Raw genomic sequence first — 136,836 nt, 5'->3', positions numbered from 1 at the left:
TGTTGATGAGGTAAAACATTCAATATCTTTGTGCTGTATTCATTTCAGTATATGTCAAAAAGGATTAGCAAATTGTCCCAATCTGTTTAATCATGTTTTACATGGCATCCCAGATTTTAGGACTCAGGGTTGTTGTCTCCAAAACCAAATTAACTCCGGTGATGTCATTTGAGTAATTCTCATCGCCTCCTCCAGAGGCGCAGAAACTTCCTGATTAGTTAAGTGATCCTGACGTGTAATCACTGGAGCGCCCCTTCAGGGAGCCATAAGAAATCGAATAGCTGAAAGTTAATATTATGCGGACAGACAGGGCTTCATTAGCTGTGAATGTAGTCGATTAGTTTTGCTGTTCGTATAATATGAGTGTAGTGTTCGGCAGCCAGCTCCCCCCTCTGACTGTAGGACCTGAGAAGTCTTCTCAATAGTCATCGAGTGGGAAAAAATACCTTCGCCTGCAGAGTAAAAAATGTCTCTTCACTGTGGATGTTGGAAAACGATTTGATGACTCTGACGGAGCAAAATGTTTTGCTTGTCTTAACATGTTTAACTCTGCTGTTACCAGGTGGGAAACTCAGATCTTAGTGCCTCGATCGGAGGTCTTTTCTTTTCCTCTCTATTATTTCTCACAAAGTTCTCCAGCGCCGGTTCATTCAGTGGTTAAAGAACTGGAGAGGGCACTTGTCGAGGCGTCAGAGCTTTGAGGGGGGAAACAGAGGGGACAGGTCAACCTCTAATCTCACTATAAACAGAGGGCACTGCCACCACACACTGACCCCCACTCCCCCTCTGTTCACCTCATCTAACCCTTGTTGTAACCCCCACCCTGTGGCAGCTCGAGCTCGATGGCCACTTGAAGAATCAAACCAGGGCCAGAGCACATTCCTGTGCAGTTAGTAATGAGAGGATCGCATGAGAGAAGATTAGGAGATCAGAGAATTGATTGAGAGAGATACAAGTTGTATATATAGTGTGCAGAGCAGTTAACTCAGGCGGGGTATTGACACCTTTTAAGACAGGAGTGCACCTTTGTCCTTGGGGGGCTAAAACTGAAACAAAAGCAGTGTTGTATTGTTAAAGGAGACCGATTATGCTTTTATGTTTTTTTTAATATAGGTTCTTGTGACTGTAAAAGATCTTGAAAGTTAAAAAGTCAACCCCAACAGAAGCTCCTCACTCCCACAGAAAACACAGCACCTGAAACGCCTCGTTGGTCGTCCTGCCGTTAATTCGGTGACATCACACTACATAATTTAATTTATGCCTAGCAGCTAGTTTGGCAGGTAGGAAATGGTTTCACACAGCTGCTCTGTTGTTGATAGTGATGCTGGGTCAGGCATGTGTGAGCTGACCAATCTTCAATAAATAAAGACACCTGATAAAGTACTCAAAACTGCCCTGTATTTGTGTTTGAATTGTTATACCCCTCAACACCACCAGGAGGAGGTCACTGCTTACGTCTGCCAAGTGGTTTTTCCCTTTACAGTTTGAAACATTGATGTCTTTTGGGAAGTGCAGAACACACAAATAACTGAATTACTGTAACTACAAACGTTTCAACACTGTGGTAATGGAAACTACAACAGAAAAAAAACAGACACCACATTAGAGCGACCAGGGAAACAGAAGCATGTACAGTGTTAGTTCATTTTCTAATAAAATGAAGCTGTGGTTCGAAAAATCTATTTTTCTGTCAGCAACCTCCCCTCCTCCTCTGTTTTTCTGCCTTCTTCACTGTTGCTAGTGTTTTTGCAGTGGTGGAGGAAGTATTCAGATCCTTTACTTTAGTAAAAGTATTAACAACACACTGTAAAAAATACTCTGTTACAAGTAAAAGTCCTGCATTTAAAATGTTTCTTCAGTGAAAGTATGTAAGTATATTCAGAACAATGTACTTAAAGTACTGAAAGTACTTAATACAGGAAAATGTCCCCTCTGACTGTTAAACTATAATATATCACATCATTAGATTGTTATTACTCGTGCATTTATGCAAAAGCACGATTTAAATGTTGTAGTTGGTTTTGATGGAGCTCATTTTAGACTATTTTGTACAGAACTGCATCTGATGACAATTTTGATTGTATGGAGCCTTAAACGATAGCATCCAAAGTATTCAGCTGGCTTTAAAGTTGCAAATAACTACTTTTCTTCTAAGTAATTGTTGGTATGTTTAAGAGAAAATGTTGTCTGTTAGCCCTCAAGTCATTTCAGAATCAGAGACCTTGTTGTCGCTCTTCACCAATCGTGTTGTTTGTTCAAATTCCAAGTAAAAACCTGTATTAGTTGATAGTTCAGCTTTGTTTTGAGGCATTTCTGCAGGAAGAATGTAATATTGCGACAATGAGATAATTAATTTTAAGAAAAATTCAAGTAAAAGAGCAGAACAATATATATGACAAAGTCATGTCTAAATGTCATGTCAAGGCCTAGTGTTGAGGAAAGACGCCCAATTAAACCCTTTGAAAGACCTTGGGACAATTTCCAGCCGTGTTTGTGGCAACAAAAACAGATATTTTTGACAAGTCTAGGCGATTTCCAGCTGTGTGTGTGATGACCAAAAACAGGTATTTTAAGCTGAAACATTATCTCTTCCTAACCCTAACCAAGTGTTTTTTGTGCCTAAACCTAACCAGAGCATAAGTGTCGTCACAAGATGAAATTTAAAATTGAACCTAAAGAAACATGAAGTTGCAACATAAAGAAATTTAAAGTTTCAACATATCAGTGGTTTTGAAGAAACATACATTGCTCACATCTACTAGATTTGAATCTTGCTGGATGTGCTTGTTATTTTCAACTTTAGGTGATGGTTATAAATCAGTTAAAATGCAGGTTTAAGATCTTATACGAGTGTTTTATGTGGCGTCAGAAGTTAAGTTATATTACCTATTTTCATGAAGTGTTTTCACACATTTCTCGTCTGTCATGTGAAATGGATGGTGGTCACTAAGGGGTCTTGTTTTGCTTACCAATGGATCCTCACCACGGGGAAGAAGTTAACTCATCTAAAATATGACACAAATCACCCAAAATACTGGAGAAAATCCCTCCCCGCTCAGAGAATTCAAACCAACTGTGTGTGTGTTTGTGCTTTATCCTCCATTTTTTTTAATATCACATGTAGACGGAGCGGATAGCAGAGAAACCTTTATAGACGGTGACCCAGGAGACCGAATGAGTCCGTCAAACAGGCTGAGACACGGCTCCGAGAGGAAGGAAGAGTCCATTTGACACAGATAACCTGAACCACCTGCTCTGAGGGTCTGTACTACTGTACCAGCCTGGAAAGTCATTCAAAAACAGTGTGTGTAAATGTAAAAGAGTCCAGATTACAGTCCGCTCCCTGCAGGAATGAGTTGTGGTTTCTGCCCGCTGCCAAATAAATGTCACGGCAACGTTCGTCCTGCAGCAGAAAGCTGAATGTCGTCCAGCAAAATAGGAACGCAGACATCCCAGCATGCAACAGGACAACACAGAGCAACAAAGGGATAACTGGAACTTTACTTGGAGGCTGAGACTGGGGGGGGGGGGAGCATACGTTTCAACAGCACAATGCCTGCCGTCATCCAACAAACATGAGCCGTCCCTATTGTGTCAGGAGCCCCTGTTGTCCACTATGTAAACATCCGCCCTGTACCCCATCATGACTATATTCAGACCCAGAGCAGGAAGTGATTTCATACCCAACATCCGCCTCAGTCTTCCTCTCGCAGGTGGTGAACGTTCCTGGCAGCTGACCCTCCCAAACCAAGAGAGGGGGGTGAGGGAGAGCAGGCACGGTCCAGCACATGGAGGGGGTTAGGCTGGACTTTGGACTTTGATGGTATGGCCAGAATAAATTGGTACCACAGTTAAATGTTCCTCACAGATCTATGCTCCAGATTAGGGATTAACTGATTTGGCCTGGCCGATTAGTCTGCACACAATTTAAAAAGCATCTCAGCCGGCACTCAAGTGAGATCGATAAATCATAAAACTGATCTGAATCTTCAAAGTAACAAGTAACTAAAGTAATGAAATAAATGTAGTGGAGTAAATAGTACAACATTTGCCTCCAGAATGTAGGTGCAGGTCTCGAGGAGTACTTCTGCATATGTGGAAAAAGTAGCATTAAGTTTTTTGTGGCTCCAGAGGAAGCTGCATGTAATCTGATAAACTGCCTCCAGTGATGTCACTGCATTGTGGGTAATGTAGGCACCATTTTTTTAAAATGCAGTCCACTCTTGCACTCCTACCATACTGCTAGACTCATTATGGACAGTTTAAAAACAAATGATCCAAATCAAACTTTTTTTTATCCACCAATGTTTCTTCATTTTTAAAACCTACACTACCCACAATGCAACTTCGCCATTGAATGACATCACTGGAGGCATTTTATCAGAATACATGCAGCTTCCTCTGGAGCCACAACAGGCTTTATACTACTTTTTCCATATATGCAGTAGTACTCCCCAAGACCTGTAAAAGATACTCAAATATGTAAAATTGTTGGAGTTACCCTTTAAGTGCAGTACTTAAATGTATTTAGTTACATTCCATCACTCTTCACTGTTATTTCTTTCATTATCACTTCTATCTCACATTGATTTTTATCATTCCTGATTCGCATGATTGCAGACTGTGTGTGTGCGTGTGTGTATGTGTGTGTGTGTGTGTGTGTGTGTGTGTGTGTGTGTGTGTGTGTGTGTGTGTATGTGTGTGAACAGACCTGGAGTGTTGCACAGTTGTCTATGTGGCTGAGTGTGTTTTAATACAGTCTGATAAAAGTTTTTTGGCTTTGGCCCAGCTTGAACCTTATAGCTCCCTCATCAGGTTTTACGACTGTCAGCCAAGCATGTGGGTCCTTTTCCTCGGCTTTATTAGCTCCCTGCAGGTTCTTTGGCTCGGCTTCATAACTTGTTCTGTTGTAATCAGTGGAGCTGAATGTGTCTGCCAACAGGACAGGTCCACAGTCGACGTTATGTTTGGGTTAATACTCGAAATTTGACAGTGAAGCAAAGAGATGTTTACATTTGTTTTGAGATCCAAATTCCAAATATTAGCAATGTGAGCACCAAAATTCAAACAGTTTTCTTAAATCTGCTGTCGTGTCATAATTTTAATACATACAACTTCCTTAAGCACAATTTTGAGGTGCTTGTACTTGAGTATTTTCTTTTTCTGCTGTTTTACACCTCCACTCCACTACATTTTGGAGGCAAATATTATTGTGTATTACAAGTTACTTTGCAAATTGCATACTGCATCAGCACTTATTTGTTTTTTTTGTTTGTTTTTTTTAATTCATGGGCAATCAGGTAAAAATACATTAATTCCAGGAAGAAAGAAATGCTGATAACGGGTCGACCCATAGTATACAATGTATATATATGTTAATATATATAATTTACTTTTACATGTACTTTTTAAACTTTGACTCATGTACAGATGGGTGACTGTCACTTTCACCAGAGTAATATCTTTAATCTTACTCAAGTTTGACTTAACCTTTTAAAACACTCCTTGAGGGACACTAAAGCATTCAACAGGTTTAATGGATTTATAGTCTAATATAGTTTATATAATAATACAAGACTAAAAAAAAATCAACACCCACTTCTCTAAGTGTAACACTTTGGGGAAATGAATCACTCTTCCATTTCCAAGTTGAGAGGCCACGCTCCAAAACAAGCCTTAAAAAGGTCTGAGCTAATCAATCCAGTACGCTTACTAAAGCGCCGAAGCTGAACACTGGTATTATTTATTATTTTTAAAGCAAATTTGACTTAAAATCCGTGAGCTGTAACCACAATGAAAAAAAACCTACGAGGAAAGGCATTATGAGCACATAAAACATGATTAATAGCTACTTTTATCGCTGCACGGCAAGGAAATATAATAGAGATTACAAATGTGTTTCTTTGATTTCTTTGAGTGACTCTGGCCTGTGAGGATCCAGGAGGTCACATGACCAAAACCAAACAGACTGCTGAGTGTTTCAAGGTGACAGCTGAGACAAAAGAGTCTGTTTTTCACGGGTGGAAAACAGTGAAAGGACAGGAACAGCCAATCACACCTGTGCTGACCTTCAAGGTAACTGGCCCTTTCAGTCTTGTTTGCTCGGGTGTGTGTGCGCGAGTGGGTTAAAAGCTAAATAAACACACACTGAATTAGGGTCTCAGATTCCTCAAACAGGTGTCTTGAGGGCAAGTTGAGTCCAGGGCTGACTCTTCTGTTAATAAGCAGCCACAAAATAAAAACAGAAATACAATCTAATCAAACCAGGTGATCAGAATGTGACTTTACTGTTGTGAGTCACTACTTTGAATGTGATCAATGCTGAGCTAAATCTGAGCTGGATCAGAAAGCAGAGGTGAACTATCTATCTACCATCTGTGAACCCCTGCTGTGAGAGGAGCTTGGGAACAACCTGCCACGGACAGAAACGTGACGGATGAAATGAGGAAACCCAAAATAAATGAAAGGAGGAAGCAACAGCGGGTGGGGGGCTGAGAAACAAACAAACACAGGGCTTGTTTTACACCCACCTGCTCCACTGGCTGTCACTTATCAGCTACTGACAGAACAGACCAGAGTCTTGACAACTGGCAAGTGGACGAATTAACTATTGATTTCAACCCAGTCGTCAGGCTAAGTGTTGGGAGTGTGGGGTTCTGCAAACCGCAGATACGTTGAAACTTTACTTTTCTTTAGCCGCATTTTTGGTTTTATGTTGTGAAAATGCAGTGCTTGTGGTCTGGTTAAGTTTGGGCACAAAGACACTTGGTTATGGTTAGGAAAATATCATGTTTTGGCTTGAAACACCTGGTTTTCAACACAGACGAGGCTGTAAAATGTTCTAATGTCAAATATTTGGTTTTGTTGCGTCAAACACTGCTAAAGAAAAGTATTTTCGATTTCGTTGCCACAATCATGGCTGGAAAAGTCCCGATGTTATGTTAAAAACACACCGACACTTGTCTGGTCTCTGGTCTTGTTAGGTAGAGCAGACAGGCAGGGTGGCAGAGCAGCGGCAGCCGGCCTGTACGCTCTACCTAATGAGCCCAGAGATCTGGAAGATGAGTGATCCCAACAAGAGCAGCAGAAGACCGGAGGAGAGGCTGAGGAGGTTTGTGTTTCATCCATTAAGTAGCTTAGAAGGAACTGAAGGAAAAAAGTATTACATAACATTATAACACAAAACATATTGGGAGGCAACGAAAAAATGATTGCAAGGTAGTGGAAAAGCATGGCGAGGTAACATAAAAGCATTGCAAGGAAGCACAAAAGTATTGCAAGGGAACACAAAACATGTTGCGAGGGAACACAGAAGTATTGCAAGGTAGTGCAAAAGTATTGCGAGGAAGCACAAATGTATTGCGAGGGAACAGAAGTATTGCAAGATAGTGCAAAAGTATTGTAAGTGAACACAAAAGTATTGCAAAGTAGCACAAAACGTATTGTGAGGGAACATTGCAAGGGAACGCAAAAGTAGTCCTAAAGAAATTTGCACCATTACCCATGGCTCAATTTATAAAAAACTATTTTGGGGTTGCCAGGTTGTGAAAAAAAACACTTTTGACTACTGTGTCCTTTTCCAGAAGGATTTCTTGTGTCTTAAAAATATTGCAAGGAAGCACAAAAGTATTGCAAGGGAACACAAAACATATGAGGGAACTCAAAAGTATTGCGAAGAAACACAAAAGTATTGCAAGGGAACACCATTATCCATGGCTCAATTTATAAAAATACTTTTCGGGTTGCCAGGCTGTGATAAAAACACTTGTTTTTATGCTGCCTGCTCAGGTGTCTCAAACAGACAAGTACACACACACACACACACACACACACACACACACACTGCATCACTAAAAGCTGTGACACAGAAGGATTCGATAGATGGTACCAAAGGCTCAGCTGTGAGATAAGAGTTAATTGCTTAAAGTTTCCTGACGAAGATGGAGAGCCAGAGGTCGCTAAAGTCATCTGCAACCTTTATACCTCAGGAATCCTTTTCATTTACTCTCCCTCCTTTGCTCTTTGACCCCCTCTTCACACACATACAAACACACACACACACAAATAGAGATAGTAAACGCTGTCACAGAGCGAGGGAGTCACAGTCACAGAGTGCTGATTGAACTGTGAAAGTGACTCAGTGCAGACAGCCGATGGCCCGAGACGCTGATAAGAGCTGTGAGTGAGGCTGGTGATCAATGGTCAGACACCATCTGAACAAGTGTGTGTCTGGATGTTTGTGCTGCTGTTTGAACTCACCAGCCCTCCTCGCTGCTTTGATTAACTGCCACCCACCATGTCCACATGAATAAAAACAAAATCAACAATTCTCTACATAATATCAAAACTTTAAGTGTGCTTGAAATACTTACATGTCTTAGTTTTCTTCCTCTCTTCTTAACTGTGAGTTAAGTTTCTTGTTCCAAGTGAAGCTCAATATTTTCTTGGCAAGTCTTTAATTTACAGGCTGTTAATTAAGCAGTAATATGGAAATAATAGTTACTGAGTATTTCACATTTGTATCTCGGCATCGTCACAGTGCAATAAGAGATGCAAATGCAATAAGGTTTCACAATAAACAACATAAGACAGAAATGTAGTTAGTTACAAAGTTTGGTTTCTCGAATATCTCCTGAGTAAACCCTCTTCCCGAACAAATCACTAAAGGATCTCTGACAGTGCTATCAGTCCTGTTCAGTTCGTCCTCTAAGAGTGAACCCTCTTCCCCAACAAATCAATAGATGATCTTTGAAAAGGAAATAGAAAATAAATTACTTCCAGTACATGTTGATTGTTTATGTTTGTCATGAACCTGTATTATACGACAAAGGACACAAAATTATAAAGACAATATGTCAAAGGTGACTTTGGCTGAGTGACCTCGATTGCTCCCTGCACAGACAGACTGCTGTAAATGGAGGATTTACCGACGGGGAACTGAAGCTGTTATCTCCATCTGAGCTGTCTTCAAATCCACCAGGCTACTTTAGTCAAAACCCTCATTTTACGTTGTGAGCTGCTGGTCTACCGCTGCCTTGTTTGTTTGTTTGTAACTTTTGTTTTTTAACCTATTAATATGTCACGTCCCCAGTGTGTGAAAGGCCTCACAGGCAATCACTTGAAAAAATGAAAAGCGGCAGAAACACTTTTTTTTTTTTTTGTCGACAGCTGAACAGCAGCTCTGTGACGGCGACATCCACAATCATGTTAGGCCCTCTTTGTACCCGGTAGCCTCCGATGGCGCCTTTTCATGTGAGAGCCGCTTCATTTTTCAACCTGATAAATCCCTGAGCACAGACTGACAGGCTCTCTGGGAAGACGGATGGGCCTGCAGAGACTTGTTAAAAGCGGGGAACCTCACCGCGCTCCTTTGGCCGGGAGCAGGAGGGGGAGTCGCTCTGGAGGTCATCGTCCCACACATTAGCGGCATTTAAATCTTACCACCAGTCACAGAGCGCAACATTGCATCCACACAGTTTCTGAGAGGGAAACCTGAACTCATATTAACGTGCGTGCTCGTGTGCATACATGATTGAACCGATGGGGGATTTCCCTGTATGGGATGTCAGCACTTCATTACGTTTTTCACTGAGGGGTTAGGCTGCTTGGGAGATGTGTTTTTCAGTGTATACATTACATGCTGGGAAATGGCGCAGATGGTGCCAATGACAGAGACCCAAGAGGATGATTAAGAGGCGGAGAGACAGAAACAAGAATATCTGCATCCGTCGAGCACGAAAACCCCGTCATCGGGCTTGTTTTTGTCCTTGAATGCAACCCAATCCAGACCCAGTGCGGTCAAGGAAGAACTGGATTTGTTTTCATTGAGTTATTTTCAAAAATAAACTGGCGGCAGGGTTGACCAGCACGTCCACGTACCCCCTGCTGTGATTTGTAGACAGAATGTCGCACATATCGTCTCGCTTTTCGGTGTGCAAGCGTCTCCCCCTGCAGAAATCACAACAGAAGGTATCTATTTAACACGTTTTCACAGCTACACATCACCAGGCAACGTTACAGCCCAAACAGACCACCCTGCTCGTCTACATCACACATTTCTAATTCCATCGCTGCGGCTGCTGCTGCTGCACAGCGAGAGTTTCGTATGGCTTTTGTCCCCTTCTCAGTCCGCCCTTCCCGCCTGTTCATCTCCTCATCTATCAGCCCGCGCTGTGACTCATATATTGTTGTAGCGTTAACGCAGGGAAGCACCCGTCGACCGGAAGATCTGCTTCTGGAGATTGAGCCAGTAACTAAACGACGCTTCCTGTCTCCCACCCCTCATTCCCCCTTCTAATGTTGCCTACAGAACCATTATATCGACATTAAAGCCTCGTTGCTAAAACCTCGCTAAATGATTTCCATCCATTAAGACCGCAGATTAGAGACGTATGCTTATATAACCAGCGTTGGAAAACAATCATGTCAACCAACTGCACCTGTACAGTTAGTGGAGTGGAAGAAATGCTGATATTTTCCGCTTTGGGAGCAGCCAAGGTAGACGTATGTTGCTAAAAAAAAGTCATTTGCATGGTGAACATTTGTCACATTCAAATGGATCGTGACAAAATAAACAGTCGAGGGGAAAGTACAGACTTTATGAACAGCAAACCCGACCCAGGACACCCTCCTTCAGACATTTTGCTCTCTGCCCTCGCCCACCACTGAACTGTCCCTGCAGCAGAATGCCATACGAATCGGAGGTCGCGGGGTCACAGCAGGTTTGCATTGAATCAAGCGCAAAACACACCCCGACACGTTACAGATGTATCCTCCACTTCTCACCACCGATACATCTACATTTACGCCAAGGGATCGAGGAGAAATTCAAGTTTAGGGGGCGGATAATCACAACCAGGCCGGTTTAGGTTGAAAGAATGAGAGGGAGAACGACTGGAAGACGTTGCTCGCTTGATGTTAAATGGCAGGGGGTTAACCGAGCTGATGTCGGAGCGGCAGATCTGCTTAGGGTGGGGCCGCGAAGTGAGCGAGTCTGCAGGATTGAGATAAATTCAGAGGGGAGTCGATAGGAAGTCCTCTCACATCACTTCCTCTCTTTGTTTTAGCCGCTATTTTCAAGGCTCGGAATGTAGTTCCTGTCGAGAGGTGAAGGAATTCAAAACAAGTTCATTAACCCCTGCGTAGGGCAGCGCCGAGGTGGGAAATGACACTGGGTGTGGGTGTGTTGTCGTGTTTGTGAATGAATGAACTGTGGAGATTAGGGCGCATGTGTTTTCACCATCTCTCTGTAGCATTTTAGATACATTTTCTATAATCAGATTGAATTGGCTTCCTTAACAAACGTGTGTGTTGTGTGTCTCGTGTCCCGGCGTCTGTGGGAGAATGAGAAAACTCGAGCACCACACCCTCCTCACATCCTGTGGCAGGCCTGTCCTTGTGTGTCTCAGGCCGGGGTCCAGAAACATACCAAAGCCCTGCAGTCCCAGCGCACTCACATAAACACTGACCCTTAAAAGGAAGTCTGTGTATATGTGTATTTGCTTGTGTACTTGCAGCGTGGCGTGCAATAACCTACTTCATATGTAACATGTACAAATTGTGCATTTGTCATCTTTGTTCCCGTTAAAGTAAACCTCATGTGTCCCAACATGTAGGTTTCAAACACCTGGCGCTCCCATTGTGTTGCATCGGTGTAGACAGGATGTCAGTCATACCGTGCTCACCAACCGTCTGTCTACAGGCTTTTATTAGTAAGTGGGTATATCTCTCCGGGGACATCTCAGCGATGCCCAGTTCTCTGCTCGCAGACATCCGGAAATCCACCACTTTTCTCCAGCAAAGACTGCAGTCCCACTAATGACTCTCTAGGAAACTACAGTCAGCAGCAGAGGGATTTGAAGTGGAACGCAGAAAACTTTTTCCAAATCCAGTCTGACGACCACTCAGAAATGTCTACACGAATTCCCAATCTTCTGCCCCCGAGTAATACGAAGTGATGTGTGCTGACAAAACTTCACCACAGGTTGTGTTAGTCTGTGAGTTTTGAGGAATTCAGTAAAAGAGTGTTTTTTCCTTGTCCTTGAGTGTTGCATTTTAACAATTTCTATCAACCCTGAAGGTGTAAAACTGCATCATTTGCTACCTTATCGCATATACACTCATTTTTAAACCCACCGTTTGGGAACCACTGATGTAAATTTACACCACTTCACGTAGATTAATCATTAAAAAAGGAAAAGGATAGGACATTTAAACAAAATAAAACTCAGCAAAACAGTCTCGGTTTGTCTTTACATAATCACCTCTTGGTTTTGGTCGAAGTAAATCCTCAATCCACTGAGCGAGATGTGAAAATAATTCAGCTCTTCACAGCGTTTTCACCTGCTGCTGAGGTCCATCTCTCTCTCTGTCATCATACTCCTGGTCAGAGCCGCTGTAAATCACCTCCATACTGTATTCCCTGATGTCAAATTGGCATCCATAGGTCTCAGAAGTCCCCCTCGCCCTTCGTAACTCCCCCCCCATGATCCGAGGTCCGGGTCCAGGTTAACTCTAGGTCCACTCGCTCCACCGCTAAATCAGCCGCGAGCTAATTAGTTAACGGTAGCTAGCTACAGTCAAGGATAGCTACAGTCAAGGATAGCTCGCAAAGAGCAGCAGTTGTCGTATACTCTGGTGATATGCTGCCCCCCATGTTTGTGGAGCTACCCTTGACTTCTGACCGTTTTCTACAAACTATACCTTTAATAAGAAGAACAATAAACAGGGCATGGGGACGTAAAGTTAGCACAGCAACAAACGTCTTTTCATTCGTCTGCCACATGTCTCAAACGCCGACAACTCCTGCCTGACGACGCTTCTGCAGGGACACATTACTTTTTGAACTCCCATGTGAGGACTTTTAAATCCCAGAGCCTCTGCAAGAAACCAATAATCAAATGTGTTAAAGTATGTAACTATTCCTTTATGAGACAGAATGAGTAAAGAATAAACACATTCATGCTTTTAGTCTGTCAGATGCATTAAAAGGTCTGTGCTTAAATCTTTTTTACGACCGAGGCAAATCAACATCCAGCCTCACAATTGTTTTGCTGATGGCTTGTTTATCCTGCATGCAAAAGCTCAGTTTTATCACCCTCCCTCGCCTCCATTTACGTCTTAATGCCGTGCCGTTCGGACTCCTCCTGCGTGCTCGTCTCCTCAGTGCCATCAGTGCTGCTGATCCGCAGACGGTTCTGTCGACGGGACAATGCCAGTTGCACTTTGTGGGCACATTAGGGCCTCGCTGCTAATGTCTTTGACATAGTTATGAGAGTGCCTTGCCTCATAAAGCGTGTGTGCAGCAGCGTGCAGTAGCTGCAAACCCCATCAGAGAGAGAGGCCCATTTGTCAGCCTTGTTTATGAAAGCATTTTGCTGCTGAGCACGCCGGGCTCATTGCAGGTCGAGAGGTCATGATTTTGTGTTTTCATGCTCTTTCATTAGATTGACTGACAGATGCAAGAAACACATTGGTATATTTCTTTGAGTGTTTCCAGTCTGTGGAGATACTCTATCTGATGCCCCTTGTGTTACCCCCTCAGCTCTACAGAAATGCTGAACACACTGTCAGTTTTGATTTGCCCTGATTTGCTCTCCATAGCTACAGTGAATAATCACATTTATACTAAATGGACGTCAAGGACAGTGAAGCTTTGGATCTCGTGTAGAACCGGAGACAGACAGGAGATCAAATAGCTGTAATGTTGAGACTGCTGCACAAGGTTCCCGGGGTTCAGCTGTGGTTTGACATAAATCTCCTCCAGAGTCTCTGTCTGATATACCATAACTGCCTTCTCAGCCATCTGTGCTTAGTTAGCGAGCTAGATACCTTTTTAATGAACCCATCATTAAGACTTTAGGAGAAAGTAACAGCATTGGGTTGGTATTCCCTCTCTGTGGTCAACTGATGGCTCCCCGAAATACAACAATCCAAACAGTACTGTACTTCATTATGGAGACTGCGCTCTCCACACAGCGCCAAGGGGAAAAGAAAAAAAATCAATTCACCACATCAGTAAGAATCACGTTATAACCTGACAGACAGAGCACAAGAGCTGGATACTCATAAAGCTCTCATCAGCACAAGGAGTCATGCTGCTCCTCTGACAGCAGTTCACCATTGACTTTCACTCCTCCTGCATGTTCCATTAAATGTCTTTATTTTCTACGACAACGTCTGAGAGGAAGCTGAAAAGGATCTGCTGCCTGCCGTAAGGAAAGTGTTGAAGCTTGTGAACGTGTGTGCTTAGGACTTTTCCTTTAATAGCGCTAAAGGAAAAGTCAGGCGGTCACCAAGGTCAGTAGGAACTCATCCTCTGTGGAACATGAATGTCGGTACATTCAGTAGATGTTGAGATATGTCAGTTGTCAGTGTCACCCCTACAGCTATGCTGCTAATGTGGCTAAAAGTCCAGTTTTGGAAATATGATTTGCTGTTTTTGTTTCAGCTGGAGGAAAGTATTTGAAGACATGATCTTTGGGTGAACAATGAATTGATAACTAATAAAACAACTGACAGAATAATTGTAAATATAACTTCTATTGCAAGTTAGTGAGAGGTTGAGTCTTGACTTCTTGGGAGGAAGCTGCTGATGTGTTGGGTGGTCTTGGTCTTAATGGACCGGCTCTCTCTCCCAGAGGACGGCTCTCAACAGATGGCCGCCCGGCTGAACAGAAACCTTCCTGCTCTCTGCTCCACCCCGATGTCACTCGGGCCCTTTTGATGTAGTATCCCTCTTCTCAGCAGCGTGGACAACATGGTAGTGGCTGTCATCAGAGCTGCACCAGTCTGGGGTGCATCAACAATCCATAAAATTGACTGAAGAATTGCTGATGTGGAGCCTTTTTAGTTAAAGCCGATATCCAATAGCAAAGCCCTTGCAGGACAGACGGGTTTACGGGTCAGTTTTGAAGCAAGGGGTCAAGGCCGAGGGGATGAATCAGTGGTTAAAAGGGTCATGTGGAGATCTAAAATAGGAACAGAAAACAGGATTGGAGGGTGGCTGTGAGAACGAAGACAATCAGAATGGTGTAATACGCCCCAAAATATAATTATTTATTGAGTTTCAAGAAATCGGCAGTTGAAAATGAATTTCTACCTTATTAAATAGTAAATGTTCGACAGTTAGAGGAACATTACCACGACATGCTGCACTTTTCTAACCTGCAACGCCGCACATTTAAAATTTGCTTAAAGAAACCACCAAGAAGCTGCAGCACGTTCTGTCTTGAGGGATGGCAATGTAGTCATCAAGTATTTAATAGACTGCTGTGACATTTAGTGACGTTCATGGTACCAAGAGGATGAACTCCTTTGACCCTGGTGATCCCAACTTTTCATCTCGCAACATCATCACAAAGTTCAACGTACTGTTGACCAAATACCTGCAAAGCTAACAATAGTCCCACCAGCCTCAGTTCTACTTTATGTTTAGGGATAACACACTAAACTAAGTGTGTCATATCAGCTAAACATTAGCATTTTTAGTGCCGACGTACAGTAATAAAATACAGCTTCACAGAGCTGCTAGCATGGCTGTAGACTCTGAGCCTTGTTAGCTCTACAGCCTCTCCTGCACTACAGCGTTTCATAATTTGTAAATGTGACACCACAGGATAGTTTTACGGAAGACCTCGGGACAACTTCCAGTCGTGTTTTTGGCAACAAAAATCTGATATCTTTGATAGGAAGTCAGGACATCTCCAGCCAAGTTTGTGACACTCGAAGCAGGTGTTTTACGTCCAAAAATATGAACTTTTCGAAACCTTACCCATGTGGTTTTTGTGGCAGAACCAAACCAGACCATACTTGTAGGGAAGGCGATTCTGGAGAAAGACAGCTGATTGTTGAGTCTCATTCCCAGGTCATCAAATACTGCTGCTTTGGGTTAAAATTTCAGGCCTTCCCTGGCGATTCGATTGAGCTGCAATATCTCAACATACATTTAATGGATTGACATGACATTTCTTGCCATTCGTGTTCCCCAGATGATGAATCTTAATGAGTTTGGTGATCCCCTGACACTTCACCTGGTGAAGTTTACTCTTATCTATTCAAATATCTCCACTTCTGCAGCAGGACATGGATGGGGGATAAAGTGGCCTCAACATTCATGGTCCCAAGATGATGCATCCTGATGACTTTGGCGATCCAGTAGCATTTCCTCTTGAATGAGCGGCAGGTTGAACACTTTTAAAATCCTGAGCTATCAACTTCATCCACCGCAGACCTTTCATAACAATAATGCAGCATGTGATTACACGTTCGCAAAGTTTTCATTTATAAAATAAACATTTGTTTCGCGTCTCTCTAACTATTCTTGAAATGAAAAACATTCTCGTGCCAGTATCGCTTCCCTGTTCAGTCTATTTCTGCAAGTCGTATAATTATCCACAGAGGAGCTTGAAGGATACCCCTCATGTAAGTAACACACTAAACAGTGGGAACGCCAAACGCCGCTGCTGACAAGCCATCATAAAAGTTGGCAACGCTGTGACGAATTCTGTAACCAAGAAATATCAACAACCCTCTGCGATACCTCAGAGTCTGGGCGATGCAGATCATTAAATCAATCTGGAACAAGCTGCTGGAGAGAATTTCTTAGGATTACAGTGGCAGCGTGGTGAGTGTCCACATTTGACACACTTGCAGCCTCAAGGAGCAGATCTTGGGGAGGGACCGCAGTCGACACGGCCACTGTTCCAAACATTAGCCTCAGAGCGAGAGAATTTGATTACTATGGTAAATAAGCCAATCAGACTCACATGTGTTTCTGAGACGCAGAGTTTGGTGGAATGTGTATAAACTCCCTAATCTCTCCACGCTGCTGATGTCAGGACTGACAAGGGGGCAGCAGGACGGAAACACTACATGACCACAGCTTGTACTTGCCACAGTCACAAAGAGCTCGACAGCATCAGTTTTGAATTATGCATTTTGAAACTACCTCCTGGCTGTTGAAGCGGAGCACAGGAAGTGCCAGGACCACCAGCAACAAAAAGTCTCTGGATGAGTGCACGCCTCTGCTTTGTCTAATTTCTGAGGGCGACAGGGGAGTGATGGTGCTGGTGGCAGGCCTTGGACATCAGGATGTCCTGTTTGGCCGCTCAGCATGGAAATCCTGCAGAGCAGAGACGCATGCTACACCTCTGGTTCCCAGGTCACTTGTGAATCAGCAGAGTTGATCAAATCTGACACAACTGGCATTTCAGCATTTGTTAAGACTAACAAATAACAGATCGACTTCACACGAACGCCGAAAAAAAGAAGGAAATGTAGGAAGTGTTGCCGTCGAACCCGCACAAACACCATCGCACAACATTAAGTCTGACCTGACTTCTCTCGGCAGTGATGCACGTTATAACCACATTAAAGTATCAAATCTCTAAAAGCTGCACTTTCTGCAGAACATTGTTCATTCTGCTCACTTACAGTCGTCCATTAGTGCTGGTGACTAAACGTTGACTCTGAAACACTGGCACACAACTCGGATTCGAAACTTGGAAGAGGGAGAAAGAAGAAAGTCTTCTCAAGTTGAATTGAAAACTTCAACTGTCATCGTTTCTGTGGAAGAAAAAGATCAACTGTAATGACACCAGAGCTATTTGGCATATCTTTGCATTTTAAGATATTTGTGGAGTTGACTCAAGACGTCCTGAAAACTTTAATGAAATATGTTTTTCCCTCTTTTTCATGATGTTCACATTGCCATGGCCTGTTTGAGCTGCACGTCCTTTAACAAAACACTCAACATTAATCATCATGCTGTTGAGTTTGTATTCCACTTGGAGTACCTTCCACTAGTTAGCCTAGCTTGCTAATGTTAGCACTGCTCGCTGTGTTGATTTTAGTTTACGTTGTTTTATCACATTGACATCTGGACACAGTGTTGGAGGCAGGAACATAAATCATGTCTTAGTTTAGACCTCAATCTCAAAATATATGCACAGTATAGCTGTAGCCGCAGTTTATACACCGCGATGTTGTTGCAAATTGACATTTTACTCTCGTTATCTCCGTTTCCTCTGTATAAAATGTAAATGTGACACTTAGTGCATGCAAGTCCATCCTAATAGAGGGATAGAGGGAGGGGAATGCAGATACTTCCTCTCACTCGGGGCACGAGTGTTCACAGGCCTTCACAGTCGCCACATCTCAACCCAGATTTCGGACCGTCGTGTTCGACAGCGCTCTCCAGCTTCATCAAACCAAACCAAAACCGAAGGAGAGAATATCGTTTCGAATAACGGTGTTCATCTACCGATTGGAGACGGCTGGCTCCTGCTGGTGGCCCGACACCGTTATGAAGACATTTAATGTTGCTCTCTGTGACATACTGATGCAGACACTCACACATGCATGTACACATTTCTGGACCTTTCCCCGTCCTTCATTATTTCTGCAGTTATTATTCCTCGTCTTAAAGTGTAACTGCAATAATTGTAAAGGTTTGGACTCGTCTTCAGATGCATGCCTCACTGCGCACCCAATTACACAGAACAACTTGAAATCTGTGTTAAAATGTGCTCACAATTTGCACTTTCAGAGTTGTTTGTTGGGCACAGCTGCCCTCTTGTTCATGCCCCCTCCAGGGTCACCGCTACTGCCCTTTAGCAAAATCTGTCAGGCCCTCTTTGACGCAGATCCGTTTCCTGCCAAAGTGAGATTTTTATTGTTCCACCAGAGCAGGCTCCAGAATCTCGCTCCCCCAGCCTTTTCCTGTTTCCTCTCAAAGAGGAAGTGCTGCTTTGCTTCAGTTTTTTCCTTTTTTCCTCCCTCCTCCCCTCTCCGCATCTTCTCTGGGACAAATCTGGAACACCGACTGCAAAACTTTGCTTGTGTCGGCCAAGTCTTGATTTCAAAGAATGAAAAGAGTTCCTTAAAAAGAGATACCCTCCCTCCTCGGCCTCCTTTACACAAGCTCACACACAAACACGGCAGCACATCCACACTGATTTTGCATCCTATATTCTAATGTGCCCCCTCTGAGCGATCAGCCTTGATGGTGTGTGTTGGTGTGTGGTCACCTGCGACCCCGAAGTGAAGCTTTCCCATGGTGCCTCAGCACGTAGCCTCTTTGTTATCGCAGAGAAAATAGTTCTTTGTATGCAGGGAGTGTCAGATCATACATTCGGTCAGTGTAGGCCCTTAAATGAACAGTGACAGAACAGCAAACACTAAACACTCCTCAGCAGACAGAGATTATGGTTATATATAAAGACTTTCTCACATTTAACTGTGTGTATGCGGTCTGGTTCTGCACGTACTTAGAATGACAAATGAGTCCTGGTTGTCAGTCGAGCTCGGCTTCAAGGCAGAGGAGGAGCAGCTTGTCTCAAATACATCATGTCAGCTGCAACTACCGAAAGCTTTTGAGGCCCACATCAGAGACCCCATTAGAACAAACCCCAGAACCCTCTCAAGACTGGGAAACGTGATAAATCAGGTCCCATAAGAGGGTTTTTTTTTTTCGGATCATACACGCCGACTGTTAAGAGACTAAAAGTTTGGTTCTTTGAGCGCTGCGTCACTGAAAATGTTGAAATTCTGCAAAGTCTTCATGGTGCCAAGGAATTTAGGAATGAGTGTAAAATTTGAGGTTGAAAGTTAATTTGAGAATTTGGAAACAATTGTTGAAAACAGCAGTTGAGAAAACAATCTCGCCACATGCTTCATTTAGCAGCTGCTCCGTTGTTTGGACGCTGCAGAACAATACTGAATGGACCTCCTCGGAGGATTGTTTTCACAAAATGAGCATCGACACAAACAGAATTTTTAAGCTTCGATGTGGCTTTTTTTTTTCCATAATCACCAAACTGTCTCAAATCAAAGCAACCAGGGACGCAAATGATTAATGATTAATCGATAAATTGTCTATAAGCAGGATCAGATTTAAGGAACACATCACACGAGGCAGACTGTTCGCATAGTTTGATATTTATCTACTAACCGCTACGCCGATGGAAAGTCAGGTGAAATCCCATCGTCCACCAAACATTTCTGGAGCGTCGCAGCAAAACAGCGTTGCAGCATTCTCCTAAACAACTGAAGTAGATGGGACTTATATATAAATAAATATAAATTGGCGCCATACAGCTCGTCCGGTGTAATCCATGTCTCCAGAAGCCCAGAAGATCCAAACTGATTTGGAAAGATGTTATTTTTACACTTTTTTTAAAGCTGAAACCTTCACTGTAGCTGCTGAGCTAAAACTTCATTTATCTGAAAGTTACATATGAAGTTACAGCTAGGAGAGCGTTAGCTTAGCCTTGCATAAGACTGGAAACAAGGGAAGACAGCTAGCTTGGTTGTTTGAAAGTCACACACCCTGTCTTCACCTGACTTTCCATCGGCATGTGGGTGAGTAGATACTGAGTGAATTTTAATTTTTGTGGTGAACTTTTCCTTTAAATAAATAGCAGTTAAAGTGACGACGAGGAACTCTCAGTTTCTGTTCTAGCTGCTGCTGTTGTAAAGATCTTGTATATATATGTGGTATATGTGATATATGTGATCGGACCCGAGCACAGGCATTAATAATAACTATATAAAAACAGCAGTCTTTTCGCTGATGGTCCTGTTTGCCGTTACAGGTCATTTATAATCCTCAGAGGAAGCACGAGACTGTACGGTATGAGATATCTTTCCACCATTCCTCTGAGCTGCAGGAGGAGAGGAGACTTCTTTCTTATCGTGCAACAGTTTGGCCTTAACAAGCTGCAATTTGACAGATTTTTATCTCAAAACACGAGGCCAGCTGAAGTATTTGAAATACCAATGTGCAAGCTAGGTGTAAATCTTCAGTAATTATTAAAAAAAACACCCTCTCAGTGTTGATGATTCCTGAATTTTCCTCTGGACTGCAAAGGCAGCAGAAGGCCATGAGGTGAGCGGTCTGCAGGCATCTCTCTCGGCCCCCCCAACCCCCCTTTCAAGATGTCTGCTGCACAATGGGGGACAGAAAAATGCCTCAAAATCAGATTCGTGAAGCGGTTTGAGCAGGATGGAGAGTGTTTGTGCAGGAGAGGGGTTTTATCAGCGGCAAACACTCACAGGAAGTCCGGTTTGGGATTGTCCGTCCAATTCCTGCGTTCCACAGGAAGCTCTGCATAAAAAGCAACTGAAAAACGCCCGAAGACATTTCATTTGTCGCCGGCCGACTCACAGGGAGCACCTCGACTCACAGCACCGGGGCCTTTGAATTTTTTGATTTGAACGCAGCAGCAGCAGCAGCAGCAGCACGCTTTAAAAGAAAGTGGCACCATGGAAGAGTCCTCTAATGCACCACCAGACCGGCGGCTCGTGCTCATGGCCGCCGCTCAGCCTGCGCGCGCACATGCACCTGATGACCTCATACTGCGAGGGTAAGTTTATTACAACTTTATTTTTTTAAATTTTTTTAAAGGCTCATGAAATGTGTTGTTTTTTTGTTGTTTTTTTCATTTTCGAGGTCAGAATCAAACTTTATTTGATGTATTGTACCTGCACAAATGCAGACAGGTAACAAAGCTAACAAGCTGAACACGTTTAAGCAAATGTTAACTAATGTATGCTAGAGCTGAACAATAGTATAGCTACAGGCCAGATGTTGTTACATGTGGTGCAAACAACACTGGAGGCCTAATAAATACTGTAAGGCACTCCTATTCAGATCAAATCAGTTTTATTTATGTAGCCCAAAATCACAATCACATTGCCTCAGTGGGCTTTACAATCTGTAAAAAAAACTTTTTAACAGGTGAGAAAAAGGACAGCCAGGACAGCTTGGGTTCAAACTTTTTAATGAAATCAAAAGTATTTTTAATGAATGTCCTCATTAACCTCCAAAGGGCCGCAAATAGGTTGTTAAAGGGCCGCGTTCGGCTCGGGGGCCGTCAGTTGAACGGGTCTGCAGTGAGATGATACAGAGTTGGTTTTATCTGCAAACATGTCTGAAAATAAAAGGATCATGTTTGGGCCCATTAGTGATTTTCATACCTCTAAGACTTGTTAATTTCACAGCTACAATGGCACTGAGTAGAGCGCATACCTCCGCCAACACATAGATACCAGCCACCTAAATATGCCTGATTCTTGTCATCAGGATCCACGCATCGTTTCCAGAGGAATTAAAGAAAATGTTGAAAAACGCTATGTTTCTCGCAATGTTTAAGACAGTGAGAAAAAGCTCCTGGATCCGCTCCAAAAGTTAGCGGGCTCCATTCTGGGCCGGTACCCATCCTCCATGCAAGTTTAGTGGGAATCTGTTAAGTAGTTTTCGTGTAATCCTGCTGACAAACCAACAATCAAACAAACAAACGGTTAGATGATTACGTCTTAGTAGAAATGCACTCCATGCACAGAGGCTGCCGTGTAAAGCCATGAAAAAAGCCCCCAAAAAGAAAAAATGTCAATGCATTAACTCAATATTATTATTATGTCAGGCTGGAGGAATATGTGTTAATTCTCTGAGGAAAGGAATGAAAGTGGCACATTAGTGTTTGCAGACTTTATTTTAAAAAAGCAGAATTAAAGCTTTTAATTGCTATAAATTGTAATTACAGTCTGACAGACATTTGTTTCTTTTGCACAAACAGGAAGGTTGTAAGTTTTTCTTCATTTGTACATTTGATTTAGGACCTACTAAGACTAGAAGACCCGACATTAATCAACATTGTGTTTTCCTTTTAACTCTAAATAGCTGCGGTTTCCACATTATATAACATTTTTTAATAAATGGTTTCAGTCGCAGTTAATCATTCACAGTTTATGCAAAAAAATGTGATTCAACTGTCCTCTAAATAAAGAGGAAGTCTTCCAGAGTCGCTGTCTTTTTTACAACAAATGTCTCGTCTGTGTTTCAATCCTTCTACCGAGGAACAAAGAGGGAATTTCTACTAAAAATAAAAACAGTAAATTTGGATTTTATTGTGAGATTTTGTGCCCGGCCGCTTACACTGGAAGCATGTCAGGACTAGAACTGCAGCGATGACGGTTGACGATTATCATTTAAAAACATTTGTTTATCTACGCTCTTGAATTCTGCGATAATAGTGTTAAAACACGTAAATATTTCAAGTTTATATCGAGTTTCACACCTTTAAAAGTAAAATAAAGCGTTTGTCCAACCGTAACCTTCTGTCTTCACTCCGTTAAGGGTCAAACAATAATTTTCTTAGGACTAGACATTGAAGTTACATCTGCTTCTTCACGGAGATGAGTCATTTTTTTCAAGACAGGCTTCAAAAAACTGAAGCTACCCTTTAATCCCACCGGCTGCAGGGTCCCTGTGCCCGTCAGTCAGCTTCTTAAGCCTTCAGGAGGTTATGAATGAAAAAAAAAAAAGAAAAAGAAATTAAGTGTGACGTCACACACGCGGTAACCCAGCGCAAGGCAGTGTTGAGTTGCGGGACACCCAGCTGGAGGAGCGGGGAGGAGGTCCCTACCATCACCCCCCATGCTCTCTCTCCCTGACAGTCTTGAGGAGAAACCTGACTGCTGGCTGGGAGTTTTATCACTTGGACTTTGAACGCACCACAATCGGAATATAACGGGACTAAAGTTTTGTTTTCCAGCCTCGAGCGTCTCTCTGCTTCCTGCCAGTGTGTGCGTGACTGTGCGTGTGTGCGTGTGTGTCTGTGTGTGTGTGTGTGTGTGTTTTGGGGGAGCTGGTTGTTCACTGCACGGTTTGTGGTTATTTTTCTTATCCATGCATGCGCCCTCCTTCATGTTGGCTCTTTTTACTTCTTTATTATCTTCATCCGTTTTCATGCGTGAGCGCGTGACTGCGTGCGTGTGCGTGCGTGAGTGTTACAGAGATGGTGCTCTGGCTGAGGGTGATGTTGCTCTCCAGTCCAGTCCAGCACAGTGCTGTGAAATAGCGCCCTCTCATGGCGAGTGTGAGAAACGTGACTCCTAATGTGTCAGTAGGTCAGAACACGTGCAGTGATGGATTGTAACTAAGTACTTTTACTCTACTTAAGTACAATTTTAAGGCATCGAGTATATCTGTTTTCTGTTACTTTGTACGTCCACTCCATTACATTTGACTTTTTACTCCACTACAGTTACTTGATAACTTTAGTTACTCGTTACTTACCTTCGCATTTTTAAATTAAGTCTTTTATCAGCAGTCAGATTTTTAAAAAATGCTCAATATACATTTAAATACATGTATAATATACATTTACTTGTGCTTTTGATACTTAAGTACATTTACTGCCAGACACTTTAGATACTTTTACTCGAGTACTATTCGTATGGGTGACGCATGATATCTTTACTCTCACTCAAGTACTTTCAGGTACTTTTCGCAACACTGCAAACGTGCTTTGAGCCACGCGATGTATGAATTATATTTTATTTATTTATGATTATTTTATATTTTAAGTGCTGCTTTTTGAGTTTACTGTAGAGCTGCGATGGTTAAATTAACCGCCAGCTACTTCAATATTCTTTCCAAAAAGTTAAAATTATCTGATTCTTGCTTCGTAAATGTGAATATTTCTGGCATCTTTGCTCCTCTGTGAGAGCAAACTGAATATTTTTTGGGGTTGAGGGCAAAACGAGACATTTGATGACATTTGATGATCAACAGTGGAAATAATTTATTGCGATATTACTCAGATATATTGGTTGTCGTGTAGGTCGTCTGATATGGAGGACCAAAACTACCAAAAAAGATAAATAAATAAGAAAATGGCTCAATAAAAAAATGTATATATCGTTGACAAACTTGAAAATCAATGAGGGAATTAATTCATTTACAAAATGTGACATAAATTGACATTTCTGCTTTAACTGGCCCGATTGACAGCCCCCTCATTTGCATAAGAAGAATTGGCGAGTTAGTTACGTCACATTTTATGAATAAATTATTGCTTACATTAATTTTTCTATTTCACTTTTGGCACATTTAATGACATATTCATGTATTTTTCGAGCCATTTATTTAGTTTTGATTTTGGCAGTGTCAGTCCTCCATAGTTTAACACATGCGGATGTCATAACTTTTGGAGATTATAATGCAGAAAGAAGATGCCTGGGATCATTTCTTTTAATTATCTCCCAGTAAAGTTTACAGTTTCAGTGCACTGGTGTCATTTTAGACAAATACGTCTATTGTTAAACAAATCTTGTGTTTAATAACCACAATCGAGGATCATTGCAAAGAAATATGCCGATATTTTCCCTAAAAATCTTTATAGGCTTTATTCCTAATATTTTATGGGGAATGCAAGTCTTTCTTCAATAATTAAACTATCCACCACTTCATTTTTTATTACTTATTTTTTATTATCCCTTGTGTTGATAATTTACTTCATGCGTCCCAAAGGACGACTTTTTAATATTTTAATAAACTTTCATACCAACATAATAAAAAGCTATTAATCAGGCGTTTTTGTGGGGGACACTGCTTCACCACACCCAACTAATATAAACTTCTTGGACATGCTGCTTCACCCTGCAGCACCTTCCTCAATGCCAATGTAATGATGCTGGGTCGTGCTCTACACACACACACACACTGTGTTTAAAGTGGCCCCCTGCTGTGCTGCGAGTCATAGTGATTTGTGAATGAACACACAGGCTACAGATGTGCGTGTCCTGTCTCCGGGCGTCGAGCCAGCAGGGGATCAGAGAGACATGCGAGCTGTCAGCCGAGGATAACCGAAGGCTCTCCTGCAGGCTGCAGCAGTCCCTTAACCTGCGATCGCACCCGGCTTGCTTTAACACCCTTGTTAAGAGGTTTCACCAAAGGGTTCAGTATCTGGTCTGCAGGTCCAAGCTGACTGTCATGCACTCTGGAGACGGATGGCTCAGTCCTTTTTATAATCCTGTGCAGTATGTAATAATCCAACATGGTGTGAGGGGATAAGTGAACAGTGCTGTGAAGGGACATTCTTTGTCTTTTTGCCCCGTTCTTTGTCTTGCAAGTCTCAGAGTCCGTTGCAGGTGGAGGTTAGAGACAGTTCAACGTAATGCACGGATGCCTACAGATGTGGCCGGTTGTGTGCTCGCGTGTTGCTCGGTTAGGTCAGAAGTTCGGCTTCACGGTTGTGCCAGTAGCCGGGCTGAAAGGATTGTTTAGACAAGTAGAAATCTGCCGATCAACAAGTTTCTGCTTCTCTCAAAAAGGCTTTTCTGTGTCATTTCACATGGACAGTCGAGTGTCTACACTTGAGATTCCCACGCGAACTAACCCTTGAGTTAAAAGCACAAACAAAAGATCGATGGAGAATCTTTAGAGGACGTTATGTGCCTAGAAATGCAACATCTGGACCCTTTACTGCACTCTGACCTCTGACCTCTTCCTCTGTCTGACCTGGGAAAGGAAAAATTGATAGTTTAGAAACAAACAAATGTCTCCCAGAACTATCATAAAAATCATTTGTTGGCAGACATTTTAATTAAAGTCACTGTAATGCAACAACAGTGCTGAATCTCTGCTTTAATCTCACATGTCCTCTCTGTTGCAGGTAGCTGGAGTCGCCCTCCTGCAGGAGAACGAACACTCTCAGCGTGAGGAGGACTTTGGCTCGGATCCACGACCCCCTCGCGCCCCTTCCTCCTCCCCTCCCTTCGTCCTCCTCCTCTCCTCTTCCCTCCGACTGGCACAGTGTGTGAGAGCCCGAGCGAGGGGAACGTGGGAAAGAGGAAGACGATGTACCAAACGCTGCTTCTCTCCTCCTCCCTCTTCATCCTTCACGTGATGGGCAGTCCGCAGTTCGTCGCTCACCACGGGTAACGGCTCACTCGATGCTCTTTCCTGTGTTTGTTATGGTCTGTCATCTGCTCATCTGACACATCTCCTCCCCGGCCGTCATTCAGACCTGTTTGTTTTCGCGACCTCCTTCGACATTCTCGCCCACTCTCGGATGTGTACAAATTGGGGGAATGACACTTAAACATTTGCAGCGTGCACTCTCTCAGGAACCGGAGCGCTCCCCTTCAGTCCTGAGAGTCTGCAGCCTCACCTTGTCACTTTCAGTTGGTTTCGCACAAAGACAAAAATAAACCGAAAGGCAAACGAAGAGGTCAAGTGGAGCCGAAGAGGTCAAAGATCGGCTCTTAACTCTGACACATTCGGGAGTGATTACACGGGTCGGTCAGTAGCAATTAGGCCGCACGCCAACTTTTTTGGTGACAAACAGAAACCATGAGGCTTTTAATCTGGAGTTGTTCAAGCTTTCTTAACGAGACTGGAGCCACTTAAGACCTATAAATATCTCTTATAAGCACTAAAAACTTCTCAGCTAAAATTAGCACAGCTTCCGGTGCTCTTTGAAGCCCAAAGTCTGTATTTCAGGTCACTTTTTAAAGGATAAGTTCACACGAGGGGTTGAAGTTTTGTGGTCTGCCGAAACATTTCTGAAGCTTCGCAACAAAACAGAAGTAGACGGGCACTTTGTTTTAAACCAGTAAAAAAGAAAAGGTTGGTGCTGAGATCCCAAAATAGATTTTAAAAGACAATATTCACACCCTCAATGCTCGGTTGAGCTCGTGCACGCAGGGTGGGTGACTTTCCATCGGCATGTTAATCACTGTAATTTAGAGGTGCTGGAACCCGTTTGTTGTCTTAAGCTAGGCTAAGCTAACTGTCTCCTAGCTGTTATACAACTTTCAGATACGAGTGTATTATCTTTCAACAACCAAGCTAGCTGACTCCCCATTTCCAGTCTTAAGCTAGGCTAAGCTAACTATCTCCTAGCTATAATTTAATAGTGTTTTTCATTTATAAGCATATTGTCACTCAACAACCAAGCTAGCTGTCTCACACTGTTTCCAGTTTTAAGCTAAGCTAAGCTAATTATCTCCTGGTTTTAACTTCATATTTAACTTTCAGATAAAAGCGTGCTAATGATTTTAGCTACAGTTACAGGAAAGATTTTGCTTAAAAAAGGTCGTAAATAACATCTTTTCAAATCACTTTGGGATCTCTGGGCTTCTGGAGACTTGGATTACAAAGGACGAGCTGTATTGAGCCATTTTATACTTTTTTTGGTTGTTTTTGTAGTCTTTATCTACTTTAGTTTTTAGGAGAACGCTGCAAGAAATGTTTCGTGGACTACGCAACTTTCCATCCGCATGAGGTTGAATAGATAATGAGTTAATTTTTTTTAATTTTTGGGTGAACTTGTCCTTTAACGTCCAATCACATGTCTCCCTTTTCTCAGGAGGAGGGTGTGCGGCCGAGACCACCGTCACAACGTTGTCACGGCAACAGAGTCGTACGTCCAGCCGGTGCACAAGCCCTACATCACCCTGTGTCACGGACATCGCCTCTGCAGCACATACAAGTGAGTCACAACAACGCACTCCTCAGTGAACAACAGTGACGCCAGCTGACCTGTACAGTCCGGCTCTAAAACCAGGGCTCGGGTCAGTGCGGTGTCAACAAGTGTTTATTTCATAAAGGGGTAAACAATGCTCGACATGTTTAGGAAGGGAAATGGTCAGACGTGCAGTTGTAAATAGATAAAATAGACATTCACTCCCCCTGCATGCGCACACGTACACAAAAATACATGTTTTACACAGAACTGGGTCATGGTGGCACATATTTGGGTGGAATCTAAATATCGAGCACTTTGTGTAACTACGGGAAATGAACTGCCTGCCCGCAGAGACCGCGGTCATGTTTATTTTGGACTGCGTCTCCCTCCATACTTACACACTCTCCATCTCTCTCCAGCTCTGATGCTTTCGGGTCGTCCCCCCCCCCCCCTTACATTCCCTCCATTTTAATCTTTTGTTTTAACTCTTCCCTCGCTGCCAAAATTCAGTTTCACTTTGGGATTTTTGTTGCTCGTTTTGTGGCCAGACCTCAGACAACAACAGGCCTCTAATCCCATCCTGATTTTGATTGAATTACTTGTCACTTTTACTTTGTTTTTCAAGCCTTTGCTTCAGTTTTATCACCTTGTATCTCTCTATGCACAAACCAAACATACCAGAGTCTCAGCCGGCTCCAGCCTGGATCTTTGCATCTCTTATCCTGCCCTCGCTCCCTCCCTCCATCCCTATCTCATCTCTGACACACTCTTGGACGTCAGTGGTCTGTGGTTTTAGACATTTGACCACATTCCCATCCTCTCATCAGCGTTTTCTCTCTCTGACAGAACATGGAAAAGGCCGGATGGGCTCAACCACACACGAGATGGTGATGACAGCATTATGAATAATCAGGAAAAGCAGACTGTAACTGTGTGTGTCTGTGTTTTGTCTCCACAGGACTGTGTACTCGGTGGCGTACCGGCAGGTGAGCAGGGCGGCACCTCCCTCGCATTTCTACCCAGAGTGCTGCCCCGGCTGGCAGAGGTTTCACTCTCACAACTGCAACCAAGGTAACCTGCAGGGACGTGCGACGGCCTTATGTGTTGATCTGTTACCTGTATTACCTCCATTTGTAATGTGGGAAGTGGAAAAGGAATACTTTAATAATTAATTAATTCTCTTGCAGAGAGTAAAATGAGCAAATCGACACCACCATAGCAAGGAGATTGTTAGCTTAGCTTAGCATAAAGACTGGAAGTAGGGCCAAATTCTGGCTAAAGGTTCAAAAAAGGGCTTTAAAAAAGAAAAGCAAAATGCATGTTGTTTTATGGCTGGTTTTGTGCTAATTTAAATTTAGAGGTGCTGATTGGTCGTATTTATTTAACTGTAGACAATGAAGCTCACTCCCCATTTCCACCCTTCATGCTAGGCTAAGCTAACTGGTTTAAAGTGGGCTATAGCCTACGAGTTGGACTATTTCTTGGCCGGGTAACAGTGACTTCTTGGAAAATCAACAGCCCAGCACACAGCCACCCATACAACTACTTTAAAACTTTGTTTTTTTGGTCAGACATATCTTTCTTCATTCTTTTTTCATATTTTTTTACCTTTGGGCAGAACTAAGCTAGCCGTTTCCCTCTGCTTCCAGTCTTTATGCTAAGCTAAGCTCATGAGAGTGGTATCAATGGTCTTTATCTAACTCTCCTCAAGAAAAGCAATAATTGGATTTTCCCCCAAATGCTAAGTATTTCCTTTAAATGTTCCTTGCAGCCGTGTGTGGACAGCCCTGTGTGAACGGAGGTACCTGCTTAAGACCCAACCAGTGTGCATGTCAGCTTGGCTGGACGGGGCCCCGATGCCAAACAGGTGAGCCACACAAACACACACATCTACCTGCACACCCTCACAAGTCTCTGCGAGCACGTGAAACCAACTGCTTTGTCCTTTCTCGTCCGTCAGATGTGGACGAGTGCAGCGAGCGGCGGCCGTGCAGCCAGGAGTGTGTGAACACAGCTGGCAGCTATCGATGCACTTGTAGAGACGGCTTCAGGCTCACCGGAGATGGCCATTCCTGTCAAAGCCTCCCTCCTCCTCCTCTTCCTCCTCCTCCACCTCCTGCCACTCCTCCCTCTCCCACCCAGGCAACAGTGGGTGGTCACACGGATGCGGGTAAATGAGCAGCGTAGGAGCGTGTGTGTGCTTTCACATGGTGTAACTTTGTGTCTTGCAGCAGCAAAGTGTCTGGAGAGCAGAAGAAAGAAAGAACATAACCAGCTTCGCGGTCCATTATTACTTTTGGTACGCGCTATGCCACTCTCAACTCGTACCGTGAGTAATAATGCACTGCGACTGGTGCCGACTCCAGACAGATGTCTTGTGGTCCGGGCCTCATGCGGTGAGACTGGGACCACTTGGTCCTTGATAATGACTCGGGTTTAGTCCTGTGAGTATGGCAAAACATCTGAATCCAATAGAGCTCCCATGCTAATACAGACATATTTTTATCCCCGCACACTCCATTAGTCCCCTTAAAAAATGTTGCAATGTTGTCTCTCGCCATGAAAAAAGTCCACTTTCGTATGTGTGTGCTTCCTGTATCTTAGCAACAAAACAATACCCCCCCCTCAATGTCTACAAACTCAGTAGTTGACCTCAGTTCAGTCCTTTTCTCTGTCAGCGTTATTGCTTTTTGGGGAATTAATGCAACGTGAAACCTTGAAGAAGACCTCCCTTTTCCTGATTTCTCCCAAATCTTTCCCACTTTTGGGGGATTTTTTTTTTTTGTGAGTCACCAAACTGTAAATCTGAAGGGGGATACAGTCTCACGTCTGGCCGCCTCCAAGATGAAATATCTCCATGGAAATGTTAGATTGCCAAACATTTCTCAGGGCTCCGCTCCAAACTCGCTCCTATTTATCAGCGTTTTCTGTCGGGAAGCGAGACCCGAATTCACGTCTAAATTGAGACGCTCACCCCCGTGACTCCGCGTGAGGCTCCTGCAAGTGTTGCACAGTCAGCAGAAAGACGGAAAAACACATGAAGAGAAAGGGAGGATGAGTAGCCAAAGTATGACGGATCTTTTCTGCGCGGTGAAAGCGACACGGGGGTTTATTTTGAGGAGCGTCCTCAGTTTCACCGAGATGCAAAAAAATGCAAGGCCAGCAGAGACGTTTTGCTTGAACTTGCATTCCTTTATCTGTGCACATGTTGATGGAGATCACAAATATAAACACCGCTCAAAAAGAGTAGACCCCCGCTCGGGCTCTGCCAAGCTGATCTTGGAGGAGTGTTGGACTGCATTTCTGGATCTCCATCTCACTCCTTTTTTTTTTTTTTCCCCCTCCACGTCTTGGCCAACGCTTGTGTTCTCATTCCAGCTCCATCAACCCTGTCTGCTGGGGGTCATAGCCAGTCCCTCCCCCTCCTCCTCCTCCTCCTCCTCACCCTCTTTCTCAACTCATTCTTGTCTCGGTAATGGACCACATCTGGGAGAGATTGAGCCGCTTTAGGTCTGTCTGCTAAAGCGAGCAGCGAGAAAGCAGGGGGTCCCCAATTTTTGCATCCCGGCCTTCTCCGGGGACATTCCCGTCTGGTGGAGCCGGGTGGACACGATTGCATTTTCACAGGAGGGCTGAAGAGCGCTCGGCTATTTCTGGTGACCTCTCTTTCAGCCGTCCGTTCCCATATCCACGATTCCCCCCTGTGCCCTAAATTCCCCGCTCCTCATTCCCCGTTGGTAGATTTTAGAGAGGCTGCTGCGGCCATGAATCATTGGAGGCCGCTCGGAGGAATCTTCCGAGATATAAACTTTGGATCTGAGAGCGAGGATTAAGCTTCGTTCCCGCCTTTGATCTGCGCCCTAACCCCCTCTCTCCCTGCCCCTCCTCACTCGAGGTTTCCACAAATCCAATCGCCGTCCTCTGATGTGTATTTCTGTGTTTGTCTGGTTCCCGCAGGTGGAAGGCTCGGCCTGGCGGAGAACGTGACGGAGGAGGTGCAGAGCCTGAGGAACAGGGTTGAGCTCCTGGAAAAGGTACACACATGTTCAAATAAAAGCCCCCCCCCGACCCCGATACCTCCCAGCCCTGCTCACCAGGAGCACCGCTGGTCCTCGTACTGTGGTATGAAATAAAATCCGAGTTGCTTTTTTAATCGCCAAAGATTCTTTGAAATGCCAGACCCTCAAGATGGGTTTTATTAGACGTGAACCTGTGTTTATTAAAGCGAGCAGAAAGGGTAAATGTAGATTAGCTGCTGCAGTATAGTTCGGCTGCATTGATTTTTGTTTACGAGGTGAGTAATAGTCCCAATTTCTCCTCATTTCCCGCCCTCTCCTCCGCCTCCCCCTGTGCAGAAGTTGCAGTTGGCGTTGGCCCCCTTCAACAGCTTCTTCCCGCTGTCGCTGGACGAGGGTTTGTCCGAGAAAACCACCTTGCTGTCCCACTCCTTCCAGCAACTGGACCGCATCGACTCCCTCAGCGAGCAGATCGGCTTCCTGGAGGAGCGACTCGGCACATGTGAGTGACCACAGGGCTGACCCTTGATTGTTCGGAGCCGAAAACAAAATCCCATTTTTAGTCGAGCACCACTGGAACTTTGTGTCCCAGGACGCAAAGGCAGGAACATTTTTTTTAGACTTCTCCAAAAAGATCAGCGTTAAAGCCCAAATGTAACAAGTGTCCATAATGTAATAGAATAAAATGTATTAATAAAAAAATCCAATCACATAATAAAATCTTCTGTCTGTAACATAATACACGTTTTGGCTCTGACATATGAAGTTCAATAAAAACAATAAAGTGAAATGAAACCTGAAGACATTCATGATGACGGCCATGCTAGCAGCTCTGTGAGGCTGTACCTGACCCCGGTGTTGCTTTGAGGACTTGTTAGCATGCTGATGTTAGCATTTAGCTCAAAACAACACTGGGGTTCGGTAGCCGAGCTGCTAAAATAGCTATAGTCTTAGTTGTGTCATGTAATCAAACATGTTTCCATTAGGTTAGCAATTTAAGAGCAAATTGGAGTTGTAAAGTTGCCTCCCATGATGTCACTCAGTGGCTTAGATGCATTATGGGTAATGTAGGCAAGGAAGAAAAGAAGATGTGGGGAATTAAAAAGGTGATATCTCTGGTTCTGCTGTATCGACTCACATGTTTTTAAAATGTCCATAATGAGTCCAACAGTGTTGTAGGAGTGTAACGCTAGACCAGTGGACTACACTACCCACAATGCAATACAAGGCTTCCTCTGGAGCCACAAAAGGCTTTATGCAGGTTTTTTTCACATATGCAGTAGTACTCCCCAACACTTTAAATTAATTGTGCAAATATTTCAGGCTAAATTGCGGTAAACGATATAAAATCCCTTGATATTTTGAAATCTCCTTAAAAGCAGTTCGCACATGGAAACCTGACTAACTTTGAGAAACTCCACATTGGAGATTTTTATTGTGTAAGGAGCTTTTATCACATTTACTTTATTACATTATGGCAAATTATTACATTTTGGGACTTCAGATTATGAAGCTCCAGCTATGAAAACATCAAACCAACTTTCTTTAATTCACACATTCCTCTCAGTTAGGATCACAGCAGGTATCATGAGATCAAAGCGTTGTGTAATGTATATAATACATCACATTACAGTATATCGTGGTAACTCTCTCTGTTTCTTCTCCTCTGTAGGTTCTTGCCAGGAGAATTAGCCACAGAACCTGGCCCGCTACACTTCCAGTTAATAATGACACAAACATGCCAGAGATTGTACGCACCGAGATGGCTGATGTTTGTAAGAAACGGGACGGCAGAGAGCACAAATCATCTGTGACTGTGGTCAGCTGTTCCCAACGGCTTCATTTACTTTTCTTGTTGGATTACAGTCAGATTCTTGATTCTTGTAACACTACCTGTAAGCAGGGTCCGTTTGAGCATTACATCATCCCTGTACCATCTGAATCGAACCCTCCTGAGGGTCAAAGGTCACGTCGGCCACTTTTGTTTCTGTGTTTGTTTTACATCAGTGCAGCTGTGTCCTCCCTCTCGGCCCCGAGGCTGACGTGGACATCTGTATTTATCTATTTAAATTATGATTACGTTTAGTTATTTCTCAGTGCTCCAATAGACATTTTTACATAGTTTTGTAACATTTTGTAATAAAAGCTCCTAATCAAAAACACCTTGTGTGCTCTCTTGTATGAAAACATTGCTGAATAGTGATGTGCATTGAGTCATTGTGACTTGTTTCGATGACTTGCAGCTTGACTTGAGATACGACTGTACGTTACAGACTTACAGGCTTTTTTATCGTGGCTGTCAGTATTTCAGTGTTAGGAGGGAAAGTTTCTGATTGAGAAGACATTAAGAAATAAATACTGTATTTGTTTTTTGTTTGATTACATGTATTTCACTCAGTATCAATAATTTTACTGCAAACTCAAGTCATTATCATAATTATACTCTATAAATACAGAATACTGCAAGTAAGCCTGTCGTAATTTGAAGGCGAAAAGGTGACTTAACCGACTCTGGCTCGTCCAAGAACAATTACTTATCACTTGCTTGAGACTTGGACCCAAATGACTCGAGTCAAATGTCTGTTACATTTTTAAAATGCTCCATTACAAGTAAATGAAGTCATTTTGCAGGAAGTTCCTTTTCAGAGTGTTTCAGTATAAAATCTATTGATTTTTTTAAAAGTGTTTTAGGACTTAGGAATCATTGTTTTCTTTAAGTTAGAATGAGCATCTTTTACCTACAGAGGGAGCAGTTAGCCACGTTGTTAGTCGTCAAGAGCGTACAAACCAAAAACTGTCTCCAGAGAGGGCTGTTCACGTTTATACATTTGTATTTTTAGCACCCACTGTAGGGAAGCAGGGGGAGATATGAAGCTGTTTGCAATCTGCAACTTCTCTGCTAGATGCCACTAAAATCCTACGTATTAAACCTGTTAGCAGGATCGTAATGTCAGCTGATCGAGGTGGAGACGATTTGAACTTTGTGTGTTTATTTCTTAAAAATTGTTAAAGAGCATCTGCCAAATTTGACAGAACTCAACTTTGTTTCAGTGACATTTTAGAAACGAGTTTGAGAATCTTGAAAAGTTAACAGATTAAGAGAAGACCTGTTGTTTTCATCTGCTTAAAAAAAAAAAAAAAAAAGACGACTTTTAGGACTCAAATAATAGACACAAAATACTTGGTAAAATTATTTGCATGATGCAAAAATATTTATATACAAATGAGCAATCAGAAATGCATGTAGTGGAGTAAAAAAAGCACATTACTCCCTGAAACGTAGCGATTTATATGTATTATAAAAATGTAATACAGAGTAACTGCAATATAAAATATCACAGATGAAGCATTTCAGTGCAACTTAGGAAAAAAAAGAATGAATGTTTATTTATTCTTTTGCAATGCATTCATGTTTACCCAGAATACTACACCATCGATATTAACCAGGTACTATAATGGGCGTCTATACCATGTGTGTGCATTCACGCACACACACAAACACACACACACACACACACACACACACACACACACAGTATGAGACCACACACACACACAAGGCTCTGCAGGATGTCAGCTCTGTTTCTTGTATCCGTCCAACGCTACCGACAATTACACTTTAATAGCTTTCGGTGAAAATCAGAGAAAAAAAGTCCTTTCTTTTTATTTTTCCACCCAAACTCAGCATGAAAAGTGCTTTATTAAGGTTCAGAATACTTTGAATCTTTTACAATATCTTACATTACATGAGTTCGTAAACAACTGCACCCCCCCTCCCGAACAAAAAAAGAAAAGAAAAAGTCAACCGTCAGGGTTGTTGCAGAGCCGGTGAGCCTCCAGTTCAAGCTCGTGACACAAAGCTTACAAATCACACATCTGTATTATTACAAAATAACAGGAAATAAATGGATAAAACACTCCATTAGCAAAAATGTTTATGGTATAGTTCATATTTTTTTGGAAGAAATCAATTTGGTAGACTACTTTATGACATTCAATAGGTAAAATCGGCTCTTAAAGATCAGAAAAAAGTCAATAAATATATTCAAAAAAATACAGAATTTGATTAATTATAATTAGTAGGGGCATATATTCCATACTGGCCTTGAATATAAATGAAACCTCGACCATCACGTGCCCACCAGGTGTGACTAAAACTACTGTTGCACTCTATGAACAGCGGTGTACAGGCTGAGTACCAAAGTATTAATAAATCCATCAACTAGATGATCCCTCCTCACAAGGTTTGTCTAAATTTAACATTTAATGGTCAAATAAATACATTTCTTAGATGTGATGCTGAGACAACATCCCACTTTAATACAATAACGTCATAAAATAAATTAAAATGCAATATCCTGAATGCTGGAATACATTCTGAGATGGTGTTTGATGGGCAAAAGAGAATGAAAGAAAATAAAAGTGATTTTGCGAACAGTGTAAAGGCAGTGAGCAAAGTGAAAGTTAAGACCTGGATGTAAACAAAAATAAAAAAAACAACAAACAACAACAGCTCAGTCAGATCTACCTGGTTTAAAGTCGTCGCCCTCACGTGTTCGATCAAACTTAAGGCCAAAACATCCGCAACTTTTTAAATAATCTAATATTCTCCTGTGAGTTTAAGCAATAATCAGAACATCTCAACTAAAACAACGTTATTCACTTTCATATCAATTAAAAACAAAAAAGTGGGACAACCCTTAAACTCTTCTGAGATGTCGACTTTTGAGAATCTTCAAGTTAATCCGGAGAAATAAAAATCAGTCACAGTTCTTCTGTCAGTCGTCCTCACAGCAACGTTACCTTCTATTATTGGTCGTTACCGCTGCAAAGATAAACTGAATACAAGTTATCGGTCAGTGAGTTGAAAGAAAGTTAACCGTTGTCTATTTTGGTAATCAATCGTTTAAAGGGAAAGTTCACCCAAAAATGAGAATTCAGTCATTATCTACTCGTTCCCGTGAATCCCGTAGTTCATAAAACACTTCACAACTGAAGTGGAACATAAAAAACAGGCGTGTCACGATTCTCCAAACCCACACTTCAGTTTGACTTTATCCTGATGGCTTCTCGCAGGTTAGCGTCAAATAATATTTGATAAAAACAAAGATTCCAGAGATCAACAAAACATGCCACCCGTCAGTGGTTCAGCAATAAAAACAACGAAAGACTGAAATTCAGTTTGTTACAAAAGTTTGGTTCCTCAAATCTGTCCAAAATAAATGTACTGTGCAGAGTGAGCGCTCTTCTCAAAGACGGGTTCAGATTAGATTTAAAATAGGAAATCGTGACACCACTAATAAAAACACAACCAAAAGAAAAACAAAACATAAAACGGCTCTGCACATCGATGTAATCGAACCCAGAGATCCCAGATTGATTTTAAAAGGAAATTATTTACACCCTTTTTTAAAGCAGAAATCCTAACCGTCATCGCTAAGCTAAAAGTGTAACTGTGTCGTGGGTATAAATCACGTCTTTTCCACTTAGTTTGAGATCCCATGGCTTCTGGAGACTTGGACTGCAGCGAACAAATCGTATGGAGCCATTTTATGGTTTGTTTTTGTTTCTTTTTCACTTTTAAAAAGTCTCCATTTACTTCAGTTGTTCAGGAGAAGGCTGCAACGATATTTTGCTGTGAAGGTCCAGAAGTGTTTTGTGGACTAAAAAACTTGACCCGACTTTCCATCGACACGAGGGCGAGTAGATAATGACGTCATTTTTCAAGCAGCTATTAAAAAGATTTGCTGGTTCCTGCTTCTTAAACGTGAGGATTTGAGGCTGTTCTTTGTCTTTGATGTGATTAAATGAAGAGTCTTTGGGTTTTTGGATTTTTTTTTGGACAAAACAAGCAATTTGACTTTGGCCTCTGGGAAACTGTGATGAGCATTTCTCAGATTTTTTTGACATTTTTTAGACTAAACAATTAATAGCGTAAATAATTGCTGACTAATAAATAATGAAAATAATGGCTATCGCGGCTCTGTTGGTGAAGGGAAAGTGAAATCGGTCAGTGGATGACTGATAACAGTCATAGTGACCTAACAACAGGCTCAACATTGGAAAACTTCCCAAAAACACTCGGTCATGGCACAGCAGGTAGCTTGCACTTTGGAGCAGTAATAAAACAGTTTGACATTGCACAATATGAAATCACCCTTTTGACACGTCTTTAAATAGGTTCACTTGTGAGTTCCTGTCCGAGGAGCAAAAAAAAAAAAATCTCTTTGAAAAAACAAAAAACAAAACTCAAGATTAACCGATGTAGAAATAAATAGAAAACAAAAATACAGAGTAAAGCGAGAAGACACTTGCTGCTTGATGCTGCACGCAGGTTATTTCTAATCTTTTTGGAGAGACGTACCGAAAGAATGCACAATGACACACCAACAATGCACAACATTGAAAACTGATCAGTCCGCTTGAGTCCATTAAATCAGTACAGATGGGTGCTATCGTTACACACTCTATCTTGTAACCTTGAATTCCTTGCTTTCTGACATCATGAAGCATGTCATGGAGCGATTAGTCATTGAGCTGAAGAGCCAACATGGATATAGAGTTGAATTCGTAGCGACAGAATCAAAGAAGTCCGTGGCCGACCTGCGTCGACCTCTCACCTCCGCACACTCCACCGCTCGTGGAGACCCCGCTCCGTTTGTCTTTAGGCAAGAGACTGGAATGCAGAAAAGGGGGAGAGAGCACGGAAAGGAAAGGAAGAAGATGGGGAACTCTGAACGTGTGTGTGCATGTGTGTGTCTAAAACAAAGGCAACATGAGAGGAACGCGAAAATAAAGAGATTCATGAGCGAAACGGAAGGCAGACGGAGAAAAAAGGAGCAAAAAAAAGGCCAAAATAAAAGTACAGAATGGTGATAAAGTAAGACAATAATAAAGCCAGGCTTTCCGAAGCCAGAGAACAAAGCAACGATGCAGGTGGACAGAGCCATCCAAAAAGGCATGCATGAAGAACAACACACATCCATACTGTTCGGCTTGCCGTCCGTCACTCCGCTCACGGCGTGCAGAGCAGCGCTGCTGCTGCCGGTGCTGCTGCAGACACAGTGAGGGTCGGGACTGACTGTGCTGTATGGTCGGGCCAGAGGCGGACTGGACCAGGCGTCAACTAGACAAGAAGAGATTTCATGACAAGAGACCTGTGTCATGTTGTTTCCTGGCCAGGGGAGAGCGGGGAGGTCTGGGGGAGGAACGGGTCTCAGACAGGGACATAGGAGAAAATAGAGGTGGGAGTGTGGTAAAATGTTCAGTGCCTCAACGGCCCGTTGCTCTGGGTTACCGAGTCAGAGATGTTCAAGTAGGCAGAGCGCATCAGGTTGAAGGATTTGTCAGAGAGGGATGTTATATCGTCTGTCGTCATCCCCTTTGTCTCGATCTTTGGGAGGATCGTCAATCTGATGGTCCCTGTGGAGGCAGAAGAGAACTTCACAGTCAGAAGTTACCAGAACATCAAGCAGCCTCTTGCAGACAGATAAGGATGGAAATAGGACTGCTGGCAAATTACAAAAATGAGGAAAAAAAAAAAAATCGAAGACCATTTACCTGATTTGAACTGCTTTTCTTTCCGTAGGTAGAAGTTGCTGTAGGAGGAGAAGACGACAGGTATGATGGGTACCTGAAAAACAAACAGAGGAAAGGAGATCAAACACACCATCCAAAATATTATCATCACTAGTGACGGGTATTAAAATCTCATATCAAACACCACAATAAAACTAAAAGCTTTCTGTATGGCATCTAACTGTTTAGCTTATTAGCCACAAATCTTAAGTTTTGGCAAATTCTTGCAAGTTTAGCTGCTGGCGCACCAGTCCCTCATCCCTCTACCAGCGGTACCAGCAGGTAGTGATACGGATACTGACTGATGTCTGTGTTCTTCATCCCCTCTAAACAAAGTATTTTGTCAAGAATATCAGTTATTTTTAGGACATATTACGTTTGACTCCAGTGAGGTTGTAAACAGTGTTGCTGCTCTACAAAGCTTTATCAAAAACATTAATTTCTACTCCTGTTGTGTAATTATTCTTTTTGAAAATAATTAATTTTTACCTTCGCCGAGGGGGTTATGTTTTGCCTGTGTCTTTTTGTTGGTTACTACAAACTACAAAGGTTTCGACAAAACTCGGCCCAGAATAGACCCCATTAACTTTTGGTGTGGATCCGGATAAATGGACGGATCCAGGAATATTTCCTCACTTTCTTTAACATTGCAAGAAGACATTTTCATTAAGTTCTCATGGAGTATTTCATGGATCTTGATGAAAAAATCTGGCGTATTAAGGTGGCTGGTATCTATGAGGGAGTACAATTTGATGCGAATCCAAATACAACTCTGGATCTAGCAGATTTAAGTATTTTTTATATATACTGAATTACGGCTGTTGGGTCTTGGCAGAGGTATGCGCTCTACTGAGAGCCATTCTAGCTTATAAAACAATTATTTAGTGGTGAAAAAGAACAGATAAAAGTATCAATAAGAGTAGTAGTATCAGTGAAATCCTAACGATACCCATCCCTAATCATCACCTCCTAATTACCATGTTCAGCATACAAACAAAGCCGACCCTTCAACTTTCTCCTGAGAGAACCAAAAGATATGAAACAAACCGACAGAAATGCTCGACTGAACCAACATCACAGTTTCTCTCTCACACACACAATCGGCACGACACTAGCTATCTCCGTCTCTTCTGCTGCTGCTAATAGAGGCCGAGTTGCTCTCTCGAGGCTCCCCCGAGTGGCCCTTCATCGGGACTGGCTGAGCCAAACGTGGCTCCCCCTGGGGGCTGTCCTGTTTCTACTCAATCTGGCTGGCTGGGCACAAATGGAAAAGGCTTCGATGGAGCTCGGCAGAAGCAAACACGGAGAGATAGAAATAGTCCACGCTCACGCAGGAACGGTCTCGAGTGTAAAGCTACAGGGCCAACGGGGACAACAAAAACACAGATTGTATTATCCAGACCTCAAATGAAGTTACTCTGCACACGTCACGCCAAAACACGCACAACAACTCTATCTGTATATCATATAACAGCCTCTGAACCGCAGAGCCAATACAGCCCCTATAGAAAAAGTACAGTATGAATGTGTTTGTTAATAAGGAGCAGCAGGGATTTATTTTTGTAGCCCCTGTGCCTCGTTGCATATCTGACCCAAACTGATATCAATCTCTGGCAGCCTGAGGTGAACCACGTTGCCGTTTCTCGCCAGATTCTCATTCAACAATAATGTTTTTTTAATTCATTCCACCTGTCTGACCCGAGTGTGTGCTGCGAAACATCAGCTCGGGGAACAGAGACCTCCCACCTGCACGCACGCAGAGATAAAAAGCTCATAAACGCACACAGCTGAGGTGAAGATTACTCCAGAGTCGCGAGGAGATTGGGGAGAAGTTACATCATGCCGAGCACAACCGAGGACAGTTTGAGAGAAGAGCGAAAACAGAAATATCACGATTACTATTCTGACCACTTCTAAGCATTCCTTAGTAGAAGCTGTGGCTGATTCAGTGCCGTCTGTGCATGTCATCATCTGTGTATTGGATATGGTTGAATCATAATGTTACCTTGTGCCTTATAAGGTTGCTAGCTCCCCCATGTGTCTAGAATCAGCAACATTACCCCCTCTCCCTCTTTTAGGACACAAAAAGTTAGCAGAAGTCTCCAGTAGCATCTCAGCCCCTTTTTGCCAGCATTGATAAGTGAACAAACTGCATGAGGGTGTACATGACAGTACAGGAAATGTTGACTAAACTCACATGTATCGACAGGAAACAGAGGCGATAAGTTACATTTGCTCTATGAGTGAAAAAGGACTCACTTGTGCCTGCACTGCCAGGTGGAAAGCTCCTTTTTTGAAGGGCAGCAGGTCGCCTCTCTGGTTTCTCGTTCCCTCTGGGAACACCCACAGACGAATCTGTAGAGGTCAAAGGACAAGAGTTGGAAGATTTAATCATCCCATGTCGTCCCTAATGTGTCAGACACCAGTGCATTTTGACAGGTTAAGTGCAAAAACAAAAACAAGGAAAACCACAAAGACTCAACTTGCTCTGACATATAATCTACCTTTAAAAACCAAACATCTTGAAGTACAAGCTCTTTCTTAAACACTATAAACCATTCTGACTGCACGAGCCACATTACCTGGTCGTCCAACATGGTTTTGGCAGCGTCGGTCATGACACTCTTTGCGTCGCTCGTCTTCTTGCGGTTGATGAACACGATGCCACCCAGCCAGCAAATGAGACCCACCGTGCCGGCGTAGATCAACTCCTTCTTGGCGATCATGGTGCAGCGGTCCGGTAAGATCTCCATCAGGCCTGAGGAACAGAGGATAAGAAGCTCGCTCATTAGTATACAATGTCATATTTACTAATGTCATAACTGAGAACTACAAAGGTCAAACACTTCAGAGTTAAGAGGTTTTCTAATACCTCGTCTCTGTGTAAAGTCACGTCTGTCACTCAAGCCTGAGTCTGTGCGGTATGTGACCATGACCACGAGACATAAGACTCGATTAATGTAAAAGCTTTGGCTTTTTTTTAGCGGACTAATTAAAAAGGTAGCAGCAAAAGAAAGACATCAAAGCACTATTTAATTAAAGATTATCCCAAATTTCTCACTTTAATCAAAAAATTCCTGAATAACAAATACAAATCTAGAAACACTGACTGACGTAGTGATTAAAAATAGAGCTGTAAACAAATGGGACGCACTTTATTGGAGATTACTTTCAGCGCCAACGTTAATGTTCTCTGCAAAGACGTATGAATGGATTATCCATATTAATATTTTAAACCTTGTAATAGTTTTGATTTCTAAAAGGAAATCAAAATATGAATGACAAGCACAGGACGTGTTGTTTTTGTGTCCGACTGCCGATAAAATAAGTTAAGTTAAAAAAACGCTACTTTTCTTTCTCTGTTGTAGTCACTCAATGTCCCGCCCACTACACTATCTGATTGGTAAGATGCCACAAGTAATCTGCTAAAGTAACTAGTAACTAAAGTCATCAAATAAATGTAGGTGTGCAAGTATTAAGTGGCAAAATGGAAATACTGAAGTAAAGGATCTCAAAATTGTACTTAAGTACAACTTGAGTAAATTGTACTTAGTCACATTCCATCACTGGCAAATGTGTGTCAGTTCCTCTATCCTAATAGTCAGTTTGCTGGCTTTATCCTTGGCTGTGAAGCCTGAATTATACAATAATTAGTGTGTTTTTTTCTAAATTTAAAGCATGAAACACTTTTCACATCTGTTACCTTGAAATACGGTGTCTCTAAGGGGTTGTGTTAAAAGATGTCTCTAACATATGCGGGAGTAGAGCCGGACCAAACTCGATTTTTGGGCCCAATGATGATATTATGGAGTAAAAGATACAGAAAGATATATTGGACCTTATTTCTGTGCAATGATCCCTCAAATGTGATTTTTTTTTTAAAACAAATGTGACAAAGATATGCAAGAAAGAAAGGCTGTTTTACAATTTAATTATTCAACAGTGAGACTCACTGGGCACTGGGTATAGAGGTGTAAGGTAAAGGTATAAAGTCTGCTGATGTAATACTGATGCTGGAAAAGACATCAGACTTTATTGATTGGCGTTATCTCCATGAATAGCGCTTACATTATGAGTCAGACACGTTTGATTAACCTACGTGCAACGGCAGGTGGTGCAGAAGATGCAGCAGTGCAGGACATCAAACACACAAAATATAACAGACAGGAAGTCAAAGTGTGAGACATAAAAGGTATACACACATACAGTAGATGTGTTCCTACGATGGAGATGAAACAAAGCGGTCAAAAGCAAAGTTACACAAGAGAGACGGTGCTTGAAACCGAGCTGTGGAGGGGAGGGATCCTCGTTCCTTATCGTATCACATCAGCTCCGGGATGAGCAGCTATTAATGGCTGGGTGTAGCAGTTGGCATGGCAACTTGGACGCTATATCAGACTCATGCTGAGTTTTCGGAGGACTAATTAGGTGCCTTGCTCTCCCCCTGCTGTCACTACCCTGGCCTGGAGCCTGCCCTCATCACTCAGCAGCACTGAAAAACACTCTCTCCCTGGTACTGATGGAGAGAAAACATACCTCTGTCAAATACGAGTCCGCAACACTCACGTTTAGGAGCAGGATAAAAATCAGACAATGCTAAAAAGACTCACCCACACGAGCTGAATCATATGCAAACAACACAACACGCTCTCAACTCAGTCTACATCGACTTTAAAATGGTATCCAGTACATTTATGAAACAGCTTTTAAATCAGAGTGGCTCCTGCGAGGCCAGTGATGTTTGATTTTTTTTTTATTGCCACATGCATTGATCAATGTGTTCTTGTTTGTTTGTCGGTGCCAAAACAAAACAGGTTAAAATTACATCTGTGACTGCATGGTAATTCATTCTCCCTTTAGTCAAACAATCCTTGTCACCACAAAGCTGCTATAGTCTTACGCTTGTCCTAGTTTAGCAGGACCATTACCTCACTTACACTGCAATCTGTCTCAGCAACAGAAACAAGGAAAGGTGGTTCTTCCACGAATAAGTTATTCAAGAGGCATTTTGTTATATTTTTGTAGAAAATATCTTTACATCTCGACAATCAATAAATCAAATGCTCTGACAAACAAACAAACAAACAAAAAAAAGAAGAAATGTGGTGCCTGTAGCCTCGTCCAATCGTCTCGTTTGGATCGTATATACCTGCCTGTGCACTGAGCTCGGCTTGGTGCAAATATTGCCAAAGCTACGCGAGCTGGTTGCACAAGAATGGCAGAGAAAGTGCAGCCAAAATGTCCCAGTACCAACACGCTTGCTAGACAGCAGTTTACATTGATTATGATTATGTTAGGCCTTTTCTAGGGATGTACAAATTAACCTTTATGAATCGGCAATCGTTGTTTGAACATTACAGATGCCAGTGCATCGATGTGCGGGCCCCAGTTAGCGCACTGCTTCCGTTGCTATTGGATTCGTGCTTGTGAGTAAACAAAAGCAACATGTCCGACAATGCTGACACAGTCTGCAGTTTGGAAGACATGGATTTTAAAAGAAAGAAGGAAGACTGACACATAAGTCTGTTCATCGGTAGAACAGATGTGTATCAGATATAGTGAATAAAAGACCAGGGGACCCAAAGTACATGTCAACTGTGTTTCTCTGCATTAGTTGACTTCATTAGGACATCTGAGGTTGGAGCAGGTCAGGGGTGTGTGTGTGTGCGGGCCTATCAACCCTACAGTAAAATAAATTCAGGTCATCGGCCAGTTGTCAATTGTCCACAGTGTGAGGGGACGGTTTCCTGTGTCAACGGTGTCAGTGAGCTCATCCAGGTCAGCAGTCAGCGCGCTCAAAGCAGGTACAGTATTTCAGCAGTTCTTTGTTATCATGACATGGAGTATTTTAAAAGACAGAGTGTAGACCGTGCTGATCATATCTGGTCAGCCAGGTGTCGCAACATCTTGCTCGCGCAAGCTTGAAGTTGGATGTCAACATTGGTGAGAATAAAAGTCAGCCGACATCTCAAAAATGTCACTTTGACACATCCAATCACATCAAGGCAGGTTCTACCTCCCCTTGTTTCCTCTGATAGCTCTGGAAACTTTTCCATTTTATTGGACAGGGAGCGAAGATACGCCACATGTATACTCAGGAGCAGATTCAGAAGTCCCCACTGTCGGAGCTTAACCAGCTCAACAGCATACTTCTTTTATCTGTGACTCCAGCATCTGCTGCAGAGGATTGCTGCTCCCTTCAACTAAAATGTCCAAAAAAAGACTCCCTGTGTGCGTCAAATCGGGTGTCAAATTGCTCAGGGTGAAGTGCTCAAAGTACAACACCTCTTCCCCAGTAAATCTGTTCTTATTCGAGTCCCAGAAGACAACGGATAAACACAAACTAAAAAAAAGTCAGTGCTGAGGAAAAGCTGCCAATTGCACAACCATCTTGCGTCATTATAAGTATGAACACACAAAATACAGACACTAGACAGTAGACAGTATCGAAGAATAGATGTGTGGTATTTCCTAACCTCTCAACGTTTTCACAGTTTCAGCCTCATTTTTACCACAATATATGTAGTAAAGTACCTACCCAACACATCCAGGGAGCTCTGGTGGTTGGAGATGATGACGTAGGGTCCCTGTGTCTGCAGATGCTCCCAGCCGCTCACTTGAAACCGAAGACCCAGGAAGTACTTCACATGACGAACCAGAGAGCGGATAATCCTGAGGGGGCAAAAAAGGTGCATTACTGAATAAGCATAGGTCACCATAACAGTCATGTGAGCTGAGCATGTAGGCTGCATACCACTAACCAGAACTCTGGGAGGTGGTATGTATGAAGCCTTTTAAATACTAGGGTACTGAAAGGATGCCAGCTCTGATAGTTAAATGTGACCTGAATCAGAACATATAGACATGACTATCCTCAAAATACATGATATAAGGTGTATAAATAGCCCTATTTGTTCCTTGGTGGGTTAAATAATTGCCTGTAATAAGTACAATGCTCCAATAAGCTTCTAGAAAGACTGTCCTACCATCTGCCTGTCTGCAGGCAAAAAAACACTAAATCAATGTTATGGCATCCAAATACAATTTCATGCCATCAATGTGGGTATTTATGAAATCTAATCAATACTGGGACTTTCTATACTCTTAAAAGCAGAGTGGCGGTCATGGTTTCTTGCTCTGGGCACTTTCAGCTGAGTGGAGACAAAACTGTTCAAATAAATATGTTCTTTATCAAATTTTAACCCTCGACAATGTTGAATATGCCAGTTACTGTCACGATTCACTGTTTTGTCAAAAAATGTCAGAAAAATAGTGGAAAAGCGCCTCATAACTTTTAATAGTCTGCCATTTATGAGCACCTCGAGGTGATGTCTTCAAACTTCTTTTATTTAACCAACAGTGAAACTCCAAGCATTAAATCCTCACATCTGAGAGGAATATTTGGTATTCTTGCTTGTAAAAAAGAAATTAAAATCAATATTGTTACAAACGTATTCTCTGCATTTGCATTTAGCAGCCATAAAGCAACATTAGCATTAACTCGCCCTATCCATACTGCCCTGATGAAGGCCTTAATGGCTGAAATGCGTAGGCATGTCTTTACTGTGAATCAACAGCCATGATTAATTAAAGGCTTTTTAACTCATTACCCTTTTGAGTGCCTCAGACTTTTCTATTAGCATTCACTTGTTGCATTTCCAGCCACTTGGCACATATTGATTTTCTAGCTCTGGTTAAGTCTCCATCACCGCCTGAGAGAAAATATGTCTTAAGCTTGTTGCTCAATGTTCAACTCTTCACTAGAGAGTTTCTAACTTTCTGTGCCGATTGCACTTTGGCATTAACTGTGTTCAGGTTTATGTAAATATTTCTCAACATGATCAACATAAAAACACATTTCCACACTGATATTTCCTCTTTACACCCTCTCTGTTCAGGGGTTTATCTTCGGGGACTTAACCTCGACCTTTGTGAAGACAAAGAAGATAACAGCTGTGAACTCTGAAGACGTATTCAAGGTAACATCTTGTCACACTTGGAGTTTCAATGCGTTTCCAAATAACCAGCTCTGCAGCGAGAAACATGTCACAATCTGATAATGCAGGTCCACATGCTTTTACTTCCATCAGATGAGATCCTTTCTGACATAGCACTATCAAAAGCCTACTTCGTCCTCAATCAATACCATTTCTCACCTCAGACACACTGAGCATGGCTGCCAGTTTCAAATGCATCTAAAATCTGGTGTTCATGTGAAGGGCTGGAGAGAGAGCCTTGATATTTTATGTGCAGGCCAGCTCCACTCTACAATCAGCTACTTATCTCTCCATTCCTAGCTGTTATCTAATCATCATTCGATCAGGACTAACCTCTTTTCCCTGTTGGAGCCAAAGAAAGAAGCAGTATGGCAGCAACAAAATTCAATTTGCGCAAAACTGCTGTTAAACTGTTAAAAATAAAAGGACTATCTGAACAGTGAGAAAAGGGGAATTGCGTCAATGAAGATCTGCACGTGTTTTCTAGAAGCAAGAATTTGACTGTGCAAAACTGGACCACAAAAAAAGGACTGGACTTAAAAAACAGCTTTTTTTCTCGTGTAACACACTGAAACTGGCTACTGTTACATCTCCAACTTGAATGACCTTCCCTGTCAGGGAAAACAACAGAGTCACTCCCCATCTTCTGTCAGTGCCAGAGAAATCATCGCTCTAAAAACACCTCGTGTCCCTTTCTCATCAGTGACTCATATCCCCTCTACAACTTCTTCTTCCTTTTGTTCTTATGTGCCTTCGTCCGTTCTCCTTGTAATGTAGAGTTTATCCCTTTAGACTTTGCTTTGAAGCTTTGTTATGTCAGTGTTTCCCCATATGATTTATTATCAAGTAAGTCTGTGTATAAGTTGCTCCACAGCAAATATTTTACTGTCTCTCTTTTTCGCTTGCTCAAAGCACTGTACCATAACAGCACGAAGTCCAAGCTTCCCGGCTCGCTTGACCACACTTTGGAAATGACTACTCCCTTGACTCCAGTTAGCCTTACTAGCTTGGCTCCTAACAAACTCGCTAATAGCCAACTTCAACAGTTGGTCTCCAAGATTGACAGCACTATGTTAAAATCAAGTGTGGGAAGCACTGAGTCACTGCAACCTTGCAGTTATCTGAAGTTAAATATACCTAAGGGTACACGCTTATGACTTGCAAATCAAATATTTCCAGTTTTAGCCCACAATGCATGCTGCTAGCTTTTTGTTGACAGTGTGCAACAGTAAATGACACAATAACCAAACATTTCCAATCATCATTTTTCAATATCCTGTTCCAGAAAGAAGGGAATTAAATGATCAAGGCTCCTGCTGTGGTAATTCTCTGTGGCTACGCTCACTGTTATTATGGGACTGAGCACAGCAAAGCCACTTAGTACATTATAATAGCCTTAATTTCCCCCTGATGCCAGAGCTGATTATTTATTTTTTTTACACCCAGTCACTTGAGGATGGAAAAACCAAAAAGCATTTTTTTGGACACACACTTGTTTGGAAAGGCAGCTGACCTGCTGTAAACGAGGAGTTTTATCTGCCACTGTTTGATCGTACGAGTCTGATCCGTCACAAATGAACAAATCTCTCATGGATTACTTTAACTCAGTTTTGTTTTGATCTGAAACAATGATGCCTTGGGGATGCTGTGGTTTGATTAGTACAGACTTGATCAGGATATAATCCAAATCCTTTTAGACTCTGAACTCATGGTACATAATCATGGTACTCGCCCACAGAAAAAGTTGTTGCTCCACATTCCAGTCAGAAGTGAATAAGGTACAATGTACAGTGCACCTTATACATGAAATAATCTATAAAAGGTCCTAAACTTGGACTCTTTGTCACCACTAAGGCAGCTCAAAGCCCCATTTCAGATCCTGTGATATTTGATTGTAACTGCTTTTAACTATACTGTAATTTCATCCAGCCATCACTCTTGTATTTACTTTTTTTCAGTCTACTTTACACTTGATTGTTGTTATTTTCCTAGTGGTATTTACTCCACAGCATGTTGATCCTGTATTTTAACTTTAAGCTCTCTTACATTGTTGTTTCTGTTGTTTTGCTCCTCATCTCAACACTGTTGTAAATAAGAATACGCCTTCAATGTCTGATTGTTTCTTTGTTTGCAGTGTCCAATGGAGCACAACGCTGAAAGTGTACTGACCACCATATCTGAGCAATTAAGCTGTTAAGTAATGTTGTCATAATCGATTATACTGTTAATAACTACAGTAATGAGACGCAGGTTGTTGAAGATACTGCCTGCACAAAACTTGATTTCTTGGGGCTGATACAGATATTAGGAAGTAAAACATGTATATCTGCAGATGTTTTCTGCAATGATCCCTCTTAATGTGGTTATCAAACACTTGTGAAGTTAGATATTTTACAGTTTAACAATAAAATGTATTGTCTAAAATTATGACAACTGAAACAGTTAACTTACTGGGAACTGAACAATAATAAATTATAACACCTTTCTGTGCATTATTATCTCAAAAAAAGGAGTTTTTATGTCAGTGCTATTGGGCCGCATACACTGCATGTCATTATATCTGTTATAGATCAATATTGGTCAGCTGATTCATCACTGGTGCTTACTGAAAATAATAAAGTCCTCCCAAATCTGACATTATGTACACCAGAGTTTAATCATTTATATGATATAACCCTACTAACTCTTGCCACGCTTTAGTTTTCTCAGTATTTGTAAGACAGGCTGGATCATGATGAACCGGCATACATCGTACCTTGTGGTAATCAAATCAACTGATTTTAATTACTATATCAAAAGGGCTAAAGTTCACTGTGTCATAATAATCAAAGACACGAGAAAGCTCTTGAACTCATTGCTTGTGTTCATTATCTTGTGACTCTAATGCAATCATCTCTCAGCGATGGCTCACTTGAAGCTCAGCTTGCCTTTGCACATGGGAGTACAATGCACGTTTGGCTGGTTTACTACAGTAAAATAACTTTAACCTTTGAACTGGAATGCACTCTTTGGGTTATCTTTCAACCCAGCAGTACAGTGATAACACAACTGGTTATGCAATGGGCTCAGACAGCGTTGCAGTGATTGTAAGATTGTTCGAGGGGAATGAATCGGCCTTGGTTGGATTCTTTTTATGGCCAATTCTCTCAGATTTTGCTTTGGTTCATTTCATTTTCAATCTCTGAATAAGTTCCTCCTGTGCCTACAGGGGATAATGACATTTAGGCTGATCTGTTACCAGCATAGGTTCAATACAACCTGGCTGGTCAGGTGAGCTCGACCTCTTATCCCTATTGTACCAACAAACAAAGATACCAGTGCTGGAGCTAATTCAGGTGCTAAAGGTCAGAGGGCTGTTCAAGACAGCGACATGGTCAGTGGCATAGCAGAAGATTCATTCATTCAGAAGGCATGAAGAGTTTAAATAGGCTTTAAAAGGTCAGTCAGTCCCCGAGTGGTCTGAGTGACAACATTACCGCAGCTTAGTCAAACAAGACAGCGTCGCTGGTGGTCTCCCACCGCTGTGAAAAACTGTTACACAGTATGTAACCTGAGCGCAAGCAATTGTGAGGGAGGAAACTAGGCCTCCGTCCTTTATCTGTCGTCATGAGATCCTTCCTGATAATTAAAGTTCGAGCCGGAGCCAAGGTAGCCATTCACAGAAGTGACAGGCAGGCTGTGGGCGGTTAGTCGATGAAACGTTGTAGGGCTGGCAAATAAACTGAGATTATATTATTATCGTGATATGAGACACTACACAAGAGCTTAGAATTTGGATGTTGTTACATTATAATGGATTAATGTTGTCTTCTTCTGGTTTTAAAGGCTGTATTACAGTAAAGTGATGTCATTTTCTTCTACCTGACAGACTTTTCTACTTGTTCAAATACTTTCCTTTACCAGTTAAGTCATTATATCCACATTACTGATGATTATTCATCAATACTCTCAATATAAATCGACCTAATGGTTTAAAATTAACTTATTTAAAAGGGGATCTGTAAAAATTTGGAGAAATTTAAATGTATTAATCACGTTTTTATTGGACATACGTGAGCAGATTGTCACATGACCTTTCCGGTCTCTTTGGGTTGTCAATACAAGCAAGTGGAAGATTTGTTTAGGTAGTTTAATGCTACTGGAATGTGGATTTCTTTGTGTATGACTCGGGTCAAAGGATGTGAGTTTATGCATCATTTCAGTGCCTCTCTCTGCTCTGCTAACAGAGAGCAACAGTAGCTAACGTTAGTTTATGTTGGCGGACTCCTTCAATGGTTTCGACTGGCTCTCAAACAGATTTCTGACGATGTTATAGATTAAATTATGCTCAATTTTGACTCTTTTCTTATTTAGACTAGTTTACTAGCTCAAGTTTAAACTTCCTTATAAACGTCAGGGATATTAGTCGTTGGGGACGTCACCAGTCTGTAGACACAAACCCAACAAGAGTGTTTCAGGAAATGCAAGCAGAACATTAACAGTAACTTGAGTTGCATGGATGCTTTTGACTGTGGAGGCCTGTTCATGCCCACCATAGTTCACTGTTACATTCAAGTCCTCTAAGTCAGCTGTGAAGCAAGCAGTCAAGCCTAGAAATCAGGCCTTTGTGTACCCGTCAGACAGCAAATGTCTGTGACAGACTGCTCTGTCCTTGATGAATCACTGAGCTCTTTCTGCCAGAGCTGGCTGGTGTGTAAAATGTGCATCCAAAAACTCTATTCACTGCCGGTGCAAAGTCTGACCCCGATTGAGTCCCTTTGTCACAGTCAACAGGTCCAGATAACCTTTGAGCTGACAGAACGGTACACTGGTGCAACATGACACCACCGACACAGCTAACGTGACTTCGAAACAGTTATTCCTAGAGCAGCCAGGCAGTGAGAATCTGCTGTTGTAACTGACCGGGCTCGCTGTCAGATCAAGGCCATGTGAGGTTGCAATGAGGATGGGCCTCATAACTATTCAGCAACCCGACTCTAATCAGGGGGAAACTTGCCATCTGGCATCCTTCTCTTCAAGGTAATTACTGGAATGCAGTCATTTGTGTCAAGCGATCCATCCTCACTAGCTAGATTTAACCACTACAACAAAAATACCCCCCCTTGCTACAAAGCGGACACTGACACTGATAGGCGTACAACATTTCAGGTATCAGTTGACCTGGTCAGCCTGTGTGTCCAGTATGAAATGACATATTACCGCCAGCGGGTAAGGTCAAGGGGTCATTCCTATAGAGAGCTGTAGCTGTTGTTAGTGGTGCTGCATTAAAAGGGGCTCAGAAATGTAATATTTACAATATTAATGAGGTAGTAATACATTTATTTCTTCCATAACTGAATACACAAGCTGTTCTTGGAGGAAATAAGGTCCCCAGAACACTGTTTACATGTGGAGGACCCTGCCACCGTCCCAGCTTCAAAGAAAGTTAAACCAAAAACCCCAAACTACATAGTGCACCTTTAAATGTTAAGTTCTTAGTTGTAATATTCAGTCATCACCTTTGAGCACTTCCAACTTAAAACTGAAGGTAAAACACTTCATAAAGATAGGATTTATTGCAGGGGCTATTACACATTGACAGTGCACATGTGTACCTTAAACAGCCCCACACTGACAGCTCAGTAGATACAGCCTCCCTTGTATTATCAGAACTGATTTAGCACGCCTCATATTTTACCATTTCTCCCCAAAAAAGCCCCAGCTCTGCCACCACAGCCTGCTAGCACAACAATGATAGCCTTGTGTGGTTATACTTGTGTGCTCCCCCACCACTCACGCAACTTAGCTAATGTCTGGCATTTGCCTGGAGGGAAGGGAAGTTAGCACATTCCTACACTGAGTATAATAAAGATGATTACCGTTATCAGAGGCTGGTATTGTTTAACACACAGCTGGAACAGCCACAACATGTCCTGACTCGGTATGCTAAGAGCTAAACGAGAGCGTACCGTTAAATGTTAGCATTCATGTTTTCAGCTAACACGTTCCTACAGCCAATGTGTCAAGGGGGGCTAACGTTAGCATGTGTGATTAAAAATGCATATGTATTTATTAATTTGTTTTTCTTTTAAAATGTCAGACACATTGGTTGACTCCCCGAACAGTCACGGTGTTGTTAACGTGAACACAACCCCACGCCGGTGGTGGTAAGACCGGGTGGCGTTGCTAGCGAGCGTAATCTGAATGTTTAATATGAACTAACGGCTGCTAGCCGAGCCGAGCCGAGCTAGCATGCTAACGCTGGCTAGCTGTCAGACGAGCGACATTTATTATGCAAACAACAACAAAAAAAACAACAACTCACCTCATGTTTTCAACGTCTCTGCCGCCGCTTTTCAGTATGCACAGGGGGATCGCGATGAGGGCCAGACACATCATCCAGGCGACGTAAAAGCACTTTTTGAAATAAAAAACAAACGTGCTGCTGGTCCACATCAGGAGTGGGATCAGCAGCAGCAGCAGCGGTACCATCCATAGCACATCCATAGCAGGAAACTCACTGCCAGCAATAACACACACGCGGTTCGGCGGCGGCGGTGGTGGTGGGGAGGGGGGATGTAAAAAAAAAAAAGAAAACGGTGCCCAGCTTTTACGGTGCGAGAGAGACGGGAAGCACCGCGACCCTGACACACATCACACAGTCGGAAGTAGTCCTTTAGGGGCACCCTGGCGATGCTACCTGCTCGTCTCCGGCTGCCCCAAATGAACATGAAGCGTTGCTCATCTGTTGCTAAATGGCATCATGAGGTGGAGTCAAGTCGTCATCGGTTGTGGGTTTTGTTTTTTTTTTCTATTTCCGGTTGCTGGACCTTGTATATCTGAGGTCACCATCAATTCTGTCAGTACATCTTTATGTCATGAGGAAAAAAATGTAATAAATTATAAAAGTATATGTGTATTTAAAATGACATGTACTCTGAAGTTTTCTCTCCTCCTCTCAAGTTTTGCAGGACCAAACATCCCACATGTCATTTTGCTCTGCCAGGCCTCACTCTCTCCAAAGGGCTACTGTTTCCTTTGACAGCAGATTACAGAGCAACATTTTGGTAATTGGATTAGCAGTGATAATCCAATCCTTGGACATAATCTGACACCGCCCGGTCGCCTCCACTGTGAAGCTGCAGCCATGTCGAAGAGCTCTACTTGACATGATTTGGGGGAAGATTAGGATCAATCAGTCATTAATCCTGATTTAATGTGTGCAGTGATCCTAATCATTGGCAGACGCTGCACTTGGCGTCGTTCTTCTCATTCGGGAGCAGAAATGAGACTAATTTGCACACAAAAAATCAAAGAAATTCAAACTCAGAATGTTTATATTTACAATTTTAATGAGGTAATAATACACACTCATACATAACTGAATAAACAAGCTGCTCTCAGAGGAAAATAAGGTCGCCAGAACACTGTATGATGCTAGAAAGGTGGCAGGGTCCGCCACATATAAGCAAAGTCAAACCATATCATATTATAATCATATTAAAGCATCTTCGTTGGTTTGTCTATATGGACTAGAAAACAAAACAATGCTTTGTATGGGTAACAAATGGAGAAAATATAAAGCTTTAAGTTGCATTGTGGGTAATGTAGGTGCCAGGTTTTGGAAAGGAAGAATGATTAAAAAGACAAAATCTCTGGTTCTGCTGTATCAGTTTTGATCATTTGTTTTAAAACTTTCCATAATCCTCCAGCAGACCGGTGGACTGCTATTCAAAACCTGGCGCCTACATTACCCGTGATGCAATGTAGCCACTGAGTGACATCACTGGAGGTAATTTATCAGATTTCATGCAGCTTCCTCTGGAGCCACAAAAGGCTTCATACTACTTTTTACCGCGTGTGTGAGATCTGTAAACACTTTAATGTGTAAAAATTGTGAAATGACCCTTTAAAAAGGTGCACTATGTAAGAATTAGCCAGCTGTAGAAGTAAAGAGAAATAGGGGGCAGGATATCATCTGAGTAACCGCTAACTGCTTTACTGTAGCTGCCCTTAGCTAGTTAGCTCAGTTAGCCGTGCAGCTAGAGGTTTGGACTGGGAGCTCGAGGACGGTGTTGGTGTTGGAGCTTCGGACCAGGACAGGCTGGGTTAGCATGCTAACGTCAGTAGATATCTCTGCAACACAATACATAGACATTATTATTATACTATTTTTTCACATTCTGTTGATACTTTTAGTTAATTTTTTAACTTTTTCAGCTAAAAATCTTACATATGGCCCCTTTAAAGACAGGAAATAATACCACCGCTGCACCAAATATACTCTAATTTAACACGATCATACTACTTCTAAGTTTAAATATCAACATACACTATATAAAATATGTTGGTAATGCACTTTTTAAGCTGATAAAAGTGTCATATCATGTCATGTGAAGGACGATATAAGGGATGATCAAGAAGTGTTTTTTATTGTGTGTCCATAATCTGCATTGTGATATGTTTACTCCAGGTGGACCACTACTCTTTACTGCAGGATAGACATTTTTTTCCATCAAGTTTTTAGTCCAGTTCAAGGTTGCAGTAGTGGATCCATAAAACTCAGATAATTGTATTGGTTTCACACTCCAGACGTCCTATAACCTTCCTCCAGGAGTCGAATTATGTCCACAGCTCCGAGATGAGCTTCAAGTCACTCCGACAGCGAAAGGAGTCAGACCAATAAAAAAAAACCTCTGTGGCACAAACTGTCCTTCTTCAATCAGGAACGGGTCAACATCAGGTTGGGAAAGTTTGTCTTTCAACCAGTATGGTGTGTTGGTGTTTAAGCTTAAGTTTAAGTCAACAAACTGGAGTCATGGGTGCTTGAAATATGGAGCACAGCCCACAGGTTGAGTACCTACTGGTCTGTTTAGGCCTTCGGCTCCTCCTGGGAACAAATGCTGCAGCTGACTGGTCCTCCACCGTCCTGTGTTTTCTGTCTCTTTCCAAACAGCGACTTTTCCATTGTGGGTGGCATGTTGTCTGACCTAGCAATTTCCTAAATCTTTAGCAGGCTAAAGTGTTTACCCTTCGAATAAAACAAATACAAGAAGCGTGTTTATGGGGTTCTGCGGAGGGAGCACTGATAGAGGGGTGAATGATGCAGGAAGTTGGAAGATGTCGTGCAGGTGGGAGCAAACAGGAGGCCGCTGTAAGATCTGTGTTTGTTGAGACTGGACAACATCACAGTGCCTTTTCAAGCTGAATGCACATACCCTTAAAATATTCACATCTTTGCTTAATGGATGCCAGAGTCCACTGATACAAAGGCTTTCAGGACGTGTTTTCATTACTGAAACTTATCAGCAGACATAAACTAAAACCTGGATGGATGGGCAAAGGAAAACAACACGGTGTCACATATGGTTTTGTTGATATAAAGTCCAGTCTGACACAAACGACTGTACACAGTCAACACCCGTTTTATTTGGAGAGATGTAATGTTTACTGAGCAGCTGAAGTGTCGTGACAAGATGTAATTGAAACTTGTCTGACCGATACTCCACACTGACGCTGGAGGTGTCTTATTGTTTGAGATATGGGTGTGTTTTCAACAGTTACGGAAAAATCACAAAAAGACATCCGCCTAATAACGTAGCAACAAATATTTAGCTTTTCCACACACATTATGACAAATACAACAGCAGGTTAGAGGAAAATCTGATTCAAGATGCCATTTCCTTTTTCTTGTTATGCCATCACAATGCTGTCCTGCAGTCACACAGTTTCAGTTCTGCTTATCGAGACCAAAAGTGTGTGCAGCAAAAACCAAAAGCTGTTCAGGGAAAGTTTCCCGAAGAAATTAAAGAGATACATACGAATACATGATCTGCATTTGTGTCCTCAACCCTAGAGAGTAATTATCAGATGGATTTAAACGCACAGTAGGCAATGTCATTTTGAGAAAGTAGGTGATTAGCGGGGGGATGAGGGAGGAGGTCATCCCCCTTGTGAGGGAGATGACCAAAAAATTGTTTCATGGCTTTATTGTATAGACCTGTTGACAAGTGACAGGAAGCAGGAAGCAGGATGAGACTGAGGGGGAATTGCAAGCAGCAACAGGCCATCGGTCAGATTTAAACCCTGGGCCGCTGCATTGAGGACTCACCCTTTGTAAACACGGGGCGTCCCACCCGTTAACCCGCCACTCAAATCTAAACTGAGGAAATAAAATATTTTATATGGCACTGAATCATATGGCATGTTAGAAATTATGATGTTTGACACCTTTGCTTTCAGTTTCCTGTTAAAAATGAATAAATTGCCTTCTGTCGCCAGGGTTGATGACAATGTCGTAAAGGAGCATGGGATCATGGGAGTCGCCGTCTTCGTTGTTTAACCACCAAAAATCTATCTGATATGACTCCGGCAGAACGGGGTACGTTTTATTCACGTTACATTCAGTCATGTTCACTTCCTTCTTCAGTCTTAAGTGTCATGAACGCAATTGCTCTGGGTTTGAACGTTTTTTGTACACAACTCAACAAACTACAACAAAGGTCTTGTTGTTTTAAATGCAGAAATGTTACGTACTATATCTTTAATCAAGTGTGAATGTGCAGTTCATATGGTCAAACTGAAATCCCTGTTCATCTCAGCTGCACATCTGCATCAGACTAGTGTAAACCAAAGATTTATCCGCAATGCTGTGGAAAAATAAGCCACCTCGACTGAGCTAACTGAAACAGGAACAGCTCTGCATCCGAGCCCTGACTCACTGGAAACCTCTAAAGCCCAGTGAAGCATCAAGGTGAGAGGGAGAAGTGAGAGTGCAGACCTTATTGAGAAACCGGTGTCAAGAGACGGAGAGGTTGGGGTCACATCCAGGTTAGCTGTTCACTCTGGAGTCCAACTCCTCCATCTGGAGTGTGTAATAACCTAACAAGAGGAAGTAAACCTCACTGCCCACGCTGCAAACACACCAAGAAAACCTTCAGAAGAGTGACTAAGAAAAACAGAGCTTCGGTTCTGATCATGGTTTGTTGTGATTGGACATCTGCACGGCGAGCCATGAATTGTTGGAGCCAAACATCGTCTTTGAAAACACAAGAGGGTTCACGACTGTACATTGAATCAGAGGGCTCGGGGGCGAAAGGTGATGTTGAACTTGGAGTTGTTTTATCAGAGCCGCGCACTCGGACGAATAAAGAGGGCTGAGCTTTCAACTGACCACCATCTGGTGTCGTGTTAGATCAGAGGAACTCATGATCTCATCTGGTAAAAGATGTTGATATGACCCTCAAGTATCTCATGTGGCTGCGCTCACTCTCCTTTTAGAGTTGAGCCAGGAAGACCTCAGACTCAGGTCAGTGCTCCTCCTACAATGAGATATTTTCTTGATATTAAAGAAATGATTGAATGCTTTAATATTGTAAGTATAAGTCTACCCTGTTGATTTATTGTTTGTCCTTTAATCTTGATGTCAGTAGTTTATGATTTTGTGCACAAATCGTTGTCAGTGATGGTCCTTGTGCACCCCCTGCTGGAGAAACCACCTTTTTTTTCAAACGATGTGATGTATTTTCTCCAGAGCCTTTTCTTTAAAGGGTAACTCCAGCAATTTTACACTTTATCAGATTTCATGCAGCTTCCACACGTTAAATTGCCTCCAGTGGTGTCACTCAGTGGCCAAGTTGCATTGTGGGTAATGTAGGCGCCAGGTTTCGCAAAGGAAGAAAAATGCTTGGAATAAAAAAGGCGAAATCTCTGGCTCCAATTTTCATCATTTGTTTTTAAACTTTCCATATAAAATTGTTATAGTTCACGTTTAAAGGCCACAATCCAAAAGTTTCCCTATTATCTTAACTGAAAAACACAAGAATGGGAACTGTTACGACACCCGAATTATGACTTCAAAGTTATAAAAAAAGTTTGACTTACTTAAAGTTTTTATTTCAGTAATGTTTGTTAACACACTAGTAAATTATGCCTATAATTTAAATCAAGAACAATTTAAAGACAACTAAATAAAATCGTCATTTGTATACACATAGTTGACTAGAGACCTTTTCTTACAGTAGGTAATGTTATTTTTCGCAGTTGAAGAAGCACCAGATGTAACTAAAGAAAGTGTTTCAGTAAACTGTGCAAAATCCCAGGACTTTTAATCTGACACACACAAAGAGAGGAACCACATAACTAATGTAATTCATCACACCTGTCTTAGACAAGCAAACATGTTTGCTGTGAGAACAGTCAACAGTTACTTTGGCAGGTCATCACTGAACAGCTTTAACCTCCCTGCATCTCTCTCCTCTGCACTCAGTGGCCCCAGTGGTGCAGTTACCTTTCCATCCACTAGATGGCGGTGCTGTTGTACAAATCACTTTCTCATTTCAAGCTAAACACAAAGTAATTATTATCATTAAATTGAATGCTTATGTAATAATTCACACAATGAATCACAGTGATAGTGATAACTGTTCATGTGGTGATTTTTTTTTATGTCTGAGTGAGATGTAGTCCAGTATAAATACAGTGTGTTATGAGTCTTAAAGTCAGTTTATCTTCCATAAAATCAATCGTTTTTCACTTCCCTGTATAATTAATTCAGTTATTTTATGCCTTTAGTTTTTTCTACTGCAGATATTTACCTATTTATTCTTGTTTTAATTACTTTTGTCAACAGTTGTTTACACATGCTCTATAAATACATGTGACTTGACTATTGAACATCTCATTTCAATGTTATTCTTCTGTATTTAATCAGGTAAAAGTCTTGTTGAGATTAAAATATCTTTTTTAAAAAGGAGACCATGAACATGAACAGACTAAAACAACTGTTACACACTACAAAGTTATATACACAATATCCAGTTGTCCAGTCTATGACGATGATAGTAGATTTTTGCACCTGGATGCATGCGAGGTTAAGAAATATTAAAGGAGCAATCGACCCAAAAATAGAAGTTCGGTCATTATCTAGACTGCTCATCCGCATGCAGACGGAGAAGTTTTGTCGAGCTTCACTCTCGAGCTGCATTCTCTTAACAAACTGAAAAACAAATCAGGAAATGTCTCCAGACAAGCTCGCCCACCGTAATCCGAGTCTACGGAAGCCCCAAGAGTCCAAATTGATGCTGAAATCTTCGCTGTAGCTTCTGAGCTAAAAGTGTTAGCACGCATTTGAGGTAGATGCAGGAGCTTCACTGTGCTTCAAGGAGTGTAACCTCTTTTTTAAAATCAGTTTTGGATCTCTGGGCTTCCGTAGACGTACATACTGTTTTTGTTTACATTTTAAAACAAGTCCCCATCTACTTCAGTTGTTAAGGAGACCGCTGCACCACAGTTTCTCTTTGAAGCTCCAGAAGTGATTTGTGGACTGCAAAACTTGGAGTAGATAAAGACTGAATTTTCTTTTCTTTTGAGTGAACTTATCCTTTAAGTAAATCTGGGGTGTTGTCAAAAAGCATGCATCTTATCAGGGAGAGAGAGAAAGGCAGGAGAAAGTAGGGTTGGCTGACCAGAAGTTAGCATTAAAGCCTCTGGGGGGTATTCAATGAAACATCTGCCATGGGTGGTGACCTTTCTGAACCCCCTCCCCCCTCCACCACCACCACCACCTCCACCATGTTCCCTCTGCATGTCAGTCTCAACTGCAGCAGCAGCAGCAGCAGCAGTGAGTGAGTGAGTATTTCTAAAGGCTTTATTGGACCCCCCCGCAGAGGATCACCCCCCCACCACGCATTTTTTTTTTTTTTTTTGGTTGAGTGCGCGCGCTCAGGAGCAGCTGTCATCGGATCGAAAGCGCGTGTCCGCCGCCCCGCGCCGCGAGAGACTCCCCCTCGTTTGAAGATTACGCTGCAGCTCCTGGCCATCTTGTGTGAGACAGGATGAGGCGCTGAGAAAACACGAGTTTAAGCTAGCTAGATAGATAGAGAGGAGGAGGATCCTGGTGTTGTTTTTTTTTTTTTTTTTAATATATCGTTTGACAGGCGGACTGCACCGAGAGGCTGGGAACACACAACAACAACAACAACAGCAACAGCAACAACAAAAAAACCACGTCTCCTGGCCGCTGTGTGAGCTTGAAAACACCTCAGTTGTGGATTATTCCGAGGACACCGCACTGGAACCATGAGCTGGGGGTCAGAGCTATGGGTGAGTGTCGGTTGCACTTGTGTGGATATAACGGTCCTCGGATGAAAATGTGGGTGATGAGACGGCGGCGGCTGCTCCTCCGTGTTTGCCCGCTAAAAAACCGTCGTTTTGTGTGCGCTGCTCTGCGGCTGTTCAGCCCCTTGCGACGGTTAGCCAACTAATTTGTAGGGAGCTAATCACCGACGCTGCTGCATTATGTACGTTTCCATGTAAACCGTGATGTACGTTAGCCAGGGGAGGCTGTACGTGACGTTTGTTAGCTAGCTAACCAACCGTCCGATTTATTTGGTTCACGTTCGTAGCGTTTCTAAACCACGTTTCGGCACACACCCCCTCACAATGTAACACGTCTATTTTCGTGCCAAGTTGTCGAGCATGTATGTTCATATGGCATGTTAAAAAAAAAAAACGTCGTGGCTTCATTACATGTGTAACAAGCACGTCCAGTAGAGGAAGTAGATGAGGGCAAGTTGTCTTTATTCATCTGCACAGAGAGGAGACTGAGGTGCACAGATGAACAGTGGCTGGTTATAACCACACTAACAGCCTGCTAATTATTATTTTACCCCATCACCATGAGGCAAAAATCATGTATGATGTTCAGTTTTAATCACAGTCAATGAAATGTAGAAGTAGCAGAAGGCAGATTATGTAAATGTACCACCACACTGGAAAAATACTCGAGTATTTTCAAGTTAAAGTGGAGTAAATGTGTTATCAGCTAAATGCACTTTAAGTTAGAGCCTGACCGATATATCAGTTGGCTGATGTTAGTGGCCGATATTTGCCAATCGCAGATTTATCGATTTAAGTGTAAATGTAACCAGATATATGTTGATTCATAATCATTAAATTCCCATTAGGTTTACTACAGTGGTGTCATTGTAGATAACAACTACATATTGTAATTTTTTACTTCCTGGTGTAAGTATTGACATCGACCCTAAAAAATAGTATTGGTTTGGGCTCTGCTAGGTATCAAAAGTAAAAACGCTTATTGTGGTATTTCAGGGCCGACACTGATTTGACACTATTTGTAATCAAGGAGACTGATAACAGATGAACCAGTGAGTCGTACAGATCAGGAAGAAGTAGTAGAAGTCTCTGCCAATTTGCCAATATAGGCAATATGAGAGATTATGTTGCAGTAAAACATGCACCATTCTTAAATTCCCAGTGAAGTTTAGTGCTTCTGCACTCCGATGTCATTTTGGACAACATATCCCGCCTCCATTACGTACATATCTCTTTGATAACCGCATTTCGGTAATGAGGGATCATTGCAAAAAATGTGTGTTTATGTATAGATAATGGAGTGTAACTAACTACAATTTACCCAAGTATAGAGCCTAACCGATATATTAGTTGGCCGATATAAGGTTTTCAGTGGACTGGAACGGTTCATAATTTGTAATCTGTACAGTAAGTAGTAACTAAGGCTGTCAGACAAATGTGGAGTGAAAAGTACAATATCTGTTTATTTATTTCTTAAATGTGGTCAAGTAGAAGTATAAAGTAACTTGAAATCAAAATACTCAAGTATAGTAAATGTACCTTTAGTCAATACTTGTGAAACATAGCACTCTTAATCTGAGGCAAATAAACTATTTGCATTTACAAGCGGAAGTATCTGACAGGTTAGTCGAGTTAAGATTTGACTACAAATTGCATTTAATTTGACTGAGTCACTGCAGCTTCTACAGTTATATTCACAATGGTCACAAAGTCACAGGGCCTCGTCAGATGAACTTATATCTTGTTAATGCTATTAAGAAGATATAAAGTATGTAAGGTTGTTATTAACATTAATGCTTTGGTTCATCACTCCCATGTGAGCAACAACAGAGGACAAAGTTGAGGCCCAGTGACCTTACTACAATAAATTCCTGTGCAGTGATGTCACTTTTCATCCCACTTAAATTCACTTTTAAGGAGTGACGCTCCTGCAAGTATCCTTTATCAGGCCAGCTGCTTTATCAGTGGTATTTTCCCATATTCAGACACTGAGATACTCTCACACTTGGCGATGTGTTGTAAACTACACCATTGGTTTAATGCCGATTACAGGACTATGTCAAACTATTTTCACAACCTGATAATAAGCAGTTGTGGCGAGAGGAATTCCTGTTGTCTGGGTCTTGTTTCAGTGGCTCGTGTTGTTATTTTGTTGTGGAAATGATCCAATGGAAAAGCAGTCATTCTGCTGTCAGTATGCTGACACATTACATGGCAGAGGTGCTGGCTTGTTGTTACAGGACTCTGATGGTATGTTTTCAGTACATGTGCGCTTGTGTCTCAGTGCAAACATGCACAAGTGTGTGCTTGCAAGTTACTACATGGAGCAGCTTCCATTTGAACCGGCAGGAAGGGTCACATTTTATTGACTTAAACTGACGTTGCACCCTTTGTGGTTTACAACAACAAACAGCTCAATTCTAACCTGTAGGCCATCGATTCTTCACAACACCTGATCACAATACTTGCAGCATGGGGCACTTTATTTCCCTGATAAAACTGCAGTTATAGCAAAGTCAATATTATGAATTGGATCTTTTTTCCTTTTCTACTGAGCAGCAAAAGGGGGTCTGGAGATAGTTAAATCATGGATGTGTTTTCCTTTCTAAGAAAAAAAAAGGAGGTGGAGAGAGGCACTCCTGAATTCTCCAGTAATTTACCTGGTCCAAAGTTCACCAAGAAAACCAGCAGTACCCCACATTCTTTGCATTTTCCCAGTGATGTCAGTGTATTTTTGCTTTACTACTGCGATGCCTGACCGAGAAGCACTCCTACCCAGGTAGTCATGCGAAGCGAACAAAGCCTCAAGGTATTCCACAGGCTTTCATGTGTACTTTCAGTCTGGAAAACATTTGAAAAGTTTTTTAAACAGAGACCGAGCTTTCGCAGAGAATAATGTATTACAACCAGATGCTGGCTGAATGGAATCCAGACACTTGTTCCTTTAATCTTAGTCGCTGCAACAGGGCAGCAGACAGCGCAGCAGTACTCTACAGGTGGCTGTTGCCACTGGAGAATGCACACGGCTTATTTTTTGTCGTGCCAAACCAGACCAAAGAGCGAAACATACAGTGACACGAGCGCTGTTACTGTGGCAGCACCCACGCTTCCATGTAGGGCAAGGGCAGGATGTTTGTAATTCTTCGCTTGGTAAATGTCTGAACCGATTAAGAGTTTAATTTTCTATAGATCAACTCATTAAATGACTTGTCATTGCAGCTCTAGTTATGAGCCTTGCAAAATCCTAAACTACCAGTAATTTAGCCTGATTGGTCAAAAGTAAATGTCAATGTAAATTGTTGCAATTAAATTATTTTTAAGTGGAAAGATCCAATACTTTGAACAAATTTTATAGCTGTTTCAGCATTTACGATCCCTTTCTTTGAGGTTAGCCTCAAAAATTGGATGGTGCAACATGACAGATGAAGGATGAGGCACCATATGAGCCGCACATTTTATCATGCACATCCTGTTGTTCCTCGTTGCTAACAGGAAAGTAAACGATATTTCAGGAAGTGAAGTCACAGTCGAGCTGGGTTTCTCAACCTCTCACGTACACTGCTCTGCCGAGGTTGTGCAAGTGTGCTGAATCCAATTACATTCATCAAAGTAGTTTACTTGAGTTGAAATTGTGAATGTTGGGTGGGTTATGGCTGCGATGGCTGTTGTTTAGGGTTTGTGAGTCAGCGTGAGTAAAGCACCACAGTCAGTGGACTCCAAAATGTTGAATGCCTTTGGTGCAACATCATAGCACTGATTATAGTCTTCACCTTCCACATAAAGACAGACTCTAGTAGGAATGTTTGCTGCCATGAAAATTATGTCCATCACTGGCCTGTCCTTGTGGCATTACCTACAGAAATGTTACAAAAACATCCTCCATTAACTAGCAAATGGTCCTGTTATTAAACCTCACTGTATTTTGTTCTAGAGTACTCGAAGGATGGAAATGCCAGTTTTTTTCTTTTTGTGCAAGCAGAGAATGAAGTAAATGAACCAGTATGCTTTAACAAGCATAGCAAAGACCCTAAACCCTTCCAAAAGAGGCATGATGTACAAACGCTACCAAGGAAGAAGGAAGTCAACTGTGGTGAAACATGTGACTGTTTCTCAGTGTAACAGGGGTCAGAAAAAATAAAGAAATCATGAACAACTATTTTATAACTTACTATAGAGGCATTACACTCTAAATAGTGGTGGTAAACCAAGTAAGCTGGAGACCGCAGCATGTCTGATGTATTTCCTCTTGGGGCTCGGGTGTTACAAGCTGGTACTCTGAGCAGCAGAGGTGACACTAACCAGGCTTAAAGGTACCTTGTCAGATCTAACAGATTGGTGGTAATTATACTACATACACAACGTTCACAGACTATATGTCAGATGTGCATAGTAACTTAAAGAAGCATGAATTTGCAATAGCTGTGACTACATATGTGCTTCGGATGGGACAAAATATAGAATCGGAAATCCGTCATTTCATGTCTACTTGTGATGTAACACCCAATTTCCACATATTTAGATTTTAATGAGGCAAACTTGTATCCTTCCTTGAAAGGTGCAATATTTATGATTTCAACATTAGAGAATTAACTGAAATTATCAGCAGAATGTGAAGAAATAACAGCTTTGATGTTATGTCAAAGATGTCTGTGTATTGTGTTGAAGAGATATCTACTAAAATTAGCATGCTAACCAGCTAGCCCCAAAAACCTTAGAAAACCTCTTTCTCTCAGCAATCTAAAGCTCCCGTACTAGTGATGTCAACACCAACATTTCCCTTGTAGTCTGGCAAGCTGGACGGCTAACTGTGCTAACTAGCTAATGGATGTATAAAAATAATTCATTTAGCAGCAGTTAGCAGGTACTCTGGTGATATGCTGCTCCTATTTGTTGGAATGAATTCAGGTTTGGCCAATTCTTACATTTTGCACCTTTTTTTAAAATTCTCATGGACAGTAAGCAGTCAGTGTGTGTGTAGTTAAGAGGCACTAAGCCAAGACTATATGCACTTATTTGTACATTGTTTCAGTTCATTTGTCAGATTATGCGAAACTGGCACCGCAATGCAGTGAATAGATACATTATTCTTTCTTTTTGCATATTTAGAGGGATTCTTTCTTCTTCAGTTACACAGACATCGTGATTTATCGTAGATGATTGTCTTGCAATTAATCAAGAATCACAGGATCAATGTGTCATGATGCCATCGTTATATTGAGCAAGGTACGCATGCATCCACATGGTCATGCAATCAGGCTCACAGACAACCTCACAAACACTTAACTGGTTTGGCCTTGTCTTTTTTTTTCAAGTATTTTTTATTTTTTTGGCCTTTTATTGATAGGACAGCTCAGAGAGATGACAGGAAACAGGATGGGGGTGGTGGGGGTGGCTGTGACATGCAGCAAAGGGCCACAGGTCGGACTCAAACCCCGGGCAGCTGCAGCGAGGACAAGGCCTCTGCACATGGGACGCCCGCTCTACCAACTGAGCTAACCAATAATATTTTGTCCCACCCCATGACCAACCGACATAGTTGCTGGTCAGAGCTAAAAAGAAGTTGACCTGACTCTTTCTCACTATGACACACCTTGAATGTTTCACTTCTCTCGTGTGGTTTATTTTGGAAACTGGATGCAAGCTGTTTTACACATAGTTGCACGTAGGAGTTTACGTAAATCTCTGTAGGTTGGCGAATATAAAAGCATCTTTGTCTTGCACCCAACTTATTGATGAGGCAACATGATCAAGGTTGAAACTCTACTCAAAGAGCAACAGCTTAAGGTGAGTTGAACTACACAGTGGTCTTTAGAATAGTTGGCAAGTTGGCCCATGTGTGGTCCTTGACTGGTAGATGAGATTGTCCAAATGGTGCGTTACTTTGTTCAGTGTCAGTCGAGGCGTGACTATCTGTACTTGTTTTGCCATAGGGGACAGCTTGAGAGACGATTGCTCTAGTTTGTCTTGTATTTGTAATTGTAGGCACATAAGCACCTATCTATTAGCCATTGCCCTTCATGTAATTGAGAAGGGAAAGTGGGATTGTCTGTAGAGGAACTTGTTTGTTTCGTGTCGTCAAGAGGTGCTCCAGACTTTGCCCGAGGGGCACAGACAGAAAAGTTCAATCAAACCCTTATGGTCTTGTTTGTGTGGATTCCAGTCATGCATGTACAGCAGTTACATATCAGGTCTGATCTCCTGGTATTGCATGAAACAGCCTGGTGTTACAGTGAGATTTCCTCAGTGTTTTCTGCTGTTGTATCTCATCTCAGCTCAGACTCCCCCAGGGCCCAGCAGCCTCATCCCCTGCTGCTCACTTGACATTCAGGGCCACTTCCAGGATTGAAACTCGAGCCAGTCTGTTTCCTTCTGTCAGTGTGCTGGAGTCAGGGGGGGTCAGCGACTGAAACCTTTGCCAGACTGACACCCCTGCAACCCCCCATTAAGTCTTCCACTCATTGCCACCCACCTGCTGACTCAGTGATATCACCCATAGCCCATTTTCTCCTCACCTCTTTCTTTGAACCTGCCTGACAGTAAAATAGTGATGAATGGATCCACATTGGATCTGTAGGCCCCGGACTGCCCCCTGGGGAGTGAGAGGCAGAAATAAAGGAGGACGAGGGGGGTAGGTGAGAGGGTATTCAAACAGACCCTATACTAGCAGTTACTAGATACAGATACTATCTTAACATGATAGTATACTGAATGTCTTTGGGTTTTGGAATGATTTTAGCCATTTTTTTTATGTTTTATACTCAGTAAACGATTAATTTAGACATTCTGTCAAGGGCGTTTTCTGACCACACTTGTTTCTTCCTCTTCTTCAGAGCTGAATAGCAGAGGAGGAGGCTTTTTTGTCATCTTGTCCATGAAAAGGTGACTCAATGCTTCCCACCACAGACTGTTGCAGCCTCTAATCTTGAGTCATTGCCTCTTCTGTTATTTGTAAAATCGGCCTCTAATCACTGCTGTGACAGTGGAAATTATACCCCCCTCGGGTCTCGGTCACATGACCTCTGACATATTGTCACCTGAGCCCCAAAACCATGTCCATGTCCTCCTAATTATGGCTATATTGTACTACACACTGTAAGTGTCATTTGTTCTGCGGCTCTGACAGCATTGAGTTTCCCTCGACAGAGAAACACTAGCACGGAGATTGCCTACACTGTTAGCTGTTTTACGACTATTCAAGGTGAATTATGGTGGAGAGAGGGCAACAACCTCTTTTCCCTGCAACGTCTCCATCGACCTACCCATGCATTAGTGTACCTAACCTTTGGCCAAACTGTGTAGCTTATAAACAGGTAGTGATATCAGTGATAGCATGCACATAGAAAGCAGAATTGAAACAATGAAATAATACTAAAGGGTATACATTTATTCGTGTAATTTTTACCTAAAATTTATGAAAATTTGTTGAGCATTGAAGCAATTGTAACAAAGAACTCAAACTAGAGTTGCGAAAGGTAGTCGATTAATCAATTGGTATGGTAAATATATGTTCATTTAGTTTTATTCATGCAGATTTAACCTCTAGAGTGTTTCTCCAGTCTGTGTTTCTTATCCTTGAAGAGCACCTGGATATGACAGCCCAGATGTTTGCTGCAGCTAGCTTGTACACATACATCAACTGTGTGTGTGTGTGTGTGTGCTGAAGATGCTACTGTAAATTTTATTGTCTCTGTTATTTCAGTTCTCCATCTGTCCTCTTTTGTGATCATGTAGTAAGGGGACGTCTCTGAGGCCAAGAAACAGTGGTTCTCCTGACAGTTAGCTGTCCGTCTTTTTGCTTCTTCGTTGTCAAGTGATACCAGATGTGGTTAGCAAACATGGTCGGTACCATGTGAACCTTTTTTAAGAGTTATTTTTATGGCTGCTTAATGTTAAATGATACAAAGCCATGATGAAAACTGGCTCGTGCAACCATGCAGTTACCACACATTTGTCTCCCACTGCTTGAAATTATTCTAACTGCTGGAGATCCAGCTTTCACTCCAGCCCACTCATGCCTTGCTTTACATTTCCTAATTTGCTCTGTTTTTCTTTTCTTCTCTTCGCTTTCATCACACTGACTCACTGGCTTTCCCCTGTCCTGTAATTGCCTTTGTGGGGCAGATGTTAATGGATACAATCATGTTACTTCAAAATAAAGCTGTTTTTTTAACGGTTGTTCAGTGTTTCTCAGCTTAGATTTTTCCTTTTACTGTGGAAGAATTAACCTCACATTCTTCTGATTATTGAGAGGCTGTGTGGGCTTGAGGAGGCCTCCTGGCAAGATAGTACATCATTGTGGTCTGTTACTGCTCTTGAATCTGCAGGATGCTGTATTAAAGCTTCTGTTAGCTGGAATATCTTGCTTTATTTATGGCTGGTTGGTTTGTCAGCATCATTACACAAAAACTACTCAACATATTTCCATGAAACTTGGATGGAAGATGGGTCTCGGCACAGAATAAACCCCATTAACTTTTGGTGTGGATCCGGATTGGATCAAGGTTGTTTTTGTTCTCACCTTCTTTTGCATTGCAAGAAAGGGTGTTTTCTGACATTTTTGTGAAAAAAGATCAATCATATTTACAGTTGGTGGCTGGTACAATCTGCATCACATCCAAGTAAAAATCCAGATCCAGTGGATTTAAATATGTTAATTTGATATTGGGTTAGGCTTGATTGAATTTAAGGGGGACTGTTGGGCCTTGGCGGAGGTATGCGCTCTACTGAGTGCCATTCCAGTGGCAATGTGGGGCGTGTGGACATTTACTCATACACATAATGCCAGACAGACGGGGCGGAGGTCTTTGATTGTATTAGTAAATGGTTTTGGCAATAAATGGCCTTTGAAATTATATCTATCACTTCCTATGGCGAGGTCTGGCTTCATTCAATAACAAAGACTGTCTTCCTCGCAAATTTAATAAGTTTCCATGTCTCCAAGAGTAGGTGTTACCCCTTGGAATATTGTACATTAGCATGGAAGATACTGAGAGATCTAAGTCTTTCCCAGTTGAGCAAAAGTTGTGCCATCTTAACTCATATCCTGCGATGAGTAATGTCAGGGTGGAGTGAAAGTGCTGCCACAGAATTCAGAGAACTTGTCTGAAAAACTGTTAGTGATGCCAGCCAAAGAAACAGAACCACCTAGAGATTTCATCTCATTTTGATGATAAATAGAAAGTACTTCTGTATTCCAGGTCCTATGAGGCCTTCCCCTCTCACAAACGGATTGTAAAATTCTAACATCAGCATAAAACCTTTGCGTTATTTACAAGAGAGATTAAAGCTATGGCCTTAGAGTCCTTTTGGGCTGTTAGTAGGTTACAATGTTGGCTTTTCATCCAGTACAACAAAAGTAGCTGAAGGACTCAAACTCTGTGTGTGGTGTAATAGGAGACGTACTATGAGATCTGACATAACATCTTCCATCGCTAGAGCCTCACTGGCATTCATTTGTGGTAAAATGTTGCTAAAGTGTTCGACAAAATCACGTCTTTAACAGTCAGTAATTCTTCTGCAAATGTGAGTGAGGGAGTTGACATAAATATGCTCAACAGACTGATGAAATGAAACATCAATCTGAGGAAACTCATGCCATCAACCACAGAAGCACTGGTTTAAATTAGCAACCCTGCTAATTCGCTGTACTATCCATACTTGCCTGGCTGACTTTTATCATGACTTATAAGACCTTTCTGCAAATTGAATTAATTGTTAAAGCAAGCAAGATTACCTGGAGAGGAAAACCAGTGATCTAAGACTCAAAGGAAAAATGGGCCGGCACACAGTCTTACTTCAGTATGACTTGATCCTCAAGGGAGAGATTTGACTCTTGTTATTTGAAGCTAGAAGTTATTAACTTGTTGCTGTAGAGAGTGAAGAGCATGCGCAACAAGAGAAGCCTTACATGACACTGAGGCAGAGTGTCACACAGATCTATTTATGAACTGAAACTGTAAGCTGTGAGACTGACAGTCGGGTATAAGTGTAAAACACATAAAACACAAATATGTTTAATCTAGTCTCTCATTTGCTACCATCAAGTTTGCCAGCAGACTTAATTAAAAGCTCTTGCTGTTTTTTGGTAGTTTAGTTTTTCCCTCAATGTTAGGTTCCACAGTATGATTAAATTCAAAGACTGACACCTATTGGCAGGGAAGTCTAGTAATCATTTGACCCTCTGTGAGAGACTGTGTAGTTATTATGTTCAAATCATGGTCGTCTTCAGCGGAAAAAGAGTACATGAGACGTGTCATGGCAGCACATAGCTCGAGCGCCTGGGCAAGAGATTCACCTGAGCCATGTAAAGCATCTATACTATTAGTGGAGAGCTGAGCAGGGGTGTCATTTACAGTAACACTGGAGTGTTAACCCACCATTTCTGCCGCTCAACATGTTTGATGCCATGTGTTACAGTTTACCTACTGGGCAGCAAGACCATGGCGAAGCTAGACTGATAATGGATTTTTGCGGCTGTTTTTAAAACTCATTATGACATATTACATTCAGCCTATTAGGCGATAAAACGGCGGTTTATGTGGATTACATAAATAATTAACTCATGTTGGAAAGCTTTTATTGCACTGCACAGTAACATTACAAGTTGTTGTCAACTTGAGTTATGTTACCTTCACTTCACCTCACCTCATGTACAGAAATAGCAGAGAAAGTGCAGCCAAAATTTCCCAATACTAACATGGGTACTAAGGTGTTTTCTGACACGTGAATGAGACATGAGGTAGCATTAGTTGGATATGATTAGCGATGACATAGATGTACTGCCCTCACAGTATACAGTCCTTGAACCTGTGGTTCAGAAGCACAAATAACAGAGCTGCTCCGACAGCAACAGAATTGTTCAGCGACGACCACAAAGCACTTAACCTCAGCACAGAGCATCAACTGCCGGGTCGAGTAGCCTTTTTAGACTGATGTACGTTTGTGATGACTATCTTTAATGTGGCATTTGACAGTTGTTCATGAATTTGTTTGAATAAGAAAACATCAAAGAGCTTGTTGAACATAGCTAACTAGCTGCTAATCTTGCAGCTGGCCAGCGCGAGCTATGGGCAAGTGAGTGTAGTCAGGCGCTGCAAGTTCATGTGTTTTGGTGGAATGGCTTTGGAAATTACCGGTTGGATACTTTTAAAATTTTGCTAACTCTTGTTCTTACAATCATGCAAACCCCTGCGTCAACACTTTGCAAGGCAAATTTCAGAAGGGGCTAATTACAAAAACAAGACATTACCGCAGTACAATGAATACACTTGATCGACTAGACAGTGCAACATCATGAAACACAGAGAGCGAATTGTGCTGCATGACAAAGAGAAGGAAGTGGAAACAAACCTGTAATTGCAAAATTCAAATTCAAAGTAAAGGTCTCTGAACATAAATGTCTCCTAATGTGAAGAATTTACAACATATAAACACAAATTAGATATTTTGTTTCTATCAGTGGTTGGGAAACAGTGACTGTACACCAATATGATATATCTGCAATAAGCTTATTTATGACAGTATTCGCGTGGGTTTGATTCACTTAATCAGCCAAAGTGAGAATTTTCTTTTTAAATTGTATGCCACCTTTAAGTGTACGAACTCTCACCATGTCAGTCAGTGCTATGTTATTCAGTGATATGGATGCATGTATCTATCAATACCCCACTTGCTTCAGCCGCCCATATCCATATTATGTTTACAAACTTGTGGCTAAATTGCTCACTAAATGAATCCTTTTGTCTGAGATAAAAGTGACACCCTCAGCTTGTTATGTTGTAGCAGTTCAGTATATGAAGTGTCATGGCGGTTCTCTCATATTGGCCATAATCTTGAATTCAAAGTCGCCCCTAATTCCAGAGAATGTGTTATATAAGAGTTTAAGAGCTTTATCCAGCAAAAAGAACAAAAACAGCTCAACAAGAACAATGGCTGAAGTGTCTTTGCCGGCCTAGCAGGATTAATCCACAAAACAGCTGCGTCCTATTGGGTGGTTAAGGTAGTTAGAAGGGAGGTGTAGTAATCAGATTAATTACAGCGTCATTTAATCAAGTTCTGTGCCGGGTACAACATTTCTGTTGTTCACTCTCAGTATACTTTTAGTTCTGCCTGCATCTGGTGTGCTTCGATTGATGAATATGTTCCTGGATTATCAGGATATATGATGCGTTTGGATCAATCTTTGCATTGCTATATGCAGGATCTTAAATCTGTTAAAGCGGCTCTGCTTGACCACTTGTTCTTCTGTCGTGCTTTACTCCTCTGAGATGGATTAACTTCGTCTGGAGCTCCTTTTGTCTCCTTTGTTGTCGCACAAAACCAGTGACCATGTTGCGCCGAAGGAGTGAGTTTTTCGTTTTCCTGGACAGTGTTCGTTCTGTGAAATCGGAAAAAGAAGAGCCAAAGGAAGAGGACCAGCTGAGTCCTTATGAAGAGTATCTGCAGGTGCTACTGCAGATGAGAATGACAAGTGCTGTAAGTGAGCAGAAACGATTCTTGGAGAATTATTTTCCACATTCAGTGGGAATGTGGAACGACTAGGGATGGGGCAAGTTGATTGGTTTATCGTCATGCATTTTCGTTATTGGCATAATTGTGAATATCCTCACGTGAATGACTTGAAAAAGCTGTCTAGCTTGCTGATTGAATTGCTTAAGCCTGTCACATGGGTGAAGGCATGGCTTGCACATTGTATTCCCTACAAAAACAAGTTACATTGGATGTGTAAATACTGCAGAGTATGAGGTTACCACCATTTATTCGTCCTTAATTTGCACAGGAGAACCTTATGATTTATGAAAACTTATTTAAGAGTCTTTGATGTGTATGCGACCAGAAATATTTTTGTTTTCTAACAAACTAAGGTTAAAGTGATTCAAGTATGTTTTATTGCTATTTTAGTTTTTATTTTAAAGTTTAAAGATTGATTACAAACAATTGAGATAGATGATCCTCACTATTCCTCGGAGCCCAAAGCGACGTATTCAGATGGCATCTTTTGCCCAAACAAAACAGTCCAAAACCCAAAAGGCTCTTCATTAACTTTCATAAATGACAAAGAAGAGCAGCAAATCTTTACATTTAAGAAGCTAGAAACAAGCAAATCGTTGACATATTTGGCTGAAACCATTAATTGATTATCAAAATAGTTGGTGATTAATTTTCTTTTGAACGACTAAACGATTAATCGATGAATTGTTGGAGCTTCAGTGCCAGTCATAAAATGTCTGTGGCATTGAACATGACAAGAAAATTGTAAAGTTAAAAAACTCGTTAGATGCCAGCTTGTTGGAGGTTTTTTTTTATGTCCATGAATGGGTGGTCCACGCTTCCAGTTACTATGACTCACAAGTGACAGCAATTTCCTGTTGCCTAACTGCTGCAATATGGGTGGGTATTTCTTATCCAGTTAACAGACTACTCATATACGATACTGGTGCTGCATGCAGGCAGGAACAGGGAAGACATGTTTTATGAGCACAGAGGCATGATACACGTGTGCAAACGCCAACACACATTCTTAAATTTCAGACCAGCAGAGGCGTTTGTTTCTATAAATACCTACATGGCATGCAAACAAGAGCTCTTACACATAAGGTCACTCACTGCGCCAAACAGCTGCTCATATTCTGCAAAAAGTTTGTGTGTGTGAGTCTGTACATTTCCTGTGGGCATGTTTTGTTCTGTCAGAGAAATATTTTGCATAGAGATATCATCCTACATCATGCCAGGCAGGTGATGGCAGTTGTGAGTTACATTATTAGCCTAATTTGCCTGTACCAGTTCTTAATTAGCGTGAGACAACAGTCCATTTTGACACTAGTGGAAATCGTCGGAGCCTCTCACATGAAGAGATTATTTGTTTCCATTCATGTGTTAAATCCTCATTTAGGGTGGGTGGGCTGGGGGCTGACAAACCCTTCTCAACCTTTAATAACCCGAAGAGAGAGAGCCGAGGAAAACTATTCATTCAGCGGTCAAGCACATGATCATTGGTCTTTGTTTGTGTGTGTGCACGAGCGTGTTTGTATGTGTGAGTATACTGTCCAGTCTTCCTGCAACTCCTCTCTGACACTAGGGTTACACCGGGCTATGGAGGCATTGTTCCGCCCCGCTTCCCTGTACAAAGCCCGGTGTGTGTTGGAGAGAGGGTTTGGCATCCCCCCCCAAATATTTGTCCTTGCTGCTGGACGCCCACCGTCGCCAGACACAGTGAAGCGCTGCATTGACGGCAGTAGATTTGGTGTGTCTCCTCTCCTGTGGTCAGTAAGAAGCAGTGTATAAAGCTTTACCAGAAGATCAACTCCAGAGCTTCAGATATTTTCTGCCTGCTTTATTCGGTGGGGTAGGGCTACTTTTGCGAGAACAATCGGGCTGTTTGTTTATTATTTGAATTGGCAGGACGCTCACAGCCTAATGAACAGTCCTGGATGAATGCAGTTTCTTCCATTCTCATTTTCACTGCAGCGCAGGGTTTGTTAGCTAATGAGGCTCCTGAAATAACTCCTTCATGTTTACCGTAATGGTCCTAATAGAAAAGAGGCAAACTAAAAGGCACACTAAAACCAGCATATCTCTTTTTACTAATCATAAGAGATGTACTGATACCATTTTTTTCCTCTCAATACCAATTCTTTGATACCTGAAGTTTGTGTATCAGCAATTGTCAATCCAATATATTTCTAAATATTTTCTAAAAGCTATTAATAGTTGCTACTTGTGCAGTAAAAAATCTGGCATACAGGTGTACAGGATGCTGCTGGAAAGTAGTAGGGTCCCATTTCTAATAAATAAATAATAAGGTATTAGATCAGGGCACTGAATCATGCACTAGCCATAATGTATCCAGCATTTTTGGCAGTATAAGAGGCATTTCCGATATTGGTATCGGCATTGGAACAATCCCTCTAATCAGATGTGTATGATGCCTTCCATCAGTTTCTGACGCAACACTTTTTCTCCAATCTCAAACAATTCATGTATATGGCCTCCAGTCAGCTGAGGTTCGGTTCATGCTGTCCATTAGGGCTGCAACTAATGCTTATGTCACGCTGGAGCAGAGAAGATGGACCCAAATGCAGGAGATGGCAGGCAGGAAGTGCAGTGAATTAAGGAACAGGCAAACACGAATACACAACAGATGACTCGACAAAGACTGAACTAAAGACTGGAATTAAATACAAACTAAACTAACAAGCGGATGAGGTGCAGGTGGAGTGAGGCTGATAAACACAGGTGAGGGTAATGAGTGGAAAAACACGTGGAACAGGGAATGAGCTGATTGGATGGAAAACACTGGGCTGGGCTAATGAAGAAGATGCAAGACAGGTGTGGAGGGAAAGCTGGCTGGGGACGAGTGCAAAAGCACACGAGGGAAACAGCGCAGAAGAGACAACACATAAAACACAAATAAAATGAAAATGAAGCAGAAATGACAGGACCATGACAGCTTTTATTGGCAGTAATCTGTCAATTATTTTATTGATTAACTGTTCAATTGTGTGGTCTATAAAATGTCAGAAAATGGTGATAAATGTCGACGCCTCCTCTTGACCCAAAGTTATTCAGTTTACCGTCAGAGGAGTAAAGAAACCAGAACATAGTTGCATTTAAGACACCACATAATCAAAATAGTTGGTGATTAATTTAATAGTTGACAACTAATCTATTCATGCAGCTGTACTCTACATGAGGCAGTGAGGCACAAGAGGCTTCAGTTAGTCTTAAATGTTTTCAGCACAAGCCCCCTACCCATCAAACTCAACCTACTGTCCTTGCTCAACCATTACAAAAAAAGACAAAAGCATCTACACGGCTCTTGTCCCATTGTCCCCCTTCCAGCAGAACATCTGTCCCCTCAGGCTCCCCCCTACTCTGCTGTGACATCTGCTTTTCTTTGGCTCAACAGGTTTCCTGTCAGGGGACTGTAATTCATATAGAAACCACTGACACAACTTGAAAGCTTGATGCCAACATTTGGAAAGTTAAAAGAAGGTTGGTTTTTTTTTGTGTTAGGCAGGACTTGAGTCATACGACTGCATCAGTTTCGTTGTTCCATTGGTGCATAAAACTTTGCTCTGACTGGATTTTGATTTGAACGTTTGGAGGTTAATAGTTAGATTAACCTGATTATGAAAGTAAAGCCACAAATGCGATTTCCATCAATTATACGTTTGGGGTCACCTCATTTCAGCCGATGCAGAAACTAATCAGGAACACAGTGCACTCATTGGTGAAATCCTTCTTTCCATCCATATTGAAATCTGTACACTGTTACGCTGCCAATTAAATTAATGAGAGATCTGTTTATTGAGACTTTATTGCACTAGATGTGATAAATATTTTGTGTTAATGTTATTCAGGTGCAGTCATCTTACAGGGGACATGTTGGGTGTTTTTATTTCAAACACTTTGCATATGGAAGTTTTTTGTGTTTCTTTGTCGATGGCTGAGTCACATCTGCATTTACATCTTTTTACCTTATTAGTCAGCGATTTCCTGTTAAATTCCCTGAGTCGACAAATGAAATGGCTCCCCCTTTCTTCATCTCTTGTGTTTCTAATGACGTATTGATTTTTGCTGTGATCAACGGAGCAGCAAACCGACCTCTGCAGAGGTGGCAAGGCTGTGATAAAACAAGAAGTGTCCCCAGGAGCCTTTGTACATAGTACAGTCCTGTTATCACCAACACTGTTGTGAAGTGTTTCTACACTCTTTGCTGCTCACTTCCTCTGTATCTGGTTACCTCACACTGGGTCTGTCTGTTTTTAAAGTTCTCCATCCATGATGTCATTATGTTCCCTTTATCTTGACCATGTTAAATGAGTCTTATTTAGTATCATCTGCATTCCTGCATCATGACCCAACATGCTTCTAGGGTGACAGGTGCATTATTACGTGAAACCCGTCTGTACTTAGGACAAGTCATGGTTCCTCCACATGCTCCATTTATTCCACAACCTGTAAACAGAGTTTGAGATGAGAGCTACTTAAAGTGGCAATAGACATGTTTTCGGCTTCAACATATCATTATGAAGTAAATGTTGAATGCATAATGTAATGGACGTATAATAATGAAACCATCGGCATCAGCACAGTTTTTTTCTTTTCCTTTGTGAGCAACTGGAAGATACTCAGTTTACCATCATAGAGGAGTAAAGAAACAAGAAAATATTCACATTTTAGAAGCTGAAATCAAATAATTTAGTTTTTTTTCCCCTGAAAAAATTGCCGATCGAATAGTTGACAACTAATCCTGCATCTATCCTTGGCTGAGGCCCATCCTGCATCCACGTTTAGTGGAAATCTGTTCCCTAGTTTTTGTGTTATCCTGCTGACAAACCAACCAACCAACTAACTCATGGACACAGGTGAAAATATGACGTTATTGACAGAGGTAATCCTCACTATAACCCCTGCTGTCACCTGCTACCATTAACAGCAGTGTTATTACTTCATACTGCCTTCTGTTGCAGATAGGAGTAGAACAGGAAGCCACATAAGACTGTACCTGCTTCTATATTGGTAGTTAGACATTGCATTTGGTGTCAAGAATCACCATAAAGAATACAAAGACCTAACAGTCTTAAGATGTATTTCACACTCGATAAGCTATGAACAGGGAGGAAGGGAAGTTATGAATATTTAATTGTTTTCACATACTGCGGATGGCTTCACAGTGAAATGTTTTAGTGCAATAAATCAGCTGGTATTTATATTCCAGGCTGTAGATAAGAGGAAAGAGAGAAAACCTCAGTGTTGTAGGGATGCAGGTCAGTGGGCCCTCAGTGTGGGTGAGATCACGTGATCTGACCTGTAATGGTAGCTAAATAATGTGCATTAGTTCAGATTAACTGGCAGTCTAATACATTAAACTGCACCATAATCTCCATCACCAGTTGGAAAGGGGCTGGAGGTCAGGAGGCTGATCCTTAAACAAGCATGTGTTTGTTTTCTTACAGCACATGTACAACCTATATATATTTAGTAACTGTTGAGGGTCTGCTTTGTTCTCTGTTTGAACCTGTTCCCCATTTCCTGGACAATCATAAAATATTTAGCTACGCAGCCTTATTTATTTTCTTTCTTGTACTACCACAATAGTACATGCATCACAGCGAGCGGGACTGTGTCCTGAAATAACAAGCAGAGCAGGGCGGGTTCGTCTCCTGAAGGGATCCCCCACTTTTCCCCTCCTGCAGGAACAAGGTCAGGTGTCAGAGGCCGCAGATGACAGAACGGAAGAGTCGGAGCAGGAGTTATTAGTCTTTAGTTCGGGGGCCATAGAAGGAGGCTTTACTAAAATTCCTCTGCAGGGTTGAATATGAGTGTAGTTATTGTCCAGCCAACTGTGACACTGTATAATTTGCATGTGCAAATGTCAGCTTTAACTAACAGGAAAGTGGTTACATTTTACAGAGTCAGGTAAATGAAAAGTGTTTTACGGGAAGAATCAGAGTGGTCACATCTATTATTCACACTGCTGCTTCAAAGTTTGTACAGGGAAATCATTTTGTCTTTACATCGATCTCTACATCGGACAATCACACTTCTCATGGCAGGGATAAAATAACCAATAAAATCACAATTTTCTATTTTGAAAAGAAGTTCATAACCTGTAGTTTCTGCACACCTGAGGGTAAGAAAGGCTAAGATGTCTGCCCACACCGACATGTTTGGCTTTCTAGTCTACACCACGTGGCTCTACCTAGGTGCAGCATTTTGACGTCATGAGCGTGACAACAACATGCTGCAGTATCTACACACTTGGATCACTGTGTAGATACTGCACTTGTCAAGTCTATGAAAGCAGTTTGGCTTCGTATTATCAGCTCTATTTATCGGCTTTAATTTCACAGATTCTGCTAAATGGGAAAAAATATATAACTCCCATTATTTGGACAATAATAACTATTTTAGTATTGATTAATCTGCTGATTGTTTAGTCTGTTAACAATTAATCGTTTGGCCTATTAGATGTTAGAAAAATGTCAGTGTGTGCTACAGATTCAAATGGTTTGTTTTATGTTGCTGGTCACTTGCCTGTTGATTGACCAGTTCTCTCTCACTACACATGTTGGTCTGCTTTACTTTCATATTGAGATTATTTCGACAGAAACAACACAGCGATATGATTAAAAATTAGTGAGAATGATCACTTTTGTGTCACAGTTTCCCCTTTTCACTGAAAAATTTAAATTTAAATCATGATGATGTGACATTTGTTGGGGTCTGTACCAAAAAAAATGTGTTTCCTTACATCTTGAGGACAAAATTCATTGGTCAGGTCACCTCTGCAGCACTACAGTTGTTACCTTTATTTTGACATCGCACTTGGCCATATTGCGATTTCGATAATAATTCAATGAATTATTCAGCCCAAGCCTGTGCCCACATCATTGACAAAATGTATAAAATGCACAGGATGTTTCTCAGGGTTGATGAAATGGAGCGTGGAGGCTACAAGACTGTGTGCACTTGTCTGACACACTTTCACATAATGTGATGTTGTCTCTCGATATTTCCCTCACTGCGATTCATAATTTATTAATCTGCTCTTTCTATTGAAGCTGCTTTGTTGATGACTTTTCCATTTAGCTCGAGCAGCTGCCTCTTCAAAGCCAACATTCATTAGTTCAGAGTGACTCATCATATAACAGATCATATTTGTTATATATTATATATATTTTATTAGATATAAGATTAGGTAAAACGAAGGGTTCCAAGAGTTCATGAGGTCCCAGCAGAGCAGGATAGTCCCCCCTAAATCTAATCCCCTCCCATGTAATCCCGCCTCTTCTGTCATTTCTACTCCTTTCAACCCCCCCTCCCCTCCTCGCCTCTCTGTTTTTCCGCTCTCTCTCTCACTATCCTCCTCTCTCATCCCACTTATTCCACCTTACGCCTGATGGAGCATTAAGCCTGAATGCTGTGGGCAGCCGTGGCCTCAGATTCAGAGTGTGTTTGTGTGTGAGCGAGCCGGTGCTGCATCGGTTCCTCCCCTGCTCTCCTTTTGGATTCTTCTTCCAGACAATCGGGAATTACTTGCTGCAACTGTGCATTTTTCTTTGTTACGGCGTGGGAGTGGGGTCAGCGGACATTGTTCCCAACCCAGGCACGCTCTTGCTCCGCTTTGGAATACCTGCGAAATGGTCTGGTGGCCTCCTCTAACCTAACCTCAGCCTTTTGTGGTGCTGCTTTGGACTTTGATGGACATTTTCTGGATTTGGATATTTCAAAAGGGTACAAATTCCACGTGGAGACAAACTGGATAAGATGGTGCCCCTGCAAAAAAGGGTAATCTGAGTTATGTGTGTCGGAGGAGGGTTCATTTGTGGGTGCAGTGACGTGTGCTTGTCTGTTTTCTTCCAAGAATGGTCGGTGCTTTCTAGGGATCATAAAGTATTTGATTGCTTTAATTGGCACTTAGCTCTGAGAGTGCTCTTAAGGTATTAAATGAAAAGGGAAGCTTCTTTTAGAAACAAGAAAAACAGTGGATATAAGAGTGGTGAGGGCAGAGGAACTCAGGGAGAAAAACAAAGGCAAGAGATAAGGCTGAGGAATCTCCTCTGTATTTCAGTAGAAATTACAATTTTGGGGGTTTATCTTGTCAATTCTTCTGTTGAGTGACTCGTTGATGAGTGATTGGCCATTGAAACTGACAAACAATGCAGACTGGAAAGTCCCCTTGCACTCAAAGTACTCTCTATTGTTGTCCTTGAGTGCTTCAATGGGGAGTCGTTTAATTTGCGAATGCTGCTTCAAAGGTGTTCGAGAGATTTTATCACTCTTCATACGACATGATCCAACTTCAATAATAAAGCTTCAATAGTGTATTGTCTGGTTGTCTGTCGGCTGTGCTTTCAAATGCCTCAAAGTGCTACAAGACTGTGTAGGCTCTTAGTGTCGAACTTTTCATCACCACAACCGCTTCCTGTGATATATAAATGATTTTTGTGCAGAGATGCTTCGAGCACTCATTGAGTACATCGCATGGTTTTTCTCAGAGGATCAGATGAACTTCCTCGAGCTGATACTTCACATGCTTAGAGGAACTATTAGCTGGAGTGAGGAAGACTACAGACATGGTAGAGGAGAGGATGGGGGACTGTTGGAGCCACACCAAGGTTGTTTCTTTTTTGGTTTATCTTTAAAATGACACCCACGCTGTAAGAGGTTGTCCGGAAGTAGCCATGTGATCGTCAGTAATTATCAGCTGTGTGCGTGTGTGTGTGTGTGTTTGCTCTTCCTCTGAATTTCAAGACCTGACTTCAGCCAACTTGAGGCTCATTTTTTCCTCACAAGTCAGGAACAAATCATGAATAATGAGTTCAGCTGCAACAGCTGTGTTTGGTTATCAGTAGTGCAGGCTGTTTTTACTATGAGCTGCACTCACCCTCTCTGATAGACCTCACTTTAAGATGAAATTAGCTTACAATGATTGCATCTCGATGGGGACAGTATCAGTTGTAGGCCGGCAGTGCCACCTTTGAAGGTGAATTGAGGTGGTGGGAGTAGGTCAGATGCTTTTGTGTGATCAGGTGCTGAAAATAACTACATTGACTGACACATGAATGCCTGATTGCTTTGATTGAAGAGAGGCAGATGTACAATATTCCTGCAACGAATGAGACGAAGTATAAGTTGAATTTAAAGAAGACAATTTTTATGATTTGTAAGAATCTGTTTCTCAAATACTGAGATGGATACTTGGTAATATATGATATAAATTTGATCTACACTGGCATTACATTTTAATTCAGAGTTTTCAGGTTTCAGGTCCTACAATACTTGAAATATAATGTGCTCATCAGGTTGATTTAATCTTTCATTACATTCTGACTTCCTCTCCTGTTTTCTGTATACTTGATAGATAGCTAGTTCACTTGCATTTGAATGATTTAATCAGTACTAGTGTTGTCACGATACTGGATTCTTGTTGTGAACTGTTGCTGCTGTTAGCTTGTTAGCTCAGATAGCTCATGCATCTATTGGTTGGGACAGTGAGCTTGGAGTACCAGGTGTTTATGCCTCTACCATGGGAACTTTGGACCAGGATACATAGACCCCATAACATTAAAACTGTGATTCCTTCACAGTCATATAGATATAGGTTTTTTGTGTGTTTTCAACTAAAATAGTAACATATTGCACCTTAAAAAAATCGTAAAATTACATTTTTTAAAAAACCCACGATGTTAAGACTGGTCTTGCATTACACTGGCGGAAACCCTGATGTGTTTGTGTGTCAACTCGCTGTCGGAGAGAAGAGACAATGAGAGAGTGCAGCTATCACTGGTGTATCAATAATGTAGAAAATGAGAACTGAAACTGTGTCAAACATTTAGAATCGATTTGTATTGAGAATCGATATTTTTGACAACACTAATCGATACGTCCTCTTCTTTCCTGCAGGATCAGTTTGACAACTTGGAGAAGCATACACAGTGGGGGATCGAGTATCTGGAGAAGTACACCAAATTTGTCAAGGAGAGGTCAGAGATTGAAACCAACTATGCAAAACAAATTAGGTGAGTACTGAAGCCGACACGTGATCCATATTTGGGGTTGCTGGGCTGTAATTGGGGTGACAATTTCCATCAAGATGGCTTCGATAAAGAAACCCCCCTTCCCTTCAACGGCAGGATTTGACCTACTAAAGTGTCCTTGAAACAAGACACTGGATGCTAATAGGCTCGTTGTGTAGCTGACCGTGACCTCTGACCTCCCTGTGGAAGGGGAAACTGAAATGAGAATTCCCATATGGGGTCCTGTACATTAGTGTTACATTAATTATCATCATATTTTCATAGGAATGGTCCGCTTCAGGCAGGCGTAATGGCTTAATGCAAGTGTAGAGCTAAATCAACAGACCTGAAGAGCATGTCTCCATCTTTCTTTTTTTTTTTTTTATCTGAAAAGAGTCTCTATGTCTGCCTCCCTCTCTCTCCCTCGTGCATAAACGCTGTCCGTTGTTGTTGCTAGCTTCTGCTTCAGGCAAGAGGAAGTCAGGTTGTGGGGGGATGGGGTGGAGCTTGTGTTTCCATAGAGACTCGTAGGTATCAGCATTATCAACCCCACGTCTGACCCAGATTTTTTTTTTCTTTTTTTCCTCCAACCACAAGTGCAGGCCCCGCCCCCCTCCGATTCTCCCCACACAAACTCTGTTTTGGTGCAGTCACTGATTTTCAAAGGCAGTGATGGGAGCATGAGCAGCCTTGCGTGGCGAGGATGCATCTCCTAAGGCCCCCCCTTCATCCCAACACAGTAGGAGATACCCCCACAAATCCACAATCCTCATCTTTAAAGAGGCCTGGCAATATGGCTAATGCTCTAAGTATTGACCCCAACCCCCCATTTCATATTGACTAGCCAATACCAATCCAGTATTCAGATTGCAACCCCCGGTAACAGATCCTCTACAGACCGTACCACTCCTCTTTTTTAGACTTAAGTCAGCTTGAGATAATAGGACTAGTAGTCTGTGTTTACATGCGAGCATTAACCTTACAGCATATCCCTGCACCCATGACGTTTTTGCACTTAAAGTCAGATGCATATAAAATAGGACTCTTATTTTGCGATGAATCAATGAGTCAAAACATTGTTAAAGAATGCCCAAAGTGACGTCTTCATTGCTTCTTTTCTTCAATCAACAGTTGAAAACCCAAAGACTATTATGATAAAGAAAATCCTCACATTTAAACATTTTCGTTGGTCACACTGGTGTGCCTGAAATTAGAGTTTGCGTTGCATGTGCTGTGATTTGAATGGAGAAAAAAACTTTTATATGCACCTTTAGTCCTGATTCTTAATTTAGTCCAAAATACATTGCTTTAAAGCCACATTTCAGCAGTGTTTTTTACAAATATTGTGGCCCAAAAACATATGCACGCACAGATTTGAACACAGACAGTGTATCCCGTAATAATAACTCAATTAGTCAGCATCTGTCTACAGTATGTTTGACAAAAGAAGGGGTGGGGTAGACTCATCTTGCAGCGGCAGGTTGGCTTTCATGGAACTTCCAGCTCCACAGATGGTGCGGATGTTTTCAGTCAGTGTGCTTACACAGAGGCCCTGCTGTCAAACTGGGCCTGTTATCTAGTAGGACACACACAGACACACACACACACAAATGCACGCATGTACATGCACCATGACACACTTGTCAGAAAAAGACTGAAATGAGGAAATTAGGATGCAGAGACAGCATTGTGTGAGTCATAGGGTTTTCCTGTGTTCTCCACACACCGTGCCTCTTGTGTCTTGTGTAATGGTGCTACTTAAACATACCTCAGGACTAATTAGCCATTGTAATCAACTTAGCTCATGAAATCAGGTTTAATCTAACGGGCACGCGCAAACCTAAAAAAACGCAGCGCTGTTAGATCCAATAAAGTAATTGCATTGACCTCTATGAAGTAGTCCTTGTATTTCCTTGTTGTTGGGGAGATTTTTCCTTCTGTTCCTGTGTTTCCTAACAGACGTAAGAGGCCTTTTCACTGTAGACATTCTGACATGTGTTAACAAGTTTGGTGTATTTATAGACATTCCATATAACTGTGCAAATTTCACAGCTCTGGTTTTGCTTACCGGTATGGCTCACTGAGACATTAAAGGTCATGAAATTTATAGCCGACTATTGGGTAGTTTATTGACAGAAGTATAATCAACTATTTTCAACGAAAGGTTAAAGCTATTTCTCTCGCAAAAATGCTACGCATTTTCTGCCTCCAACTTCTCAATTGTGAGGGTTTGCTGCATTTTCTTTGTTATATGTGAAAGTAAATTAAATATCTTCGGGATGTTGATTGGATCACATTCGGCTCTAAGAGGACATTATTGTGAAAAATCTTTACTTTTCACCATTATTTGATATTTTATAGACCAAACGGTTAATCAAGAATGTATTCAGCAGATCAGTCATGTTAGTTTGAGCTCTGTGCTATCCCTGCTATAACAAGTCAAAATGCTATTAAGACAGATAGGGGATGGCATAATGATGTCTTTGTATTGTATTATAGAGATATCTACTGAAGTAAGCATGCTAACCAGCTAGCACCTGCCCGTCCCATTCAGGTTTCTGCGCTAGTGGCGTAAACACCAGTACTTCCCCGTTACCTGAGTTTCCAGTCCGTACCAGTAACTGCACAGCTATCTGAGCTAACTAGCTAACAGCAGCTATATTTAGCAGCAGTTAGCAGTTGGCATGCAGCTAACTCTAGCTCACGTTGCGTTACATACAGTTTGTTAAGTAATGCGTCCAATTAGCCTAGCCATCTTGTTGGCTACATCACTGTATTGGTTTGTTCACGTAGCATTGACGGGTCCATGAAGTAAGGTAAAGTTTGGAAACAGAAATAAGGTTACATTAAATAACACAACCTCTACTATTCCCTCGCTAAAAAGTAGATTGTGGACACTATCAAGATCAATCCCTATCTAAAAACGTTAGATCATCCACCCAAACTGACAGAACTGGGTCAGTCAGAGTTGTAGTAAAATTATTGATCACCAGCTGTTTAAATGTGTAAGTGAGGTTAAAGAGTTATTACACAGTAGCAGATACAGTAAGTCTATTAAACTAAATCAAATAGCCTACATTCCTCTCCAACTGAGTGACATCTATGCCTATTACAATACTTTGTACCATTTCTATCACCCTACCAACCACACACTGCACTAATCCATGAATAATCCTCTTCCACTGCATTGGTGTAAACATGCACAATGCTTCAGTCTAGTCATCGCAGGGCAATGCATTAATGCCTCCCCCTCCTCCTCCCCCAAATTCCAGTCTGGCATAATCCATAACACAGTGGGAATAAAGTCCTGCTAACAAAAGAGAGACTGGGTGAGGGTGAAAAAGCGTCTGTCTTTACTGTGGTTACAGTGTCAAGCAGTATGCAGCAGTCATGCACTCATGTGGGATCATCTAGCACCCAGACACACAAACATACAGCCAACAGTGCTTGTTTAATCCTCCTAATTAAGCGCTCACTGCTACCCTAATTTTGCCAAGTTTGTCAAACATGTTATTGAGGGTGAGCGGACAAATACAATCCGACACATGACATCTGGCTATGAGTGAATGAGAGAGTTAGCGGGAAGCGGCGCTATACTTAGAGATGAGGTGAGAATGACAGGCAGAGAGATAGACAGATAGATCTGCCTAGCAACAGTGCAAACACCACCAGGGAGGAGAGGTGTGGGGGATGTTGGCAGGGTGAGCTGGATGGAGCGCTGACACACATTACATGTAGTTATTTTTTTTTTTACATGTGCATTATTTATTTCAGCAGGAATTTTGTATGACCCTTTTACATCATGTACAAGCGTAGGCATTTAGATTTCGTCAGTGAATACAGTGCTGTAATCTCACAGCAAGGGAAGTGACCACGGCCGACTGTTAGCAGCAATTTACATTGATTCAAAATTAGAGCTGCAGCCATTAATTGTGAATATGTTCTGGTTTCTCTCTTCCTCTATGAAAGTAAACTGAATACCTTTGGGTTGTGGACAAAACCAGACATTTGAGGATGTCATCTTTAGCTTTTGAAAACACTGATTGACATATTTCAAGACGCAATATGACTTTTTAGACCACATCGTGCAGCCCTAGTGAAGCTTGTGTTGTTTGTTTCTGCCTTTTTGTCTTCTTGCACCACTTGGTTGTTTTTTAACAAAACAACACAGCTCTTTAATTAGTCAAAGGATCCTGAAGGCATAAGTACACAATGTGCACCCAAATCCATCAAATATAGTGCATGTTATTATGTCCTGTTGACAGAGAAGTGATCAAAGAGAGCATCAGCACAATTGGGCCGGGAGTGTGTCGGTGTCACGATGAAACAAACGTGACATGATGTATCGTAGCCTGTCAAGCAACACGACAGTAGCCAGGTTGAGAGAAGGACATTGAATGACTGTCATAAGGATAATAATACCATTCACCAACAGCGAGTGACATCTTTCATCCCTACACATTACATTTTTGCCTCTCCTCTTCACGCTGCACTCATCTTGTGCCACTAACATGCACCCAGAGTCAAAACAAGGGCAAAGGCTGCATTAGAAAAGCATGCTTGTTTCTGGTGACTGGCTCTGCATGCATACTCCTGGGGGCGATGATTTATGACCTGAAGAGAGGAAAGGGGACGAGGAGCAGAAAGCACTCTCCTGGATTGAATGGTGTACTGGATGATCCTTTGGCAGGTCCATAAGGGCAGCGTCAGGGAAACATAATGGGAATGGTGCACTACCCGTCTGCAGACTGTGCTTTTAAGAAAAATACAGTAAGAAATGTCTGACCAGGCTCAACTCTTTGTCCTCACAGGAATTTATCAAAGAAGTATCAACCCAAGAAGAACTCGCGGGAGGAGGATGAGAACAAGTAAGTTAATGGATCATACACACAAATAAATTAAAGGAATATTTTTTTTGACACATTTTTGGAAAATGCAGGTGAAGGTTTTAATTTTGTGGGGAAGAAAAAATAATTTTGGATTACTTTGAATTGGTTAGACAAGGCCAGGCTATCTGCTTCCTTATGCTAAGCTAACCTAAGCAGATGCAAGCTTTAGCCTTGTATTTTACAGTCAAACTATTCCTCCACAGATCTGTTCCAAACCAAATCCAAACTATTACTGCTATTTCTGAACTAAATGACCACTTTGGCCACTACACCATCTTTCCTCTGACATCACTTCCTGCGTCGCCCCAGGTACACCTTCTGTCGAGCCTTCCTGACGACACTTAATGAGTTAAACGACTACGCGGGTCAACACGAGGTCATAGCAGAGAACCTGACATCTCAGATCATCGCCGAGCTTACACGCTACCTGCAGGAGCTCAAGACGGAAAGAAAATCGGTGAGTCACTTGTGCTCTTTCCATATCGTCTTGTGATTCTCCCCATGTCTGTCCTTTAAAATCAAACATGTACTTTAGACAGTAGGACATGGATTCTGTAAAGGAAAACAGAAACACTGGCTGACAAGAAATTAAGCAGCCAGTTTCCTCTGCATCCTCTATTCTGCAAGAGCTGAGGTCATCGCTGGGTAAATATAGATACACCCAAAGGCTCGCCAGAAGTGCAAAACGTGACTGAATGAGTCCTTTTTATGGAACAAAGTCGTACTCTCTCTATCATTACAGGCCTATTTCTCTCTTATAAACCAACTTACAATAGATTGGTCCACCACACACTATTCTTAAACGTTGAAGTCACTTTCTTCCTTGCAGTTATAAGTGATTTGGAGGAGCGGGTGAACCTGCAGCACATGATTCACGGATAACAGCGAATCAAGCCCATTAAATCCATAGAGCAGGGAGAAAACTACCCAGCTGGGAAAAAAAGTACGTTCTAAAAGTCTGTCATGGTGTCACGAAAGTCCAGCTGAGGGAACTGGAGTGGAAAACCAAAACCAGAGGACTGCTCAAAGGCACGGTGACCTTTTTTAGAGTATATTTTCATGTGCACACAATCCGTGTTGCTGCACCGGCTGCTAAATACAGGAAGCCCTAGGTCACATTTTTAGTTATCAGTTTTGATTTTCAGCTCGTTTTTTTGTTGCAAAAAACCCAGAGAGAGTAAGGGGATTTCCAACCGTATGAAGGGGAATTATCTATCCCCCCTAGGCCTGTTTTTGCTCTTTTAGCTTGTCATAGCATCTGGGTCTCTAGTGTCCAGATAGAGGGTCTGTGGACAGACCCAGAGGCTGCAGGATGTCACTCTGACATCCCTCTTCCTCTTCATTTCACTGCACTTTTTCCCTGCTTTTCCTCCATTTTAATCTCTTGTCTTACTATCTCCCCATAGTGTCTCATTCACAACCTTTGCACCCACAGTTTCTCAGTGTCTTTTTTTGTAGCTGATATCATGAATAGTTTGTCATGTGTCTTCCTCTCTTGACTAAACAACAGTGTTTCTTCAGTAAGCCAGTGCGGGGGGTTTCCCTTCGTAGCATGACCTTATAATTTACAGTGTCTTTACAGAACAGAGAATCGTTTCTTTTTAAAGACATTGAACAAATAGTTCCTTAGTCGCATTCAGTGTCCTCATAGGGTAAATGTAGCCCATTGAGTTTATTTATTTATCTCTAAGACACAGTCATGTCCTCCACACTCTCATGAATGATGGAGAATGCCACTCTTTGAGATGTCCAAGTGTTGAAAAGGCACAGTTACAAAGAAAAGACTGGCCTCTGTTTCTAAAATAACTTTCACAGTTTCATAGCAAGCCTGTAAAAAGAGAGTAATATTCTCAAAGGTGTCTCATGACTTCCCCGGCTTCCTGTCATTCTTTCCTCTGCTTCCATTCCCATGAATTTTTCAGCACCACTCAGTGCTCTTTCTGTTGCAGCTTTTTTGATTTGTGTCTACGTCAGACAAAGCTGCACAGGCAGACCCAGACAGTGGGATTAGAGGAGGGTCAGGGCCTGCCCCTCCTGGGTTTATAGGGAGCTTATTGGACAGGTAGAATCAAAACTACAAATCAGAGGGAGAAAAAAAAAAAAACTTCATTAGTTTCTCACGTGGGGTTGTTTTGTAACTCTCCTCCACCTCCCTTTTGCTGTTTCCCTGAGCGGACCTCTCACTAAGCTCAGCTTGGGGTGGCAAAGGAGGTGAGGCCAAGAATGTTGTCCAAGAGATTTTTTTAGAGCACAGAACCAGGTTTTATAGACCTTAGACCACTCGATACAATGTGTTATGCATACATAATCAAATCATTAGATGTAGAAAGAAAAAATAGAGATGCACCGATTGTAAGTAAGCCAATTCTGATTCTTTAAAAGTCTGACCTGCTGTTTCAGATTTTCTTTCTTTTCAAGAACTACACTGTAAATTCTAAAAAGTCGACTTTTTTTGACCGGCCAGTTGATTGGTGCATCTCTAATCAAAATACTCAATAACATACTACTGCTTGTTTATAGCATAATAATAGGCAATGATGAAGAGCAGGCAGGGTTAATATGGGATGAAGAGCCTAAGTCTCACTGGACAGAGATTATGCTGAGGAATCATAATAAGGTGTTCGGTCAGCATAGTGCTGATCACAGGGCTTAGGTATCCTCTCTAATAAGACCCTTAAACACTCCGACCTCCAGAAGCTGCTCATTCACTCCAACACTTTCATGTCACTATACTATATTTACTGCATACATCAACTTGAGTTGCTGTGGGAGTCCACTTGAGGGTTAGTTCAGTGCGTGCTCTTTTGAATCCACTTGCAGCCACAGCCAAGCACATAATTATATCTTTTGGTGTTGGGAGAAGTCCTATCTGTCTTATCCTGCTGCGATGTGACATGTTCAACCAGCTATAATAAAAAGAAAGAAAGAAAAAAAGAAAAAATACATCTTATTCAGCTGGCAGTGCCTGGAAAATAAGCATTGCATTGAGCGCAAAAGTCAGCTGAAAACCATAATGCACTGTAAAACACCTTTAGGTGGGTTTGGCAGCGGACAGTGCCCTCATTTATCTCCCAGAGGCAGAGCGGCCCAAGTCTAACACTGTAAGAACAATGTGTCTCTCCGGAGTGGCCTCACATGCCTTCTTGCGTTGAGTGGAAAGACAAAGCAGGGAGGGAGAATTGATGTTCCCACCATCAGCACATGCACATCTCACTCCAGAATGCAATATCACCCCGTTTGAACTGCCGCCTAATGGTTTAAACATGAGCAGAGTTGTCTCAGCAGAGCCTTCATGAGTTTTAATCATCTCTAGATCTTGTATGACTTGTGGCTGTTCCTAGTACCTAATGATTATATGTGTGTTGACATCTGTACAGGACTGCAGGTGCACATTCCTACGAACCGAGTCACTTCAATGAATGACTAACAGATCAGCTCGTGTGCACTCACAGATTGAACATGTGCACCTCTTCACACGAGTTAACTCAAATGCAGGGCTTAAGTTTTCGTTCCCCTTTTGTCTGTCAGACAGCAGAAGGTGTTGGTTGATTTCCACCACGTGTTTGCTTTGCTTGAAACGTATTACACAGTTTCTGAATGTAGAATGTGCAGTACATGAATGTATACATGAAGGGAAGAGCTTGAGTCACACAGGGCGTTTGTTGCATTTAGCCCCATCAGAGCATGTTGGACACTTGCATTGGAAAATAGAGAGGCTATACTGATATTAAATGGTTATCGTGATATGAGACAATATATTATCTTAGATTTTGGACATCATTACATCTTCATCTTCCGTAACTGTTGTCTTTCCTGTTCTTTTATTTCTATTAGTTCTAATACTTGCCTTTACCCACTTAGTCATTGTATTCATATTTATGCTTATCTTAAAAATATTGCAATATTATATAGTTAATTTTCTTTATTATCCTTTCAGAAGTTCTCTAGTAAAAAAATTAAGAATAAAAATATGCAAAAATGCAAGCAACACACACCTTAGATCCAAAGGATTTGTTTGACAGAGCTATATTGGAAGATAATCTTGTGGAAGGATCTCTGGGCACAGGTGGTATCATGGTTACAATTCATATTTACCAAAGCGAGAGTGTGATACATCACTGAGGATCGCCAGTCCTTTTCCTTCGTCTCACAAAGCAGTGTCATACTGTATTGTTGTTGCAGTCTTGCCAGACATATTACCAATCTCACTGAGACTGTTCTCGCTAACTACAGACAGTCGAAATTCCAGGCAATGAAGCATGAAGTTAAAATACCTTAGACCATATCGCCCAGCCCTCAGGCAGACAACATAGACAGTAGACAGATAGCCAATGTAGTTCATGCTTGAGACACCATAATAAACAACAGTGAAAGCTGTATTGTTTGTGTGTGTCTATGCAGAGTATTGATAAAATTAGGGCTGAGCAATGTGGCCTTAAAATGATATCACAATAAACGATATATATCTTAATATTAGCACTTCATAAATGCTGGGACTAGGCAACAAAATCAAATGTCATGATATTTTTGACCATTTTGATTATTATATTGTGGAGAGGACTATTACGACTTTCACACCAGGGGTGTTAGAACACCAGGGGTGTTAGGACAAGAAAAAGCTGCAGTAACAGTTAACTGTTAGCTAGTTGGTGTGTGACTGCTACTCACTGATTTACTACTGCGTTGCAAACTCATGTTGAAACAACAAACGTTTATGGTGACATAGACTCTCTCTCCACCTCCCTACATTCGTATAACAAATGTTATTCATTTGTCAAAAAACAGACTAAACACACAATAAACTAATTTAAGATTGATTTAACTTAGAACTTTTCTTTTCTTCTTCTTTTTTGTTTTTAAATTCATATAAAATCATAACAGCCCTAATTAACACAATGTGGTTTTTGATAAATAATCATCAGTAATGTGGATATAATGACTGGAACAAGTAGGACGGTCTGGTAAGTTTAGAAAATTACATCACTGGACAGTAATGCAGCCTTTAAAACCAACCAGAAAAAGACAACATATTACAATATAACATATCCAGAATCTAAGACGATATATAGTCTCATATCACGCTAACAATATATAGCCCCTATATTGCCCAGCCCTAATTGAAACCTGTCTAAACATGAGGTTCTGGTTAAAGTCTTACGGTCACTGGAGGGGGTCTGTTGGTCTGTGTTGTACCAGGAGCTGCATAAGAGCAGGGACTAGCATGAGGAATTAAGTCACAGCACAGAGAGCTGTCCTGCTTTACGTTATTAAGTAAATATTAAATCTGCTGTGTCTGAGCTAATGTGCTTGGATGGATAATGATCATATTTTCCAATCCCACTTTTATTACAGTTAATATATTGATGTAGTTAAAGCTTGGACGGTTTCTCGGTGTGTTAAGTCCAGCTTTTTTTCCTCTGTCACTGAATCTTGCAAATGCCTGGGTAACTGAGAGTGGCAGCTTCAGGTCACCAACCTGTTGATGCAACCCCAGATGTCCCTGACAGTGCCAGCAGTCTCATGCTGTTACCGAGAGGGACGTGTGGGAGAAAGAAAAGACGGGGTGTTTCTGTCTACTCTTCGTCAGGCCGAGTGTATCTCTGCAGTCTTTGTATCTAAACCCTGCAGAACATCTGCCTACATGGCTGCAGCATCTATACCTGCATCACAGATGGCTGGAAACAGCTCATTCATCTTCCAGCAGGGTCTTGTGAAAATGGCGGAGCTGTTTGGGAGAACGTGTCAATGTGGTTTGTTTATCTGCGTGGTGATAGAAGATCTGTTGATGCAGAGCGCATGAGATGCTGGATATTTTTCAGATATGTTGTTATGGAGACAAATATTTGGTTGAAAGCATTCTCCACAGTAACAATGATGTCACAGTCTGGTGCTGCATGTTGAGAAAAGGCTTTATGGCATCCTCACTGTATCTTATCATCATTTATCAAGACATATTTTCATTGCTGTTGTCAAACAGGAATTTGAAGGTCAGGGTCTTCACAGCAGTTGGAAAAAGAAAATTCTTGATTATAAAGTCCGTTGGCTCATCAGGACTTCTTCCACATTGTCCCATTCTCTTTTTGAGCTTGAATACTTCCCCCGAAACACTGGAGCGCTTCCTCATTCTACTCAGCTTCCCTCGAAACCTTTGGAAATGAGAAGTGTGAGTGCCTGAGGTAAACCAGAGCGCATTCTCACTAACTGCTCTCATGTTCAGCTTTATGCAGGTGAGATTAACCTTCCAGGCGTCTTAATTTCACATCTCTTGCCTGTGTTGGAGTTAGCCCAGAGAATACTGAGGACTTCCTTGTGCCTTTCCAAAGAGCTGAAACGCAAGTGCACAAGCAACAGCTTTCTGTTCTTTGTAACGGCCTGTGTCCGTTATTGAATGGCAGCATCGATATTCAGCTCAGCTACTGACCCTCGCTTCCGCAGTCTGTGTAACCAGGGGATACCTCATTGACAGTCAAGTCTTGGAGTCATTTTCTTTTCGAGTTATTTAGCAGATAAACGTGACGGCAGGCAATGAAGGGATTATTTGTATGTTTTATGAGTAATCACAGTCTAATTTTCAAACAACAAAGGTTTAAAAGTGGTGCTCTATGTTTCCAGGGAAGTTGGCTGCGATCCATACAGAGAGCTATGCCTCAGGGCCAAGTGCTGTAGTCCCCCGGAGCGAGATAGGCCGAGCCAGGCCTTTATAAAAACACACAGCGTATGTGCAGTGTGAGTTCAGACCAGCAGCTGCCACCTAGCCTTGTCTGATGTGCCACACTTGACAGTGCCAAAATCCATTGTGACCTGTCTGTCTCCCCATAGATTACAATATCTGGCTCCTCAGTGTTTGTTTTATCTCTTGGTTTGTTCCTGTGAGCTTCTCATCTCATGTCCAACCCTTGTTCTTACTTTATCCGTTAGTCTTTTGCTGTTTCTTATTCTACTTTCTCATCTAAGAGTTGTAACTGTCATGTTACTGGCATTTTATATCCTGTTTGCTCAGGGGCAGGTCAGTAACAAACCTATCAAACAATACTGTCAGTACAATGGTTACAGTCACAACATGTTATTTATTCAACAAAAGAGCTAAATGCTCATGATTACAATGTTAACATGTTGATGTCAAACATATATTGTTTACCATGCTTATCATCCATTCTATTTTAGTGTGCTTACATGCTAACATATGCTAATTAGCACTAAAACAAAGTGCAGTTGAGGTGACAGGATTTGCTTTGCATGCATTTGGTCATAAATCAATGCCAACAATATTTTTATTGTTATTCTGTTAGGCATTGGATTTTACATTTAAAAATGAACTATCAACAGAGTGTGAAGAAACAACAGCATTAGCATTATATCAAAGACGTCTATGTACTGTGTTGCAGAGTTAACTGTTGAAGTTAGCATGCTAACCAGCTAGTCCCTATCCACTTTGTTCCTCAAGAGGTGACAGTCCGATAGTGAACAACACCAACACTCACTCCGAGCTCCCAGTCTGAACAGACCGCTAGCTGTACGGTTAACTGAGCTTACTAGTTAATTGCAGCTATCTCAGCAGCAGTTAGTGGAGTATGAATTTGACAGGTGGCTGATTCTTATATATTGCACTGCACTGTTTGAAAACTAACTGGAACGATTAATCAATTATTAAACAGCTGACGGCTCATCTTCTTTCTTTCTTTTATACTGCGTTATTTGTTAAATCATTATATTAGAGATGACGTTGAGATTTGCTTTAAATAGATAATATTGAGTGTCTTCCTACTGACAACTGGTTCATTGTCTTTTAGACTAAATACAGTTTCCTTGTATCGAGTCTCTTCTGTGTTGATTTTCAGAGTTGTGCAGATTCCACTCACTCTCACTCTCTCAGGACTTTGTTCTCCAACACAAACCTTGCCGTTGGCACCATGACATGTGACTTTGCCACTTAATAAAAGCAGCGTCTGTTCGGCTTTACCACACAGTTATTGGTCCCTTGGTTGTCATTGTTACTTGATCTGCAGCATGTTTGACCTCTTTTTATTTCCCTGGAATCTCTGCTTAGTATAAAGCCTTCATTCAGTTGCTTTTTAGTATTGATGTTGAATGAATGTTGAAATTGTAGCACTTTTTCTTTGGAGCTGTTAAACACAATGTTGGTGCACCTGTGTTGAACCGGTGGGCTGTGATTTGGTTGATCTTTAATCAAATAGACTTACAGCCATTTGCTCCAGCATGTATAAATCTCTGAGAGTTAAGCCTGTGCTCGTAATGTTTAATGTAGCTACTGTATAGTGTCTATTTGAATGTGCCCTACTTTCTCAGTTCACATTAATACTGTCACACTGTGAGTAATATTCATAGTATTTAATGGTTTGGTTGAGACCCTCATTCCAGCTGCTTATAATTTATTATCCTGACTATGTCAAGGTCAGGTTCACCTACTTTTAAATCCCCTAAGCTTGTGAATAGTCTGGTAATATTTCTAACATTTTTTTTCTTTCCCCTACTCCTCTGACAGCACTTCCATGATGGACGTAAAGCACAGCAGCACATCGAGAGCTCGTGGAAACAGTTGGAATCGGTAAGTGACCCCATCAATGTGCAGTACCAGTTGCCATTGGTCACAGTTTTGGCTCAAGTGAGATAAAACTAGAACATAATACCTCATGTCATAACTAATTATCTCATGACTTAGTTTTGCAGTTCACTTCATCACTAAAGCTCCACTGCAACTTTATTTTTACTGTTGTTATTTATTATTATAGTGTTAATTATAACAGTAAAGCAGATTACATTTTCGAATATGTTGACATTAGCTGGAGAAAATACATTGGGGTTTGGACAACAAGTAAATATCAGTTCATATATGTTAACTCTAATTCAATAGCTAAATTTCCAATTTTAAGAAATACTAAAAAAAAACTGATTATTTTTTATACACGTAGCCGCAAGGTATTTAGAAATAATATAAAATTGTGACTACAGTTGGGGTTTGATAGCATATCTAATACAAATCTGAATCCTTTCGAGTCCCTCATTTAATTCAATTAGGTAAATCATCGTATTTATTTGCAACTCAAAGTTTCTAATTAGATCTTTAATCAGTTTTTGTTGGCCCTAACCCTAACCCAGAAGCCAGAAACTGTCTTTAGTGAGCTACTTTCTCCGATTCCGATGATGAAATTTAGAGAGAGGAAGTGAAAAGCAGAATGGACGAGATAGAGTTAAGTTTGTTGTTGTTGCTACGTGTTGCTGCATAATTACAGGGGTACACACTCCAGCAAAGGAAAGAGAAAAACATTAACTTTTATGTTACAAAGTGAGGAAATAGTTCCCTAGTAGCCACAAAGTTACCACCGATAAAGTGCTCACGGCACGAGCAAGCATTATCTGACTCTGCTCCTCCCAACAGCAAAGGTTTGGGCAACTGTCGCAAACCATAGGCATTTGTAGAGTCTGTGCAGTTTGCGCCATTGTAAAGTAATGACATGACAAGCTATTACTCGAGATCCAAACAACATAACTGTTAAGTATATCACTCAAATTTTGATTTGATTTACATAAAAGTTTGACTGTGATACTCTTTGATGGCCTTTGATGAACAGAGTTCAATCAACCACCACTTTTTTTTATCCTTTTGCAACTGCAAAACCACAGTTCACTTGCTGTTGTAGAGTGTCGTTACAGAGCTACGTTCTTATAACACACAAACAATGTTTGGCTGAGAACAGATACAGGTCATTGTCAAGTCAGCAACAGTCAGTGCCGGCTGAAGATGAGAAGCTTGCTAACGTTGCCTGAATGCTTTCTATTTTGCTATTTGCTGATACAAATATGAATGAGAAGTCAAAAGTTTGATAAGAGATATTGGGATCCGTTCGCAGGTATTTTGTTGTTATTTTTCTTCATTTTATCCAAACCTAACCTTCGTCATGACGTAAAATGCAGTATACACAAAAATACAGAAACTACATTTTAGCTGTAGACTTCAAGCTGCTGTTGGTGTACACTAAATCACACATCAAGGTCTGCCATTGCAGAATAAAGGAAAAAACATCCATGTAAAACTATGCACTGATTGTCTTTTGACCTTAAGTGCTTAAGGCCTTACAATCAGTCATCAAAATCAACACCACATTAAACACAAGCACATGCTGCAACACTTAAAGGGGGAGCCATGTGACTATTGAATATATCATCAGTGAGAACACATACAGGAGGTGGCAAACAATGCACCTCTAACTGGAGAGGAAAACATCAACAGTGGGCCGGTCACAGAGCCCTGAGGGACCTCCTGTTCAATCTTTACCGGAAACAAACAATGTACTTTTTATTTTGCTCAAAATGGAAACAGGGCAGTGTTTTAAGTACAGGAAGAATATAGAGGACAGCCTTTTTTATGTCTGGATGGAGTTATGAAAGATAAATAATGAGTAAATCTTTGGCGTGATTTATGTTATCCTCTCCTTGAGTGGACGGCTAAGAATGTAAAAAATTTGAAGGATCTGATAAGTAGAAGTAGAAACAGAAATACAAAACTAAGTTTCACTTGCACTTCAGCTGTGGATTCTTTTAGTCGTTTATAGTACACGTAGGCCAGACTAACATTAATTTAGAGATAAGAACAGATCCAGGAGTGTTTTGTGTTTTCGTGAAGGAGCTAAAGGAGAGATTGCACAGAACACCACTTCTTATCTCTGCCTGGCCCCTTTGACGGGGGAGAGAAAGAGTGTGAGAGAGAAGCATAACTGCCTTGTCCTCCTCAAACTTCTCTGCGTTCAATGATCCCATTGTGTGTGGGGCAGATAGGCATAGTTCAGAGTGCACGCTGGCCCAACAAACACTGATTGTTCAGCTAGAGGGGTCGAAAGAGGGTTGGATGAATGGTTGTTTTTCTGTACACAAATGGCCACTATGAACATTTGTTTAATCTGCAAGCTACAGGCCTCACTGCTGTGTCAGTGACAGACTGACCTCTGTCGCACACAATGCTGTGCCTGAAATCCATATGACGCATATGTACATGTTATGACGTTCATTACTATGCTTATTTAAAGGTCAGGTTGTATATTGTCTCATGGCTGGAAATGACTGATTCAGTGACTGATCATGTTTGATTTTTATTTTTTTCAGTGTAAAAGGAAGTTCGAGAGGGATTGTAAAGAGGCAGACAGAGCGCAGCAGTACTTTGAGAAGATGGATGCTGACATTAACGTGACTAAGGCTGACGTGGAAAAGGTATGTGTCATCTCAGCGCTGTGCAGAAGCCACCAATCACACAAGCTTGTCCTATACCCTCCATGCTTAACACTACTGCCTGGCCTTCCTCACCACCACCCCACGCACCCTCCTCTTTCTCTCGCCATTTTTCTTTTACATTTTTGTCCCCCCTCTTTGCCCTGACTCCTCATGCCACTGAACCCGGCAAAGATTGAGTGACCATGTGTTTGTTGCCAGTGGCTGTGTGTAAAAGCTGGCATTGTATCAGCAGCACAGTGATCTGCTGCTAAACAAAGCTGATAGCAGCACCGAGTCCTCATTATCACTGTAGAGCAGCCACCCAACGCTCTGCTCTGCTGAATGGGCCTTAGCAACAGACAGGACTGTGTGTCCGTGGTGGTGTTTGTGTGTGTTTTTATGTGTGTTGTGGATTATACACATCAGTTGGCTTTTTTAAATATACAGTTTGGTGTTTCTGTGATTATACGTCCTCTTCAATAAATCACAAGCAGCGTTCGTGCGATTCTCAGGCCTCGTAGACCAGAGCCCCCTGGGCCTGTAGCTGATGTCATTTCCTGTTGTCATAACCAATTAGAAGAGCCCCTCAAAATCTCAGCCTTTAACCCACACAGCTCCCACGCCCGCAAGGCATCATGGGTCAGCGGCGCGTGCTCCTGCTGCTTCATCAGCTGTTGGAGCAGAGCTCAGGCTCAGAGTTGACACAGTTCAGACCCGATTATTATGCAAATATAGGCTGGAATAAAGAGCCTTTCTGCACTCTGGACATACAGCCAAAGAGCTACAATAGGCTTAGGCTAACACCGAACTCAACTGGAAAGAGCAGGCTCAAGAAACTAGTCTCAGAACAAGAGTGGTGTTGTGTCTGATTACAGTTATTTCATTTATTCAAGCATAAAAGACTCATACACTTAATTCAGTGCTGTATTTCCTTGCGCTCATTTAGTTTGTATAACTGTGATAATGTAAGCAGCTCCTTAGAATGTTAGATTTTTTTTAAATTATGTTTTTATTTACATTTCTGACTGGATTGTTCATGCAACTGGAAAACAAATTCAGATTAATCCCTGTTGCAGCTTTAAAGATGCTCTGACACTGAGTATATAATAAAGAACTGCTACTGACTAGTAAGCAAGAAAGTGCCAGATTGAACTACCACATTATGCTTATGGCGACGTTTATTTTTCTTTTTTCTTTCTGCCTTTGTTCTTTGAAGATTAAATGCTGTATTTTTCAACCTTATTCTCACCATTGTGGCTACTGTCACTACTGGTAGTAACAACTTTGCACTTGCCATCATTGTTGCAGAGATTTGGAAAGAGCAGACTCAGAGCATTCAGACGTGAAACCTTTGAAATGATTTATGTCAAACCAAAGTTTATTTTGAAACTCAGACTGCTTCCCCCCAATATTCAATCTGAAGTTAGACTCAGGTTTCAAAATTAGGAAGTAAATCCAAAAGCCTCTGTTATGTGTTATGTGAAAATGGTACGCAGCATTAGAATTGTAGTTTATGGGCTGAAACAAATTTGTACGTTCCTTTAATTTAGAAACACTTAACACAGCTTTAAAACTCATGAATCACTCTCTCTTTGGACGTTAAGCAGACCATACAATAAGAAGCTGTGGCGAACATTACCACATTTACATTCATAATGAATATGCAGGCTTTTAGTGTCCCACCCTGCTTGCAGAGGTATAGATCACCGCAAAGATATTCACTTTCTCATTTGCTATTTATTTCTGTGTGGGTCTTCTGAACATCTCTCTTTCTCACCTACTCACATTTCCATTATTCAGAAATGATGAAGTTATAATAGAAAAGATTGGATTCCCTGAAGATCAGTGACTGTGGAAGATGATTGGATTTTCTTCCCACATGGTTTTCTTTTCTTTTCTTTTCCATGTGTTTTACTAACAGGTGAACGTTCTGCCATGTTGTATCCGTGGCGTCAAGTCTATCAGCTGTGATTTTGTGACAAGATTCTCGATAAATTGTGGGGAAGTATGACAAAAGAAGGGAGTGTCTGTGTTTGTATCGTCTGTCAGTTTTGCGAGTCTGTCTGTGGTTTTAGATGCTCAAGCTGTGATGCCACATCACTCTTCCACAAGCTTGGTGTTAAGATTTCTTTAGCTCAGTAACATGTAGGGGGTAGAGGCACACATTTAGTGCATCATGTTGAAAGTAAAACAAAGGTGAAGTGTCATTTTGACAGTGCTTGGTTTGTAAAGAAATACCTATGGTCATAAATCTAGTCCCCAGAAAAGAACACTCACTCATGTGTCTCAAAATGTTTTTGTCTTCGCAAAAGCAACTGTGCTTCACCACCAGCAGTGACATGTCACAACCACAGCCTTGTTTGGTTAAAGCCTTTGGGTATAAGTAGGTCTGGGTTGGACAGAACAGAGGTATGGTAGAGGAAGAAGAAATAGGGAGTTTATATGTCTGTGTATTAGTATTCAGCAGCTAAAGGCCGCTGTAGGATTCAAAGTGACAAATGATATATTAACTTTTCTCAGTGAAGTTGCTTGTCAGTAATGATAAAAAAGGATCTGCCATAATTTGAGATATATAGTCAAGCTCGAGGAGGTTTTGTCTGTGATGAGATGTCCCTCAGTAATGCAGAAAAGCTGCTGTTTGTTCAGGCTGAGGTATTGCGGTTTTCTCTGCAGCTGGAGCAAACCTCTAAGTGTTCCCTCTCCTCCTCTGGAAAACAAATCCCTCAATTTGGGGTTTAGGATTCACAGCCCAGATATCCACAAAGCCTGTCACAGTTCTTTGAGGGACCCCTGGCCCTCACACTCACTCCCAGATTTGTAAAGATGTCAGAAAGCATTAGAAAAATAACACATGGCACACACTCTCTCTCGACTTCTGTTCCGCCTGTACAGCGGTTTACAATGCCCGTATTTCAGTGGTGGTTGTGTTTGTTTACTGTGATACCGACTTCCCTTTTTCGAATGACGACACGCCTGGTGGTCCAGGAAGTGCATCTATGGCAACTTCTTGTTTAGCTGGAAACAGCTAACAATCCTCTTTTTGTGTGTGTGTGTGTTTGTATATTTATTTTTATGCAATGCCTTGAAGCGAAGTTCCCACAAGGTAGGTCCAGCGGGCAGAGAGTCCGTTACGTCTGTGGGAACACACACTGTCTCGACTCGTGTCTCGATGAACACACAAACACGATCTCCTGTGCAGTCCAACACACAGTTTGACCAGGTCCCTGTTAACACGCCCTGTCCTGTCTGACTGTGATCTGCTCTCCCGTACAGTGGCTTCTTGTCTCGCTGTCTGCAGCCGAACGCTTTCTCACCCTGAGGTTTATATGTGTGATGTAACAAAATGTAAATGAGAGAAATGCTGAATATGTTGCGTAAGGCGACAGCTTATATTCCAACTTTCATTCCAAGTTTATTTTTTTGTCCCTACAGATCTAAATATTTAGATAGATAGATAGATAGATAGATAGATAGATAGAATCACATTTTTTATCTTTGTTTCTTTGATTGCCAATAAAATACATTAATTTAAGAAGATGCTACTTTGGCTCTGATGCAGCTGCCTCCCCGCTGTCTGTCCTTACTAATTATCCCGCCCACAACATTTTCTGATTGGTAACACGTACTGAGCAATAGCCTAATAACAGTGAATTATCCGAACCTGCAAAGTAACCAGTAACTAAAGTAACTGAATAAATGCTGTGGAGTAAAAAGTACAATATTTGCCATCAAAATGTAGTAGGATTACTTTTTTCTCAAGAACAAGTACAAATTTGAATTGTTCATACTTGAATAAAAGTAAAGATATTGTGCTTAAACATACTAATATAAAGTGAGTCACCCATATGAATAGTACTTGAGTGAAAGTCTTTAACTATCTTATATTAAATATACTTAACTACAAAAGCAACATTTTGGCAATAAATGTATTTAAGTATCAAAACTCCATGTAAAAGTTAATTTTACATATATTTACATGTATACTGAATACTATTTATTGATCATCAGATTTATTTTCTTTTATCCAGTTGCCAACAAAATAAATCAATATAAAAATGTTCAACTTAGACTGTGATGCAACATGCAAACTGCAAAGCAAATATTGACTTAGATTATCAATATTTGCCTGTGAAAATAGTAGAGTGGAAGTAATCAAGTAAAATACCTCAAAATTGTACAGTACTTGAGTAAATTACATTCCATTACTGAAAAAAACAAAAACGTATTGGTCGATTCCTCATAGATGCAAATTTATATGTTGTCACACATGCGTATGAGTAACAGTAAAATACAGGTAATTTCCAGAAACTGACAACAGGATGTGATGGATGTGGCTGCAGGCACAGCAGCTTGTTACGAGGTTTCGTTATCTGCCAAGTTACCATGGAGATGATGTGTACCCTCATCATTACTAAACACCTTGCATGCACCGGCTACACCGGCACTGCAGCACATATCCACAAATGCATGCTCACAGGCCCTCACGTAGATCTCAAACAGCTGCTGTTTCACATGTGCTTTTTAGCTTTTGTCTGGATTTCACATTCCTTATTTTTTTTAAAAGGCTGTGACGATCATTTTCCACCAAAGTATTAGCTGTCACCCCTCCTGTGCTGGAAATAATGTACCTTTGTGTCTGACGAGCGTCTCCGCTCCGATGTCCTCCTCTTCTTCTAGTATGTCATCTATTACTTACCCATATGTGTGTGAGTGTGGGAGACTCAGAGTGGTGTGTGGGTGAGAACTGGATGAGGTCCTTTAAATGCTTCCCTCAGGACTATGACACATCAGGGTTATGTTCCCTCTACTGCCCAGTTTTTTTCTGTGCATCTGCAACCAGTTGATTAAATGTAATCAGGGGTTCAAAAGGTGACCCTTTGTTAAAAATGACCCAATTAAAACAGTTTTTACATGTGGACAGGCTACAGAGGAAGCAGATATGAGTACTTAGCTATACAGACACACATACACACACACCCCACATGCTGTCTAGCTGAGATAATCTCATCTCCATCTGCTTGCCTTGGATCTGTAATAGGCTGCTCCTGCTGCGTTTCTGACTGCCTGCCTTAACCCCCTCAGACTGAACTAGCTTAAAATAATCAACATTATCAACTGTAGAGATAGACCAGACTGGGCGGGCAATCAAAATCCAAATCCCTCCATTCCGGTGCAGGCTGTTGTTTCTCTTTATATATGTTTGTTCTGGCCTACATACTCTACAGTCAAATGCCAATGGCTGTTGCTGCTGGCTGACTTGGATTTGCACCTGCGACCGCACGTCCACGACCTTTATGTTTATTTGTGTGCATGCATGAACACTCGTATGCACCAATGTGTCAACTCATGTAGGTTTTGATGCTCTGGCTGTGTGTGTGTGTGTGTGTGTGTGTGTGTGAGAGGGTGTGTGTGTGTGTGTGTGTGTGTGTGTGTGTGTGTGTGTGTGTGTGTGTGTGTGTGTAACCCATATGTCTGTGTTAATCAGGGGACACTGAGGTTTAGTGAGAAGAGCGTGTCTCTGATGTGCATGTTTGCTTTGTGTTTTTTTTCCTCTTCAGGCACGACAGCAAGCTCAGATGAGGCACCAGATGGCTGCTGACAGTAAGAGCGATTACTCCTCCTACCTGCAAAAGTTCAACCAGGAGCAGAATGAACATTACTTTACAGTTATCCCCAACATATTCCAGGTAAATATTACAACATGTGGCCTGTTTCCTTTTTGTTGTTGTAGCAGATAATTGCACTGATAATGTTGTTACACAAACCAATTATTAACCAGTGTTTCCCATACATCAATTTGAGTGCTCTGATACTGATACCCGTATTGCGAATGCCTCCAATACTACCTGAAATGCTGGATCCAGGTCCGGCGAGTAAGTCTTTGCACCGATCAGATTTTTTTTATGCACGAGTAGCCAATTTAAACAACAAATGACTTGTGTAACTTTGTGCACGAATCAGCAAACTTACATTTGTCCTTACAGGGTGAGTTAAAAGTGCAAAAAAAACAAAAACCAAATCAACTTTAAAGCATTAAACAGCCGTTTTCTCTATGCCTCTGTGCCGGGTATAGCTGTGGCCAGATGCATTAATTTTTTCGGGTTGTCCATGTGTACATCTTTGTACGATATCTCAAGAACGCTTTAGGAAATTTCTTCAAATGTGGCACGAACATCAACATGGACACAGTGATGGAGTGATTAGATTTTGGTGGTCAAAGGTCAATCACCCAACAATTCATATGATAATCAAGATAAGATTTTACACAAATATCTAATAAGTTATGACATTTTATCCAAAAGGTCAACTTCACTTTGACATCATAATATTCTACAGTTTCAACACCAGCAATCTTCTAAAGCATTTGAAGTCACATCATGCGAAAGAGCAACATGAGTTCACTTAGGCAGAGGGGGACAATAAAGGACGAACTGGACTGAATGACTGTCAAACAAAAGTTTTGTGAGATTCATTCTCTCTATGTGTTTGCTCATGTTTTACAAAGGTTTTAACCTGAGCCAAAACAATAATAGCAATCATATCAAACCCATACAGGGTAAGTAGTATACAGCTGTTAAAAAATAATAATCATATATGTATTTGTTCTACTCCAGGCGTCAGAATTAGTATCGGGAAGGAAAAAATGGTATCAGAACATCTCTAAAATGTATTAAGGTCACCACCCAGTTTTCCTCCACCAAGAAATATATATTTTTTTATGTTTTTTGTTTATTCTTTCTGCCTTTAAAAGCTCTGTGCAGCTAAGATTGAAAAGTATGCCAGAATGGTGCATTCATGTGCAATCATTAGTGAGTTAATTTGCAGCCGACCACCCCCGCTCCCCTCGGGGTCCACTGCTAAAAATAAATCCTCAACATGTGAGAAACGCTGAGCCGTCTTTATGAGGAGTGAGGTTATTTTGTATAAGCGATTTGGTGTGTTACAGTATGAAATACAAATAAAAGTCTGCAGGTCAAGCATTTAAAACAATGCAAAGTGCATAAGAGATTTCCCAGATGGTACGAAAAGTCTTTGATGCTCTTCATCAAACAACACTCAACTCTTATTCTATAGCATAAGCTAGTAAATCTCATATTTACATAAGAACATGCCTGCTTTTTTTGTAGCAACTTCAAGACATGGAGGAGAAAAGAATCGAGAGGATAGGCGTGTGCATGAAGACGTTTGCAGACGTGGACCGCCAAGTGCTGCCCATCGTGGGGAAATGTTTAGACGGCATGACGAAAGCCGCTGAGTCCATCGAGCCCAAGACTGTGAGTATGCAGACTGAGATATATATGGACACACACACACCACCATATGGGACATATTACTCACTCAGCCAGGGTGTCAGTCACAACCCACACACGACCGATTAGGCTTTCATCTGAACAACAAGTGTGCCAGTGGGTTGGGAGTCTTTCGAGGGGCTTTTTGAAAATAAAAACAGGCCACCTGTAAACAACAAAATGCTGTGGGAGGAGAGTAATAGCTGAACAAAATAATTCCATTTATGTGTCGGCCTCCCGTTTGTAGTAAAACGACTCCTAGGACTTTGTGTCGCCTAAAAATACATTACACAATCATCCCTCAACAATAAATGACAAATAAGTTTCACATGAACACATGAAAGATTTCCCCTCCAGTTCCAGAAATGAGCTAAGCGCTGCAACAGCCTGATTTTCAGCCTCATGATGCTGAAAGTCTGAGGAGAACAGTTGCAACTGAGGATGAAAGGACTTGATGTATTACTCACCAGATGTAGACTGTTGGTATAAAGCCTGCCATTGGCAGGCGGCATTCTCCTCCTCTATTGTTATCTGAGTGTTAGCAAAATCCCCGTCTCTACAGGAAACAACAACAACAAACTCCAACCTAGCAACACACATGCTGAAAATCGCAAGTTACCCTAAAACTTACCCGGTCACCAAAGATACAAACGTAAACAAGTCAACAGCTGTTACCTTTTCTTTTGCAGGGATTTAGCTAACAAGCTAACCGTGGCTACAGTTATGAGCAGTTAGGGGCTCCCGTGGTGATACACTGCCACCTATTTGTTTGGATTTTGAAAGTGACAGGTGGCCAATTCTTACATATTGCACCTTTTGAGCTAACGACTGCTGGCTGTAACCTTAAATTTAATGGACAGATATTAGGTATTAGGTGCTAACACGGGAAGGTGACTAAGGTAATTTCCCCAAAATGTTCAACTGTTTCAACGTCTCTACCTGTTCTGGAAATAGGAGGAAGTTGAAACACTGTGCTTCCTACAGTGTAGAAACTTCTGTTGAATAGAGTTCCAGAGAACCTCTCTGTTTTCAGTTGACACACTTCCATGGAGCTCGTACGCAGGCGCTGGCGTAGCGTCTGTCCCATGGCTCATATTTATTTATTATTTGGATGTTGGAATAGAAGGCAGCCTTCGCCTACGTTCAAGAGAAAATGAGCCGTGTGATATATGGAGATGTCACATGTTGGCTGCTTGCTGGCACGACAAAAAAAACAAGTCTATCCCCAGGGATCGCATAGTGTGTGTGTGTGTGTGTGTGTGAGAATGTCTAGCCGTGTGTATGGCTCAGCTCCAGGGAGATGACTCCAACCTCCAGCCTGTGACTGGCTGCTGCAGTAAACAACTGATCACATGCCCCTTCCCTCTCTCGTCCTCTCATAGTCTTCCTCTTGTATACAGTGCACATCAGCAGATCTTTGACCCCTGATCCTAACTCAAACCAGACCCTTCTGCTCTTATCAGTTGAGATAGCCTGATGCACACTTGACTTGATTAATGTGCTCCTTCCTGTGTCTGAGGAGACTGGCGGTGTCCCTGACCTCAATGCTTTTGTCATAACTCCTGCCTGGCAGATTTAGGTCTTTTCCTCTTTCTTCTGTGGCCCACAAACTGAACAACGTCAGTCGCTCTCCCTCTTTCTTTTCATGAGGTGTTATCAGGCAAAAAACTACTGTAAACAGGAGAGTCACCAGGCCTCTATTGTGTTGCATCTTATCTCCAGACCTGCTGATTAGCTGGGCAATCTATAGAAACAGACGACAACATTTCCCTTTTAGTCATTGTCTTCTTTTCTATGATTCTCCCAATGAAGTTTAAAGTCTGGAAATGTGGCTTGAAATAGTAAAAATATATGGTATCAAAGTTGAGTGTCTCATTAAGCATCCACAAAAATCTGGAGTGAGAATAAATGTTTATACTGATTAGAAAACCTAGCAAGAAAAAACACTCATTTAGCTGTGTAGACCATTTCTCAAGACTGTAGGTGTGGCAGACCAGGTTTTGATTGATATCTTCAATAAATATCAATGTTTTTCAAAGTTATAGAGTTTTTTGACGACACTACAGGTGGCCATTTGCTGCATATCATCCCCTCGCTCGCTCATCCCATTTCCTCTGATCTCTCTAGGCTGTCCTCTCTAATAAAAAGGCCAAAAATCAATAATAAAAAAATGTATCAAGGTTAAGGCTGTCACTGATTGCTGCAACATCTTGTCCTCCCACCCACTAGGACTCGAAGCAGGTTGTGGAGTCCTACAAGTCCGGGTTCGAGCCACCGGGAGACGTTGAGTTTGAGGACTACGGCCAGGCCATGAAGAGGACGGCATCTGAGACCAGCCTGTCCAACACCAGAGAGGGCAAGGAGAAGCCGACTACCAAGACCAAGGGCAAACTGTGGCCTTTCATTAAGAACAAGAACAAGGTAACACATGAATGCTCACACGGAGCCACAATCACACGCAAGCGTTTATTGCTTTTTGGTGGAGGTCACCTTTCACTGCGGGCAGATTTTTGTTGGAGGGCTGGAGGGGTATCTGTCATGTTATGGCGGTTCTGTCTCTGTGATACAGTGGCTCAGAAATATATGTGTTCAATGTCACATTTGTAGTATCTGTTTCATTTGCAGCTCTGGTTCTATGTTTAATTTAGTTTCATTTTCGTGTAGATTCTTTGACTTTTGTTCTTTTAAGCTCAAGAAATTTGTTGCTAGTTCATGTTACTATTTGCCATTTTTGTTGTTATTATTATTCGCCACCCGTGTCCCCCCCTCCTCTGGCAATCACCCTCACCGATTATGGGAGCCTCCCTTCCGTAACACACACTAATGCATTTCTACCTTCATCTTGTGGACGGACTCAACTGGCAGATGTTAACTCGATCTGAAATAACAGTCTCCCCTCACCGTGTTTTCCATTCACTGGTTATCAGCCTCGAGTAGCCTCCTTGGGTTTCCTGCTTCAGAACGGCAAACCGGATCTCTGACGGTCCTGTGGGCTGGTGGCACTTTTGATATTGCATTAGATGAGAGCATGAGTGAGTAATAGGGTGTGTGTGTGTGAGAGAGAAGTGTGCAAACTCCCAAAACTGAAGCCTGCAGAACAGTATGTCTCTATCTTATTTGCTTGATGTAATCAGGCTTATTTTCTATAGTGAGTGTTTGGGAGCACAGACAACCGTACAGGAAGGTATTTCTTCTGTACATGCACACTCACACACAAGCATGCAAGCATTGAAGAAACACATACCAAAATAAAGCATTATAATTCAGTAAGAAAGCACCATTATTGCCTCACAGATCCAGGGTTTTTAGGAATTTCTGTCTCTTTGCGCTTGAAAGAAGGGTTTCTGAATCACTTGGCCTTGCATGTGCATCGTCTGGTGTCTGAGAATCATCACTTCAGCTTCACTCTCTAACTCCTCCACTACTGGTAGATGAATAATGCAGTCAGATGTTTTAGGACAGGACGATAAGCAATTAGATTTCTCTGATGATGACCTCAAATTCAGCTGCTGCTATCCTTGGGGATGTGGTGAATTTCTCGTCCTGGCTGGCATGTGACGAGGTCGGGAAAGAAAAAGGATTTCCAAAATGGACGCCTGCATGCGCTTTGACTGAACCTCTTTGCTGTTCGCTTTGTCGCAGCCGCTTGCTTTTAACACGCTTTCTTCTCACTCTGGTTTTTCTTCTTTTTAACTGTTTTTCTTATGTTTTATATGTTTTGTATTTTATTTTCCACAACATAACAACTGATACACTAGGTTTGACATTCCTTCGGTTGTCTTTTATGTTCTGTTTGGGTTTTCTGTTATGTGTTTATTTTTTAATATTTGTAGGAGGCTTATTTATTTCGTTTTGTGTTCCCTCCTCCTTTTCCTCCTTTTGTCTTTTTTCGTTGGATTCTTCTTGCCCCCTTCTTCTTCTTCTTCCATGTTTTTCCTCCTCCTCCTCCTCCTCTCCGTCACGGCTCCCTCTCTTACTGGTAGCTTATGTCCCTGTTAACGTCCCCCCACCAGCCCCCACCTGCCCCCCCAGCCTCATCCCCGCCCTCACCCTCTGCTGTTCCCAACGACTCCCAGTCTCCCAAGCAGCACAAGGAGCCCCTCTCCCACCGCCTCAACGACTTCATGACCTCCAAACCCAAAATGCACTGCCTCCGGAGCCTGAGGCGAGGGGTAAGTGTGTGTGCCCGGCAAGCTTTGTGCACGTGTGTGTTTGTCTCGACACCTGTGTCCGAGCTGTGTACCTGCAACACTGTATGGGCGAAGTGATACAGAGGCCTCAAAGGTCACAATGCCTACATGGTATCCTAATATAGCAGGTGATTTAACAACACCTCTGTTACCTGTAACTGAATGTATCTACATGTAGGCAATGTGACCTCAGTTAGAAAACAGTGCAGTTAATTTTGACATTTTCCTATTCAGAACTCCCTTTAAAATTTGGCAAATTTCCACCACCAGCAGTACAACATGCTTCTAACCTTCACTCATACAGTGTTCAGCCTTTTTGCTTCTCTAGCATGCTTATGTAGCGCATAACTATGAATCCATGATACTTGTCTGACTCACCAGCAGTCTCTCCATCTCGTCCCCTCATCTTCCATATTAACTCTGTGCTCACAACAATGACAGTCCCTCTCATCCACCTTCCCCCACTTTGAAAGAAATTAGCAACAGCACTCTTGGCAGCAGCATGGAGACTGCAGTCGCTCCCTGCACACTTCTCTGCAGTCTCTGCTGGAGGCGGATTGTTTTTGTTTTGTTTGTTTTTGCACAAGAAGAGGGTTAAACCACACAATATGAGCAAAGTAATGGGTTGTGGATGTGGCAGCAGGCTGACTGAGTCACTCCATGTTTTCAAGGGCTTCCTGGAGGGTGGTTTTATCAGCACCAGCTCAGGATCCTGATGGGTGTCATCACCAGTTCCCTTTCTAGCATCCAGTGTGTGTGTTGTAATGGAGTTGCTGGGCCGGGGCAGGTCATAGCACGCCTTCCTGTAATGCACTCGCAGCCTCCAGCTCTCCCTGACCTCAGGACTGGGCGGCAACTCACGTGTTCCTTCCGGACCCAGCAAATATAGCTTTTGTTTACACTCATAATTTGAAAGGGCAGCGGTTTCTCAAAGTAAAAACATTAAAATGAATTGGTGCTAACATGACGTCTGAAAAGAAGAAATAACAATGCGGTGCAGCAGTGCAGTGTGCAAGCGTATCGTAGAGGAAATGATTGAAGGTCGGCTGAAGAAAAGGGGAAGTGCGTGTTTTTTCTAGCGTCACACAGACCTAGCAGGAAGTGCACGTTTCTGAAAGCGGAAGTGCTGAAACAGCGTTCGAGAAGAGTGATAGAAAAAAAGCATAAAGAGTCAAATCAGATGCATTGTCTTTGAGTCTTCACAGATTAAAAAGATTGAAGTTTGACCTTACCGTAACATTTCGCAGCACAAGGATGATGTTTTTGAATGTATGAGAAGTGTCAGAGTAGAAACCCTAAACTGTACTCATTCTCATATCTCATGACTATACATTTAATTATCTTCCACACCTCATTTCTCATGGCAGTAACCTGTTTATGTTTTTCTTGTATATAGATGTTGTTTTTACATTATATTTCCTTAATAAGTCTACCGTATATGATAGGTGACTCAAAGGAAACAGAAGGTGCATGGTTAATCCAGTAAAATAACATCACGTCTTTTAGGGACACCAGCACCCGCTGCCTCACTGACACACAGACAGTTTGGGCAAATGCCTGTGAACAGCTGCGGGTAGAAGGTCAGGCCAATTCCTCAGCTCATGCACAAACAGGCCTGCATCCATCTGCTCAAACAGAGCTAACTAGCAACACTTTATCCCCAGTGCTACAGGATCGTTTTGAGTAGAAAGGCTTATTTCTAACGGGTTATCTGCAGGGCTCGGAAAGCTTCTAATTCACTTAAAGAGACTTGGTTTTAATGTACTAAAGTCTTCATTATTAAATGTGTTTGTATCCGATTCCGGGATACGTTACACATACTTACTCACTAAATTAAAAGTGAGATTGTGCGACATCAGATTGTTCTCGTAGTAGGTTGTTCAATCCTTTCCCTGAGCTTCCAACAGTTGTACATCTTGGAAGTACATTTTGCCACTGCTGGCATTTCATTATACTTTTATATTTTGGCTGGTATTCATCCATGTATTTATGTAAATCGTCAGAGAACACAGTGAGGGACAACACTAATTTGACATGGTGCTGAGGTGCAGGCATACAATAAAGGAGATACAGCTTGTTAAAGATGCTCGGAGGTAGCATTTAAGGAAGAAAGCCTGGTTAAAACAGGATAAAATTAAAGATATTGATGATGAAGCGAGTAAAAGAACAATTACAATTAAGTTTTCCAGCTTTCATGTAGGACACAGTTACAGAACAGATCTAACTCAGTATGATCATAAAACAGGTTTTCAGTAAAATTCTATCTGGTGTTAAGAAGTCATACAACTTCAGTTAATCCTGCAGAAACCCTGTAAAAAGATTAAAAAGAGCAAAAGTTAAGATGTGTCAGATAAAAAGATGCAAAGCTAACTTAAAGCATGATTTTGACAATCCAAAAATGGAAATTCAGTCAGTGTCTATTCACCCTCTTGCTGATGGAAAGTGAGTTTTGTAGTCCACAAAACATTTCTGAAGCTTCACACCAAAACACATAAAATATCTCCAAACAGGTCCTCCAGTGCAATCCAAGAAGAATCTGTAAGTTCTGAGAATCCAAATTGATTTGACATTATTTACTCCCAGTTTGTGCTGACAGGGTGTGCGCTATCACCTTAGCTTAGCAGCTACAATCAAGATTAAAAGGCATGTAAATAACTCTGAGCTTCAGGATTATTCTTTCATTCTCCATCTTCTCCAGTAGTTTAGGAGAAGCTCCAGAAATGTTTTGTGGGCTACGAAAACTTTACCCGACTTTCCATCGGCGTGGAGGTGAGTAGATAATGCCGAAATTTTCCTTTTTGGGTGAACTTATCCTTTAAATCTAGAAAGTTCTGGATTATATTCATCTCCCACCTCCTGCAAGCAGAACATAAAATCACATTAGGGATTAGTTGTGACAGTGGAGGTGGGGTGTTGTGTCTCTATGCACAGTGGAGGGATGTCTACCCCTGCAGGAGAGCCTTTGTGTGCTACACATTAGCTGTCTGATCCATCCACAGAAGCTGTGTATGTGCGTATGTGTTCTGTGTGGGCTGAAATAGAGGAAGCGTATGTGTTTTGGGAGTCAAATTAAGGCCGTATACAGTATAAGAGCTTAAAGACGTCAGTGCTGTTTTCTGTGTTCTCTCTGACAACCACCACAGCAGCAATCCCCGCGCTCGCTCAGTTGTCACACAGAGCTTATGAAGAGGACTCTGGGCCGACCCACATATGCTTTCGAAGCAAGGCAATATGTTGTAAGTGTGTGTGACGGGCGTGAGTACCAGCGGTGTGTGTGTGAGCGTGAGCAGGTACGAGGTGTGGATGAATATTGAATGTGTGATTGGTAAAAGCCATGTACAGCACATACAGTAGCCTCATTAATAAAATTCAGCCGTGTGACACATTCACAGGAAATTGTTCGTCACAGTTAACGAGGCTAAATGTCCTCACAGACGAGGCTAGTGTCTGTGCCTGTCTCGATATTGATCACATGGCTCTGACGCGTGTAGAATCGGGGCGAATGACCGGAGAGGATGATGACTTCATCCCACATCACATGTTATCAGCTTGAAGTTTGTTGTTGCTCGCGGCTGATTCAGGGCTTCCCCACCGAGCATCTAATGGGGGTCAATTCACAAAGTGTCACAAGCACCTGAGGCTGTGGGGGATCATGAGTGTGAGGATGCTTCTTCATCCAAGCAATCACCCCCCTCCTCGCTAATTAAATCTCACCCTCGGCTGGATGTAATATTGGATGAGGTGTTGTCACACTTTGGGTGTGGGTTCAGACTACAGTACCCAGAATTCACCCCTGCAGGGCTTTCTTTGTGCTGGTGTGCCATACTGCAGCGGTGTTATCTGTCTTCAAGGGCTGTAATATACCTGTATATCTGTGTCTGTCTGGGTGGGTGGTTGGAAAGGGTTCAGGTAGATCTGTTGACCAGGTGTCATTTACACTGGGGACACTGTGGACACTGAGGACATGTCCCCACCATGTTTTCTTCTCCACCAGCACCTGCTGAAAATGGCTGCTGCTGATTCTCATGCAAAGTAATGACAAACTTTTTAACCCAGGACCTAAAATATAGCAGCTACAACATGTGCCAGAAAAGTAAATTAAATACTCATAAGTATATGCGATTTGTGGCAATATAACGGGCGGGGTCGGTGCTTGGTCCCCACCAAGTTACACCTCTGGGGGCCTGTGTTTATGAGCCGACCTCAACATTACTGATAGTATAGAGTATAGATAGTATAAACACATTTATCATGTGCGGCTCTCAAGTGGCATCAGTGTAAAAGTGTAAATTAAATTATGTTTTTGAGCTCTGTTAGTGAAGCTTCACACGTAGAAAATGTAAGAATTTTACACTTGTGAGCGGGAGGATCACAAGGCATCATAGCGAGGACTGTAACAGGCCATTCCAGGTGGATGACTCGATTAGTGGACTAAAGTGAGTCGAGCTCCTCAGTGCACCAGCCTCTGAGCCTTTAACAGGATTACAAGTCATCTGCTCCAGCTCTACCAGCCAGCCAATGGTTGTTAACCTGCTCTCTACTGTTCTTTGTTTTTAAAATATACCCATGTCCTCTCTAAAGTCAATCATCTAATTTTTTCCAAATAAGCTTTTTAAGCATCATTTCTTTTGATATTTTGACTCCACTTGCCTTTTAGCTCATGATTGCTCTTATTTGTTTTGGACCTTCCTTTAGCCACTTTGATTTCAGATGAGTTTGTATAGAATTAAATGTGCAACAAGTGAGTTTTGTTTTGATTTTGAACGCGTCTCTCCAGCTTGTCTTGTGTACAGTATCTGCCTCCATGTCAGCGAATGGATCTGCTAATGTGATACATGCTTTGGGCGCCCTCTGCTGTCACTTGCGTGTCATTGTAATGGCAGCAGAGAGGGATCATGAAGTAAAGGGTACATCCGTTCCTGTCGCTCTCCCTCTACTTCATTCTTTACATTTATTTCCATCTGTCTCCCCTCAATGTTTTCCTCATTCTTTACTTCATGCTTGTGCAGTAGGTTGGCCTTTTACGCCAACTTGTTTTCCCATTTTTCATTAATCCATCATGTTAGAGATGTTAAACTTCACCACACGAGAAAAGAGTGGAGGGGTTTATAGCTGAAACTGTCGCTGAAAGCTTTTTTATGGCACGGCCAGCATATAAATCCAAAACCTTCAGCCGTTTTACCCTCTTTTCCTTAAATGGTGAAGTTTAGCAAAGCAAAGCGTCATCATAAAACCCATGTCAACTATTTTTGTTTGAAGGAAAATGAAACGAATGGCCGCAATATTCTCCAGATGTTGACTTTTGTCTGTTGTCTCTTTCTCTCTCCCGCTCCTCGCCATTTCTCTCTCCTCTCCCCCCCATGAAGCTTTCTCTCAAGCTGGTAAGCATGACCGTATAACCGCACGACCATAGCGGCATGACCATAGCACGCATGTCACGTCCTCCCAGTAACACATTGTTAATAACGATCTGTACGCCGTTTTGTTTTTGTTGTGCTCTTGGATTTAAGTTTGTAATTTGATTTTTTTTTTTTTTATTAATTTACCGTGACACAACGATGGACCTCAGACTCATGTCGTTGTCTCATTTACATGTTATTTTTGTTGTTTGTGTTGTGGTTGTGTTCACGTCATGTCTCTCCCAAACTGTGTCTGTGGTCTCTATGGTGCAGATCACACTCAATTCCCACGTCCGGAATCTCATTGAGGTGATCAGATTTACTCTATGTTTTGTATGTCGTCTCGTAGTCTGTCTCGTAGTCCTTCTTGTCTCGACAAATTGTACGTCCTTGTAACAAATACTAATCTGATCTTACCTAGCAGTTGCTCACTCATGTCCTCACACTGCATGCCAATTTCGTTATTTTTACAGAATGCTGTTTAATATTTTGGGATATAAACTTCTTCATTTTCTTGTTGAGACTAAATCTTTGTGATAGATATGAAGCTACAGCCAGTAGAGGCTTAGCTTAGCTTAGCATTAAGACTGGAAATGAGGAAGCAGCTGGCCTGGTTCACTCCAGAGTTATAAAAAAAAGTGCCTATCAGAATCTCTAAAGCTCACTCATCAACATGTTTTTTTTTTTTACACCTCTGTGACATTAAAGTCAATATCTTTTGACATTAGATGACGTCATCTTGGGCTTCGGTAAAATACTGATCAACATTTTTCACCATTTTCTGACATTTTGTAGAGCAAACAACTAATAATTGTAATGCATCGGCATTTACAGATGCCAAGAAGACTGCTTTGAGACTATACACCTGTTAGCATCAAAGCAAAAGATGCTCAATAAGTGTCAGTAACGTACTCAGTTACAAAAAGAACATTTTGATTTCTGACTATTTAGAGAGTGAGTAGAAAGTCGCGGCTCCTGATTTACCTTCGGACAGAGCCAGGCTAGCTGTTCCCCCTGCTTCCAGTCTTTATGCTAAGCTAACGACTGACTGCCAGGTTTGCTTCATATTTAGCACATAGACGTGAGAGTGTCTCTCTGCAAGAAAGCAAATAAGCATATGTCCCACAATATTGCCATTTAAATTAGACTTTTGCATGATTTTTGTATTTCCTTCCTCTTGTAGGTATTATTATTATCATGTAAATGTAAATATAAATATCAATCAATTTGTAAATTCTTATCCAATCTAAATGTATCATACTACAAACAACAAATGACCTAATGGCAACCCATAGTTTTAGTGTATAAAAGTATTATAATTGTGATTTTGTCTTGGGGTACATAGAGAACGTAAACACTAATACATGACTTTATACTGTAACTTAATCAACCAGAAAGAAGCATGATGCATGATGATTGACGAGTCTTTGTTATGTTGCATGCCCGGTAAGAGTTGCGTGCCGATACAGGGGAACAGGGTAAGGTTGCCAGGGTAACCTAGTTGCTGTGTTTGACCTGGCCCATGTGCAGTGAATCCTGACCTACAGTAGCTCCCGCAGTTATAACCCGTGGTGCCGCTGTGACCCATCTCAATGAGATCCAATCAGGCCTTCACCTACTCAGTCAATGCAGGGTTTATGTCTTAACTGACAAGGCTAATAAAACAGTGAAATAAGACAATCAGATTTACTTTTTTGTTCATTAAAAAGGCAACAACAGACGCTATGGAGCTCCAAAGAGTTCATTACTGGACTGATAAGTAAGATGTTTGTATTTAATAAATACTTCTTCGTAATTTATTAAAAATCAACTGATTATGAAGTTTTTTTTATCAACATTTTTCCCCTAGCAGCCTCATCAACCCCCAGCTAGCCTGCAGATCATTGGCTGGGGCGACCACCGAGAAAGACTGTGGCTCTCTGCTCTGCAAACAGTTGTGTGTCTTTCTCTGAAAAGACATTCTTAGAATCACACGTCTGTTCACGTTTCTCTGAAATAACCACACAGCTCGGGTCGCCATTCACACAATGGTTTATCACCTTGATGCCGAGTGATAATCTAAGCTATCAAAGCAAGCCAGCTAGTTAGCTTCATAGCATGTGCAGCATTGTAAGTAAACACAGAGGTTAGGTATTCAGAATAACTTTGGCATTGTTGATTTTCCAAATGGCAAAAGCAGACTGAGTAAACAATAATAACAATAATAAATTATGAACTTAGGGTCACACAAGGACACGCAGATGGATAATTGCACATGTATGCAATTTTGAACTCTTTTGGCCTCCATGCAGTCCAGGTAGCGAGCCTCAGAATGCTGATACATTACGTCCACAGAAAGTTTGAGAGACTGCCGAGAAGTATGACTCATCAGTTCAGTGTTACGGACTGGAAACTTTCTCATCAGGAAATATGACCCTTGGCAAGCCACAGAAACCTCCATTTGAAGAACACACAGTCCTGTTAGAGAACAGGCAGACCCATTAGCGAGCTCACACTGAAACACTATACGAGCAACAATAGGATGTAACAAATACGTTATTACATTTCCGATGGATTCACAGAGACCACTAGATTAGCCGCAGCGACTGAATAGGTGAAAGGCCTCAAGTGTATACACTGACAAACAACCCAGCTCTTAGTGAGTGTATGCTAGAGAGCAGCTGCAGCATCTCCTCCTTCAGGTGAATTAGGACAAAACAAGAGCTCCATCTGCGGGAGCCGTTATCCATTCAAGTCACAGGGAGATACTGCACCTAACTAGAAAAACATCCCAGTTAAAACGGCAACACAACAACTTAATTATTAAAGTTGCTTCTATTCATCTTGTGGATTCTCTGCGTCTCGTTCTCATTTCTGTTTTTCTTTTTTGTACCTCTCTCCTCCCATTTTTGCTTTCTCAGGGCTCCGGACCAGAAGACTTCAGCCACCTGCCGCCAGAACAGAGGAGGAAGAAGCTGCAGGGCAAGCTGGACGAGCTGAATAAGGACATTCAAAAAGAAATGGACCAGAGGTATTTTTTGAGGTTTCCTCATACTATGATATCGTATTTACCCTCTACCTTTTATTCATTATCTGCTCACACACATGCCGTTGGGAAGTTGATCGAAATTTCGTAGCCCACAAAACGTTCCTGGAGCCTTAACAGCAAAACAACAACTGACGTAGCTGGAGGCCTGTTTTAAATCTTAAAAAAAAAACATCATCCCGTATAATCCAAGTCTGTGGAAGCCACAAGATTGCAAATTGATTTGAAAAAACGTCATTTACACTCTTTTTAAAGCTGAAATCTTCACCATAGCTGCTGAGCTAAAGACGTTAGCACTAGCTTTACAGCACGTCGAGAGTATGAACAGGCTTGGGGAGTAACCGACAGGGTGCGTGCTAACACTCATAGCTCAGCAGCTACAGTGAGGAGTTCGGCTCTAAAAAGGGTGTTAACATCCTTTCAAATCAGTTTGGGATGTTGGGGCGAGTCCAGACGAGCTGTGTGGAGCTATTTTATGTTTTTATGGTTATCTTTTATGTTTTAACAAAAGTCCCCAGCTACTTCAGTTTTTTAGGAGAATGCTGCAACACTTTCTTTCTTTGAAGCTCCTGAAATGTTTTGCATGTTTCCATCGACATGGGCGTGTGTAGATGATGACTGAATTTTCACATTTGGGAAGCTGTTCCCTTAATATGCACTCAAAGACTTGTACTGACTTCAGTGCTGTTTCTTCCCAGGGACGCTCTAACTAAGATGAAAGACGTGTACGTGAAGAACCCTCAGATGGGCGACCCGACCAGCGTAGACCCCCGGCTATCAGAAATAGGCCAGAACATCGAGAAGCTCCAGTTTGAAGTTCAGAAATTCGAGGTTAGTTGCGGTGCCAGTCTGAGCTCTCATGTCTGTGTGAATGTTAGTGTTGGCGAAGCTGTTTGGTTTATATAAGACAGTAAATAATGAGGAGTTCAAACACACGTCTCCAGCTGGGGTCGGTCCAAAGAGGCCTGCCGCTCGTCCATATTAGGAGAAGACGTGATGCAGCTGCAGGGGCTGGCGGCATGTTCTCGCTCTGTGCAGGGAGAGAGGACTCCCAGAACAATGTCCTGGTTTAACCTCGTAAATAAATAGGAGTGTAAGGCTGAGGAGTTTCTCCTATGAAGGTCATCTGATTCCTCAACGCTTAAAATACATTTCAAGTCGTCGCACAGGAAAAACGCCGAGCTGCAGCACACACATACATAATACATGCGTGTGTTTCAGGGCTGGTTAGCAGAGGTGGAGGAGAGGATGCCATCCAAGAGTGATTCACACCGGAGAAGTGGACTCTATGAGACCCAGAACAGCACAACAGTGGGCAACAACTGCGCACAGGACAGAGAGAGGTATGGTATACTCCGACAAACGAGCAAACGTCAGACCACAGAGCAGTTACACACCTCGTTCATTCGGAAGAAAACTATGTATGTTTTCACAGTATATTTACTGTGTGTGTGTGTTGGCCCTTGAGCAGCCCGGATGGCAGCTACACAGAGGAGCAGAATTCAGAGACTCAGGTCAAAGCCAACATCAACCCCACACCCCCCACCAACCCCACCTCCACCACGCCGGAGTTCGACGACGAGTTCGACGACGAGGAGGTCCTGCCCACCATCGGCACCTGCAAAGCCTTGTACCCATTTGAAGGTAACGCCAATGTTGTAAACAGCAAGAATCAAACCCTGTTCAGACATTTTACATATATCAAAGGACACGTGACAAAAAGTTGTGACTTCCTTCAGTAAGAGTTGACTACAGTCGTATTGTGCAGGTTGTTATATTTGATATCCAAACTACTGTGGTATTGTTTGTTTGCTTCCTCTTTCAGGAAATTTGATTTACAAATCAACCTTTACCTGCATAACATTAGTCCAAGGTAGTTCCCCCAGGCTTCATCCTCTCTTTCCCTCTTCTCGCAGGTCATAACGAGGGCACCATCGCCGTGGCAGAGGGCGAACTGTTGTACGTCATAGAGGAAGACAAAGGAGACGGCTGGACACGAGTGCGCAGGAACGAGGACGAGGAGGGATACGTCCCCACGTCCTACGTCGAGGTCTTTTTGGAAACAAATGCCAAAGGTGCTATGACATACATTTAACTCAGCAAGTGTGTTTCTCATGCCGTGAGTGTGCAGGTTTCCATTCACTGCTGTCAGAGTGGGCCAAGTTATGGAGACAGATTGTAACTGGGAGCTCAGATAAGAGAAAAACCCCCCTACAAACAAACTTCAACACACTTCCTGTCTCAGATTTGTCCATCGTGCCTCATGACATTTGTGAAGGTTTGTGTCAGATAGTGTGAGTCACTGAACACTGTTGTTGAGCTCTGAGCAAAATGTTTAGGTAATGACACTGAATGCAGGCTGAGCCGGGCGGATGTTGTGAGAGAAAAGCCTGTAGCTCCTCACCTCCCATTCACTGCAGTGCCACCTAGTGGACATACAAATTAAAACACCCTCAGTCAAAGCTTAGCATGCCGAGACAAATCCCCCACTGACAATGATCACATGTACAGGACATTTCACACACGCAGTACTTTATTCTTTTATAAGTATTTCTTTTTAAAGTTTTAAAATGTCAGATTACTGTATTCCACTCAAATCAACGCGCTTTTTAATCGATATTTGAGTCAGTATGGTAATAAATCAGCCGAGTGAATGTATACGCACCACCTGAAGTGACAACGAACATCAACAACAATGAAAGTGGAATCATCACGCAACTTATTGCGTTTTTTGGTCACTTGTTGTACCCCAAAAAAAAGGAAAACGCATGCTCCATGTGCAATCATGCAAATGTAATTTAAATCTGCTGTAAAATATGAATACATATTAAAAAGATATTTTTGTAGGCTAAACCTGAAAAACAAGGAAATAAAAATTGCCCCTCTGTAATGTTGCATGCTGTAGATTAATCATAGTGCTGTTACAACATGAAGACGTTGTTAAAGTTATTATTCTGCCCTGGTTTGGGGTCATTTTATAAAAAAAATATTAATCAGATTAGTAACTAATAGCCCCCTTAAGATGTGTTTTCTTTTCTTTTTTGATCAGCTTTTTGATAATGATAGTGTTGGGCTGTTCTGGTCCTTTTCTCCAGGCCAGTGGTAAAAGGAATAAAGGACTGAGAATTAGCTGTACTAAGCGATATGGTGAGACTGGGCTGAGATATGGAGCCGGACGTGACTTTGAAAGCTGTGTGGTTTCTTTGCGAATGGTGCATTTATTTATTTTTTTACTGGAAGAGCATGGTCTGTGTACGGCCTCTGTGCCATTTCACTTCACCGCTACTCTAAGACATTCTGTGCTACTTTTACAAGATTGGCATCGAGTCAGAAATCACCTCTTTCATAACTCATTACGTAAGCCTTTGTTTAACATCCTTTCACACTTTTTAATCAGCTTTGATGGCTCGTTACTGGCACAGCATGGGGTTCTTATGTGCAGGATGTCTCTATAAATACACATTTCATGCCTCCTGTGATTGTTGTTGGAGAGCGATTTGAAATGTGGTGCATGAGGCAGCGTTTGTGGGATTTTTTTGTGTCTTGATCATGACGTGATTTCAGCATGTTGTGACGAAGTAAGGTGGCTGCATTTTAACGTGCATTGAAGCCAGATGAAAAGTGGAATAAAGTGAAAGGTTCATAGTTTTAACATCTTTGGGTTACTGAAGGTCTGTCACACATTCAGTACGTGCAGATTACATTCATGCTGACACCACAATATTGTCTGTCAGTTTCTAGGGGTGTCACGATTCTCAAAAACCCCGATCAGATTTGATTCAAAGGTCATGATTCAATTCCATTTTCTATTTTCATTATTTTTTTCGCAGCACTGATGGCTGTGCCATTGTGAAGGGCTGTCCACACCCAGAACAATCACTTTAACAATAACAATGTGAGCATCCACACTGATGAACGATAATGATCTGTAAACAGCGGCGCCAAGCGCACGCTATGTGCTCCAGCTGCGTTGGCGTGGATATTGATGACCTGCTACTGCCGTGCTTTGTAAAAAAAGAAACAGAAAAAGAAAAAACCTCCAGAGGGATATGGTTTCACGAAATTCTCCAAAGACGAGGAGTTCGGAGAATCCAACATTCTGTTAGGAGAGTTGTCGTCTTTTTGAAGGCAAAAACGTATTAATATTTTTGGCTGAGTCAACATTACTTATCCTGGTGATCGTTTTAAAGGACATAAAAGAACAGACTGTTTGGCATTATGTCTTATGATGTCTAATAATTGTTTTTTATGTGTAATTGGCAGACTAATATACGTTATATAAGCCTTTAATAAGTTGGATAAACATCCAAGGCTGAGTTATTTGAGTAGACCATCTAAAGTGTTTCCTAAATGCCATCGATTACATAAAAGAGGTCAGGGAATGGGGAAACCGATATTATAAGCACTCCTGCGAAATTATCTGGTAGGAAAACGTCCCCAAAATCAAGCTGATTGAATCTGAAAGTGATCCCAATGATATCGTTCCCAACTGTCGTTGTCGTTATAGTGGTGGTGTGGATTCAATTATTGTTGTAGTTATCGTTCTTGGTGTGGACTTGGTGAGGATCTCTGACTAAAGGAAAATAAGCTAAAAATCTTCTACACTTACTGGAATGATCAGCGATGATAAATTTTCGATTTCAAATCAAAAATCGTGACACCCCTAGTGGTTTCATATATGCTGTGTCTTCTCTCTTCCTCCTCTCCATATCTGAATATTTGGGTTTCTGTCCTTTTCCTTTAAAAGCTATCTAACTTTTCTTTTTGTCACTTTTTCTTTTTTTGTTTGTTTGTATTTCCCTTTTTTTGAATTGCAGATTCCTAAAAGTGCGAGGCTGGCTGAGGAATGGCAGGGCAAGCAGCCTCGGATGAAAACCACCACGCGCTCGCAGAGTCAGAGAGAGAAAGTGAAAGATGACCCGAATCTAAAAGAAAGAGAGAGAGAAAGACGGCCGATTATCTCAATTTTCCAAACCATTGCAAAAAAGATAAAACAACTTATAAAGCGGTGTTGCGCTTTCCTCTGCACACGGTGTGAAGCATCGATAAGAGAAATCCATCTAAATTTTAGCGCTCATAACCTTCCTCCATTGTTAACCCCCATACAGTCACAACCACAGTATACAATTTGCTTTTCTGTTGTTTTTTAGCTTTGCTTTCTTAATGTGACTAACTCCGCTTGCAAACGCGCGCGGTCATGAACGTGGCTGTTGGCTTCCTCGCTCTGAACGCCCCACCCCTTTCCCCTCTTTGCCCTCATTGCACACACACACAAACACAGACACGCACAACAGAGGGTGTGGTCAGAGACAGGACGGAGACCAGCCGGGAGCCTACGGACAAAAACGCCGCCGACATCCAGCGGTGTGTATGTGTGTGAACTCTCCATCATCCAGAGCTCATCCGCCGACGTGTGGGGCTTTAAAACCCTCATGTTCACCCCTCCTACTAAAGCTCCGTGTTTTCATCCAACTGCAGGTGGAAGAAGTGAAGGTGCTAATCATTTTTCTGTATGTTATGTGCTTCTCAAAAGAAAAAAGAAAATGCCTAAAAGTATTTTAATTACATGTATATTTTCCATCTTATTTCATACACAAGTTCAATGTAAAGTTTCACATTTAATGCAGAATTTTTCTATCATGTTGAGAGTGTGATTAAATTGATTGAATGCAGACTTACATGTAAACTTTGTGTTTATTTGATTATTACGTACAAAAGTAAGAATATCATTTGTAAGAACTCTGCTTTAAAATGTCTAAAAACGACCAGACTTTTGTCGTATATTTTGTTGAGTTGAAGTTCACTCGTCACCTTGTCCTCGAACATTTGCGCTGTGGGAAAGAAAATCTGTTACACAGTTACATTACTGATTACTCACAAGTAAAACTGTAGCTGTAACTGTAACTGAGTTACAGTATTAAGTATTATTCTAATTTGAGTAGTTGTATTAAGTCTCTTTTGTTACTTTTATTAGTTACTTACACTCCTGAGTATTTGTGCCTGAGTAACATCAGATAGTCGGTTATTTAATGGTGTGTTCAGCACCAGAGAAGCAAGTTTGAACACAAGATAATTTGTGTTTATTCACATTACGAGAGCAAATGTGCAATTCAGGTCAACTCCCGCTGAATCTGATGTGATTTTGGCTGTTAATTCCTCCAGGGGGGTCTGGCTCTGTACAGGAATCTCTCCTCCAGAGCTGTGTTTAAGTGTTTATTATTAAAGTATTATAGAAAAAGTTCTGCATTTCACATGAGTTATTCTGTCCCCTGTAATGAATCACAGATCTAGTTAATACATTCTTACACTCTTCGACTCGACATTTTCAAAACACTTTGCATTGTAAGTGACCCTTTACATTGAACTGAAGTGCCAGAATTTAATGGAAAACTCACATGTGATTAAAATACTTAGCGTCAGTGTTTTGAGTGTCTGTGTGATCTGAATGCTCGTGCGTGCGTCTTATTTTGAAGGTGTGTTGTAATGTCACCCCCCCCCTCACATCCAGGACCAGCTTGGAGGGAACAGAGATGGATGATGTTGCACCATCACTCATCCTACAACTTCTTGTCTTGTCACTGGCGTCTGTTCCTCTCTCTGACCACACCCCCTCCACCTCTCCCGACCCCGCCCCTTCCTCCCTCACCTCCCACTCCACGGCCCCTCCCTCCCTCAGGCGGCTCAGGCTCTCCCTCGGCTGCTTTGAGCACCCCCCCGCGCTCTTTTTTTTTTGTTGCTCGGGGTGGGGGCCTCTCAGCGTTGTGGTGTTGCTGCATGCTTGCCCTGTCTTCCTCCTCGCCTCGTCCCCCCGCTGCTGGCAACCTAGAGGAGGTGGCGGCGGCGGTGGTGGTGGGGGTGTTTGGTCAGCTTACGCCCCCTCTCCTCTTTGCCTCCAGCCTTTCTGTTCAGTTAACCCTCATTGCCTGGTCGTACTGTTTGGATTAACCTGAATGCTACTGTTTGGGTTCAGTGCCTGTGGTTCTTTTTTTTTATTTTGTATTTTATTTTTTAATATCTCTTTTCTTCTGTTGGTTCAGAAAGCATGATTTATAACAGCGAGCGAGTGATCTCCTCCTCCCGGTGTTCCCCAGTTTAATCTCTAAACTGTCAGTAAAAGGACGATAGGGACCTGTTTTCTGAAATGATCTTATGCATAGGTAGGTCATGGATGTCTTGTGCATTTGTTTTACTGTAAGGACACAGTACAGTATGTATGTAAAAAAATGTTAGTATTGTATGTTTTTGATCAGAGTGTCTAACGCAAAGTTGTTGTTAGTTTGCAGTCAAATCACCGGTCCGAGCAACAGTTCACCCCCCCAAAAAAACAAAACCTATGAAGAGTTACACCTTTTTAGGATGGTCCACTTTAACTGTTCTACTGTATATGAGAATATACTGTGATACCACATGTTCCTGTGAGTTTGTGACTGAAATGTGACCCAGAATCACCTGTTGTGGGCCTTAACTGGGTTTTTAGAGAGACAGGGTGACGGCGAGAGGATTAAGTAAGATGTGATTATCTCAAAAGAAAAAGTTTGGGGGCAAATTTGAGAGTTTTTATAATCAAGAGACTGTCAGAAAAGAGCAATTATGTCCACTGATTTCCCCTTTGCTCCTGCTCAACGGCACATAACGTACGTGATTTTAACATTTTTGTTTTATATTTGATGATGTTGAGATTCTTTTTCTTTTTTTTTTTCTTTTTTTTTTTTAAAAGCTGGAAATCTTTGTTGTAGCTTATTCTGCCTGAACGGGATTAAAATCCCTTAACTGCAAATATGAGTGAAGATAACATTGTTTTGGATGAAGCCATTGTTAATATTCATCTGACGCATCATGTTATGAGTGATGCTGTGCAGATTTGTAAAAAAAAAAAAGCCCCATGAGGCAAAACAATTGTGATTCATGATTCTGGGCTATATAAATAAAAATTCGGACTCCTGATGGAAGGAATGATCCAATCAAAACCTAAAAAGTATCACGTTTGCTTTTCGCCACCCGTCGCTCAGTATGTCAGGAGCTAAAAACAAGCCACTTTTTTGTTTGTTGAATTGTTTTTCGACGAGATAAATCCACCGCTTCGAGGGCTTTACTGCAGCCTTCTGCCTGCCAGCTCTCCGCAACCAGACCACCAAAAACCTTTTTAGTCGACGCCCCCCAGAATAACCCGCCTGTACAGTGGAAAAATGGCACGTTGGAATTAGAGAGAATATATATGAATATATAAATAAAAGTTTAAAAAGGAAAAACATCTATTTTAACTATTGAGAGTCTTACCATTACTTTATCTGCTTTGCAAAGTAAGACTTCTTTTTCCTTTGTGAGGTCTACCAAATGGTGTGTTTTGCACTTTTTCGTTTGTGTTCCATTTGGTGGCCCATGCTTGTGGTTTTGGAGCACTGAATACTTTGTATTGTGTTTACTGTGCCAATTAAATATGCCTGGAAAGTTGATGATGTGTTACTGTGTTTTTTTCTTTATTCTTCTCTCGGGGATCGAGATGCAAATCAAGAGCCACAGTCCCACAGTGTCTCGTAACCAACCAACAAGCAAGCGAAAGCACGATAATCCACTTTAATTATTATTTCTGTGGTAATCACAACACGCTATAGATGTGTGTCGACCGATCCAGTCTGATCGTAAAGATTAGCGATTTAATTAAATGAAGATTACGCTCGACACAAATCGCCAGAATGTCCTGAGTCTTTCCGTCTCTCTTGCATGCTGTACGTCTTACAACGAAAAATGAATTTATTATCCATTAATCTGTCACTTCTGTTTAAGGAAAGTGTTATGGAATGAACTGTACATGTAACTCCTTTTTCTTTTGTCCAAAACTCAAAGATGCTCAATTTTAAATAACATAAAAGACAGAAAAGAAGCAGATCTTCAAACATAAGAGGGTCGAGCCAGGAACAGTGTCTGTTTTATGGTTGGTTGGTTTGTCAGCAGGATTACACAAAAACTACTGAACAGATTGCACAAAAACCTTGAACAGAGGATGAGTCTCAGTCCAGAATAGACTCCGTTAACTTTTGGGTTTGGATCCGGATCCAATCATTTTCTCTTTAACGTTGCAAGATCTGCCGTTTTCCGAAACTTTACTTAATTTCTCAGGGACTTATTTATGGTCGTAAAAGGCGTATGTAGGCAGCCGGTAACTATGAGTGAGTACAAAAGTGGGACTGTTGGGCCTTGGCGGAGGTATGCACTCTACTGCGTGCCATTCTAGTTTTCATTGTCAATTAAATGTCAGTTATATTTAGTTTATGGAATATAAATGTAAGTCCTGAGAGCCCAAAGTGGCCTGTTGCCAATTTTTTAAGTATTAAACATATAAAAATGCATTTAAATCACACCTAGTTATATGTAGTGTGACCCAGTTGGACAATGTATAGTGTAATTAAAATACCTCAAGTCACTGCTTTAGATAAATGATCTTTTTAGTGTATCAATCAGCTGCATCAGACTGTAGTGGGACTGTTTTGCTCTATAAGGATTTGTTAATAAAATAAAATGAAAGGCAGCTTGGGGGACTTTATTTTGAAGGCATCACTTTGTCAACATCAACTGTTTTGATTGAAGCTGCTCATAAACTGGATCCACACGGTTCTGATGCAGTCCCCCTGTCGTCCATCAGATGGTAGTCATGTTCCACCAAACGCTCCGCCTCTGGTACCTTAACAGAACCATCCAGGAGAGCTTCTCCCTCCTTCTGTCTTTTTCTTTTTTAACTGCACTGTTTTTCACTGACAATGCAGCACTTCTTCAGGGGAAAAGAAAAAAAAGAAAAAACCACAGAGGTGACTGTTGAATTATGCAAACTGCACCTCAAAAAAAGGCTCTTAGCTCCATGTTTGGATCCATCCTCCTTTATTTTAGTCTCTTAGACTCAATAAAGGCCTCCTCGGAGACAGCTCTCTCACACACATTGTCATTACTCTTACTAACTGCTCTGCTGTTGTTGGATTGCGTTGTAATCGATCCGGCTCACAGACAGATCTGGGATTGGCACAATCGATTGAGGCCCAGCTGAGCTGCAGCTGTGATCGGGCGCAGTTGCCCCACAGAAATATGTGGGCGGCCTGCTGTGTGGCAGATGCAGCGTTCGCCTCCTACAACTTGCTTTCAAACAGCCTTAATTGGCCTTTTTGCTCCCGGGGACCTCCGACACGCCGCAGCCCGTGCCGCCGCTTGAAAAGCGGCTAAAGCAAAAATGAATGTCTTCAGTGAATCCTGCGGGGCGAGTGAGATCTCCAACATGACTCAGAGATATTTTCACTTTGCCCTCTTAATTGGCTTATTTGGCAAAGAGAGTCGACTCATCAATTTACATTATTTGAAGGAGTGAGCCGAGACTGGAGCATTTTCATCAGGCCCGTTGTTAAAAATAGCGAGGGAGAAATGAATATTTAAAACTTAAATATCCCTCGCTTAGATTTTCCGTGTGTGTTTCAAGGGGAGGACAGGAGCTCTTCAGTGGGAGATAGCAGGTCAACGTGAGGCCTCATCAAACCCACACGAGAGCTGGGATCCTGCACACTGATCCACGTATACCTCCTTATTGTCAGTATACCTAGAAAAGCCGTACGTCCTCCGAGCGCCCTCGTCTCTGAGAACAGCTGGTTTGTTCAGTTATGGAAAAGATAAATATTTCTGACTTTCTGACATTAATATTGTAAATAATACAATTCTGAGTTTGAATTTCTTCTCCAAAACTACGTAGTGCCCCTTTAACTAGGTAGATGTGGTAAGTAGAACATGCAAACAGTGGGTTTCTTAGTGTTATTGATCTGGAGGAGAACAAAGAAGACGAGGAGGAGGAGGTAGAAGAAGAAATACTTTATTAATCCCGTTTCTTGAAAAAAACATTTGTTTTTCACTCTGTTGTTAATTTTAACACACAAACACGACCTGCATACATGCCTTCATGTCAATGGAGATGTGTCAGGGCGAGGGGGCTGCCCTGTAATCAGGAGTTTAGAGTTCAGTGCCTTGCTCAAGGGCACCTCTGCAGTGCCTCTGTCTCCCCCCAGTCAAACAGTTTGAGCGCTCTGATATCTACTTCAGATCCCACAGCAACAGACTCTTATAAAACAGGAAACTGCTTCCAACTTCATTTTGAGGATTGATGAAACCTGCCTCAGACCGATCCTCCATCTGTCTTTAGGCCCAAATAAGTCAGAGAACAATCTCTGCAGACTCGTTCAGTGGCTGATGAATCATTCACACCTTTGTTGAGGAACTTTAAAGCGCTGGATCTGCAGAGACACGCTCCAGATGTTCACCGATTTAATTAAAGATGATTTGTTACTCGAGGCAGGTACAAACCAAACTACAGGCCTAACGATCTCTTGTATTCAGTGCTAAGACTGTGGCCTCACACTGCTGATGACAGCTTGAGTGTGAACAACCTGCAGAGAGCGGAGGACACATTACTCCATCTGAGACACCACCTCCCTTTTTCCACATACAGTGCAGCAGAGTGTGACGGGACGGACAGCCATCGCTCAGTGCAATCCAAAGAAGGACACCGTTGATCCGGTCCGTCCACCTCTCTGGCCGAAATACAACAATTTTGATGGGTTGCCACAAAATGTCACATTCTTCGCAGACGTCCGTGGTTCCCGACGACTTGATGATACGATCCTTCGACTTTCCTTCAGGCGGCATCACAGCGATCACATCTGTGCTGCTGAATGAAAAGGATCAAATCAAAATACTTGGAGACAAAGTCAGCGTCCCCCGTTTTTCAGGGGTTGTAAAAGCTTTTCTGGCCGGTCAGCACGGTGTGTTCTACCTGCTGCTTTCAGTCTGTTCCATTACTGGTATGTTCCTGTCTGGCCTGGTGTGGGAGCAGGCGGCCTGATGGGGAAAGCACACCTCTGGAGATCAGCCCAGTCTGCCCCGTCATTAAGGGCCGGTGGGGGCCGGCGTCCGTCTGTGAAACGCATCAAGGCTGTCACCTCGTGCCCTGTATGTGTGTGTGTATGTGTGTGTGATGGTAAAACAGCGGTATGATCCGTACACAACTGGTTTATTGTTTTGTGTTCCTGGACTGAAGTAAAGATTTGATCTTGCAGCGTCTCTCTTAAAAAAGGTATCTTGATGCGTACGCAGTAACATGATTAATATGATGCCATACAGCCAAAATACCATGAGGGCCTCGCGGACCTCGTCTCTGTTTCCTCTAATGTTACAGCTTAGATACAGTACAGGTGTGCAGGCCGAGGACGGCTGTTAGTCACAGTCTTTGTCAAATCAAACCTGGAATGAGTAAACATCTCTCGGCTCTGAACGGCACTCAGCTGTTGGAGCGTCGCCTTCGTCCAACTTCGGTGAACAAGTGTGAAGACGCAGACCGCAAGTCAACATGAGAGACTCCTCTTTTGCCTCCTCGGACTACCTGGATGCATTTTAAGCTTCATATCATAGTCACAGGCAGAGATTAAAGGAAGTGTTCACCCAAAAAAGAAAATTCGGCCATTATCTACTCACCCTGATGCCAACGACAGTCAGGTGAAGTTTTGTACTCCACAAAACAACTAAAGTAGACGGGCACTGCTGCAACACTGTTCAACGCTGTTCTGCTGTGAAGCTCCAGAAATGTTTTGTGGACTACGAACCTCCACTCGACTTTTCAATTGGCACGAGGGTGAGCAGATAATGACACAATTTTAATTTTTGGCTGAATTTGTCCATTTCATATTAGAGACAAACACGATGGCGTCCACAATGACGTCTCCTAAAATGAGAGGTTTTGCCGGTGTAACAAAGAGGGTCTCTGAAAACCAAGAAAAATGCAGAAAAAGAGGTCAGAGGGAAGCTGGTTCCTCCATCTGGAATAGATATGCTGTCAGCGGGCCCTGAGCTGAGCTGAGATAATAGCTGGACTTCACTTTTCTATAATATTCTGCACATTATGGTCCCTACGCACAGCTCAGCACTGTACAGCCTACTCACAACAACACTGTTGACTTCCATCTGGCAACGAGTCCTCAATATTGTCAACAATATAAAAAAGCTTAGAGGATAAATTCAGTTCAGTGAGGAGAAAATAAGCTCCAGGTTTGTCTGAACGTGCTCTTGATTTGTATTCAGTCGGGCAGTCAGTCATAACGTTCTGGGAGCCGTCACAGCGGGAGGTGACGGCACCACAAATGCGTGCTGTATGTTTACACTGAGCCTGGAGGGGTGTCGGCAGATACTTCTCACTCTCCCCACAGCGAGCTGCTGCTGCTGGCCCACTCATCTACGCTCTCTAATTAGCTGCTGCTAATTAGAGACGAGGGCGTACAACCGTGGGTCAGAGACCGTAAAACACCTCACAATCCGCTCTGTGGATGCACTCTCACTCTCACTCTCACTTTCTCTTTCCTCTTTTTTTTTTTTGTTCTCTTCAGGCATCAGCAAAATGGTGATGGATCCCATTTACTCTTTGGCACAATAGTGGAAAAATATACTGCCACTAAGTGGGGAAAACTTGAGCTCGGAATAGCTCCCTGTACCAGAGTGGCAAACTCAGCACTGCTGCGTTTCTGTTCAGATGTAAAAAGTATTTTTTTGCAGAATGATCCGAATGCACTCGATTAACAGAAGCCTGTTCTTTGGGAGCAACAGAAAAAGTATGTTACTAATTGAAGGAAACCAAAGCAGAATACATAATTCTGGCTCAGAAATGTAGATTTTTCCTCAGCTCCCTGGATGTTTGAGTCCTCCATTTGTGTGGTTTTGGAAAAAATGTGTGCTCGAGAGCTCCTGGGAGAAAAGAAGGCGACAATAATGTAGTTGTCACCTTTAAAGAAACCCCCCACCACTCGTAAAAAAAAAAAAACACACAAGGCTGACCCGACAATGAAATTCCTCCGCTGACCTCTCCACCTTGAGTTGTAATTTGGTCTCAACAGTGGCTCCGAGCCACACGGTCGGATTGCAGTGTGACATTTTTACCAGGGGGACAGTTCGTATGGTGTTCGCTCAGTGTCCTCGTCCTCTTTTAGATCCCACAGTAAATCACACACACATATACACACACACACCCCACTATGGAAAATGACATTTGGAAACACACGTTCGAGCGTATTCACAGTAAATACCGCAGCGCATGAGTGTAAGGAATGCCTTCACCGCAGCACAAAGGAACGTCTGTTGCTCCCAGCCGTTCTTTGTAATCTTTGGACAATTTCATGAGGTCTTTTTTTTTCTACCCCGGTGTGACTGCAGCTGTGGCAAACGTCCAGACCATTTGACCACCTCTGACTCAATCCAAGCAGCCGTACCAAAGAGAGCTCATCTCGCAACCAGAGATGGTCCGACCGCGCTCACGTGTATCCTGCGATGAACGCGGTGTACTTATGGATAGATCGTACCCGACCCTTCGAAACCAAGCACATAGATACGCAGAGATATCCACTTACGAACTGTTAACTTACCCTCACCTCCAACCTTAGCGATCACACGCATTGTTGATAGTATTTAGTGTTCGTTAAGTGTTTTTTTTTTTAACGTTTTGATAATCAGCTCAGTGTCTTAGATAACCGTTAGCGACATTAGCAAAGCATTCAGCTTCGCTAACGTTTTGGCACTCAGTGCTTGGAGGAGCTTCAAAAAACTAGAAGGATGACGTACACCTTCTTGTAACTGACCTCATTGCTCATAAACTTGACGATGCCTTTTTGAAATTTTGGTAGCCGGCTGGGCTAGCTGACTGGCTAACCTCACTAGTTATTATAAAAACAATCAAAAACGCAGAAAACACGGTAAGTAAAAACAACGGTCTATACTGCTAAAGCTAACTATGATGAAAAATGTGCCTTGGTTCCCAATAAACCTAATTTTCACAATGCTATTCGGTTTGCCCCCCAGGCAGGGGGGCTAAGGTCGAATGACAAGACAGCACAAAGGTAGTGCGCCTGTTCTTGCACAACCAAAACAGGAAGAGGTTTTGTCTCCCTGGTCGGATATCCTCAGGTGAGGGTGGAACAACTGGAATAACTGAGGAAACCAGCTGATGGAGGAGGCAAAGAAGGCGAAGCGGGAGAACGAGAGAAACTGAGGTTAAAACGAGAGCCAACTGATAAGCATTCACTCAATGGATACTTTGCATTTTCGGTGTGTAGGTTAGAGTCAGACTTGGCAAACTCTAATCGAGATGAAGCTTTCCTTAATAAAAGTTTCCCTCCCATGAAATGCTAAAAATAAACCGTAAACTAAAGTTTCACTGGTTTGCTTTAGCCTCTACAAGTGTTCATTGTATTGTGTCCATCACTAGTAAACTAGTTTGAAACATTCTTTTAACTTCTTTCTGGTGTTATTTTGCTCAACATTGTTCCAATTATATTCGGTTTTCTTCCCGAGAAAACATTTGACGAGCCATTTGGGTGGACAGTGTCCTATATTCGGGAGTCCTGTGGGAAATTATGCTGTTGTAACGAAACACCGACGAAGTCAACGTGACCAAATAGGTGCTTTCTGAGATGACTCAGGGTTGCTGTTATGAATCATACACTGAAGCTGGATGCCAGTCCGGCTTCTGAGGGAGTCTCTGTCTACTGCTGAGAGATGGCCTCCACCCCGGATGACCCAAAAACACGTTTTAATTAAGAGGCCCTGTCACCAATGAAATCCCAGGGTGCCTGTAGGACAGCAGATCTCATTTCTTCTCCAGTTAATTCATGAGACGACTCTTACCGCAGGGTTTGTCTCATTTCTGAACTGATTACCAATCACAGGACAGATTCCCTCGGCAGCGCTAATGAAAATCTGGCTGAAAGCGAATCAGTACATGCATTTAAATGAGGGATTACTTCATTTTTATTACTCACTGTCCTTTGAGAGTCAAAGCGAGAAAAGGTTGGATGTATGATTTAGAAGATGTCTAAACGTTATCCTTATCTGACACCTCCTTTGGCTCTTCTTTATGCTGTCATAAGTTTCCTGCAGTCTTTATAAATGGCCACAGCTCGACCTTTTCCAGGAACTGGTTCAGTTAAAATATTGTTGAAAAACACTTTATACACTATATATCACCACCTGTTGATTTAAAACTTAAAAAAAATAGGAGGCAGCATATCACCAGAGTAACCGCTGCTGATAGCTGCTTTTAGCTAGTTAGCTCAGTTAGCAGTGCAGCTAGTGGTGCTGTTAGCTGACTCAAGCCTGCGCGTGGAAGCTCAGAACACCAGGGGAGTGTTGGTGTTTAACAAAGGAGCTTTGGACCACCGGAAGGAGGAGGTTTTCAGCTAGGAGGTGGTGGGGGACCTTCATTGGGGGCTAGCTAGTTAGCATGCTAATTTTAAACTAAGGATTATCTTGCTTAATAAAAACATTTTAGTGTCATAAACTTTTTGGA

At 41.9% G+C, this 136,836-nt stretch overlaps 3 protein-coding genes across 22 annotated transcripts; 2 read left to right on the top strand and 1 right to left on the bottom strand.

Moving 5' to 3' along the window:
• The first annotated feature begins 21,152 nt into the window (after window positions 1-21,152).
• Window positions 21,153-34,434, top strand: egfl7 (EGF-like-domain, multiple 7). Of its 3 annotated transcripts, none has more exons than XM_084382497.1 (9): window positions 21,153-21,365; window positions 26,460-26,724; window positions 28,158-28,280; window positions 29,215-29,327; window positions 30,028-30,123; window positions 30,217-30,426; window positions 32,214-32,290; window positions 32,612-32,774; window positions 33,945-34,434. In XM_084382497.1, the coding sequence occupies exons 2-9, from the start codon at window positions 26,645-26,647 to the stop codon at window positions 33,962-33,964; spliced, it is 882 nt and encodes a 293-aa protein (XP_084238623.1). In that variant the 5' UTR covers window positions 21,153-21,365; window positions 26,460-26,644; the 3' UTR covers window positions 33,965-34,434. The 3 variants fall into 3 exon arrangements, with proteins under 3 accessions (XP_084238623.1, XP_084238624.1, XP_084238625.1); XM_084382498.1 differs by lacking the exon at window positions 21,153-21,365 and adding an exon at window positions 23,427-23,666; XM_084382499.1 differs by lacking the exons at window positions 21,153-21,365; window positions 26,460-26,724 and adding an exon at window positions 28,028-28,073.
• Window positions 34,435-35,953: 1,519 nt separating this feature from the next.
• agpat2 (1-acylglycerol-3-phosphate O-acyltransferase 2 (lysophosphatidic acid acyltransferase, beta)) lies at window positions 35,954-54,606 on the bottom strand. The gene is made up of 6 exons (XM_084384115.1): window positions 54,152-54,606; window positions 46,389-46,522; window positions 42,433-42,608; window positions 42,110-42,205; window positions 39,833-39,905; window positions 35,954-39,694 (listed from the first exon to the last, which is right to left on the bottom strand). Exons 1-6 carry the CDS (start codon window positions 54,331-54,333, stop codon window positions 39,537-39,539), a joined length of 819 nt encoding a protein of 272 aa, XP_084240241.1. The 5' UTR covers window positions 54,334-54,606; the 3' UTR covers window positions 35,954-39,536.
• A 6,968-nt stretch (window positions 54,607-61,574) lies between these two features.
• Window positions 61,575-128,936, top strand: fnbp1b (formin binding protein 1b). Of its 18 annotated transcripts, XM_084383857.1 has the most exons (20): window positions 61,576-61,929; window positions 84,358-84,473; window positions 89,282-89,338; window positions 89,669-89,816; window positions 97,863-97,925; window positions 100,478-100,582; window positions 103,671-103,685; window positions 106,141-106,269; window positions 107,710-107,856; window positions 110,101-110,292; window positions 111,855-112,043; window positions 115,205-115,297; window positions 117,428-117,442; window positions 117,734-117,769; window positions 120,361-120,470; window positions 121,184-121,316; window positions 121,707-121,828; window positions 121,957-122,129; window positions 122,402-122,560; window positions 125,303-128,936. In XM_084383857.1, the coding sequence occupies exons 1-20, from the start codon at window positions 61,906-61,908 to the stop codon at window positions 125,308-125,310; spliced, it is 2,034 nt and encodes a 677-aa protein (XP_084239983.1). In that variant the 5' UTR covers window positions 61,576-61,905; the 3' UTR covers window positions 125,311-128,936. The 18 variants fall into 18 exon arrangements, with proteins under 18 accessions (XP_084239981.1, XP_084239971.1, XP_084239983.1 ...); XM_084383855.1 differs by lacking the exon at window positions 125,303-128,936 and having other exon boundaries at window positions 61,575-61,929; window positions 115,208-115,297; window positions 122,402-125,296; XM_084383845.1 differs by lacking the exon at window positions 125,303-128,936 and having other exon boundaries at window positions 61,575-61,929; window positions 122,402-125,296.
• Window positions 128,937-136,836: the final 7,900 nt, after the last annotated feature.

This window comes from Pagrus pagrus, assembly GCF_965226575.1.
Source record: "Pagrus pagrus genome assembly, chromosome: 19".
In the NCBI taxonomy this organism is placed as follows: Eukaryota; Metazoa; Chordata; class Actinopteri; order Spariformes; family Sparidae; genus Pagrus; species Pagrus pagrus.
Note: the sequence above shows the minus strand (reverse complement) of the source record. Positions and strands in the feature narration are given on the sequence as shown.

Bases quoted from the DNA above. Each gene is read 5' to 3' on its own strand.
- egfl7 (XM_084382497.1), top strand. From the start codon at position 26,645: ATGTACCAAACGCTGCTTCTCTCCTCCTCCCTCTTCATCCTTCACGTG. The intron at 30,427-32,213 runs GTAAATGAGCAG...TGGTTCCCGCAG, and splicing joins GGGTGGTCACACGGATGCGG to GTGGAAGGCTCGGCCTGGCG. The intron at 32,291-32,611 runs GTACACACATGT...CCCCCTGTGCAG, and splicing joins GGGTTGAGCTCCTGGAAAAG to AAGTTGCAGTTGGCGTTGGC.
- agpat2 (XM_084384115.1), bottom strand. From the start codon at position 54,333: ATGGATGTGCTATGGATGGTACCGCTGCTGCTGCTGCTGATCCCACTC. The intron at 42,609-46,388 runs GTAGGTACTTTA...TCTGTTCCTCAG, and splicing joins GAGCTCCCTGGATGTGTTGG to GCCTGATGGAGATCTTACCG. The intron at 42,206-42,432 runs GTAATGTGGCTC...TGACCTCTACAG, and splicing joins AAACCATGTTGGACGACCAG to ATTCGTCTGTGGGTGTTCCC.
- fnbp1b (XM_084383845.1), top strand. From the start codon at position 61,906: ATGAGCTGGGGGTCAGAGCTATGG. The intron at 61,930-84,357 runs GTGAGTGTCGGT...TCTTTCCTGCAG, and splicing joins GCTGGGGGTCAGAGCTATGG to GATCAGTTTGACAACTTGGA. The intron at 121,829-121,956 runs GTATGGTATACT...GCCCTTGAGCAG, and splicing joins TGCGCACAGGACAGAGAGAG to CCCGGATGGCAGCTACACAG.